The 144,179-nt window shown below is 33.3% G+C and overlaps 3 protein-coding genes across 3 annotated transcripts in view; 2 read left to right on the forward strand and 1 right to left on the reverse strand.

The window, feature by feature from the left end:
• Positions 1–5,484: 5,484 nt before the first annotated feature.
• On the forward strand, positions 5,485–11,868 carry LOC145286097 (condensin-2 complex subunit D3-L-like). The gene has a single exon (XM_080134776.1). It carries the CDS (start codon positions 5,544–5,546, stop codon positions 10,197–10,199), a length of 4,656 nt encoding a protein of 1,551 aa, XP_079990902.1. The 5' UTR covers positions 5,485–5,543; the 3' UTR covers positions 10,200–11,868.
• A 15,970-nt stretch (positions 11,869–27,838) lies between these two features.
• LOC145286098 (translocation protein SEC63 homolog) lies at positions 27,839–91,318 on the reverse strand. The gene is made up of 19 exons (XM_080134778.1): positions 90,817–91,318; positions 82,458–82,563; positions 76,074–76,188; positions 74,296–74,411; positions 70,802–70,863; positions 66,372–66,430; positions 63,082–63,132; positions 61,938–62,046; positions 60,702–60,796; positions 57,300–57,435; positions 56,488–56,580; positions 55,658–55,803; positions 50,158–50,305; positions 45,469–45,638; positions 40,424–40,648; positions 37,471–37,695; positions 29,315–29,413; positions 28,471–28,575; positions 27,839–28,224 (listed from the first exon to the last, which is right to left on the reverse strand). The coding sequence occupies exons 1-19, from the start codon at positions 90,938–90,940 to the stop codon at positions 28,081–28,083; spliced, it is 2,328 nt and encodes a 775-aa protein (XP_079990904.1). The 5' UTR covers positions 90,941–91,318; the 3' UTR covers positions 27,839–28,080.
• Positions 91,319–111,571: 20,253 nt separating this feature from the next.
• LOC145286104 (exonuclease mut-7 homolog) overlaps positions 111,572–144,179 on the forward strand; it is a 69,845-nt gene continuing 37,237 nt past the window's right edge. Inside the window, exons 1-8 of the mRNA XM_080134796.1 lie at positions 111,572–111,666; positions 125,583–125,672; positions 131,087–131,223; positions 134,834–134,922; positions 135,576–135,649; positions 136,972–137,007; positions 137,788–137,942; positions 139,347–139,524. Coding sequence (XP_079990922.1) covers positions 125,604–125,672; positions 131,087–131,223; positions 134,834–134,922; positions 135,576–135,649; positions 136,972–137,007; positions 137,788–137,942; positions 139,347–139,524 — 738 coding nt within the window. The 5' untranslated portion in view covers positions 111,572–111,666; positions 125,583–125,603. The remainder of the gene's footprint in view (positions 111,667–125,582; positions 125,673–131,086; positions 131,224–134,833; positions 134,923–135,575; positions 135,650–136,971; positions 137,008–137,787; positions 137,943–139,346; positions 139,525–144,179) is intronic.

Here is a 144,179-nt window from a genome sequence, read left to right on the forward strand (position 1 = left end):
ACCGAGGACATAAAAGACAAAATCGTCAAACCCTCTCTTTCTTTCTCCCTGTCTTTTGCTGGCAGCATGAGTATCACAAGCCAACATGGCTATCTTCAAAACTTGCTTCCACGTGCGCTTCACACACATACTCTTTCCTACCACCAGACACTAACTCTTAAGCACTTTTCTCTCTCTTTCAACAGGCCTGCCATATATCTAATTTCGTCTTCACTTCAGGAACTCTTTTCACAACTACTATAAATACAAGCGCGCACGAACACTGAACTCTCCTACTAACCCATTTCTCTCTTATACACGCTACTAACGAAGATGACAAATAAAGTTGTTTATTAACTGTTAAAATGAGACTTCCTTTCATTGTCTTCATTATTAACTAAACTAAAAGGTGAACTGAGTAACCTTGGCCCTTTTGAAGTACATACTTTGGGTACTTTATTCTATATGTGAGTATACACCTGGATTTTAAAATGCATGTATTTGAACACTAGCGTCTAGGGAGAGTGCTACATCTATGATGTCAGACGTGATTGATTATAGTTTTGAGTCGAGGAAGAGTGATAAAGAAAATATAAGTAGTTGACGCTGTTGTAAAGTTAGTCCAAACACATGAAGGTCGTCTGATTTTAGTTTAAATTCCCAAGTCATGGGGAGGATGTTATGAATATAGATACCAAGTCCATGCATATGTCTGTCAGAGTCCTTACGACAAAGTGAAAAATAACCAGACATGTTAAAGAAGTTAGAGAGGATAGAGGAGTGCAAGTTAGTTTCACTAAGCGCTAAGATATCCAGGGCGTTTGCTAGAAAAAATTATTTTACCTCATCTGAGTTAGATCTAAGTCCACGGATATTTGTAAATGCAAGCTTCAAAGAAGGCGAAGCATTGTTCAAGTTTGCGCCTGATTTGATCATTATTTTGGATTGAGCTGTCATTTTTATAATTCAAGTTAAGGGTGAGGGATGCTAGGCAAAGTAGATGTGCATTGCTACTATCATGGAACACAAGTAGACCATCAGGCGACTCCTCATCCACAGGAATGCGGCCTCGGAAATGCCCACCAGAGATGAGTGCAGGGTCTCTCTCATGAGCAAAATGGCACTATAACCATTCTAATATTATACAACTAATGATAGAGCAGCCTTTCTAAGCACTACCAAAGAGTTATGGCTCCTGTACTGTCAGTTGGAATACAGCAGCCAGACAAACTATCAAACCAGTACCTTCAAACTGGTCAGACAAGAGTGGCCCAGTCCAATCATGTTAGTAAACAAGCACGCCCAAGATGCCCAGTTTAAGGAGAAAAGAATGAGGCAGGTGTGGGGGACAGTGTTCATTGCCCTTGTCAGGAAACGAGGCCAAGCACTGAGTGTCTCTAATGAGTCCCTGTGATCGCACCTCTGTTCCTGGCTAATAGACAATGAAGAAATATGGAGATCAAGCAATAGGCAGAGCCTACCTACTCCTTAAGCAGTTTAGGTTTGCAAACCGGTGATTTGAGTCACCAGCTCTAAGAAGGATGCCGACCAGGATTGAGGAGGCCTCCCTCCCCCGTTTGGTACTAAGACGTATGAAGTCAGTGGCACAAGTTTAACATCAGAATTTTCCTTCTCCTAAATGGATGACCTGGCAAGATCTACAGGTAGATTAGCACCAAGAGGGTTTGCCTTGCGGCTGGTTTCAAACCTATGTATTTTTATGCCTTCACATAGGTAGTTAGAGTCAACTGAGTTAGTATCAAAGGTAGTTAGTATCTGCTATGAAGTTACACTCCTCCAAATAATATTAAGATTGGAAGATGTGATTATTCACACGTTATGAGTGGAAAGGCTTGGAGGTATGTATGAGTAATGGGTGTAGATGTAAGGTTAGTATCTACTAGAGTTAAACAAATGGTCATCTTTCTAATTTTTTCTTTTTAAAAATTCGAAGAAAGATGGACTTTTATAAAAAGAAAAAAATTAGAAAGATGATCATAGATGTAATCATGTTAGTAGTAGCTAAAAATCTGCAAAGATTTTGTAAAAATATTTTATTATCGACAGTTGACTGTTCAACAGATCTTGCTTGCTAGGACTTCAGACCATTACGTCATTTTTCAGTGTAAGGGCCTGAATCTATATTTACGTTGGTCATAAATATACATTCCTTGTGTCTCATATTCCTGTGATGGAGAGGAAGCATTACATAGGTCGTGATATTACTAGCATAAGCCAGATTTGGGGAATGCATTTTAAGGAAAAAATGTACTTACAAACGAAATTGCTCGAAAAAGCTAGTAATAAAGATAGGGAGGGAATGTCGGCACTTTACATGGAGTTATCTCCCCGTGGCATGTTCTTAAATTTTCATAATGGCTGACTTCAACACACTCTCATAAAACATGTTTTTCCGCTGTAAAAAAAAATCTACTCAATCAAATTAGATGAAATTTTTTTTCGGAGATCTTCAGTCTAAAACGGATATGTACAATGTAACTTTTTTTTCGATATTTTCATTTTTTAATGCCTTGATTAAACTGTACAAGTACTTTCGTTTTGAGTAGATCTCGCTGTCGTTACGATGAGGCTACTATAGGATCACACCGTTACCAAGTTGACCGTTAAGACATCAATATGATTGATTAAAGAGTTTCATTTTTTTTTTTTTTACTTAATATTAATAAACAATTCTAAAGTTAATAAGTATTTTATTTTTAAACAATACAGAACTTTATAAAATAAACTTTTTAAATAACTGTTTTATTTTTAAGCAAAAAAGAAATTTAAATAACTATTTTATTTATAAGCAATGCAGGCAGAGCAGCAGAACATTGAACTTTATTAAAGAACATTTTTAAATAATGTTAATAAAATTAAAAAAAATAAGTATGATTTTTACATTTCCTAATTGTAAAATTCATGCATTTTACAATTAGGATTTCTTTAATATCAAAGTATTCTCACATTTTTGAAATTAAAAAAAAATAAATTATTGATCAAAAATATATTTTAATATGTCTTAAATGAAATACAAATTTCTAAAAACCGTTTTTGCAGAATTAAAGGAAAAGCGAAATATTATTCCATTCTGAAAAATCTATTATTTAACCCCCACCCCGCTTTTTTTCTTTAATTTTGTTAAATCTACACAAGTGGTTGTGTATGGAATCGGAAGTTTATGAAGTTCAGTATATTTTCTGACCTCTTTCGGAAGAAATACTCATTTTTTAACATGTTGTTTAATAAAGTTCAAAGTTCTGCTGCTCTGCCTGCATTGTTTATAAATAAAATAGTTATTTAAATTTCTTTTCTGTTAAAAAAAACACAATTATTTAAAAAGTTTATTTTATAAAGTTATATATTGTTTAAAAATTAAATACTTATTAACTTGAGTAATTGTTAACATTAAGTGAAAAAAAAAAAAATGAAACTTTTTAATCAATCATATGTACGGTAACGATGACCTTGGTAACGGTATGATCCGTTTGATATTCCCTCCCAGTCATGTAAGCCTCTTTTTTCTGCCATTTTCGCTTAAAGTAAACATCTGCCCAAAAGAAAAGGAGGGCGGACCTGAACAAGAATCACCTCCTTATAATTTTTATAGTGTGTTTTGTCAGAAATTTCTTTCTCACACATCTCAATTTCCTCCCTGCAGAAGCAAATAAATTCCACAAACAAAAGTCATACCTTTCAAACTCAAAATTTATTCACAAATAAAAGCAATGAAAGTTCTTCAATTCTGGTATAGTCCTTTTGCAAAACGGTGGCCCGATTTGCTTCCATACGCATGGAGCCTTTAGTTCAAATTCCTATTGTCAGAATGTTAGTTCGTTGTTTCTTTGGAAGGATCCATGAATGTCTCATGGTAAACTCGACGGGTATGATGGCACCTATAATCAGGCATATGTGAGCCCTTTAGGACTCAAGATGAAATGAGATAAGATCCAATATTTGGTAAATAAACATGCAGAACAGTTCTTGAATGTCATCCTCAATTAGGATAAATACAGCAATATAAGTTGTCTCTGCTTGTAGAATTGTAACCTTCATTCACCAACTGTTTGGTGTCCATGAAGGAATTGTCTTGGTTCTCTGGAGAGAGAACCGCTGGGATGAGTCTATCCCGTTGCCGAGTTTCTGGTAGACTGAAAAATAAAAGCACGATACAAAAAAGGGCGTCAAGCAATTTACTTGACTCATTCAAAATTAATCAATCACGGACCAGCTACTAGAACTGTGTGGCCAGCCTAAACAAGAAAGATGGCGGTTGTATATGGAATTTCTCACAGTTTATAGTATAGTTTTCGAGATTGGCGGTGTTTATTCCAAAAGCCGTTCTTAACATTGGGAGGTTGGAGTGTATATACTATGCTGGGTTAGGTCGTAAAAAAGTACCAACTGCAGAATACCAGTTAAAATTATGGGGTGGGGTCTCTTTAATTTTTAGGTAAATGTGTAGTTTAGCGGCGCAAATTATTTGCAAAACAAAAAATTATAAAAACTATTTATTTTTATATAAAACACATTATTAGACCCAAAGGCTTAAATAAAACCAGAAAATTTTCATTTTTATTATTTTTTCATCCTTTTTAATTAGACTAAATGTACGACATTCGAGGCCGCCATATTGCTTTTAAAATTTTGACATATTGACCTTCTTAAGGCCAAATTTGGCATTTTTTAAGCTCTTTCATTGCAAAAAATATGGCGACCAAAAACATAGTTCATGAAAGAGCGTAAAAAGGCTAAATTTGGCCTCAAAAAGGCCAATATGTCGAACCTTATAAAGGCCAAATTTTAAAAACAATATGGCGGCCACAAATGTCGTACATTTAATCTAAGAAAAATGATGAAAAAATAATAAAAATAATTGTTTTTTTGTTGTTTTATTTCAGCTTAATGTGTTTTCTATAAAAATAAATACTTTTTATATTTTTTTGGTTAGCAAATAATTTACGCTGCTAAACTACACATTTACCCATTTTTAAATAAGTGAAACTAAAGTAAAAATTCAGCCTATGCGACCTAAAATGAGAAGCTGGCATCATATGAAGTAGATATTTTCGATTTTACACATTTAAAAAAAAAATTGTTGCATATCCTTAAAAACGATGCCCCAGAAAGCGGTGATCATTTCATGTTAAATTTATATGCGACATTTGCCCTCCACTAAAAAGCCTAAAATAAATTTTGTTTTATTAAATTTTAATTTTACCGCCAAGTTTTTCACATCGCCTAAAAAAAAAATAGAATGTCATTTTTCTTTTTAGGTGAAATTGTGCAGAGCTCCAATAATATCATTTTTTTTTTAACTGTTCTATTATATAAAAATCAACACAAAAAGAAATTTATACGAAATAAGAATTATTTATGTGTAAGGAGAATCAACGTGAGAAATGTTTTTGTTTTGATTTTTTAAAACAGCTTGCACGTTGTAAGCGGAAGGCACAGCGACTACTAACGGCGAATAAGGCAAACAATTAAACGCGAATACAAGTGATAAGGGGCAGATAACTCGTTCGGCTTTCATCACGGCACATACGGCGGTTATTTAAAATATGGCGGGCATAGACGACCTCATCGAAGTTTTAAGTCTTCTACCAATTGATCATTTAGATAATGATTGGGTCAAATCTGCGTGGGATAAAGATTTTGTTGAACTCAATGAGTTACCGATCGAACTACAAAATGAATTGGATAACAACAATTACTGCGTGCAGGCACTTAAGGATTTGCAACCGAAACTTACGTTTTGGGTTAATTACGAAGCTGAGGATGAAAGTGAGGTTAGTTTTTGGACTATTTTGGTTGAAAATGACATTTCTTATCGACATTTGATTGCATTTCTGGCTAGTTTGATCGAAACTGCCTCTAAAACAAAAGTTATAATGGCTAAGAGGCATGCAGGTTTATTAGCTGCTTGTAGTTATTTTCAGTTGGCTTCCATGTCGGGTAGCGGCGCATTTAAAGTGTTTAATCCGATGTTGCTAAATCAGTGCCTTGATGTTCTAAGAAAGTGGACGTTTACTAACACCGGCAGCCGAAAACGAAAACTTTCTAAAAGCCAGTCTAAAGGAGGCCGACAGAAATGCAGGAAAGTAAACAAAGGAATCGAAGTCGATGCGAATGACGACGGGGAAGACGAAAGCGATGAGAGTGGCGACGTTGAAGAGTTATCCCCTTCCGAAATCAACACTTTATACAAAGCTTTGGTTATTGCACTCAAGACATTTGTGAAATTCCTCCAGAAATTCTCCCTACGTGGGTCGGACTCTTCGATTTTTAAAAGCATTCAAGTGATGTGTGAACTTATCCGTCCTTTCTCTGGTATGGCTGGCAACAACAACAACAGTTCCCGAGTGTTGACATTGAACGTCGAAAAAGCCACTTCTCCGGTTGAGCTGGCGTTGGTTGCATTAAAAGAACTTTGCAGCAGCTTCCAGGGAAACATAGCTGAGAGAATTAACATCGTTTCTAAACAACTAATGAGCAGTATTTTAATGCTGGGTGTGAATAATAAAGTGTTATCTGGTCAGAATGTACCGGTTGCTTATTCTCAGGCTAGAGTCAACGCTGTGGATTTTGTGTGTCGTCTAATTGAGGAGAACGGAAAGGTTATCATCAAGGGGGTTCGAACTCTGATACAACATCTTTGCGTAAAAGTCCCTGATAAAACCGAACACCGGACGAAAGTATCGGAGTCCATTGTTAAGATGATGTCGTCGTTTGATGATATCTCTTTCGCAAAGATGATTAAATGGATTCTGGCATTGACGAACACTGCCAAGGTCGGTAATCGCATGATCGGACTTGAGATTCTTTACCTTTTATTATTCAAACCGGAGTTGCAGCCGAGCGAAGATTTCCCGCAAGATCTTCAAATTTATCTAACTCACAAGCATCTATTAACATACATCATCTCCCGCTGTTCAGACAGTGCATCGTCCGTACGATCACGAGCCATTGCCATTTTCTCAAATTGTGTTGCCTCTGAAAATCAAATCATTGTAAATGCTTGCCAAGAACTCTTTACGCCACAAAATGACAACTTGAATGACCATCCGCCACGCTTGATTCCAACGCCTGGACACGAAAAGGAGAACCGAGCGACCACCCCAAAAGACAACGAAAATGCTAACCTCTCCCCAATGCAGCAGGCCAATAAAACCCCAATGTCTGCTGACCGACCAGTTGTTATTACTGGTCAAACTCCATTTGTGAACCTCAACTTCACTCCAGTAAACAACAACCTTCCTGATAATCTAGGTGTTTTATCAATGCTGAAAAGAAGAACCTCAGACGAGAAGGTGTTTGTACGTAAATCTGCCCTCCAGGCATTTGAAAGCCTTATCCGTATTCAGGATAACAATTCCCAGCCAATGGCAGTAGATATTTTGGAAGAACGTTGCAGAGACCCCTCTTTGACAGTCCGCAAACAAGCCATGCAGTCTCTTAGTTCTCTTCTCACAGATTTACCAACAAATCCCCTCATACAAAAGGCTTGGCTTAACGGCGTCCTTCCTCTTATACTGGATAGAGAGTCAAGCTTACAGGAGAAATGCATGAAATGTCTTGAGGAAATAATTCTGTATAACATTAGCGCGTACAGTTCGTCACCCTCTAGTAAGCAGAAGCTCATGTGGGACCTTCTCCACATCATGTCTGAAGAGGCTGAAGATAATTTGAGACGTTATCTTCAGCAAGCAATTAGTCATTGGGGTCGGGCAAAGTTAATCAGGGCTTCACACATAAATGCTTTAAAAACACACATTGAAACCGAAAACAGCGTTGCAGCTTGGATGTTACTTGCAGAGCTCACATCGTCACTTCCTAAATTTAATGCAGAGTTTGTTGTCAATTTCTGGAAGGAGAACTGTTCCCTAGCTAATCCGAATGTTCCGATTATGATACACAGATCTGTTCTCACCGTCATACTGAATGCGGCAAAAATGATCTCCAGCGACGATCGGCAAAAAATCATTGCAGATTTGAAAGAACGGTTACTCAAATTCAGATTGCATGTGGATATTATTTCCCTAACTGTGAGGACGATGAAAATTCTGACAGACAGTGAGAATTGTAAAAAAACTCTGGAGACTGTTTGCCAAGACTTGTTGCTAGCGTCTGACAAATTCTTGTCGAAAGTGATTCTTAACGAAAGCAAAAATCCTATCGCTGAAGAGGACCTTGTTATTTGTCATTTATTTACACTGGGTGAAGTGGCTCAGTTTTTCCCTGCCTACGTGACCCATCATATACTCCTCCTCGTCCAAAGCATCATCGCTTCTCCCTGCATCACAGAATTTGTCTCAAAGTGTTCCCAGACTTCATCAACTTCTGATAGCCAGGAATCAGCCAGCCAGACCAATTCGCAAGGTTTGGAAACTGCTTCTTCACAGCAAAAATTCAGCCAGGGTTCTTCCCAAGGCTCTGAGCCATTGTCCCAGTTTGCTGGTTCCAAATGGTGCAGTCGTGTGCGTGGACACGCATTTATAACGCTTGGAAAGTTGTGTTTGCAAAATGAAAAGCTTGCGAAAAAGTGCATCGCTGCTCTAGTGAGGGAGTTGGAAACGTCATCCGAAGAAGCAATCCGAAACAACGTTGTGTTTATCCTTTGCGACCTCTGCATCCGTTATGCAACCTTGGTTGATCGTTATATCTCTCGGATTGCTGCTTGTCTCAACGACTCCTCCCCTCTGATCCGAAAGCAAACGCTGACTTTGCTCACAATGCTAATCCAGGAGGATTATCTCAAATGGAAAGGAGTTTTGTTTTATCGTTTTATCACAACACTTTTGGACGAACAAAAAGAAATCCGAATATTTGCAGAATATTGTTTGATTCACTGTTTGTTGCTCCGCAATCCGAATATCATGTTTTATCATTTTATCGAGTGCATTTTCTATTTCAACAATTATCAGAAACATCCGATGTACAATAGATTCTCCCAAGACCAAGAGGACAAAAATCTTGTCTCTCTCCTCGGAAAATCGAAATCTCACCTCCGACAACAACTTTATGCGTTTATGCTTCAGCACATGACTGATGAACAGAAGTTTAATCTGTCGGCGAAACTCAACCAGGAAATATTAGCTGGAGTCATTGATGGAATTATTCCATTGGATGCGGAAGGTGTTATAATTCTTCAGGATACGTTGGTTATCCTCGGTTGCAAAGAGATCAAACTGTCCTTGATTGTCAACAAAACTCCTGATGAAAATATGGATGAAGAGGACATGGCAGCTGCTGTAATTGCAACTGCAAAGAAAAACCTAATCACGCAGGTGATGAAGAAGAATGTCATTGAGAATATTGTTCCAATTGTTACCTCTCTGAAACACCTTTTGGAAACAAAACGGTTGCCGGTGTTAAAGGAGTTGATGCTTTACCTGCGTGAATTAATGAAGGATTTTAAGAATGAAATCAAAGAAATCCTCATTTCTGACAAACAACTTGCCAACGAAATTGAATTTGATCTGCGTAAATTTGAAGAACAGCAAAAACTTGAAGAACAACATCAGCAACAATCGCCTGCTCTACCTGAATTGAATGGTGGCCACAGGATGAGCATCTCTTGTGCTATTGTTCCGACAACCTCACCTGCTACAACGGAACCAACAGATCAATCCAACAAACCTCCCGTCAAACAACTACTATCTGGCGTAGAGGGCATATCACTGTCAAAACAAGCCCTATTGAATTCAACGAGGAAATCCCTTAAAAAAATACAAAACTCTCCACGACGTTCGTCAGTGTCTTCAACTGGTAGCACCAGTTCTACGGGTGGGAACTATCCAACTAGTGACGGTTCTTCTCGTCAAATGTCAAAAGAAAATACATCACCAATGGACCGAGGCACTTCTCGTGCCATAAGCACTCCTTTTCCTAATAAATCTAAGAATATCACGTTTAGTTCGGATCCGAACATCTCCGTCGTTCCTCCATCACCAATTCAGCAGAACAATGTGTCTATAAGCGATTTATTTGATTCTACTTCTAATGCAACAACATCGCTGAACCGAATTGAAAAAGATAAACCAGATATCATTCATTTGAATTCTCCTGATAAAGTCTCGGCAGCCCCTAAAATTTGGAAAATTACTCCCAAGAAAAGCTTACGCAAAACATTAGATATGGAAGAACTAAACCCGGAAGACCCGGATGTGTCTATCGGTGTTAGGAAAATACGAGCTGTTCGCTTAAATTACAAATAATCCAGAGCAGTGTTTTCTTTGAATTTTCTTTTCTCGGTCAACATTTTCAGAAATCAAGTGCAAATCTATTATAAATCATAGAATTTTGCCCTGTATGATACAACAATGTTGGCACTATGAAGATATTTTCGGATGACATCAGGGTGGAACTTGTCATGTCCTTTTTGAAAACTCTGGGTTTAAACCTCAAAATTCAATTATGGGTATTTGCTACTTAACAGAAACAAAAAGGAGTGAAATAAACAAATATATAACAAATAAATGTTACCAAAGGCAAAATAAGGTACTCTTCTACCTACCTGGATATGCTTGTTTTTCAAATTATTTTAAAGAGATTTTTTATTAACAAAAAAAAGACCTAATCTCCATTCTGTTCGATTAGAATGGGGGAAAAATATAACTGCCATAAGTATTGCACCAGGATTCTTGATCATTGCTTAAAAATAGAAAATCAAACAAAATTCTGTGGACAACACCTTCAATAAATTTCACAAATTGTGCAAAAATACAATGTTCTACCAGTATTTTGTTTAATTTTCGATTTTTGAACGATTATCAAAGGTTCTTGTGCAATACTTATGATAGCTATATATTTTTTCTTTATTCTAACAGGACAGAGGACACTAGGTTTGTTTTTGAACCCAAAAATCACTATAAAATATGTTCAAACAAATAAACATATCCAGGTAGGTAGAAGAGTAACGAATCTTGGTTTTGGTAACATTTTTATTTATTTATTTATTTATTTTGTTACTCATTTTTGTTGTTAGTTACAGTAAAAAAAATACTCATAGTATCTGTAAGTCCAATAAACCAAAGCAAACTGCTTCATGGATTAAATCGAATTACAACCCGCATATTCAGAAAATAATGCACATGCAAAGAAATTAATCGGCAAATAACTGTATACAGAATAAAATCTATTAAATGGTTGAAAATGCTGAAAACCTAAAACCCTTTTCATCCAAATAAACCGAGTCTGCATCAAATAATCTAAAATGGTTAATATGCCAACAAAACAATCATGACTTGATTATTTCGCAATGTTTATTTCAATATCATTTTATATCTTGCATTTTTTTAAAAATTCATTAACTTTTTCTAATACTTTTTTTATAAATCATGTATATGCACTCATGCCATCAGTACTATGCAAATTTATTGAGTTCTACCGATGCATAACATACTGCTGTTTATGACTGATTAACCTATCCCTGTGATATCATGAAATAGATTTATTATTATATAGTTTATACCGTGTGATATCATGTGTATAATAATTGAATGTTTTCAAGCTTTTCTTATTCACTTTGATACTTATCTATCATCTATATTGGCTTTTTGGTCAAGATCAAAGTGTAGTATCTGTTCTTCAGATGCTGCACTTCCAGTTCTCGTTCTCTTTCAGTGGAGGATCAGTCCTTCACGACTGAGACAATTTTTTATTTTTGTACCTTTTCTCCACGTTAAAAAACGACCCTGGTATCTAACTCTGTCCCGTGAGGAGGCATAGTAAATAGGTACAATGAATATAACGCAAGATCGAACCTTCTTATGAAGCAAATGTTCAAATATCCTTGTAAAGAGACAGCAACGTCCAATTTGTATTTATTACTTGTGTAATTATTTGTATGTGAAAGAAACCATTAAAAGCTTTTTATGTCTTTAATTTGGTTTTATGACATTTTAAATTTGTTATCTTTAAATTTGATTGTTTACAAATAATCATGTTGATACACAGGTTCCAGTTAGATTACTGAAGTTAAGCAGTGTTGAGCCTGGCCAGTACTAAAATGGGTGACTATTTCGTAAGAGCGGGTATTGTATGTCCTCTGAAGTCTGGAAAGGGGGTGGGCACTGCTAGGTTTTTTTTATTTTTTTGAAGATATGTTGCATGAAATAATGTAATGTCCCCCATGACCCCAAAGGATTAAAACTCTGATCCTGGATTTACAAATTAACAATGAATGAATATAAAAAAATTTTAAACAGATAGAAAATTATTCTAATATTCTGGTTTAAGATTAAGGCAACATATCTGATGTTGGTAATAGTAAGAAGAATAAAAATCTGGATTGTTCTTCGGTGATGTTAGCATGTGGATCATTGCTGATTTCGGGTGTGGGTCACTCATCAAAGTGACCCACACCAATCTCGAATGCGTTAAAAATGCAAAATTATATTGTGTACGCTAATAATAGCCACTGGAAATAATTAATGAATTCCTATCCTATTATTAAACACACACCTACACATATATTAGTGCATCTATTAATGTACATGATTAATCAGAAATGTTTTCGAGTGTCGGGATTGGAAAAGCTTAAGCTTCATTTCTGATTCCAAAAATGATTTTTTTTTTTTGTTTTTTTTTTTTGAACACTTTGTTTTCTATTGCTGACACAAGTGAAAAATATAGATGGAAATCTCACAATGAGATTATCAAAATCTTGGATATGGTACATGTAACGAAAATATTAAGTGTCTAAAATTGAAAAGAAAATTATACCTAGACTTAAAAGTAGATGAGGATTCTCTGCTATCTCCTCCCCTAACCAAAAAATGAAATCCTACTTTATTTTATTTTATTTTTTTTTAAGGCAATTTTAGAATTGCAATCATTGGAATTAGGAATTTATAATTGTATTGGAATTGTGAAGAATATGGGAATTGTCCCATCACAAATTTATATATATGTGTGTGTATTTGTATTGAAACAGTTTTTCATGGTAAATAACTAATGACCCTTACAATAATATTAAAACCAGCATAAATTCTTTGAAGCAAACTAATGCAGTGATTGCAAGAGATTAATTGACTTACAAGCAAAGAGATTTCCAATGAAAGACTTAGGACTATTTTTTTTTTTCCCCCATATAGTTTTAAAAGTTAACTTCCAGGGCTCTATATTTATAGTAAGTTATGAAAATATATTTATTCACATTTAAAGATCCAATGGCTGCTTAAAATTTCAAAAGTCGACAATTCATCTAAATACTCCTCACACTAAACTGTCAAAACTAGTGCTAAAAGTTGCTAAACTATTAAACTTTTTAAAAGATGAAATTCGGCATGAGAAAAAAAATGTAATTCAACACTAGCAAACAAATAGAACTGATACCAAAAAATAAATAAATAAAAGTTCTTAGATTTAAGGGATTTCTAACTCCACTAACAAACAAATGCACATGACACTAACATTTGTAAAAAAAATTCAGAACTTTTTTATTTCAATAAATTTTAAAATCAATTTGACATTTTTTTTATGAAGATCCCAATTTTACATGAAATTTTATTTTTAAAATAGCTTTAGTCAACTGAGACATTCGTTAACAAAAGTTAATAATTAAAAAAAAAAATTAATTTTGATGTCTTCAAATTCATGCTCTATATATCATCTATCAAAATGATATTTTCCCTTCAGCTTTCAAAATTATTTCCATCCTATTTTGTGCAGGTGAAAATTTTCATTGACAAAACAATATTTCTGAAGTAGATAACTGTTATACTAGTGAGTGTTTGAAATGGGAAATTAATTTTCGAGCCTTTAAACTGTCAATTAGAAAATAATTTCTGGCTTTAATAATTTAAAGAAAGAAACAAAGTATGACTTTAATAAAATGCTAGTTTATATTATTTTTATTAAGCATCATTATATTTCTTTAGTTATGTTTTTTTTGTTTTTTTTTAAGAAATGGATACAGGAGAATAAAACAAGCAAAAATATTAGTGTTATTAGTCTTCAAATACATATGGGAGTGTAATATACACATACAGATGAAAATATATGCACAGATGAAACTCGCATATGCATCATAAGTATTTGTAGCAAAATGCTTGTATAGAGTAATATCCATATGAAAAATTCTGTCATAATTTTGCATGTTTAATTGTATGCATCTATATGTAAAGAGTACTTCTACATAGACTGACCTGGATTTCTGTAAGACTTGGCTTAGGCTCGATCTGCAGCTGATGTAAACCATCAGAGTATGCCGAACGCTGATCAAGTTAATCAACCAATGAAAAAGAACTATTGGAAATGGAAGCAGATAACTTTTAATAAATTCGAAGAAAAATTTTTTTTACATTCACGCACAAAAATAGGAGACTCTAAAATAAATCTATGCATGTTGGAGAAAATGATACAGACACTTGAGCAAACAATAATCTATTACCAAGAGATAAAATTACTAGACTCTGAATTGAAGTGCAAGACCTGTACACAGAAGTGTTCGCTTAAGAAAACAGTGTATGTGAGTGTTGGTTTCGCTTAGAAATGCGCCAGTACTCCATGTAGTAAGACATGAAATAAATTGAAATCGTTTAAGATATCTTGATAATAGCATACATAGAAAGAGCTTAATGATCTAAGACAAAAAATCTTTTTGAATTTTTGAAATCTAACCAAAAATAAGGAAGTGTGTAAACATTTTTGTGCCTTGCATGTTTGCATATTTTCCCCTCTTTAAGATCATATACGTTTTGTCACATCTTTTTTTTAGACTACTTTTTCAGTAAAAATTGTTATTTTTGTTAAAACATGATTAAACAATGAAATTTGCCATATAAATGTACTTTTCTGCAAGGAATCTGAATGTGGCACTGAAGATCTCCAGAAATAATGGTTTCAAAGTAATCTGCAGTAAACGAACATAAGTATGTTGCAATACCATAAATGTATCCATTATAAAAAGTAGACAACTCAAAATTAAATTGCAATGCATTTTATGCATAAGAAACTGAAATCTAATAACTAAGACTGTTTAAAAATGAATATATTGCAAGATTTCTTTTGTATTATTGTAAATTAATACTTGCTAAATTGCTCTCACATAACTCTAGAAAATGTGATTCTCCTTTTTCTTTTTTGGGCAAAAAACAACAAAAATATAAAAATTTAACAAAATAATCTTCGATTTTAGGGCCATTCTAACGTTTTAGAGTAGTTAACCATTTTTTCCTATGGGAAATAAATCCTGTGAGTCTTTTTTTTTTTTTTTTTCAAATTTTTATATACAATTATGTGTGTTTTTAAGAGAGTTTTTGTAGAAGGCGACTTACCACTCTGACCTCAAGTTTGTGGTGGTAGAGCTAGTGTGAACACTCTGAAAACTTGACAGAAAGAAAAAACAAAAAAAATTATTTTAAAGTGGGGGATCAGTGTTACAGATAAATTTAATGTAAACTAATCCACCATTTCCAGGCTATTCTAGTGTTTCAGTGCAGTTGATTTATTTTTCTATGATAGACAAATCGTGCGTTTAAAAAAAAAAAAAATTTTGTATATGATTATGTGTTGTTTTAAGATGGAGGCTTGCAACTCAAACTTAAGATAAGTTGAAAGGGTTTTTATTTTGAAGTGGATGCCATTCGGACTTAGGGTTAGTGGTAAGGTTAAAGGACGTTTTTTCAGGGTGGGATTTGTCACTCAGATTTGAAGTTAATGATACAACAGGTTCAATGGAAGCATTTTAGTTACTTGGACCTAGATTTAGTGGTAGCATAATTTTATATATATATATATATATTAGTCCTCGTGCGAAAGAGCAGGACACAAAATGTTTTAAATAATAATAGAATAACAATAACAAAGACTTTCGCTGGCAAGAACTACTATTGACCGTAACCAGTTATACATTCCTTTTGAAAATTTCATCTCTATTTTTCTCGGTATGTACTGAATATTTGTTAATGAAATATGTTCCTTATTAAATTCTAAAGATTTTCTATTCTGAAAGAAGTTAAATTTTATCTAAAAAAGTTATTTTAAATTTTTTGTTAAAAAAATCCAGATTTTCTCATTATTCAGACCTGTATTGCAAAAAATTATTTGTGGTGTGAGGAGAAATACAAACTGAAACAGAAAATATTCAGACCTGTAATAATACAAAGAGGGGGTTGTAAAAATTAGTTGTGGTGTGAGGAGAAATACAAACTGAAATAGAGAGAAGGGGAGTTTTAAAATATAATCTTAAAAAGATAAGATACAAGTTAGAAAAGCATTTCATCCAAGGCATGAAAATTGTTAAACAAAATGTTTTTACTATAGGCTTTAAAAATAAAGGTACAAGATTCAATTTGAAATTTATTTATCTTCAAAGTGCACTTTTATAAATTTTACAAAGTAAGGTATAAAAATTTAATTTAAATTGAATCAAAAAATGACCTTGGATTTATTTTATGTAATGTACATTTTGTTGCAATTTAAAAACATTATCTTTCATCGAGCAATTAATGATATAGATATAAAATTTTCAATGATTTTTTTTTTTAAAGTGCAACAGAATGTACATTACATGAAATAAATCCAAGGTAATTTTTTGATTCAATTTAAATTAAATTTTTATACCTTTGTAAAATTTATAAAAGTGCACTTTGAAGATAAATAAATTTCAAATTGAATCTTGTACCTTTATTTTCAAAGACTAAAGTAAAAACATTTTGTTTAACAATTTTCATGCTTTGGATGAAATGCTTTTCTAACTTGTGTCTGTATATATATATATGATTTACTATAATAATTATTAAATACCTACAGACACTAGTGTTTCATCCTTTCAGGAATCTTCAGTGCAGGGTGTTACGATTAACACGAGTCGATAGATTTGAACCCGGCGACAAAAGCCATCTCTGGCTCCATTAGCAAGGACCATATCCATTCAGCTACCATTAACCACGAGAGATGTTGAATTTTAAACATTTATTTCATTAAATGTTTCTAACGTCAGAGTGATGTAATCATTATATGATGATCTGCACATAAGAGCTAAATTGACCGACTTTTATTTCAACTGAAAGTGCTCAACGATAAGAAACGAATTTCTTAAAGGGGCTGACAAAATTATTTACTATAATAATTATTAAATATCTACAGACACTAGTGTTTCATCTTTTCGGGAATCTTCATATATATTTTTTTTATGTAAATAGTCATATCTTACGATGTGCAGACCGTTTCAAATTGAAAAGGTGTGGAACCTTTTTAGTTTTTGTACCTTAATTTTTCTTGCCTGATGATATCTAATAAGATTGAAACGGTCTGCACATCGTAGCAAGATATGACTATTTACATAAAAAATTTAAAAAATATAACTTGCTCTCTTATGATTGAGCACTATCAACGACCCTTGTTGAAATTCAATTATTTTCAATTTATTGATATCTTCCCACCGGAAAGAAATATATATGTCTAACTATGTTGAGCAGATATCACAAAGATTGGATTTTCGTTTAAAACACGCACCATCAAAGATTCGGTATGCAAATTTTTCACCTTTGGATGTTCTGAATCATACTTATGATTCTTCGATTTGCGAGCACCTTATAAATAACCATGCGTGTGCCACAAATTTTAGTGCTGACATATTTACGATCTTGAGTATGTCACACTCACCCTTTCATCTAAAAATTCTAGAAACTATTTTTCTTAAGTCCTTGAGACCTCTTTGCAAGCAAAAAGAAAATCTCTTAGGACTTAATTTGATTTCTATGTAATTTTTTTCCTCGCTTATTGTTCGTTTTTATTTATTTATTTTTTCTCCCCCGCCATATTTATGACTATTTTTCTTAATTTCTTTTTTTTTAGATCATAACTTTCCTCAATTTAAATCTGTTGAGCGAGGAACGAAACCTAGTTAGCTAGCCTTTGTTTTCATTTTTTATTGTTTTTAATCATCATATTAATTGGTCTATATTTAACCATATATAAAATTATATATTATATAAAATATATATATAAAATAAATATAAATAAAAAAACATCAAGAAAACTGTTCTAAAAGGCAAGAATGGCCAAGAAATGGAAGATCATCATACATTAAATTTAAATGCGAAAATGACTCCCCCCCCCCGCGCTACTCTTAATTGTCATTTTTTCCATCATTATTTTTTTATTTTTATTTATTTATTTTTTTCTTAGAGTATTCACAAATAATCGTCTATTTTATATTTTTTCTTCAAACTTTCAGGTCCTGAGAATCTTTAGTATCATCTTTTGATTCTTCTAGTAGCATCTGAATTTGCAACTGTGTCTGAGATTCTGGTTTATTGGACATATCCCCTTCTTTGCGGATAAACAGTTCCACTTGAAGTTCGGGTTCAGAGCGTCCCAAATTTCCTTGGCTATCCGATTCAGAACCATTTGCAAGAGGCGACACTTCTCTTCATTTTCTGGAATCTTTTCCAACATCTTCACCCGTGACCTCGTTCTGATCATTCTAAAATAGAAAATCTCCAAAATTTAGAAAATTATTTATTTGTGGGCACACCACAAGGCCACCACAAAAAATCTTCAGAGGGAATGTGGAATCGGGTCAGAGCATACTAATTACAGGTTGGGTCTTCAAAGAATATGATATCACCGGCAAGGAGGGTTTCTTTGTGACTACCAAATCGCAATGCTGAAACCCTCCTTCCTGTAATAACAAGACTATAACCTGGTGGGGACCACAGGTGTATCCAACTGTTGGAAGGCATACAAATAAAGTTGGAGGAGAAGGGTTCCACCATCTGACAGTTATCCATAGTCTGAATTTTGTAGACTCTGTGACAAAAGCTACAACTAATCATGTTGAGAGAATGTGGAAGGAGGCCAAACACTGCAACAGAAAGGTAGAATAAGCTGGTAACTTTTTTTTTTTTTTTTTTTTTACATAGGCGTCACCACTTATCAAGGCCGATCGGCCACTCAAGGATAAGGGTTAAAGAGTGTGGAGTAGTCAAAAGGACAATATAGTAATCAATAGTAATGGAAGTTCGGTAAATTTGTTAACTTAAGTGGAACGGCTCATCAGAAACTTGTTCACGTTGGACTTGAAGACAACCATATTATAGACAGCTGGAAAGCAGAAAAACGGAAGACAATTCCACAGGCGTGCAGTTCTAAGAAAGCTTCTTGGTGCATACCTAATTGATTTTATGTGGCAACAAAAATTTGGAAACAATCTGTTTGTCTCCATCATAAATTACATCACAGAAAGATACCCAGCTTTCCATTTCCTCTATCTCATCTTCTTCCTCTTTGCTATTGATGGCTGTCCTATGAGCGACTGAAAATATTCATAAAGAAATATCCTGTTCTCTAATAGGTTCTTCCCCATGAAGAAACAGCTATAAAAAATTTGAAATTCCATGAAGATTCCCAAGTTCAAGAAGATGCACCTGAAGATAGTCGGAGGTTACGTCAGTTGAAACGTTGTGAAACTAACACTCAAGATAATGACAGTAGTCTGAAGAATCTTAATAATAAAAATAAAAAAAAAACATTTGGAGCACAGGTAGGTGCTGGTGTTATGAATTTTAAGTTTAAGGAATTTTTAAGATGAGGATTGATAATTTGGATTATTTTAACTACTCTTCTCATCTTGGGTGTTATTCTCACGTTTCAACTGATGTCACCTCAGTCCTTTGTAAGATGCATCTTGTTGAATCTGGGAATTTCAAACAGAACCCTTTATTTAATCCATGTGGTAGCTTACTCTTGTTCTGTCAGCTATGACCAGGTAGAAGTTTTAACTAATTCCTAATTGTATTCTTAGTATCGCCCGCACTGAGAATTGAACCTTCAACTTCCACTTAGAATTGATTATTACTTAGTATTTATACTTGTTTTCGATAATACAAAATTTAAGGAACTTCTGCGCAGAAAAATATTACCACAGTTAACCACGGGAAGAGTGTATGAATCAATCGTGTGTGCAGTGTGGTGATGTATAGGAATTAAATCTTGCCAGTGAGGGTTGAAGATATGTGTTGCATTAAATAAATTAATATATATTATATATATATATATATATATATATATATATATATATATATATATATATATATATATATATATTTCAATTATATTTCACCCTTTGTATATATCAATCATTTAGTTTAGAAGCTCTGTTTGTTAAATATAATAACAGAGCATATACAAGTGAATAATTGTAAATGTATATATAACTACATTTCAAGGTTTTAGTTATCTTACCAATCAATTCTTTCAGCTTATCAAAACTTTGGTACATTTTACAGACCTGTTTTGTTACACAGAAACAACCAATATTAATATGTCAATATTGAATTTGTTCTTACATATACTCGTCAGAAAAAAAAAAAAATTTTTTCTTAGAAAGAAATAGGCATGATAATGGAATGGCAAAAAAGAAACTTATAAAAGAATTTATATTTCATGTTTATTTAGGTAGCCATCTCAGTAATTATTATTGTAGAGCAAATTCTATATTGATGATTATATTGTACCCAATATATATAGTAGTGGTTTAAAAAAAATGACTTGTGTGCCATCAGCTCGAATCGAAAACAAAGCATTTAGTGCTCCAGCCTTATTCGTTACTATCTGAGCTAACAACAGATGGATATGAAAACTCTAAAAATTAATTGGCATTAACATATTGTAATATGTTTGTACATGCATAGAGAAGCACTTTAAATTGACTTACACATGCCAAGTTCCAATTATTTTTCAATTTTGATCCCTTAGCAGCTATTTTTACCAGCTTAAAATCAAACCAAATATGTTCTACAGGTCCAAATTCCCTATACATCAAGTTTCAAATCTGTAGATCAAAAATTGACAGGGTAGCTTGGTAGAGACTGTTTTGCACACAGACAGATAAGGTCACTTTTATAAATATAGATAAGTATTGTCCAGAGGAGAAAGATAAGGTCAGCTAAGAATGCATGGAATAGGAAATAGCAAAAGTGAGAGAAAAGCAAAAGTAAAAAAAATGAGAAACTATCAATTCAAATGACAATGTGAGCAGTGATTTCCCGACATAAAAATGGCAGGGGAGTAAACTAATTGAACCGCTGTTATGTTTGGAATTAAATTTAGTAATTTTTGGAATTAAATTTAATAATTTATTAATATATATATATATATATATATATATATATATATATATATATATATATATGTATTTAAAGTGATGATTGTGTAGTTCCAACGAGAGAAAAAATTATATATATATATACACCCGCTACTTAATTGGCTGAAAATGCGAAGCTCGTTGTTTGTTTGTTTATGAACAGGCGATTTGAGCACTATAAAAGTGGTGGCGGGTGTCTATTTAAATAGACATTCCGACGAGTTATTTACGGGCGTCAATTCCATGGTCGAGTGGGAGAACCGCCAACTGTCAACACGACGGTTCTAGGTTCAATCCTTGGCTTGGGAGAGATGCTAGTCTAGCGGCACTGATGAGTTGTGATACAATGAAACAGGACTGTATGTCGATGACTACAAATATATATATATACATACATATATATATATATATATATATATATATTATTTGGATTCATCGGACTACTGTTCTCATCTTGAGTGTGATTTTCACAACATTTCGGTTGATGTAACCTCCAAGCTTCTTCAGGTGTATCTTGTCGAACTAAGGAATGTCTCTGTTGAACTTGAGAATTTGGACAGAATTTCGAGTGGAACCTTTTATTTATTACATGGGGATGGCATGCTCTTGTCCCATCAGCCATGACTGGATAGATATCCTAAATAATTTGCTATTGTATTTTTCGGTTGCCTACACTGAAGATTGAACCTTAAACCTTCAGAATATCACTTTTTACAATTGATTTTTCCAACCACTGCGCCACGGGTCCACAAGTATTCATTTTGAGCACTTGCCATGAAAATAACGATAGAGTAGAGACATGCTTGCAATGTCTCTTCTGTGGGAAAGAGGTTGTAGAGAAGAGAAAAGCGCATCACCTACTGTTTTGAACTACACTCGTCAGCAAAACCAAAAAATGGGCCAAACAAATTTTATACATTTTATTGCACTAAAAGCTATATTGAACAAAGAAGAATTGAACAAGGAAACTTAAACGAGACTAATAACAGAACAAGACATTTACTTTAATAAATGCTTAGGATGGAATCGCTTTCCCTTTTGATTTCTTTAAAAGATCAATCCTTTTAGACATGCTCTCAACCAAAGTGGAACACTGTGAAGAGGAGATGCTATTCCATTCGCTTTGCACAGCTTCCCACAGTTTGTCATTGTTCTCAAAAGTTCTTCCGGCCAATGCACGAGATATTATGGACCAAATATTATCGATTGGGTTTAAATCGGGACTTTTACCTGGCCAAAATATCACATCAATTGAATTATCAGAAAACCATTTTTTGTGACTTTAGCAGTGTGTGCAGGGGCATTATCATGTTGAAAAATAATGTTCTGGGATATTCCCACCTTCTGGATACTTAGTAACAGTCCTGTTTCTAATATTCAAGTGTATTCCTTTGTATTGACTGACTTCTCACATCTAATAAGTTCCCCGATTCCTGCTGCAGTAAAAGTTCCCCATACCATTATCCCTCCATTCCCGTATTTAACTGTTGTTTTTATGCAACTTGGCAAAAATATTTCTCCAGTTCTATGATTGCTCCTTTCAGGAGCATCACTAACAAGACAAAATCTTGATTCATCTAACCAGAAAACATTCCTGAACCAGTCTGTATCTTTCTTGCCATATTACGAGAAAAATCTCTTTCTATCATTGATGTTCTTCTTAGATAAAAATGGCTCGTTGTACACCTTTTAGAAGAAAATCCCATTTCTTTCATTCGTCTATATATTGTATATCTAGAAAGAGAATTTCCAGCTCCTGTTTTGAATTCTTTGCTATGGTCAACATAAGTTTTCTTTAGATCCTTCGAAACAGTTAATTTAAGTCGTGATCGTCCTTCAAAGTGGATGCTCTAGGGCGACCAGATCCAGATTTCCCTTTTACCAAGCATTCGACTTTGAACCTTCAGCCAATTTGCTTCACTACAGAAAGAGATGTTTTCACATTTTCTTTTCTTAAAATATAAAAAATCTGCATGTAAGTCCTTTTGGACTGCCTAAATCCTTAATTTTTCCACTTATTATTATTATATGCTATAATAATATTGATCTGCAAAATAGAAATTTTCAGTTAAAATTAACAAAAATTCATGGAAAAATATCGAAAAATCAATTTCTTCCTTCTGGGCCCATTTTTTTTTGCTCATGTGTGTATATCAAGGTTGGATAGGGCACACCGAGCAACTCCTGTCCAGATGTAGCAATAGTACTCCACTTTAGGATTTATATCTAGCTCTTATACAGATAGAGGATTGTATCAGCACTGAGATACGTACTGGCAACCATTTTTCCTGTGATCTTGGCAACAGATTTGATATATATAGGCGGCAAAAAGAAAACCCGCACTTGCAATTTTTTCAAAACATCACGCCATAAGGGAATGAAATCCAATGCTTAACTTTGGTTGCAAGCCAGTTTCTGCATATTTGTTTGTTTCCAACCCTCAAGATGTTGAGGAAAACCAGCTCCTCATAAATAAGGGAGTGTCCAAATGAATAGCAATTGTCTTATATGATGGGTTTTGCCCGCATTGATCAAAGCTCATTGTTTTCTGGATGTCCTGGGCATGAATGCCAGAAAAATTTGTTTGCTACGGATTCAGTTTCGCTTATATACGGAAAAGCCAAACAAACATGCGGAGAGTAAAAAACAACGCGAAAATAGCATGTAAAAGTCACTCAAATAAAAGTTAGACTCAACCTCCTTTCATAAATCATAGAGATTATAATCTAGCGAGTATATGAAAAGTTCTAAGAAACAGTACCCCCCCCCCAAGCCTTTGCTGGACATACAAAAAATGTGCGCACACTAACACACATTTTTGCTTTTATATATAGATTAGTTTTACTTTTTAAGACCAGTTTTCTTTCGTAAATAATTTTAGTTTTGTAGCATTTTTCCTTTTAAAACAAGACGTTTCACAGTATTACCTCTCTTCACGGGCAGATATGTTTGGAAAATGACAAGATGTCCTCAAGTTGTTTAGATATGATGATAGAAAATAGAATGATGAAAATGAGATTAAATACCCATTTTGTCAGTAATAAAGAAGAAATGCACCTTTATTAAAGTAAACGTTTTACCTTATGCCCTCTACCCATACAAAGTAAAAAAACTGTCAGGAAAAATTAGCTAAGAAATAAATGAAAATATGAAAACAATACACTCATTGTACGACACAGATTAGTGATGTCAACTTTCTTGTTTTTAATAGCAATGGAGAATGTGGTTTGAGTACAGGGAAAATGTGGCCAATTTTTGCTATGTTGAAAGACAATTGAACATGCAGGATTTCCGGTTGAGAGTAGATATATTTGGGAGATACTGGCTGTTTGAAGAGAACAAGATTGACAAGAGAACTTAGTCTCAGCTGATATCTTAAACTTGAGAGATGGGAGTTTAAAAGTAGGAGAGACTAAAGATGGGATCCAACAGGAGCTTGCATAAAATGTTTGCATTTTTTTGTTTTTATAATGTATGCATATTGTGAAGTATGCTTCATGCTTAGTGACCACAAATGTTAGAATCGATAAAAAAGAAAATCTATACCTAGAACATGCACTTGGAAAGATGGCATAGTTATACATAAAAATGGATACACAGTAAAAATCTTTTGTATGTATAGGGTTGGCCAAAAAGTTAAAAAAAAACATCTAAATTTGGAAACATAAGTTGTTTATCAAATTCATTTTCTATGCTTGATATGGAAAAATCTTAAGAATTAATGCAATTTATATTGTTGTCAAATGGCATCTACGGCTTTCACTTGTTTTACTGTCAATAATCTTTGTTCGGCCAGAACAAGGAACATATCTCACTGAAAAAATTTCCTTTTTGGGAATCGAGCAAACCATTTCTGGGACAGCATTCTTCCCATATTTTTATGCAGGTTTCTGTAGCCTTTCTTTTTAACTCTTTTTTTATAGTAAAAAAGAAAGCATCAAATGCTGATGGGCTCTGATCTCAAGTGGTTTCAATGCCTGAAATACAAGCAAAAATGTAAGAATTCCTCTGCTCAGAGGCTTATTATACACTGATGTCAACATGCTTTTTATTGATAAATGGAATGTTACTAAAAAACAAAAACTTTAGTGATTGTTATTTATTTTGTGATAAAATCAAAGATAAAACAAAAAATTAAAAAAAAACCATCAACAATCTATGCTATATTTTTTTTGTTTATTTCAAAATGGCGTTGGTCCATCGACAGTTTATAAAGCAACCAACAATGTACAAAAATTGCATCAGATTAAATGTGTGCATGTTACATGTTGTCAACAAAAACCTACAAAGGGAAGGAGGAAGGTTGAAGATTTCATTTGTATTGTTACATGTAAATCTGCATATACATCTTCGAGAGGGAAAGGTAGTAATCCTTTTTTAGAGAGTGAAAAAAGAGTAATCCTTTCTTAGAATGGAAAAGTCTTTTATTAAAATAGAAAGGAGTAATCTTTTTTTTAGCATGTACAAAAGAATAATCCTACTGAGATGTAGGGAGCTTTTGTTTTCTTCAAAACAAAAAGACAGTGGAATGTTCTATTTTCTTTGGTCTCTTTTGGGAATTTTGGATCCTCTTCAATCAATATGCGAAGGAATCCAAGGAAAATGACACAAGGTTAGGTTGTTTATACACTAATATCTCAAAAGTGGACTAGTATCGGTTATGGTTGTAATCCCTTGCAAAATGAAAGATGTTTTTGTTAACACAGAACTACAATTTGCACTTAAGTTTAACTGGTTTTAGTGGTAATATATATTTGAGATATAGTTGAGATGTTTGTTATGAACAATAATAAATTAAGGGAGAAATCTTCCCTCACTTGAACGTTTTTATGCTTTCAACTGCCAAAATTCGTGAAGACAAATGATTCTTATGCTCCTCTCTAACTTAATGAATCATTACAGCCACTTCTGAAAGTCTTACAAACAATTTAAAAAAAAAAAGAAAACAATTTAACATCATTTTAAATGAAGGAGATATTTTAAAACCATATCAGAGTGTTTTCACACAAAAATATTTCTTTCTTCATTTCAAAAAGAAGTATTTTTGTTTTGAAATATGAACGAAAAAAAAAAAAAAAAAAAGAAAGGATTTCATTGTTTTACCGGGACCTTATATTCTTTAAAGTTACATTAGTAGACACATTCCACAGAAAAAAAAGTAAATTCAAGTCTTCCTTATTATTCTAGTATTTAAAAAAATCTTGAATAATCTCAAAAAAGTCACTTCAAAATCTAAGGCATTTATAGCACCCCACTTCCAAAAATTTATAGGATTAATAAAAAAATTTTTTGTTGTGCTTATGCAATATAATTGGATATCTAAATAAAAAAATAAAGAAATAAAATAAAGAAATGCATTTTAAATAAAAAAACATTATGTAATTATGTGTCATGTTGAAATTAGTAAAAAAAATGACATAAAAAGATCTATTAAAACTATTTTTTTTACAAAAAACATTATTGACCTGCCATTAACACGTATGTAGCAGCATCTCGACATATACGAATGACCAAGCCATGGTGCGAGGTGACACGTCACAGCGTAGGAAGAAAAAAGAAAAACAAACGTGTCGAGACAAGAGCATTTTTTTTAAACCAAGTGATGGCATAAGAACTTTTAAAACAAGATGCAAGACGCTGGAGTCTTCCAAATGTTTAACAAAATTGTCTGACAACCGTATGCTGTGGGACAAGCTGCAGACATAGCAGCTGGTTGTAGCTGCAGACTGAAAAACTTAATTGACGTCCAAGAGGAAAAGCAGAAATGTGTCCATATCGTCACTGGCTTGGAAAATTATGTGTCAGTGGTTTGGTGATGAAACAATTGTTAATAAATGTCTTTCATTTTAACTGAAAAAACTTGAGCCAAATTTCTTTTCTTTGTGAAACTTTTGTATACAATATTTAGTCAGTTAAAATGCAGCAATAACGTTATAAAGGGAGATAAATCAATTTCTCATACTGAATTGGCAATAATAGACTAAACTGCTAAAACTGCATTATTTTATAAATTTTACTCTTTTTTGTAATCATCTTTCAGAATTTTTAGAATTTTTACTCAAAATTTCAAAATAATTTACAGAATAGTGTTTTTACTTTAAATACATTTTTTTAATATCCAATTATAATGCACAAGTATCAGTTTTGTTATGTTTTTTTATTCAGACATTATCCTTTCAGAATCTCATCAAAAATTTACATAAAAAGAATTTGAAGTAGACATTTTCCCAGCAATTCTCAAATATATTTTTGGAGTTTCATTTTTTTTTTTTTTTTTAATAATTTCAAACCTCATTTTCGGATATTCTTTTAAAGAGAAAGAAAAAAAATTAATAATGACAATCTGAATTGAAAATTTCTTTGCTGATATCATCACACTTGAAATAGAAAAGTAAAGCAGATTTGTTTAATCTTGATCAAATTCCTAACAAATTCTCTAAGAAACGAAAGAGGAGACATTTGCAATTATTCCAGAGTAAAAAAAAAAAAATAAATAAATAAATAAAAAAATTTGCAAGTTTTTTGTCATATATCTTATGAGTTTAACAGAAAAAGATGGTATCATCAAATTTAACAAACGCAATATTAGTACGGATCGCAAGGACTTCATGGATTGGCAGGATAGTTCATAAATAACAACGCTTTTAAGTAAATGTCTTTCAAAAGGAATTGCTGGCTCTTTTTGCAATCTTATTATTTAACAAGTTTATGGCAGATGGTTGAAAGAGAAAAAAAAAATATTTAAATAAAATCAAGGGAGATTTTTAAAAAATTTATTATCTTGATAATTTAATGTTTAGAGTAACAACCATGAGCAAAAAAAAAAAAAATGCCAACATTGCCTTTCAAAAAAAAAAAAAGTTTCCATAAATTGATGATTTCTTCTGCTATTTTATACTTGAAAGTTTATGTTACATCCAATAATGTGTGAAATATGGTGTAAATAATAATATTTCACACTTAGTGCAAAAGAATTACAATCACTGATCATTTGAAGGATTCTAGTCTGACTCGGATTCCTCATTGTCTGTGGAATAATCTGAATCTTCACTGGCTTCTTCTTCCTTCTTGTCATCATCGTCGTCATCATCGGAAATCTCCCATTGTGGATGATCCTCAATGATTTTCGCTTGTTTTACATCAAGCTGCAAGGAGACAAGAAGAAAACATTTCCAAATTATTTTTCTAAGAAAACAATTATCCAAAAATATTTTCAACTTTACAAGTTTGTAAGCATTCATCCTTTTGGAAGTAGTTGGAGTATACAAAAAAAAAGTTAAAAAAAAAAAAAAGAAAAAAAAAGAGTATAAGAAAAAGTAAAAAAAAAATATTGATAAGCAGAGTATGCATGCAGTATTAGTAATAATCTGAAGTAAAAAGGACAATCTAACCTTTAAAGCATGTACTTGGTCAGAGTCAAGGTATGAATCGGATCGAAGGTATACTGAATAGTGATAATGGCCGGCTTTCCTAGGAGCAGAGAATTTTAATTCAACCTGTAAGAAGAAAAACAAAATGTTACAAATGATTTGCCATTGTGTTTTGTTGAGTATTAGTTGGTACTAATAGAGTTTAAAAAAGATTGACCAGGTACACTGGGTTATATGTTGTGACTGATGGGAGTATGATGTTGAGTCAGGTTAAGTTTCATTTAACTTGTCGGTTAGTTTAATCATGTGACAGCCTTTTGGGGAAAAAAAAAAAAAAAAAAAAAATCAAAAGGAACAACTTAACTTACAAAAGGATGAAAATATCAAAGTTATTATTGTGATTTACAATATCATGAATATCAGTGTTGACAATCAAGGCTACGCCACATTCTTAATTTAAGATTTGATTGATAGGAAGCATTTTTTTTTTTTTTTTTACTAAAAAGTAAAATCAAATCGTTTTATTGTGAAATTATAAAAGTTGATATTTATTTGATATAGGAAAACTTTATGAAAATATGAGATCAAGAACAAATATATAAAAGTGAATGTTAGAGTAAAGAGAGGGGAGAAGTGGAATAAAATTGGGAGGGGTAGGAGGGGAGAGACTAATAATTTATTGCACTTGAATTTCTTTTAATTTACACATTTACATGTTTTTTTTTCTATAAATTGCTTGAAATATTGATCAGAAAAAAAAAAAAATCAAATTGTTTATTCTTTGTTTCGTTTTTTTTAATACTGAATTAAATTGACATTTTTCAAAGAAAACAAAATTAAATAAAACTGATGCGAACAAACTTACTGTATCTTCATATTTTAAACTAGAAATGTACATAGGAGCAGATATAAGCATTCGGTTTTTCCTGTCAGCTATGTATAACCACCAGCATTCTTGCTTTTCCTAAAAAAATATTTGAAAACAAACAATTAAAACCTCCAAATTGGGGGAGGGGGGATCAACTGTTGTTTTACATTTTGTAATTATATTACAAACAATGACTTAATCTAAAATAAAGAAAAAACAATGTTCAAATGAAAGAATGAAAAGAAAAAAAAAATTAAGACAACCGAGTTATATTTTATATTTCCCTTGAAATTGATCAAATTTTGATAACAAACAAAAATTCTAGCTTTAATTTCTTTAGCATTAAATGCTCATAAGCTCCAAATTTTCAGATTATAAAAAAATTACTTGTTCAGTTTTCAATGGAACATAAAACGTTGCATGTTCTCTGCAGTTTTTTTTTACTTACTTGCATAGTTATTTGTGTGTTTTAAAGTGTTTGAAAACGTTTTGAGGTGCTTCTATATAAAACAAACAAAATTCAAAAATAAAAAGATTAAATTTTAAAGTAAAACAAATGGTACCTACATAATTGTCATGTTGCAAATAGTAACATATCAAAAAATTATGGAAAACGATAAGGCAGAAAAATAATTATTAATGAAAAACAGTTTTCGATAAAGTTTAGATGAATAAAATTTGTTCAACATTTTGAATTCATGTGATGTAAACAGAACTTAATTATCTCCCCTGTCAACTTATCTCTTTTAGTAAACAACAGAACTTAATTATCTCCCCTGTCATCTTATCTCTTTTAGTAAACAACAGAACTTAATTATCTCCCCTGTCAACTTATCTCTTTTAGTAAGCGTAATATAGTGATTTCGCTTCATTTCACAAATTTCCTTTTTCATTAATAATTACACTGTGCAACACTAAAAAAAGTACAGGATATCTGCAGCAATTTTTGTATACCTAGTAACGTGGAAATTTTATTTCTGGCTTTCTTTTTGTTGAATTAGGTATAATTTGTACAAAATTGCCACAGTCGTAAATTTCAGTAAAAACGTCAAAAATGGGTTACTGACGACTTTGCAGTCACATATTATGTGTATTAAATTATAAATCTTAAGAAAAAAACACAGTTTAATATACACATATTATGTACATTATTTGTTAAATCATTTATTTGAATCATTTATTTGCTAAAGTCAGCCGAAATGAGCTATTTTTCCAGATTTAAGAGAGCTAGATGACAGAGCTAGCTTGGTTAGCATAATATTTTCTAGACCAAGGGCTAATTTTTTCAAAAGTAAAAACATAATGCTGTAGCACATGGTTTGGTGTTCACCACTTTCCGAAAAGCCATGGTATTCGTCAAGAAAGGCATTTTTTAATGTAGGCTAAAAAAATCAAGGAAAAGAAGCTAAAACCTGCCTAAGAACCTTATTTGTAGGGCACCAGAAAAAATCTGAGGGTTAAAAATAGATATCCATTTAATAAAGTATTTTTTAACTAAAAACTACAATAAAGACCGGATTATTGTGTATTTTAATGTTTTAAACATAAAGGGGCATTTTATACATTCTTTTCTGAAAATTTACTAAATTAAATGCAAAAAATAGAAATGAAATTTTATCAACCCCTTACTTTATGTACGAAAGAATCTAATAACTTGCTAGTGGGCGTTTATAATGGCTTAACATGTTCACATTATGGAATCCTTATTTTTCTTTATAAAACAATTTACTTTTTTTCTTGTCTTTATTCTTTAGATGCAGTATAGGCTTTGACGATGACTTCAAGACAGTGCAAAAATGATCCAAGCAAATTCTGCTACATATGTGGCGAATTAACATTTGCTAAAGAAAGGCGCAGCATTACCAGCCATATCAAGAAATTGTACAAGGCGTACTTTCATTTTGATATAGGAGACCAAGACAAGTCATGGGCTCCTCATGCCTGTTGCCTTACATGTGTGAAAACATTGAGCGCATGGTATGCAAAAAAGAATGTTCACATGAAGTTTGGTGTGCCAATGATTTGGTGAGAGCAGAAAGATCATTCTAATGATTGCTATTTTTGTCAGCAAGACTATACGGGCTGTACAACAGCAAAAAAAAAAAAAAAAAGAAACACATTGTTTACCCAAATTTGCAATCAGCAATGCGCCCAGTTCAGCACTCAAAAGAATTACCTGTACCAAAACCCCCTGATCAGGAAATGTGGAGTTCAAGCAGTGGGGATGAACATTACAGTGATGAAACAGTAGAATTTTCTAATTCAGAAAGCAATAATAAACCAATACTATTTTCTCAAGATGCTCTAAATGACTTGTGCAGAGATCTTTATTTAACCAAAGACAAAAGTGAACTTCTTGCATCAAGGCTTAAAGAACGAAATCTTCTTAGAAAAGATGTGAAAATAACATTGTACAGAAAACGTGCACAAAACTTGCATGTTTTGTTCACTTTGACAGATGATTTATGCTTCTGCAATGACATTGTTGGACTTTTTGAACAGCTGGAAATACAATATGATAACACCAACTGGCGACTTTTCTTAGATGCATCCAAGGAAAGCATAAAAGCTGTTTTGCTTCACAATGGGAACACCCTGCCATCTGTTCCTATAGCTTACAGCACAACCATAAAAGAATCATATGAAAATTTAAAAACAATTTTAGCAAGCATACATTATGAAGTCCATAAATGGCATATTTGTGCAGATTTCAAGGTTATAGCCAGGCTATACTCAATTTTGTTGCTTCTTGTGCTTATGGGACTCTAGAGCAAGAGCTGAACACTATGTACGCAAGCACTGGCCTGCTAGAGATGAAATTGAGCAAGGAAAACATAACATCAAACACAAACCACTTCTGCAAAGTGATAGAATCCATTTACCACCTTTGCATATTAAACTCGGTTTGTTCAAGCAGTTTGTGAAAGCACTAGACAAGGATTCCTTGGCATTTGCATATCTTGCAGAAAAGTTTCCTTCATTAAGTCGAGCTAAAATAAAAGAATGTATCTTCATAGGTCCCCAAATTCGAAAAATTGTTCTTGATGAAACTTTTAACACACATCTCACGAGAAAAGAAAAATGTGCCTTTGAGTCATTCAAGAAAGTTTGTGATAACTTCCTGGGAAAACATCGTTCAGAAGACTATGTGCAAGTTGTGAATGATCTATTGCATCATTTTCATGATATGGGATGTAACATGTCTCTAAAAGTTCATGTGCTCCACTCTCATTTGGATTTTTTTGCTGAGAATCTTGGCCATGTGAGTGATGAACATGGCGAAGGTTCCATCAAGATATTTCATTAATAGAAAAATGTTTTAAAGGAAAATGGAACACTGGTATGTTGGCAGACTACTGCTGGAATTTTAAAAAAGGATGATGACACTCTACACAAAAGAGTTAAGAGGACAAATGTTGTTTAAACTGGTGAATTCAGTGTTTTTTTTTCAAAATAATTAATAATAAAGTACATGAAAATGGTACCTAATCCAGAGAAATAAATGTCAGATTTGGAATCAGCATACTTTTCTTACACCGAAACAGGTCTTATATGTCTTGTACTTTTTTTTCAATTCAAATTTGTTGTACAGTGTTATTTTTCTACCTTTCTGTTTTTCATAATTTTCAGATATTACCATCTGCATCATGACATTTGTTTTACTTGAAATTCAATATTCGTTCATTTAATATAGAAGCACCTTTCAATATCAGATTTTGTTCAAAATCATCTATCGGTAGAGCTACATTTCAGTATGGCAGACAGACGGTTTTCTGAAAATCAACAAATTTGAATTGATTGGCTTTTAATCTTTTGGGGTGAAAAAACAAATATACAACAGATAACCATTTTAAATGTAATAAAAATTTGCTTTCCTCCATAATTGGAAGGAGAAAATTACATAAATAAAAAATTTAATCAAACTTTGGTGGTTTTGGAAAAGTGTCAGAAGACACTTTGATTTATCATTCTCATGAAAGATGATTGGGGTGAAATTTTATATTAAAATGAATCAAACTATAAAACACTTTCGAAAAAAAAAAAAATTAAAATTATGCACGTCGATAGAAAGTAACTTTTTTTGCATTTGATAACATTTAATATTTGCTGAATCTTTTCTTCCATTGATTATAATGCACTTGTGCCTATATTTCAGTTTTTCTTTGACTGCCCTCATTATTTACATTATTCGCCTCCTCACACTATTTCTTTTATCATTTGATTTTTATGCGATTCACTCTACCTCTCACCTTCTAAAACATTCATGTACAAATGAAACGTGTATACGGTTACAAACAAGCATGCAAGATAACATCAGAATTTTGGTTATCCCCACATCTTGAGTGCCATTTTTACAGCAGTTATAGCTGTTGCTGCTTTCAAACATACACATCCATAGACTACCAATAGTAAACTACACCTAAAAGATTACAAGCTCTTGAGATAAAACATCAAAGGATTTCTTCCTCCCAGCTCTCATTTGTTTGATGAATGATGTCATAATTTTGTGACATCATCCACTGTGCACGGTTATCCCCCACCTTTATTTTAATGGATGATCTCACAAAAAAGATGACATCATCCACTCTGTACAGAGATAAACAAACAAGACACACAGTTTTAATAAACATGTAAATAGATCAGCAGCTGCAGTCAAACATGCATATTTACAAAACTTGTGCCATTATAATAGATTTCCCTTCTATTCACTTTCTTCTTTTGTATCGTTAAAAATTTATGTCATTCGTTTTTTCCACTACTTATCTGCAATTTATTTATGTTGTTCGCCCTTCCGCTCATTGTCTAAAAATTCATTTACAGATGAAAAATGTGCATAGTAAAAAGCAAACAAACACCTCTGGGTTTGTGTAGTATGTTGGAAATCCAAAGAGTGTCTACTCCAGTAATCAGCAGCTCTTGGTTGCTCATTACAAGATCAAGAGTTTTACGGTTATATAGTTGATGTAGTTGCAGATCTTGACAATTCAAAATGTTTTGAACTGTTTTATGAAGTTGTCATGTTAGCATTTCACCCAGCTTTGTATCATCTTCAGATATCTTTTGTCAAAGCATTATAAACTCTTTAGAAAATCCACACGGTTCACATTTCATGGCTAGGAACATATTACACAAGTTATTTTCTTCTGAAATTTCTTGTTAATGTTAATGTTAGTTGTTAATGTTAATATTAGTTGTTAATGTTAATGTTAGTTGTTAATGTTAATGTTAGTTGTTAATGTTAATGTTAGTTGTTAATGTTAATGTTAGTTGTTAATGTTAATGTTAGTTGTTCTACAGAATTTGTGTACATGTACAGTCTTTTTTAGGATATTAAAAAAAAAAAACTAAGTGGAATAATTTGAAGTTGTACAAGTTACTGCGAAACAGTTCAGCTGTTATTAATAATTTATTAATGCTTTCAACATGGTTTTACTAGCAAAATCGCTTTTTCTGCACACATCACCCTGCACTCTCCAAGATTTAATCCTCCTCTGAGGTCATCAGATCTAAGCCTGTCTTTAAGACTTACATTAAAAATCCATCGCATCATTCACACATTATTTCTATCTATGCAATGCATGTTCTCAGTCATCACTGTCCATCTCGCAGATTATCTACAGACATAGAAGGACAAGAAACCAAGAGCTGCTGATTACTGGTGTAGACACTTTTTGGATTTCTAACATACCACACAAATACAGAGGTGCAAGCAACCAGAAGCTGTCAGATTCTGAAACATACGCTACCTAGATTTCTGTTTGAGATATGGAAAGGATTTTGAGATTTGAATCTTGGTCGCAAAGAATAGTTCTCTTCTATATTCAAAAGCCATTGTCAGTAATCGAGACGTAGATTGACTTTCGGGCTTGGTTTAGTACTAGACTTGCATTCACACCTGACCTATCCAGCAAGATCAATTTTGCACAAAAAACAGATAGGAAGAGAGTTTGGTAGAGGTAATCAGATTGTTCATGCATATTGGCAATATTTTTGTAGGCAAACAAGATTAATTCCCTACTATTCAATCCAGTTTTACCAGCTCCACAAACTGTTCAACAATCTTGTGACACCTCTCCGACCAAATCCCAAACTGTACCATATGTGCAAGATGCCATACCATGGCATAAAGGAGACTCTTAAATGCCTACTAAACACGAGAGAACTTGAACAAGGTTTCTCTGTACAGGAGTTGTTTGTCAGAACAACCTGGCATGAGGATACATTTCCTTACACGTAAACCCTGACTAAATATTCAAAATCATAGAGTATTCACAACCCAGAGATCTCCTTAGTATGGCTAACCTTTACTAGTTTTTTTTTTTTTTTTATGAGGAATGATGCACCTTCTCCAAGTGATGTCACTTCAAGTAACAGCACAAAACTGGAATAAGAGAAATATTGTCCTGGAATCCAGTAAGACCAAGAGACCACAAAAAAATATACTATAACTTATTTAAATGGCCAATTGGAGAGAGGAAAATTATATTTCCAGATTCTTTACTAACTCAGTGTTTGAGATGTAAAGAACTTTAATGGAATATTTGAATATCTGCATACCTCATATAGAGACCAAGTGTTAGCCTCAGGAAGGGGTCCCTTGATTTCTGAGAACTTCAATTGAAGTAAAATAAAATGAGAAAAGAAAAGAACTTGAATGCCTACTGAAAACTATCCTCGAGTGTCTCCTCCATATAGGGGTTTGTCAGAACAACCTGGCATGAGAATACTTCTCTCTACACATAAACCCTGACTAAATATTTAAAATCACACAGTATTCGCAGCTCAAATAAGATTTCCTTGGTATGGCTAACCTACACTGGTTTTTACAAGGAATGGTGCACCATCTCCAAGTGATGTTACCTCACAAGGCTGGATACTCCACCAGAGTAGATGAATGCTTGTTCTGGAATCCGGCAAAGACAAAAACACTGCAAAAATGTATACTATAAAATATTTAAATGGTCAATTGGGCAGATGAAAATTAATATTCTTAACTTCTTTACTAACTCAACACTTGAGACGTAAAGAAGAACTTTAATGGAACATTCGAATATATATCTCGCATAGAGATGAACTGTTAGTCTCTATGAAGTGATGGCTTATCTGAGAACTTTGATTGAAGTTAAATAAAACAAAAACTGATATTTCGCTGACAGTTTGAGCAAGAATTCATTTGCAAATTAGTGGTTCTATTCTGATTGGAATAAGCACAAAGGTTGTTAATTGAAGACATGAATTACACGGGGCCTTCCCTTCGACAAGCTGCCGACCCCATAGTTGTGTACCGTGGTTTACTACCTCCATCTCTTCATCGTTCTCGTTGGCCGTATCATCTTTTGGTTTACACTGGTGGCTGCTGATAGAACGCCCGCGGGTCACAAAGTGGAAGTAAAATAAGTTGTGAAACAAAGAAAGGAAAAACAACACCAATGTTTCGCATATATTTTACGGTTGTACTTGTGAATATGTGTGCCCCCCCCCCGTTCTATCGATGTTACTTTCGTCTGTCAGTCGCAATTTGTCTCTATCTCTGTTTTGCAGTTAGTTCTAAAAACTGTCCAACCATTGTCGATACCAGCTCCCATCCGTCGCAACAGGTAGCTCGATATCAACTGTCTTCTGTGTCGGTATCTGAAGTCGCCCCCGGCCACTCGGAAACTACCCTTCTGTTCTGTAGACTTCTATTGTCATTGTCAAATCTAAAAAGCTCGATTTAAAAATACCTATAGATTCATTGTTTGCTACTTCCTATTTCATTGTACATTTGTATGAGACTTTCTATCTATTGTTCCCCCCTCAGCACTTGGGGATTCATGGGTCACCTTCATAGTATCACACTGGTAGCTGGTCTCCCTGTTTTTAGCATTTATCCATAGAATTGGGAATGGCTAAACTACATTGGACTCAGCTACCAATTCGTGTGTGAACCACCTTGAGAAGTTGAATTCATTTAGAATGCTGTTACAAGATATTTAGAAAAATTTTAAAGCAACAATTTAAAGCCAAATATCAAGGCACCAATCAGAAGGATTTCCATGTTAAATAGTTCAAGGTTTATGATGAAAACAACCATTACATCACATATATGAAAAAAATAAAAGTAAATTTTGAATCTGAAATAAAAAATGAGTGAATAATAATTGATTTCTTACCAGAGGAAAATATGGACAATGGACAATATGGCTTTCCTTTGATTTTGTTTCCAAAATGGTTTCTTTTTTCATTTCTGCTTGAAATTTGGACCAGTCATCATCATCATCTTTATGACTCGTATCAACATTTGCTTCTTTGGCATCTTCTTGGGAATCAGAGTTATCGGAACCATTTTCGTGATCGGAACCATTTTCACCGTCAGCCTTTCCATTCTCAGAACTCTTCTAAAAACACAAGTAAAAAAACAAAACAAGCCATTAGGTCACTTTCTAAGAGAAAAAAAGTAACATTAGAAGTATTTTTTCAGGAATTTTTTCCGCATTTTTAAAATTTTGAGATGAAGAATTGTTATTCGTATTATTTGGACTAATGTTCTCACCTTGAGTGTCATTTTCACAACATTTCAGTTGATGTAACCTCCAACCTTCTTCAGGCATATCTTGTTGAACTCAGAAATGTTTCTGTCGAACTTGGAAATCTGCACAAAATTTCAAATGGAACCTTTTATTTATTTAACAGGAGTATCATACTTTCATTCCATCAGCAATGATTTAGTGGTCCTAAATAATTTATAATTGTTTTTTTGAAAAATTCAATTGTAGAAGTGTGGGTGACCAAAAAATACAGTTGTGAATTGACTTCCATCCAGATGAAATGAGAGCATGTTACCTCCGTGTAGTAAACAAAAGGTTCTGTTCAAAATTCCATGCAAATTCTTTGAATTCAACAGAAACATTTCAGTGTTCGACAAGATAAACCTGAAGAAGGTTGGAAGTTATATCGACCGAAACGTTGTGAAAAATGACACTCAAGGGAAGAACTAGTCCAAAGAATCCAAATAATAAAGAACTGCTTCTGTTGAAAAAAACAAAAAAAAAACATCAGTTTCTATACATACATAAAAAATGCAAAATAATTTATAACCAATAACAGGTAAAAATAAATTAACAGGAAAACTGATTTTATATATATATATATATATATATGTACACGCATACATACATACAGGGCAAAAGTAGATATTGACACCATAAATATGGAAAATTAAAGAGTAGAATTTTAATGAAAAATATAAATCAGGTTTATCGTATATTCATATATTTCTGATTCTCCATTGACATGGACACAATGATTATCTCCCTTGTTTTCCCTTTTAAAGACACAAACTGTGTCAGTGTCAATGGAAAATCTGAAAAATTCTACTCAATAATTTTCCATAATTTTTGGTGTAGAAATATTTATGATCAGACAAAAGTAGATATCAAAGAGTTTTCCTGTTACTTTCATTTTGAATCATCATATTTCACGTGTGCATTTCTAACTACAAGCAACAGAAATAGTTAAATATGTTGTGATGAAAGACATGCATTGGTGTAACGAGTTATCATTCAGCCCACCATTCTCATCTTGCTTGTTATTTCCACAATGTTTTGTCAGATGTAAGCCACCAACCTTCTTCGGAATGCATATTTCTGAACTTGAGAATCTTTTATGTTGAATTCGGAACTTACATGAAATTTTAAATTGCACCCATTATTTAATTCATGGCTGTAGGTTGTTCTTGTTCTGTCAGACATGACCATTAGAAGTGTTAATTTTTATATTAATCTTAGCTATTATTACGTGTAGAAAACAAATTAAACCTTGATCTTTCAAATTCCAGAAAGCTGTCACTAAGAACTGATTGTTAATTATCACTTTAAAGCATTATTGCCACGAGTCCAGTTCAAAGTTTTGTATTCATTAACACAAAGATTCCCCAAGTTCGACAGGATGCATCTGAAGAAGGTCAAAGGTTACATCAGACGCAACATTGTGAAAACGACAACCAAAATGAGGAAGGTAGTTAAAATAATCCAAATCATTAATCCTCATTTTAATAAAATGAAAGTGACTGTGGCTAAGTGGTTAATGACATTGATTGACAACCTGGGTGTGCAGAGTTCAAATTCCACAAAAATACTTTCATTAGGATATTAGCAACCTTCACATGGCCTCTCCTGGAAGTTCTCTGATGTCTTCTTAGGAATAGTTTTAACTAGAAAGCTATCGAGGAAACTAATAAAAAAAAAAAAAAAAAAAAAATCTGATTCATATGAAATGAATGGATCTCAATAATATTTATTTGTATGTCTAAATGTAGTGCCTCAATGTTTATATTCATTTTGCCTTTTTCATCATAATAAAAATATATACACATATATAACTTAATATATTATATATGTATTTATATAATGAATAAATGACAAAAGTCTATATTCTAAATTTCATGTTGACCATCTTACAATTTATATGCTCTGTAATTACATTGAGCTTCTTAAATAAGAATTGGTATATATAAAAAAGAAATATAAGTGAATAAAGAACATTTCCACAGAAATATATATATACTTGTTTATTGTTATATAAACATGCTCACATCCCGCTGCTACAAACAGCCAGTTTATTCATTGAACATTTGAATAGTCAAGTCGCTGCCTGATGATATCTGTTGTTTGATTGAAACAAGTGGCTGTTTGTAGCAGCGGGATGTGAGCATGTTTATATAACAATAAACAAGTATTATCAGCTCTTTTTATTGAGCATTATCTAACAACCTCGTTGAATTCACTAGTCCATTACTTTTGAATATAAAAAAACAAATCAATACTACTTTAAGGTCAAAAAGTAGCCAAGAACAGCAATTCTTCCTCCTCTGTCAGAAACATCTCTCCTGGAATGCAAGGACTAACCAACAAAATAGAAGAAGCAAAAGTTAGGAAGCAGCTGAAAGTAAACCCAAATCCCACTTTCTACTCTCATAGAATTGGTCTCCTATTTTGGTTGATGGTAAAAATAATATCTTTAAAAACAAAACATATTCATGTCAATATAATGATAAAATTGTTTTAAAAATATATACGTTGCAATAAAAGATGTTGATTAGTGCAAGGTTATTCTATTGATTCTTACCTCAGCAGTGGCGGCACCAACTGTGCAGACTTTTTTATCACTATTCTCAGATGCAGCTGCTGCAGCAGCTGCTGCTGCAGCTGCCGCCGCCGCTGCTGCTGCTCCTCTAGCCGATGCTTTAATTTTCTTCTTCGTCTTGGCGGCCTTTTTATTGTTCTTCCTCTTTTTCTTGTCTTTCTCCCAAACACGATTTGGTTTCCTTTGCGGAGAATCTGTCGTTTGAGGCTGCAGAGAAAAACAATTTAATCACTTACACACAGAAGCAATGAACGCATGCAGGTTTATTTACTGGACGTTTTATTTCACCTTCCACTTCAATAATTTAAAATCATTTCTCATTGCAGTACAAATAACGAAAAGACTCTTGCCCTCCCATAATTATTGCAGTATTGAAACAAGAACATTAGCAGGTCATCAGACTGCATACCTCCCTCTGACAAGCAAGAATGAGCCAAAGTATTATCTCGGCCTTATTTTTTCATATTTTATTGGCAAAGTTATGCCATAGAAGCATTGATAACTTAAAAGCTATTTATCCGATCAGGCTGAAACTTCGCATGGAAATAAGGCCCTTTTCTTTTTTCTTTATATAAGGGGCACCACTTATCAAGGCCTGGAGGCCACTCGAGGATAAGAGTTACTGAGTGTACAGTAGTCAATGGGATAATATAGTAATTGTTATTAGTGGAAATTTGGTAAATTGGATTATTAAGGGGACGGTTCAAGAATTTGTTTACATTGGACTTGAAGACAATCAAATTGTAGTCAGCTGGAAAACAGGCAAACAGAAGACAGTTCCACAGGCGTGCAGTTCTAAGAAAGAAGCTTTGTTCATGGAATCTACGTTTTGGTTTAGGCACAACCCTGTAAATTGATCATCTAAAAGAAACTTAATGGCAAAAATGTTATGCTTCGATAAATGAAAAAGCGGCTATTTGCCAGCTGAATATGGCAAAGGCAAAACAAACCCTGAAATGAAATCTCCAATTTTCCTATATATAACTGGGTTTTAAAACTTGGACCTAGATAGCATTTAAGCTAACAAATTAAACTTTGATTCTGACACACAAATTTTCATTTGTTATAGTTCTACCATGTTATTTATAATAGACTAACATACCAGATTTTCAAGGACTTTTTGAAGTTTTCCAAGGCCTTCGCCAGACAAAATTTAAGTTTTCAAAACAAAATTTGGGGTTTGTTTTACAATCCACAGCAATTTGAAAAAGTGATAAAAAATCAAATATATAAATATATATTACCATAGCCAATAAAAGTTACTTTGCAACCTACTTATATTATTTTTTGTGTGTCTTTAAGTAGTTTTAAATGCTTTTTATTTCATCTCAAATATTAACTATCTTTACAACTTAAATTTCCAACCAAGATAGCTACTCTCTCATCCATTTTTTGTGGGCTGGTCAGTCTTATTTCAGGTTGTCACAATATTTTTTTTAGGGTGGGGATAATTTGCTATTGGACAGTCCTGTCCGCAGAAGGAAAGGGGGAGGGGGTCATTTTTATTTATGGTGGCCACCACTACTTCTCTCCCACCAAAAATTAAATTAAATGAAAGCAAAAAATAGAGGGAGGTTTGTATCCACAATATTACTATGCAATTTTAAAACAATGTATTCCAATTTTCTGATTCTTAGTATAATCACCTTGACCCACCAGTTCCGGCTGGATCACCGAAATTAAGCAACGTTAAGCCTGGTCAGTACTAAATGGGTGACCATTTGGGACTTCCAGGTGCTGTATGTGCTCTCCACTTATCTCGGCATTGTTGCCAGTCGTCCTGCACTTCTCCAGTGCTGATTCAGGAGAGTTGTGGTTGGAGATTGCACAACCCTTGCCTCACAATTACATGTGCAGCTGCCCTTACAAGGGGTATCCTTTTTGTTTTGAGACTGAACGGAGCCATCGATTTCAATTTTATTTTCAGTATTTAAAAAGTATTTTAATGGTGTTTTTATTAATACTTGAAAAGTAATTTAATAGTATTTATTTTGATTTTATTTTTAATATTTCGACACAAATTTTTACTGGACATAAAGAATACAATTTTCAAAGCCTTTCAAAACATTTTCAGGACGTTTTCCATATTTTTAAGGATTTTTCAAGGTTATAAGCGAAATAAAGCCTTTTCAAGGCAAAAGTTAAAATTCAAAGACTTTTCAAGTTTGTGCAAACCCTGCATACTTTGCTAGAATTTATTAAAAGAAATATTAAATCCAATTTGGAAGTTTTCTTTTCTGCAGAAATTCTTAAATAATCACTATAAAAGAAAAATCAGCTAAGGGCAATAGGTACACCTCCAAACTGTTGTGTACTATGTCATCAATCTTAACAAAAAACACAACATCATCAGTTCGTATGTTTGTTGTAATGTTGTAATTTCTATGGAAGAACATTAGCACTATAAAATTTATATTATATTGATTTTAAAAAAATTTGATAATTGAACATTTATTTATTTATTAATCGTATATTTTTTTTCTATAAAAAAATAAATGTGTTCTGTCATAAAAAATGTAACTTATTTATAATAGTTTTTCTTTAACATTTTCATTTAAACTGTATTAAAAACGAACAAGAAAAAACAGGTTATCAATTAATCTGCTTGTTTAAAAAAAAAAAATACAATCCACCACTGTATATAACACGCTGAAATGATTCATAGCTTTTTTATATTGTTTATTTTTTTTTGTTGTTTATTTTTTTATGTTTTAAGTTTGTTTTTTTTTTTTCTTTTTTTTTAATTAAAGTTAATTCTATACAAATACCAAGTTTTTATTCAGAAAGTCTGTTCCAAATTCGTATTTGGTTAAGTGATAAAATTCAATATATGAATCACATGAATAACGAATAAGAAGTTACATTCAAGTTACACGATATATGTTAATCATATTGTTAGGTGAAAGTACAAAATAGTTTCAACCCTCCCCATGTTAGAAATTGCTTTCTAAATAGTAACGTTATTATTTTAGAATGGCAAAATAAGTGCATAAGTCCACAAAAAATTTCTCATATATTACGAAAAACAAGTAGTCGTGTTAATGATTTGAAGATATACAAAAAAAGGTTGCAAAGAATTCAAAATTTATACATTAAACGAAAAATTTATCAGAAATATCTGAATAAATAAAATGTACAATAAAAAAATGACCAATAAAAATGTATAAAAAATAATATAAGACTTACCTTTTGTAAAGCAAATAGATTTTTAATAACGAACTAGACAAACGGTAAAATTAATTTTAACCTGTTCTGTTGATACATGTATCTCCAAATGTTTGTCCTTACAAGAGTCATATATTATATTATATGAATATATTTTTTCAATATTGGAAACCTGTTATATAATATAAAAAATCCGTTTTAACTTCATATCACGTAATATTTGAATTTAATATTATTTAAAGCTTTTTAAAATTTTTTTTAGAATTTGTTTTTTTTTGTTGTAATTCGAGTAATTATGTTACCGACAAAACAACAAAAAAAAAATCAAGAAAAATTGTTCATTTTATTGTTTTTAACATAATATTAATGATTTTATGTCCAATTTTATTTCCAACTTTGAGGTAAGTGAAAAAAATGATGGGATTTTTATATATATATATATATATATATATATATATATATATAAATAACTATTTTTTATTTATTTGATCTTTCCAGCTTTAAAAAATGTTAAAATTTTTATCGACCGACACTTATTTTTTTCAGTTTTTGTAACATGAAATATAATGGGGGGAGAAAAGAACTAAAAAAAAATAATAATCTACTTTTAATATGTAAGTTTATTTAATAATGAATAAATATTGAAAATTTCAGGTAAATATAACTATTATTTGATTTTTGATAGATTTTTAAAACATAGGTGTGTCAACGGCTTAAAACACATTACTACATAGGAACGCTGTTTTAATGCGTTGATAATGTTAAACACGATTTTTGTCTCGCATTTTCATTATTTTTCTAAGCTGTAAAAAGTTTTTTTTTAAAATATTAGCAGTTTATTTGAAGCTTCTTTTTAATAGTAAAAACAGTTAGGATGATAATAAATTAATTACAGTTACATACAGGGGGTAAAAACTGTGGCGCACGTTGGAGGTACCTAAAGGGCAATAACTCTTTTTATTTTAGTAAGTGTTATCATTATTTGCATACAACATAATCATGTTGACACATCAGATCCCATTTTTTTTTTTTTTTTTTTTTTTTTTTTTTTTACAAAGGAGTCACAACGTATCAAGACCTGGAGGCCACTCGCTCGAGGATTAATGAATGAGACAATATCGTAGTAATCATTAGTAGAGGAAATTTGGTAAATTGGATTACTTACAGGGACAGCTAATCAAGAACTTGTTTACGTTGGATTTGAAGATGACCATATTGTAGTCAGCTGGAAACCAGGGAAATAGGAGAGAATTCTACAGGCGTGTAGTTCTAAGAAAGAAGCTTTGTTAATGGAATTTACGTTTACGTTTATATTAGCCAAGTTTAAGCGACATTGACCTTGGTCAGTACTAAAGTGGGTAATCATTTGAGAATATCAGGTACTGTACGTGCATTCCGTTTATCTCACTATAGTTTCCAATTGTTCTCAACTTCTCCTTCCCACTGGAATTAGACAATGCCGACTCAAAAGTGGTATGGCTGGAGGTTGTGCAACCCTCGCTTCAAAATTACATATGCAGCCATGAGATTGAATGGAAACAATGATTATTCTTTACTTGCTTTTCTTTTTTCAATCAAAATTTAGTAATTTAGTTTCTCATTTTTTTTTTTTTAATTTATAAACAAAACTAAAAGGTTGAATTGTAATTTAAACACAGATGAATGATCGAATTATTCATTCTTAATTACACCTATTTTAATCTTAATAAATCAAAATCAGGTTCACTTTCAGATTAGACACTGAAGATATAAAAAAAAAAGTGTAGTTATAGATCATAAAAATATTTACAAAAAAATGGATCCTGGGCAATGCTGGGTAAGTACAGCAGACTGAAAAGATAATCTGAAGAATGAAGAATTACCGGCATTTCTGTTTCTTCCGTTACTTCAGTATGATTGTATTCAGGATTTTCTTTAACCTCAGCAGGTGTAAGAGAATTTGAATAATGTTCACCAAGGCTTTCTCGTTTTAAATTCACAGTTACAGTCACAATTGACCCAGCTGTGATGGTTGAATCATCATCATCAATTACTGAGGAGAAAAAAATAAATAAATAAAATAAAACAAAACAAAAAAGTAAATAAATAAAATCATCTGAAAATTTATTTTTCCTCTGATGAGAAGAATTGCATTTTTCAAAATTCTGCGGAATAAGGTCTTTCCATTTTATCTGTACTCCTTGTCAAATAATTAAAAATTCTGCATACTTTCTTTACAGGTTTTTAATGGTTTTTGAGAATTTTAAATAATATTTTTCTATATATATATATATATATATATATATATGTGTGTGTGTGTGTAGTCATCCACATACAGTACTGTTTCGCTGTTTCACAGCTCATCAGTACGGCTAGACAGGCAACTACCTCACGCTAGGATTGAAACCCGACTGTCTGTATGACAGTCAAGGCTCCTAACCACTACGTTATCGGCATTGTATGTATACATATACATATATATATAGACACACACTTATTTATATTCAAATAAACATTTTACATGATCACTAAACTAGACATGGCAATTTTTCGAACATTTAGAGTAACCAATGTCTTCTTCAGGTGATTAGAAAAAGTTAATTTCTAAACTCAGTTTTCAAATTTTATTTCACAATATTGGTTACTCTGATCAACTGTCAAAAAAAAAAAAAATTGTCATGTTCAATGTAGTGATTATGTAAAATGTATATCTTGCTTTCTTTTTTTTTTTTTATTCAGCACTGTTAATAGCCTTGTTAAATTCATTGCTTATCACTTTTGAATATCTTTAATCTGGAATAATTATATATATATATATATATATATATATATATATATACTAGCAAAAGTACTCGTCGTTGACTGGGCTCAAAAACAGCCTGCAGAAAATGGACTCTGATTTATGAAAGTATGATAGGTTATGAAAAGGAAGGGTTGTTAAGAGATAGCTTCGAATTTGAGGGTATCAAAACAAAAGCAAAATATGATGAAAGTAAAAATAAAATAGATAAACCCCATAATTTATTATACCATACCCATTCACACTGAAACACTTATCACAATATTCTGTGGATCTATATTAAAAAACCTTGTTAAACTTTGTGACATATTTCCATTCTATGGAAGTCAGGCATGAACGAACACCCCATAATTTTATTATACCATATTTCCACAAACTGAAACATAATTATCAAACTATACTTATGCAGATAGATATGAAAAGTCTTTATTAAAGTTTGTGCCTATTTCCATTCTATGGAGGCCAGGCATGAACGCAGACCCCACAATTTTATTATACCATCCCTATTTAAGTTAAAACATACTTATCAAAGTATTATGTACATCTATATCAAAAACACTTGTAAACTTTTTTTTTTAATTTTAAAATTTTTTATTTCCATACTTTGCCGACCCAGGCGCATACGAAGACCCCACAATTTTAATGAATCATCATTATGCCAGATCAAACATACCCATTCTTGTGTCTCGATACATCTTCTATCATTATATGTGATCAGTTTTCTATAATAGTCAACCATATAGAAGCCTATTCGTGACCAGACAAACACAGACATTTAGCTTTATAGATATATATATATATATATATATATATATAATTATTCTGATATTTGATACAACGAAACAATACTGTGTGTGGATGACTACATATTTTAAGCCCCCCTCTTTGGGGAGAGCACTGTCATAAATAATCTCACCCGCTACTTAATTGGCTGTAAATGTGAGGCTCATTCTTTGTAAATAAAAAGACAAGCAGCTTTAGCACTATAAACGTGGTGGACGAATGTTTGTTTGAAACAGACATTTGTTGAGGTCATTTGTGGGTGCCAATGGGGAAACCTACCAACTTTCAATCTTTGGCTAAGGGAAATGTGCTAGTCTAGCCGCACTGATGAATTGTGATACAACAAAACAGTACTGTATATGGATGACAATATATATATATATATATATATATATATATATATATATACACACACAAAAAAATTAATCCTAGTCAATTTTTTGATTTTGTTAACATTGCGTTTTCAAAAAAATCTTATTGATATTGGATTTTCTTTTTTTTTTTCAGGTTAGTGTCAAAACTGCTAAATTCATGTTAATATTTCATATAAAATGTCACGTCAGAAAAAAAAAAAAAAGCATTTGGATGGAATTACGTAAACCAGAAATGATGTAAGGAGAAAGAGAGGCTTGGAGTAGAAACAAATGTATACTGTCTTTTCACACACGCACGCACGCACACACGCACGCACGCACGCGCACGCACACACATTTATACTAGCGGGGGGAGTACCCGGCGTTGCCCGGGTGTTTGTAGGTGTGTGTATGGGGGGGGGGGGATAAGTAATAACCCTGAAACGGTGTTAAAAAAATCGGAAAAACCAAAACAAAACAAAAGAAAAAATAAATAAATAAAAAAAACAGCGAAAAAACAAAACAAAAAAAAAAACGCTGTGTGTATGGGGGGGGGAAGTAAACTAAAGAATAAGCGAAGTAAAAAAAAATAAAGAAACATTGCCCGCGTGTCTAAAGATGTAAAAGAAAAAAAATAGTTTTGGTCGTGAGGCTGGATTGAACCCAAGAGCCTTGACGCGGAGGTGAAACAAACTCCAACCACTTAACTGTCTAGGCCAAGAGTAAGAGGAATTGATTATAGTGTTAAAATAAGGCTTATACAGCGAGTGAAAGAGGTTTGATTTACAGATAGCCACTAAATGAGGTCATCGCGGGAGCGTTACGAGATGACGTAGCAGTATTTTATTTTTTTTGTTTTACTTCACATTAGGGTTTATTAAATTACGTATTTCGTTTCCTGTCTAGACATCTCTCTCTATCTGTCTCTTTCTCTCTCACTTCGTCTTCCTTACTCTAAAGACTGTTACTAAAAAAGAAAATGGCGTCAGGCTGTTTTTTTTTTTGTAAAAACTTTGTTAATATTTTTTGTAAGCGTATTTTTTTTTTTTACTTCACATTTTTGGCTTGTTATTTTTCGTTTAACTATCGTATCTAAGTATTTTTAATGTGCTAATAACTTTGGTAACGTTGTCATAGTGTAGAAGTTCATAGTTTAGCTTGTATGAGGGTTAAATTTTTTTTTTACCGATAACAACATTTTAAAATTTTAAATTCAGACTGCCATTAGAGCTTGCTGACGTCAAGATCATGTGACATGACTCAGCGGGTTTTAAATACAACTTGACCCAAAATAAACGACCCCGTGTATACTTTATGTAGAAGAGTTGGCGCCCGTATTTTTTTGGGCAGTTATAAATCGATTTAAAAATATGTAATGTTTAACATTAAAATGTCACAAAGAAAATCGATCATTTGACGCACTTCTGATGGTCCTTTTGGGCTAATTTTTCGATATTTGTCGTCCGGAGGGTGGGGCTTTAATATGATACCAAGTTTGTGAATTTTTGTTCCGTCGGTCAAAAGTTTTTAGCAGACACACAAACATACATACATTTTGGCTTTTATATATATACTAGCGAGGGGTATCCGGCGTTGCCCGGATGTTTTTCGTGTTAAGTGAAAAAAACCTGAAGTGTTGACGACGCGCAGTTGGAAAATAGTAAAGTGTTTTAAAAAAAACAGGTGTGCGTTTTTGATTGACATGACGGCGATAGGTATTCAGCAGTTATTTTGTGCGGGACAGTTTTGAATGAGGTGAATAAATCGGTTTGTTTGTTTTTAAAAATCTGCTCCCTGTTTATTAGGAGGAGCGAAATGAAAGCTACAGTCTGATATGACGAAGTCAACATTGAACAAACTGGCTTTCGGCCTGTGGTTAGAGTCGAGTTTCGCTTTTTTTTATACCGAAAACCGAATGTAACGCATGCCGATGCGGGAAATGTGGAATAATTAACGTTTGAAAGTCAATAAAATTAAATAGACAGGCGAGCTCCGTGGATAACTCTGAGATATTACAATTTATAGATGATATAAAAAGTTTTAAGAAGTTGTGAAGCGAGCAAGCGCTTCTTTGAAAGAAGCCTTTCGTGGACATTGAGGAAAAGCGAACATACATACACACATACATTTTCACTTTTATATATATAGATAGATTATTATATATATATATATATATATATATATATATATATATATATATATAATTATTCTGATATTTGATACAACGAAACAGTACTGTGTGTGGATGACTACATATTTTAAGCCCCCCTCTTTGGGGAGAGCACTGTCATAAATAATCTCACCCGCTACTTAATTTTACAGGAAAGAGGAGGTTTTCCTCACAATCAGAAGTCCTCCCACTCTCACTCATTAACAACTAGATTTTATTTAATAAAATATTTTTGTATGCACCAGTTCTTGATCGGATTTTCTGTCAGACACATTTTCATTGGTTAATCAACATAATTTGCTATAGTTTTAATCAATTATTGTCCGTTTCGAATTTCACTTAAAAACTGAAAATGCATTTAACTTAGTGCACACAATTGAACTTGACTAAAAATGATGTCTTAAAAATAAACTAAATTTATTTCAGTAATACTTTCCAACTTCTAAGAGTTTATGGAATTCCTTACCTTCTGATTTAATTTCCAATGTTATATAAGGCATTGATGCACACACTTCCATGACATCCAAATATTCTTCATCAGTTAAAGAGCGCAGGATTGACCGACGTTCTTCTTCTTTCATCATTATAAAATCACGGATGCAACGAATATTTCTCTACAAAAACATAAAAAAACTTATTGTTTTATTTTTTACTAGAAACTTGTTGGAAAAACGCATTCATTAAGATAATGTACATAACAATAATGCAATACTATCAAGCATTTGTGATTGCTGTTGATCAGCCAACTCTACCAGACACGCAAATAAATTGTGTTTAATATTTTGGATTAAATAGAGTTGAGACAACCAGAAAGATACACTTTGTTTTAACATCAAAGTTATTGTTTATGGTAAATTAAAGATTTTTAGGACAAAGAATCCAATATTTTTTTAAATATACATTATTGATCAAATATTTTGTTAAATATTAAAAACAAATTCATTTTATAAATCTTCAAATTTTACAGAACAAAGCAGTTTGTAAATAAAATTCTTTTAAATCAAAAATATACATATAATAAAAAAAATTTTTTTCTAGACTTTTAGCAAAAAGAAAATTATTGCAAATACACCCTTTTTTTCTAATAAACAAAAATAAAAAATAACTGACAGCAAAGTTAGAAATGTACACATACAACACGTTTTGGTTATTAGCAAAACTTTTTTTTATAATTTTAATAAAAAAAACTTGTGATGATAATGTTACAAATGTGTGTATATAACATTGTTTTGTTTATAATTTTACCAAAAGTAAAAATAAAAATAAAATGTGGTAAGACAAAATGTCTCCTTTTGATTGTTGCCAAGGCGATCCATAATACTTATAACATTATAGATTATTATGGACAGAAAACATCAGAAACTAAGGAATTACTAATGTCAAACTGAGCAGCAATAACCCAATTAAAATCAATGTTTTGGTTGTTGTTGTTCAATATTGGAATAGATATCATTTAAAAAAGTGGGCAAGGTTCATATCATAGAGTTGGATGAAGCAAGGTTTTTCAATTCATCTATCTATGCAACCATAAAAATCAATGAGCCTCATTTTTGGGAAAAATCATAAAAATGAAGCGGTAACTAAATGAACAATTGCTCACCATGGCAGGCTATGAAGCTGTAAAAGAAAATATCAACAGTAACTTAAAGCTAAAATTGAAATGAATTTCCCAACCTGGCGATTGGGGTGAGGGTGGGGCATAGCCTTTTGTGTACTTTGAAAGAGGGCAAGACAAAAAACAACCTTTCTCTTTTTTCTTCATTAAATCTAATTAGTTTCAACTAAGCTAGTTAAAATAAGGAGAAAGACACCAGAGGAAAAGAAACAGGAAGTCATTCTTTGACAAAACAAAGTCATCAAACTCCCCTAAACCAATCATAAATTGCATGTGATCTTGACATTCACAGCAAAAATAACATTTTCAGTTTTCAGAGAGAACTGTTATAAAAAGGAAAATGATCTTTTTCTTGTTAAAAAACGGGGGGGGGGGGGATAAAAAAAGAAGAGAATTCGCATCTATGAGAGACCCTAGCAATTTAAGTGAATATTCAACTTTTCTGAATAAAAGAAAAAAAAAGAAAAAAAGCAGAATTCCATTATAAAGCAGAGAACTCGCATTCCTGATGCTGATGCTAACTAAAGGATGTGCCAAAATAAATAAAAAAACTGAGGCCAAAACAGATGACTATGGACGATGAATTAGTCTTTGTTAAAGCATGCAAGACACATTGCTCAGATGCAAAATGCTGGAGGGATTACACATAAGTAACATGAAATTACAAACTAGTATAAACTACAACTGAATTAAAAATGCTTAAACATTTAAACATAAATGCAGGTCGTAAAAAAATAAATAAAAAATAAATTGAAACAATTAACGAGATACCAAAAAACAAGAGTATTATATGCAATGAAGATGTGGCAATACTTCTACAAACTCTAAGCAAAGACGGAGTGAAGAGCATACATGATGATGCACGTTGCACCGATTTTGAATCTTGCTAGATTCAGCCACTCTGATGAGTTGTAGGCGACAAAACATGTGTCAGTGGATAATCATATTTTAAAAACAAACAAAAAAAAAAAGAACAATATATACACCGCTCCCCATTTGGGGGTACCAAATTGGTCAAAGAAAATTATTCCCAACTTGTATTTAGATAAAAATGCACTTTCGTATAAATAATTAGATTCATTCAAAAAGTATCGCAAACAATAAACAAATAAACAATATATATATATATATATATATATATATATATATATATATATATATATATGTGCGGATGGGTGTGGATTAGAGGCTAAGAAATAAGGGTGGAGAGTTTTGGTTTCGATTCTAGCTGATGGCACCTAAGTCATACATACATTTTTTAGTTTCGATTACATGACTATATATTAAGTTCAATATAATAATCGATTACTATATATTAAGTTCAATATAATAATCGATAGAGAATTGTCTCTATAATAATAAACATGTAATCTGCATGAATTAAAATGTCATTTAAGTATATATTACAACCGGGTAATGCTGGGTGCAGCCTACTAGTACATATATATATATATAAAAATGAAATACTCAGAACTATACTACTTGTGCCCCTGGAGATGCCAGTGCATGGATTTGTTTAACATGGATAAGTTGATTACACAAACAACAGACCCATCATCTTGACCAGGCAGATTTATACTCAGTGGCATGGAAACTGAGACAACCAAACCCCTGACTGGTTGCAACACTTTATTCATCTTCACAACCTTACAAACAGACTACTTTGCTGATCAAGGATTTTTCACAGTGTTCAGTCACTGTGGACTGTTTGCTGTCATTCAGAATGGTTCGACTATGCTAGTCATCCACATGCCAGCTGATTTTACAGCCATTGATTTGTTTAAATTCATCTGTTCAGTAAATATTTGCTTTCTTGTGATGGTTTTGACTGGCATCGGTAGAGAGTGGTCATTTCCTCACTAGCCGCTTGAGAGGCGACCATGTTTGTATGGTAAGCCTCTGGAATATCAGAGAGGCCAACAGGTGCTATACCTTGCCCAAAGGTGACCTGCAACTGTGCAAAGGCAGGAGTGGTCAGCTCCATGAGGTATTATACAAACCGCATACTATGCTCAAAACTATAATCACAGACAAAAAACAAGAATGTTGAGAGTATGTATATATATATTAATACATGACTAACAGATATTGGATGTATCACACACAAGAAATCATCATCAGCATAACACACTATGCAATGGTATGGCAGAAAGAGAATGGTACAAGATGTGAAAATGGCATTCAAGGTCTACCTAACAAAATTTTTCTCCAGTTACAGAATGATTCCACACATAGGAAGAAAGTAAAGTCCTGAAATGGAATGGTCAACATAAAATGGGGTTTACTGCTCTTCATTTCATGAATTTGAGTTTTGATAGCCCAATCATAAGTCGGGAGATAGAACTTAGTTTTTTGTCATCGTTACAACAATGATCATCTAATACAGGTTGAGCCGGTTTCTTCTCGGGTCTACATCACATCCTGAATATAAACCTCATGTGACAGTCACACCCGTCCTCTTTCGACCCTCCTCCTAAGATAATGGTATTATCTTACCAGTAACATTAATTAGCCATTTACTCAAATCAACATAGACAAAATCTTTTGATCACATCATCAATCTAATATAATGTTCACTCTTACATGTTTAACATTCTTTTTGAGAGAGTTTAGTTCATTGCCTGGGATGCCCCTACTGAGGAATGCTGATGGGCCCCGCTCAGGCATTTTTTGTAGTCCTTGCGTGCCAGCTTTTCAAAACCACACTTAACTTTGTGTTTAACCCCCTAGTAAATAAACTCAGTGTGTCCTGCATAGATGTTAACAACCTGAAGATTTTGAATTGATTGCAATCAGTTGACAACATGCAGGTGGCACAAGATGACACCAGAAGTTGGAATCATTTGCAGAAATGTTTAAATTCCCAATATAAGATATGAAGATGGAAAATGAAAATAATATACAGAATTAGCCTCTTCCATGTTATCGGCTGATGTTATTTTAAAGTTTATCAATGGTTGTTATAGATTTACAACTAAAAAATTGGACAATATTTACTGACAATCCTGTCATTACTATAAAAGAATGTCAAATTGTGTTCACTGAACATTCCATTTCAAAATGTTGGAATTATTTGTAAAAACAATTTCATAAACTCATTAAAGTAAAATGGACAGATTATTTATTTTTTTTTTTTTTTATCTATGGTGTAAAATATTAATACCAAATGGTTTCAAGCTTCACTTACCAAGGTACAAGCCCCCTTCCCTTTCATTTACTCCCCTATGGAATCATTAATAGAATAAAATCTCTTTTGTAATCCAACCATATTGAATGATAAGAAAATATATTATTATTAACTAGCAGGGGTGCCTGGCGTTGCGCAGATGTTTGTAGGTGTTTAAAAAAAAAAAAAAAAAAAAAAAAGTTTTGGTAGGGAGGTAAGCTCGAACCCGAAGCCTTGCGGCTAAGGCGGAAAAAAAAGTGACACGTTACCACGACGCTAAGCAGGCAGAGAAGTGAGAATGGATGAAATTAAACTTTTAAAAAAGTAGGTGGTTAAACAAACGTCAACATGTGGTTTTCTAGGTCAAACATCACACCATAGAGAAATGAAATCACAGCGCAAATTTTGTAACATATTTGTAACATAAGTCGCTGAAATAAAAGATAGACGCAACCTTGTTTCATAAATCGGAGATATTATAATCTAGAAAGTATCCCCTAAGCCTTTGACAGATATACAAAAAATGCGCACACACACACACACATTTTCGCTTTTATATTATTAACTAGCGAGGGGTACCCGGCGTTGCCTGGGTGTTTGTAGGTGTGTGTGAAAAAAAACAGGTGCCCATAAAAAAAAAACAAAGCCTTGACGACGCGCAGTTGGAAAATAGTAAAGTGTGAAAAAAAAAAAAAAAAAAAAAAAAAAAGTGCTCGTTTTTGATTGACGTGACGGCGATAGGTATTCAGCAGTCAGCATTTTATGTGGGACAGTTTTTAATGAGGTCAATAAATCGGTTTGTTTGTTTGTTTTCAAAAACCCGCTCCCCCGTCTGATATGACGAATTCGACAAACGTTCACTGGCTCTGGGCCTGTTATTAAAGTCGAGTTTCGCTTTTTGTTTATACCGAAAACCGAATGTAACGTGTGCCGATGCGGGAAATGTGGAATAATTAACGTTTGAAAGTCAATAAAATTAAATAGACAGGCGAGCTCCGTAGTTAAGTGTGAGATATTACAATTTATAGATGATATAAAAAGTTTTAAGTTGTGAACCGAGCGAGCGCTTCTCTGAAAGAAGCCTTTTGTGGACATCGAGTAAAAGCGTACATACATACATACATACATACATTTTTGCTTTTATATATATAGATGATAAGAAAATGTATTGTTTTGTTTTTTTACCTTACGACAAACAAAATATTTCAGCATATCCTGGGTAATGTAAGGCAGTTGAAGTAAAGGACTAGATTTTTCCTGTAAGGCTTGAGTTAAAAGCTGTGATGCCTTCATTATGTGTTCTAAAGTCTCAAGTGAAGGCATTAAAGTGCCTGCAAATAAAAACAAGTCAGATTTGGCAATGAGAACTGAATATAATAAAACAAAATGAAAATAAAATTCAAAATTTAAATTAAAAAAAAATAAATGTAAACTGAAATATCCATTTTTAAGCCACCGTACTTAAAAAAAGGAATGTAAATGTTTTAAATCAATAGAAGAAAAAAATATTTGTAGTTTTTTTTATATCTAAATTAAAAAAGAATACCCTAAATTTAAATTGGCCTAGTATCTATTTTGATACTGCACTTCATCTTTTCTGTATTCGATCAATGAAAAAGAAATCCTTTTAGACCGAGACAATTTAAATTTTTACCTCAATCCAGCGTGTCTTTTTTTTTCTGTGAGCTGGATTTTCTGCACATCAAAAACTGGCCTTCAGTCTAACTCTGCACTCATAGATTTTGTAAATAAAGATAAAACATATCCAAGAAATACTTTTCTTCTTGACATTTGCTGTTTTTTTTTTTTTTAAATTCTATTTAATACATTCACAGATGTTTGTTTTAGCATCATTTAACTAAATCAATATTTTATATCTATTGTAGTCTCATTGTTAGGTTTAATATTCTTAGACTGGACTAGTGTGGAAGAGAGATGGGGACATTTTTTTTTACCCATAACCATAAAAATCTGAATAAGAATAAAAAAAAAAATGCTTTTGGGGTTAGACTTACACTTTCCATGTACAGCACCTGCCACTAACTGGGCAACTACATTGACCATTTCATTGATAAGGCTGGGAAACTTCTTCATAATATACTGCTTGTCTGGAAAAAAAATAAAACAAAACAAAAAATGTGATAACAAAAGAAATCTCTACAAAATAATATAATGCCAAAGACAGTTTCTGATGCAAAGTGTAGTTGTGATAACTTAATTCAAACTTGCAAGATTTATATATGAATAAATTCCCATAATATATAATTGCTTATAAATGATTTTTTTTTATAAAAATAAAACTACTTAACCAATTTATGTAATTTTTTAAATATATTTTTTTATCATGGAAAACGCAACAGACGTTCCTTATAGCCATAAGATTTTTTTTTTTATTTTTGTTTGTTTAATGTAAGGGGAATTTTGGTCAAGAACTGACTAAATTGCACAAGCTGTTGTGCTCAGTTAGTTTATAATCATAAATCTATAATTTTTTTTTTATCTATACAGGGTAAAATACAAAAAAGGAATGATATAACTATAGTTTTCAAATTGCCCTCTCCTAATATTTTTTTGTATTGCCTTATGTAAAAAAATCTGTTTTAACATTATTTTTATGCACCCATGTCAAATTCTTTTGTTACCAGCAACAATTTGCATTTTTTTCTATTAATATAACATAAAATGATTGAATAAAAAAAAAAAAAGGAAATTAAGTTAAGAGAGTTATAATGATTTGGACAGCATAGGATAACCAACTTCAAATTCCAAAACTATTCACAAAATGTTCACACAATACAAATCTCTCTTAAAAACTCTGAAAACCTACCGATTTCTAAAGTATGTGGAGGCAGGGTCTTTCGTGCCATGTGTGCAAAAAGGAGAACCCTGGCCTTCATACTGTAAGGAAAACACAACGGACGTTCCTTATTGCTTTCACCAAGATTGCTTAGTTCTCGCATCAACTGTCAAATATTAAATAAAAAAAAGAGAAAAAAAAAATTAGCGTTAAAAACAAAACAAAAATTATATAATAAAAAAGAGAGAAGATATACAGGATGTAGAGAATATGTGATTGGCAATTTTCAACTTGAGTAATTTTTAGTTCAAACTTCCTCAAGCAAAGTATAAAGCAAACATATGGAGACGCACGTGAAGTTGTTGCACAATTTTATTAATATAAACATCCATTGTAGATGTCATTTTATCAATATAGAGATATCTTTGGTAAATTAGAATCAAAGTTAATGTAAATATATATAAGATCATTCGTATTTTAAAGAAAAATTGAATTAATGAACTTTTTGTTTACTTCCAAAATATTTTAAAATCCAAAGTAATCACCTGAGCAGTTTGTCCCTTGAATCTTCAACTATGATTTTGAGGTTAGACGTCCATTTAAGTTTTTTTTATAAAATGCATTTACTCAAAAAGTTCTTTTATATTCTTTATTCTCATTGGCTAATTGATACTACAGTTAAACAAGCAAGATTTCCATTGGTTTATCTCACAGCTGTCAACACAATCTTTCGATGGTTGACCTCAGATTTTATATACTACACAAGAGTTTTTTTTGGTTCTTATTTAGAATTCGACTTAATTTAAAAAACAATACAGAAAATTCTTTATGATGAACCTACCCGTCAAAGAATGAAGATGTCATATTCTAAAAATCATATAAATTAATCAAGTAGTTTTTTTTATTTAACAAAGAAAATTAAATTTTATGGCGAGCAAGATGAAAGCCACCATGTTATTTTAGAATGTGTTAAAAATCAAGGGCGACAATTCAATTCAACTACCAAGATTTTGTTTGTACTTAAAATAATTATCCCTAAAAGTTGTAAATTTTAATTTTCTTAGTAAAAAAACCAAAAAAAAACAAAAAACACGACATGATTTTTGGAATATTACATTGTTGTTCCATGATGGATATGTACAAAGACTTTTCTGTAGTTTTGTTTTTCAATTAAGTTGAATTCTAAATAGGAATCTTCATTTCAATTAAAATCTAAACGGTTTAAACTGCTATATTTCATTCCTGACTTCTTCAACATAAGAGGATGGCAGAAATAAAAAAAAACACAAGGAATTGAAAAATTCAAGATTTGACTATGAGGAAAATCAGAAATATATATATAGATGATCTGATGTCATTAAAACATCAGAGTTCTTGCTGATGGAGATTATCGACAACAAACCTAACAAAGGCTTCAGGTTCAACACTGGTGGTGACATCTACATTCTGAATAAAATAGTAAATCAACATCCATCTGCATCTACTTGGATCAACCATGTAGATGCAGATGTGTGGTACGTGTGGTACTTAGCACGTTGATATATCAGCCGTCGGTCTCTCAGCTCATCTGACTGCAATTTCTTCAACTTCTTTGTGCAAGTGCAGTAAAATGAGACGGTGACAAATCCAACTGCAAACAACAAGGCTGAGTCAATAGTCCAGATCAGCAAAACCTTTCAAAGCCAAAATTAAGAGAGAGTAATGAAGGCATATGGCAGGTTCAGAGGGTATTGATAGAATAAATCATGAAGACAAACTGACTCAAGTTTGATGAATAAATCTAAACAAAAAAATGAAACTTATGGCTATGTTCAAGTTTTGTTGCTGAAATATAGTTTCAATTGTTGCTTTGCAGATGAGAAATGGTGGCAAAGCAGAAATTTTTCTATAATAGTCAACAAAAGAAAATTCAATGTTTTTTAAATTGAATTTTTATGGTATCTTTTTATTCAATTGTTAGGTGAAAGTACAGAAGAGTTAGCAAAGCCAACCCCCCTACATTATGGTTTATAAACTGCACAATTACTGTATTTAAAAAACAACTTTTTTTTTTATTTTACAAAAAGCAGTTTCTAATGAATCATATAAAAAATAATTCACAAGTTACACCATGACTTCATGTTATCTGAGTTGTGATGATCAGAAGGGATATTTTCTGTATTATCACCATCTTCCTGTTTGTGACGCAACAACCAGAACTCAATTTTAGCAACAAAACTTTTTCTTAGACAATAATCTTGCGAATAATCATCGTTCAAACCTTGTAAATTGGAGGATTCAGACAGAAACATTTTCAGTAGAGCTGTTTACCAAAAACAAAATTAGTTTTTTGAATGATTTCAAAAATAAATAAATAAATAAATAAAACTAAAACTATGGATGCCATTGGTTTAATAATCAGGAAACACTTTAGGTTATAGTCAGTTAACGTCTTCCCTAATTTTCCGCGTGGCTGCAACTGGAACCAATGAAGAGGCAAAACAATCCCTTTGCTCTTTTTGTTATTATTTGCATTTTGAAGCGATTTATTGAAAAATATACAATAGAAAATAACAAAATTATACGGATACACAATTAGTTTTTATTTGCACTTTTAATAACAAAATTATAAAAAAATAAAAGTTTTTATTATTTGAAATTTTATATTTATGTTCTCAATAATTAAAAAAAAAAAAAAAAAAAAAAAAAAAAAAAAAAAAAAAATGGAAAAGATGTATCACTAAAATGTAATAAATAATAATAAAAAAAGTACATGCACAGGGGAGATAAAAACGCAAGAAAAAATAGTGAAGGAACTATTCCTCTTCTGATAGAAGTCATGCAGAAAATTAGAAGACATTTTGCTGTGACCGATATTGTTCAATAAGAGAATTAGTAAAATCGTTTTATATATATACTAGCGGGGATGCCCGGTGTTGTCCGGGTGTTTGTAGGTGTGTGTGTGTGTGTGTGTGTTGGGGGGGGGGGTAGACCAAAGCAACAAATAATAAGCGAAGTAATAATCCTGTTTAAATATTAAAAAAAAAAAAAACGAACAAAAAGTTTTTTGGGAGGGAGGTAGGCTCAAACCCGAAGCCTTGAGGTTAATAGTCTGAAGATGGGGACTTGAGAACAGTCGAAAATAAGCCTTTAAAAATGCAGGTGGCTGAATGTCAACGTATGGTTTTCTAGGTCAAATATCACACCATAGCAATAGTAGAGAAAACAAATTCACAGCGCAAATTTTGTAAGATAAAAAGTTGCTGAAATAAAAGATATTTACGACGACGTTTCATAAATCGTAGATATTATAATCTAAGCAGTATATAAAAAGTTCTAAGACATAGTAACCCCCCTCCCCCGAGAACTCCCTCCAAAAAAGCCTTTGCTGGATAGACAGAAAAAATGCACACACACACACAGTCTTTTATATATATAGATGTATATACATACAGCAGGTAATTCTTCATTATCACTTGGACGCTCAATAATCTCAGCATTGTGTAATTTCTCATATTCCCATGATGATGCAAGAATCATGATTACACCTGTTGATTAAAATTATTAAAGATTTTGCATAAAATTTATGTCAAAACTAAAACGAACAGTTTTATTTGGATAATTCAGTCCACGTATTGAAAGTTATTTCCACAACGTGACATAATGTACTTTAGTACTTGATAAAATTCAATTCTAAATGACACTCTTCTGGAGATTGAAAGTTCAATCCTCATTGCAGGCGATACCTAAAATACAATTATGAATTACTTAGGACTTCCAACTGGTCATGTCTGATGGAGCAAGACCATGTTATCCCCGTAGATTAAATAATGGTTCCGTTCAGAATTCCAGGCCAATTCCCAAATTCCACAGAAAGATTTTAAATTCGGCAAGATACACTAGAAGAAGGTTACATTGGCGAGAATGTTGTGAAAATAACTTTTTAGCTGAAAACAGTAATCTGAATAATCCAAATACAAATTTTCAATTTCATTCAAATTCAGAAACATGAACAGTTTTATTTTAACTTAAAAAGTTGAACTTTTTAAGTTTTTTTTATACATTACGTTCATTTTGAATCATCTTTATACAAGACAAGCAGACCATTTTTGATTTTTTTTTTTAGTTTCAATAAAATGATGAAAAAGTGAAAATTTCATGATAAAACGGTAAATATGATCCTTAAATCTTTTTTTTAACATTTCTTTTAATTATCAACATAATTTCAACTTTTAATAATATAAAAATCAAATTATATACACATCAGCATTCTGTCCTTGATGTACCAAAAAGGAAACTTTTTTTTTTTTTTTTTTTTTTTTTTTTTTAATTCAGACTGAAGGTGGGTCTAACACTTAATATTATTTCCCTTCAATGTCTAAAAAAAAAAAATTTACATTTTACAAGGATTTTTCCAGAACATTCTGGTGAGAACAAAAGAAAAAGATTTCAACTTCAATGTGAAAGTGAAGGGAAAATAAAGTTAAAAATACAAAAAGTATATTCAATCAATTCTAATAAAATACACAATGGTATAAACTGAAAATTTTATACAGTTGTTATCATGCAGATATTGACCAAAATTAAAAGAATTGGAACCTAGCAGTGATGGCTGATGCTTTCAACATGTCCAGACTTTAGCATTATTTATTTGAAAAATTAGAAAAGAAACTGAACAATATTACTTACGTTTAAGTTGCATAGTAGGAGTTTTGTTAAAGAAATGTAAATACAAATGTGTAGTGTCCAAAAGAACTTGGTCTGCACTGAATTTGATGGAGCGATACCACCAGATGCCCTGAAAAAAAAAACAATTCCATTTATTAAAAAAGAGGTTTTTTCCTTTTTTTACTTTTCATAAAAGATTTGATAACTTATTTTTAAAAGACTTAATATTCACCTACTGAAAAATAATGAAAACTGCATTGTATCATTAATATTTTAAAAATGAATGTTTGTCCAGTATTTTGCATTTTATATAGCCCTTGTCTTGTCATATTGATAAATATCCTGTTTTGGTTAAGCCGGCATTTTCTCAAGCAAGTATAACATGTCTGACCACCACACACACACTTTCGTCAATCTTGAGCTATCTCACACTATTCCAGAGTCAAAGACCAATTATGTGTGATTCTGATAGTGCTACCAAGTTACCTTGGATGGTCATCATCCAGGTTTTTAACTGCACACCATCACATTTGTGGCAGTCAAGTAGAGAAGCTTGAGGAGTTTCCTTTGGACGGTGAACCGATGCCTAAATCATTCTAGATTTAATTAGAATCTGAATTTATAATTATATCAAAATAAGGAATTTAGAATAGAATCAATAATTGTATCAGAATCAGGAAAAATATTGAAATCATCATATCTTTAATTATTATTTGAATTTTTTTTTTACATTTATAAAACACTTACTCGGACTAATTAAAATTCTTTAGACTTCCATGAGAATTGAACTCGTGTATCGCAAGTCTAAAAATCTCAGTTTTGACATTGTAAAACCTTAATGTGTACTTTGTCAACCAATTACATGTTTTTGTTTGCATACAAAAACATTGTAGCTTTCTAATAGTAAATAGATCTGAACCTTTTTCTATGAAAAAGTAAAATGTAAAGAATGTTACTAGTAAACTGATGTCAAATCTACAATTCTGAACGTTGATTTTTAAAGCAGATATCATTTTGATTTTGCAACCCAGTGTAGCATTCAATTCAAGTTTTATCACAATAAATATTGATTGTAGATTATTACAACAAAAACAAAAATCACAAAAAGACAGCTGTTTCTTGCTAACCTAAAGCTAAAAAGAAGGAAAGAAAAAAGTGTACTCACCACAACAATGGGCAATAATATCATAAACACTAAACCATACACAGCCAGCACCTATAAATGAAGACAAATGCTAAATATTGTATAGTATGTATGGAAAATTTAATTCACGCAAAATACACATTATAATGTTCGGAATCATCCAATTAGTATCAGTAATGTTACTCAACATCATTTGGATTTATATAGATCATTTTGTGAACTTTTAATAGTTTTATGTAGCAATTCACTCAATCCTACTAGAAATTTCAAAATAAAATAATGGACTTAAAACATTTCTTCTTCTCTACAGAATTCAATGACAGTCTGCAACCACAGTTTAATAATAAAATTACACAAAGCAAAATAAAAAAATGTTTTAACTTTAGTCACATGATTAAAATCAACCAGAAATTGCAGGAGGTTTTCACATCTGCTGAAGATGATCTTGCAATGCGGCAACATCTTAAAACAAAATTATCCAACAGATTGGGAATTCATTGTTGTAACGATGGGATCATGTTAAAAGAAAGATTGTTATTAAAGCAGTTTAACTTGAATAAATCGATTTGATTAAAAAAAAAAATGAAAGGAACAAAACCATTCCAGTGTTAAACAGAAAATCATCTTCCAAGAAATTTATCACTTCAACATGGCATCAAAATGATGACCTCTGCTTCAAAACAATCCGATACATATTGGCATTATACCAATACAACAAACCTATTCCTAAAATTATAACTGAACATTTAAACTAGAAAGAAAATGAAAAAAGAATTCAAATATAGAAAAAAAGAAAAGGATTTAAAAATTAATATTGTATGAAAAAAGGGAAATGCAAAAGAGAGATTGCCAGCTCATTTTTTGATCTTATGAAATTGACAAAGCTAAGTACATTTTTTAATAACTCCAATTGATCTCTCTATAATTTAAGCACATACACACATTTTTAAATTATTCTTTGAAATTTCACCTCCATGTTTGTATGTTTCAGACTCGAGAGAATATATTTTAACTAGCAAAAGTACCCGTCGTTGACTGGGTTTAAAAACAGCCTACAGAAAATGGACTGATTTATGAAAGTATGATAGGTTATGTGAAAAGGAAGGGTTGTAAAGAGATAGCTTCGAATTTGGGGGTATCAAAACCAAAGCAAAATATGATGAAAATAAAAATAAAATAGATAAACCCCATAATTTATTATACCATACCTGTTCACACTGAAACACTTATCACAATATTCTGTGGATCTATATTAAAAAACCTTGTTAAACTTTGTGACATATTTCCATTCTATGGAGGTCAGGCACGAACGAACATCCAATAATTTTATTATACCATATGTCTTCAAACTGAAACATAATTATCAAAGTATACTTACGCAGATAGATATGAAAAGTCTTTATTAAAGTTTGTGCCTATTTCCATTCTATGGAGGCCAGGCGCGAACACAGACCCCACAATTTTATTATACCATCCCTATTTAAGTTAAAACATACTTATCAAAGTATTATGTACATCTATATCAAAAACACTTGTAAACGTTTTTTTTTTTAATTTTTTTATTTCCATACTTTGTGGACCAGGTGCGTATGCAGACCCCACAATTTTAATGAATCATAATTAGGCCAGATCAAACATACCCATTCCTGTGTCTCGATACATCTTCTATAATTATATGTGATCAGTTTTCTATAATAGTCAACCATATAGGAGCCTATTCGTGACCAGACACACACACAGACGTTCAGGTTTATATTATAGATATGTGCATTCTTTTTTTCCAGTTATTTTATGATGTTATATTAACGTATATGTTTTGTTTATATTAAAAAAATAAATTAAAATGCAGAAGTAAATTCAAATGCAAGTTAAGACCATTGTAATTTGGATTTATAAATATAATGATAAAGTGTAAAACATTGCATAATTTTGAGATAAAAATTTGTGATGAAAGTTTATCAAAATAGATCTTTGTATTACAATGTATTTTAATTGATTCAAATAAAAAGTGAGTGATTGAATTGAATTTAGAGTTGTTGCATGGCTAAGAGATAGGATATGGTGAGCACATTCCTAGTGTTAAGTTACTCATGAACAAGAAACATATATCTTAGCTGGAGATGAAGAAAAAAAAGATTACAGATATTTAGCTGCTCAATGGCTCAAAATTCATCTTTTCAAACAAAAGTACATTTTACTTTTTATAAAAGTCCCAGAATGTGAAGTTTTATCTTTAGTTGACCTTTGACAATTAAATATTTTCGTTTACTAGCCAAATAGAAAAGTTACTAGCCAAACCCACTTGATTTTTGGAATATGACATCTTTGTTCTGTGACGAGTACGTACATCATAAAGATTTTTCTATATTTTTTTTTAATAAGTGTAATTCTAAATATACAACAAACTTTGTATTGAGACTTGAAAGTATAAACATTCAAATTTTTTCAAATGCTTTTTTTTTTAAACAGCCTTTGTTTCTATTAAACTTTTATTGTTTAAGTAATTTAACTTTGTTTTGTTTAAACAAATAAAATGGTTTAAAAAGACATTTTTCACTAAGCAATAAGCTTTGGAAGATTGACAATGAAAAAAATAACAACCACCAAAAGATAAGTGTTTCATTATTTCTAGTCATCACTTATTAAAAAAAAAAAAAAAAAAAAAAAAAAAAAAAAAAATCACAACGTAAAGCCCTGCAGAATCAAAGCTGTTTGAACACAGTTTTTATCAAGTTCAAAGTCAATGAAGACATCAACCAGATTTTAGAGCAGCTCATGCATCAATTTGCTAATGGATGTTTTTTTTTTTTTCTGCAAAATTATTATTTCCACCTTGCCTCCTCCCGCCCTCTCTCCAAATAAGAAAAAACATTAGAGAAAGACCCCCAAGTATAGGAAGAAGACAGGAAGTCATTCTTTAATGAAGCAAAAGTCTACTTTCCACCTGCATTTTAAATCATTTGAAGTATAGTGAGAGGCAAAGTAAGAGAAATCAAATGAAATTAAGGATGACAAAAAAAAAAAAAAACAGGAAAAGAAAAGAAAGTAACAAAGATAAATAAAATTAAGTTGTCAGATGACAAAAAACAAAGGTGTAAAGCGCTAAAATTGAGAGAAATCAGTTTTTACTTAAATTAACAAAAAACAGATTTTCTTTCTGAATTTAAGTAAAAAAAAAAAGGGGGAATTATGCTTTTTTTGATTTGCTAGAAAATGAAGATCTCACGGCCTTGTACAGTATGTAAATATGTTGGTTTAAATCAAATAAAGGATGTGCAAAAAAGTTCTTAAAATCAGTCATTTTAACTTACCCACATTGAATTTTCTCGTTCTACTATCCATTTGGGAAGAGCAATACCAAATCGAGTGACTGAAAAAGAAAACAGAAAATTTGGTTTAATAATAAAAAAAAAACATTCACAATGTTTTAACAACATTTTTTTTTTTTTTAGGTTTTCTGTAATGAACAGATTGAATGCAGAAGAGCAATTTGCATAAAAATTGGTATCATTGGATAGATAAAAAATTCTGTTTTAAACATTGTATTTTATTTATGGAGATCAAACAGACAAGTATATAGAAGCCAGAAATAACTGTAAGAAAGAAATAGTGACAGCTAAGAGAGAATTTACTGAAACCACCAAAAAATGCATTGAAGCACAGAAATTAGAAATCCGTGACTTCTGGAAAATCTACAACAGTGTAGTAAATAATGGACAATCAACAATTCCCCTACTATCCAAAAATCATGAGGTTGTTTGCTCTGCAACTGAGAAGGCTAACATGCTTGCCAGACGGTTTGCCTCCAATTCCACACTGGACCCTACTAACTACCCCCTCCCTGACTTTCCCTTGCGGACACATGCCACACTAGATCTGAAAATCACCCCTGCTCAGGTGCATACCATCATAAGAAATCTTGACACTGCAAAAGCATGTGGCCCTGATCTCATCCCGGCTGTGCTATTAAAAAAGTGCGCAGCCGAAGTAGCTCTAGTTCTCTCCAAACTTTACAACAAATGCCTTAAAGAATCTTGCTTTCCTGCCTGCTGGAAAATTGCTTCTGTAGTACCAGTTTTCAAAAATTCTGGTGAAAGAACTGACCCAGTAAATTATCGCCCCATTAGCCTCCTCCCACTTTTCGCCAAAATATTTGAAACCATAATTAACCAAGCTCTAGTCCATCACCTTACAGATGTTAAACTTCTTATTGACTAACAATATGGATTTAGGCAAGCCCGTTCCATAGCAGACATCCTAACTGTAATCTCAGAACATATATACCATTCACTGGACAAAGCGGGGGGAGGGTAGAGCGGTAGCTCTAGATATATCTAAGGCTTTTGACAGGGTATGGCACGAGGGTCTCAAGAAAATCAGATCATAGGATATCACTGGAAGAATACATAACATAATTAAATCCTTCTTAAATAAGAGAAAAATCCAGGTTGTCCTTGACGGTCGTACATCTAAACAATGATATAAATGCGGGAGTGCCTCAGGGGTCTATCCTTGGACCTCTATTATTCCTAATATTCATAAATGACTTCCCTGACAAAATTGTCTGCGAGATGGTATATATGCTGACGACACCATGCTCTATAACAGACACGACAGGAAAACAAATGAATACATATCTAAAGAAATGGCAGAAACACTAGAGGATGACCTCCGATCCGTAGTGGAATGGGGACAAAAATGGATAGTCACATTCAATGCTGCCAAGACTAAACTTGTTTCCTTCAATAATTACAAGAAACCTTCCCTACCACCAATAGCAATGGCCAATGACTTTATCTGAAAGTACATCTTTTAAACTCTTCGGCCTAACGTTCACAGGAAACATGAGTTGGAACAATTCTGTTGAGAACATTGCCAGGACCACTGCGAAAAAGGTGGTTTCTCTCTACCGTGCTAGAAAGCTATTAATGCCGGAAAGTATCCTATACCTTTATAAGGCCACCATTCATCCATGTATGAAGTATTGTTGTCATATTTGGGCTGGTGCATCTGCCACTAGTCTCTCGCTCTTAGACAAGGTTCAAAAGAGAGTCGCCAATCTAATAGGTCCTGAACTGTCATCTAAACTTCAGCCTCTGTCCCATCGACGAAATGTTGCATCCTTTTGCCTGTTCTACAAGTACTTTAATGGTGAATGCTCTGACGAACTGCAAGCACTTGTGCCCCCTTGACGTAAATACCCCCGACAAACAGCAAAATCCCACCCCTTCATGGTAGAGATCCTTAGATGTAAGAGAGCCTTTTTACTCCAGTAGTTTCTTCCCCAGAACTGCTAGACTTTGGAATTCCCTTCCGGGTCCCTGCTTCCCCAACTGTACTGACATGCAGAAGTTCAAGTGTAACGTGAACTGACATCTTGCTGCCCAACTCCCTACACAGTACCCCTGATGCTTATGTACCTGATAGTAGCCCCCTACAACAAAGTGGCAATGTGCCTTGTTTGGGGTAAAAATGCAATAAAAAATCTACAGGTAAAAGGAAAAAAGCTTGAATTCACGTCTAAACCTTATCCTGTCCTCTAATTACATGTTTTTAGAAAATGCTTAGCCATTAAAACTCTACTAAGATCTGTAAAGCATTTTGGTAAATGATAACTATTTAAGAATAAGAAAATCAAACAAATAGGGTATGGCTTAAAGGTTTACTTCATAAGATCTCTAGCTATGGTATAGCTGGAAATGTCTTAATTATTAAATCATTTCTTTCTGATAGGTTCATAAGAGTAGTAGTTAAGGGGCAAAAATCAGAAGCTCACAGTATTTATGCCGGTGTCCCTCAGGGGTCCATCCTGGGCTCAACTCTTTTCTTGATCTACATTAATGATCTTCCAAATCACATCCTTACATCATTTGTAGACATTTATGCTGACGACACTACCATTTGCACATCTAAGACAATAAACAACCAAGTTCTCTCCAATTCTCTCTCCTCTGATCTTGAGCACGTAGTACAATGGGGTAAGGAGTGGCTGGTTACTTTTAATGCATCTAAAACCAAGCTTCTCTCTTTACATCATCAACATTCTGATCCACATCTGGCATCAATTGAAATGAATGGCTCTCGTCTTCAGGAGGCCTCGTTTTGACAAGCTTCTTGGCTTGACCATTACTCCTGATCTTAAATGGAACATGTACATCAAATCTGTTGCCAAGGCCGCTGGAAAAATGGTGGGATCTTTCTATCGATCCGGTAGATATCTCACTGCTGATGCTATTCTCTATCTATATAAGAGCCAGGTACGTCCAAGGATGGAATACTGTTGCCACATCTGGGTAGGAGCTGCTAGAAAGGACTTGTCCTGCCTTGATAGAGTTCAAAATAGACTTCGTAGCCTCGTAGGAGATGTCCTTTTCTCTTCCTTGCAACCTCTATCTCACAGAAGAGATGTTGCGAGTTTGTCTGTGATGTATCGTTATTTTCATGGAAAGTGTTCGACTGAGCTTCAATCTATGGTCCCTCCTTGCCAAACTTTCACAAGAAACACTCGTCTAGCTGTAAACACTATCAATAATTCCCCCACTCTTTATTTGTGCCTAAACCTAAACGTAGATTCCATGAACAAAGCTTCTTTCTTAGAACTGCACGCCTGTGGAATTGTCTTCCGTTTTCCTGCTTTCCGGCTGACTACAATATGGTTGTCTTCAAGTCTAACGTAAATAAGTTCTTGATGAGCCGTTCCATATAAGTTATCAAATTTACCAAATTTTCATTACTAACGATTACTATATTGTCCAATTTCTACTGTACACTCTTTAACCCTTATCCCTGAGTGGCCTCTTGGCCTTGATAATGTGGTGATGTAAAAAAAAAAAGAAAAAAAAAAAAGACCTATTATTTTTATTGTAAACCAACCAAGATGCCAGCTAAAATATTAGATAACATACTGTATTTGATAAATCAGTTTGGAATCTGTAATATGGATCTCAAACATCTGTTAGTGTGTGTATGTTTATATGTTTCGCTAAAACTTTTGACACACATGATCAACATTGACAAAATTGGTATCGTTTGAAAGTTCAGTCTCTCAGCCGACAGATATCCAAAAATTGGTCAAAAAAATTAATTCTTTCACCATCAACTGGGCTGTCTTTTTTAAGGAAGGGTCACTTTTTTTGTCAATATTTTTACAAAGTCATCATACGCCCTGCAATGATTAGCCTTATTTTGAAACCTGCCAATGTCGTTTGTCGCAGTGGGCGCGGGGGCTAAATGGTTGGCTTTTTTTCACCTTCTTTTCCTCCTTCGTGTTACAGGTTCGAGCCTGGCTACTGCAGCTAATTTTTTTTATTTTTTTGCACTCGTGCAGATACTCACTACTATTTTCATATTTTTAGGGGGGGGGGTAATTTAAAAAAAATTTCTTTTAGGGTTCCGTTGCTCAATACCGTTACCATAAAACCTCTCCACACCCAGGAAATGTCGTTAACAATCACTAGTTAGTAATAAGATAACTAGTGTAAAAATTAAGATTAGTTCTTTTCTCATGACCCAGCAAAAGAAAAAAAAGGAAGTATTCTCTGTTAGTGTTTATGCTCCATGCAACAGAATACCAGAGGAGATGGTCATGATTTCTACCATATTTGTTTTAAAGATGTCTTGGACAAACATTCAGACAGTATTCTTATCTTTCCAGATGGCTTGCTGCACTTTGCTAGTTTTTGTCAATAAATTTGATTAGAGTTTTCAATATAAACTTAGCTTTATCAAAATTATTTTTTACCTCCAGGCCCATCAGGATTACCATATACTTCCCAATTTTTACGAGATTCTTCATCTGTCAATCTAAAAATGAAAATAAAAATAAAGATAAAATGCTTTTCTATATTCAATTGCAAACACATTTTTATGGGTAGATAATTTTATCAAACATTTGAATAATATTGGGCGCAGTGCCATTATTATTAATTGTTAAGGTATTTTTTTCTTTCATCGTTTCAATATATATTAAAAAAAAAAAAAGAAAGAAAAGTGTGATAATGAACAGAAACTAAAATACACTTCAAAAATATTTTTCTCCTTTATTATTTATTCAAGGTTTTAAAAAACAACACAAATTAGACAAAAGAGGGAAAATTAGAGATGGAGTAGAGGAGGGGAAAAAATGCTAATAAGATTTCTTTCGACCGACACTTTTCAAAATAAACGTTGGCAACGGGGGGGGGGGGGGGGAGCATCGTTTAAAAATGTGATCAAAAGACCATAAATTACTAGTGAGAGTAGACAAAGATAAAAAAAAAAATTGTATGAGGGAAAAGAGAAAAAGAAACTATTCCATCGAACACCCATGATTTCCAAATTATGGCTATGTTCTTTCTGTTTACACAGAGACAGCTGATGCAACTTAATAGACACCGTCTATTAAGTGGATTTTCAAGCATGTTCTTTGAAAGGTAAAGTTTCATCCATGTATCCTCCAATGCAGATCTAGCATTGCAATAAATGTTTACCATGTTGGCCATTTCTTTTGTGCATATATATCGAAGGAGAGGGGACATGTTGAATGGTATGCCCCACATAATCAGCCTCGCACTAACTATTAAAACGATAAACCACCATATTGTATTGAGTGGTAAGGATACTATTCTTCCAAAAGAAGGGGAAAGCATTTCTCATCCCAAACTGTTTGAACCTTAATTGCAAAATAGCAATGCAAAATAGATGTAGCAATTTTGTGTGGAAACTCCTGGCTTTTAACACCAATCCACGGGAGTTTCACATATATCACACATTTTTGAGGGTCCACAAAGATCCATCCTTAAATGCCAGGATTTTATCCCTTACATATTTTTCGATTTATGTAAAGGATAACCATAGGCCAAAAGCATCTCAGTTATGTTTTGGAGTTTAGCATCTAGTTTAGTAATAGAGCAGATCAACAAAGCCTGATGTACAAAGGTTTTGATAAGATTTATTTTTCTGATTTTAGGGGAGAACGAAAACCAACTAATATATTAATCTGTAAAAGTTGGTTTCGTATATATGTTCGTAAGAAAACTCATATGAGATCTTTCGATGAGAACATCTAAGAACGGTAATGAGCCATTAACATCACCCTCCATAGTAAAGATCAATGCAGGGTGAAGTAAGTCTAATTTTCATAACAACTCCTCAGTTTCCATGCAGGATGAACATATAACAAAAATGCTATCCCTAAAGCGAAAATAGCACATCAGTTTAGGAAACTGATGAAAAAGCAGTTGCTCTTGAATTCCAACAAAAATGTTAGCCAATGTTGGACCCAAAAGACTTCCCATTGCTACCCCATCAACTTGATGATATATGTTCCCGTCAAAACTAAATTCAACTGACTTAATAGCTAAATCCATGAGTTCAAGAAATATATGCTCAGGAAATGAGGGCTTGACTAGGGAACTATCACCAGAAATCCTGATAGTTTAACAGTGACACATAGTTGAGCAAGCTGGATTTCATGAGAACATGAATACTGAGTATTCGATGAACCCTTGACATCATGAATAAATTCTGCAAACCAAAAAGAATCAGGAATGCAAAATCCAGAGTATATCCTCAGGACAGGTGTAAGGATCTCAGCTAACCATTTACCCAATCTATGTTGGGCAGAACTCATCATTGATAGAATAGGTCTCATAGGGACATTTTCCTTATGGACCTTAGGTAAACCATACATGATGGGATGTTGAGAACCCACAGGATGAATTCGATCATAATTTTCTTTGTAAAGCCATCCACCTTTATGAAATCTGAGGGAGCGAGATTGTAGCTTGCTTTCTGTTGTAAATGTCCCATCACTAACATTGGTGCTGCCTAAATGTTCAAATTTTGTAGCATCGCCAAATATCATCATCATTTTCTCAATATAATCACTTTGGTTGAGAATAACGACTCTAAAGTCTTTGTCTAGTTTAAATGTCCTTATTCGACTTGAATAAAAAAAAATAAATGAAAGAGCTCATGAACATAAAAATAAAGGAATCCAGATTCTTAGTTGAAAGTCCGCCAGAAAAAACAAAATGTTAAATTCAGAATCAAATATCCAGACGCATAATCTTATGTGTACAAACCAAATCATCACTGAACCTCTTTATCAAAACTTAAGATATTCTGTGATCAACACATGACAACAAGGATGTGTACAAATTAGAGGTGGTTATCCAGGTTTCCCCTATATTAAAAAACAAAAATAGAGAAAAGATCATCTTCCAAAAATCACATAAATTGATCAAGTGGCTTTATTTTTATAAAGAAAATCATTTTTAAACAATTTTAAGTGATTAATGGAAAATCATAGGCATTGCAAGTTTGAATTATTTTGGATTTGTTTTTTCAAGATAATGATGCGAGACAGTTCCTTTTACTTCCTCATAAAATCTGATTTTCTTAGTTAAAAATAAAGCTACTTGATCAATTTATGTGATTTTTGGAATATGATATTTTTGTTCCATCACGGGTATGTACATTATACATTGTTTTTTTTTCTTTTCTTTTTAATATAGGTGGAATTTGGGACGTGAATCGAATTAGTATATTCAATGCCTATAAACACAGCCCAATGTTATTCTTCTTCCGTAGACAGCACACAAAATGCAAAGTAAAAAGTAAAATGACATATTTCTCATATGCTAATTGTTAATTTCTAAAACTATATTGAAAAACAGAAGATTACAGAATTATAAACTAGAGCATGTAACTGGATAAACATTAACCAATCAGATGTTTTAACTTTGCTGATAAAAACCAAGGATATTTTGGACAAAACTAAAATAAGGAAAGAGAAATTATGCAATTGGATATAGAAATCAATAAAATTCAGCACATATAAACATCAAATACTTAGGATCAAATGAATTCCTTGCTCACAGTGATGCAAGTCATTATTTGAAACCTGGTCAGTCGAATTGAACAACTCTGGAGCTCAGCAAGACAAGCAACTCGAAAACTTATTTAAACTTTGAAACTTGACAAACTGAGCAACTCAGAAATCCGGTGAATCAAGCAATAATTTGTAAAATTAAGCAATAGAATCAAGTTAAACATTGTTTATAAAGATTGTTTTATCCACTAAAACTTTATTTAATGACTGAAAGATGAATTGCTTTATTTTTTTTTCTTCCATTGCAAGCCCCCTTTGTTAACTGACAATATTTTTAGGCGTCATATGCAACAAATACAATCAACCTACCCCCAATAAAAAACAATGGAAAAGAGAAAATAGTTTATTTTAAATTTACGAACGCTGCATGAGCTTTTGCAATCAGCATAAATTTCTTGGAATCTCCAGATTCTCTGTCAGGATGGTATTTCAAACTAAGTCTGCGGAAAGCTTTCTTGATATCAGCAATGCTGGCTCCCTGCATAAAAAGAAAATAAACATCACTTAACATCTACCTTCCTAAACACACACCAAAAGAAAGAAAAGAACATTACTATTCAATTGTTAAAGTTAATACCAATAAAAGAAAAATGGAATCTTTATAGAAAAATAATCGTATTGGCTATAAAGAATTGGAAACATCTTATTTAAAAAGGGCAAAATAATGTTAGCATTAATGCTGAACAGACATATGTTTGGAATCTATAACAACAAAAAAAAAAAAAAATACAATTACAGTTATTATACTATATGCATAAAAAAGTACATTTTGGATTTTTTGGGGGTCATTTCTTTTTTTGCTAAGCTAGGAGGATTTTATAATTATGAAAGACCTACATACAATATGTAGTTAAGACAATAAATTGTTTTGGATTATTAATATAATTTTCAATGCTATTGATAATGTTTAGCCATTTTATTTTTTGAAACATGAAATAAATCATAAATCTATAACATTACACAAAAGCAATGATTATTTTGTTAAGGTAATGTTATAAGCTTTATTTATAAGAACGTCCAAACAAGTCATTTGGTAGAACCTCAGATTGAAGGTCTCAAGGTTTCAGTTTCGATTTCTGATCATGGCATCTGCTTTACGTATTGGGAATTTATTATTTATAGTTAATGCTATATTCTCAATTTCTAAAAGTTAAGATTTGATATTTCAAAATAATAAAAATTATGCAATGGATTTTAAAAAATTGTGACTGACAAATGGAAGGACGAACAAAATCTCTATTTATATATATAGATAGTTATTAATTATTAGAATCGTAGGAGTTGCAGTTAAACCTTATACCTTCATACTCTACAAGTCTATTTTGAACAATAGCAAAATAAAATTTTACTTAATCACAACTCATCTCTTCCACAATTCATACAAATGATTTTCTATTTCGTAAACGATTTAGCTATTTTTATTTTTGTGTCACATTCATCACCATATCGGGCTGGGTTGTTTAGACCAAATTAACTCTTTCCCTCCATAGGTCTCTATCTTCCATGGCCTTAGGAAGATCTTCAAGTGGTAAGGAAGTGTCTTCTGTCAATAATATTGTCTACATCTATAGGTCTTCTTACTTTAGTGGATCTGTGTTTAGGATCCCACAGTACCACATCACTGATGACCTCATCTTTTTTTCCGTAGTAATATCTGCCATATAGTGTTCTTTCTCTTATTACTAAAGAGATCCTGAGCAACTGAATATACAGACGACTACTACTATAATAGTTGGGTGTGTTTTCCAGTTTAAGTTTAACACTACCCGTAAGTAAGTTCAAATTAACTTACTTCCAAGTTTTATACTGAGAGTCCATGCTGGTGAACCATAAAACAGTACCGTCTCCATTACGACTCTAAAAAAAGTTTTTCTTGATCTGTTCCAGGAGGGCAGATTTTCAATATAACTTTCAGACATCACATTGTGTCACATTACTCTGAATAATTGAAACTTAAGTTAGGGAAATTATTTTAATATAGGTTATCAACTAACATCTATACTCAACAGAAAAATATTTTCTCCCAGAATGTTAAGACAATTTAATTATATAAATAACATGCTTAAATCCTAAGATTTTTAAGTTACTTCAAACAAAACATTTTCTGTATAACTCAAAAATGAATAAGAAAAATACTTACTCGGTCAACACCAAGTTCTGCAAAGGGATCATACTCCTTGGTGTCGCTGTCCATTTTGTAACATTTGTAGGCCAAAATGAAGAAGATGAGCCATCCCAAAACAAGAACGATTTTACTAGAACAAGCAAATTAAACAAAGGAAACTATTAAAAAGTAAAACATTCATTTTGACAAAGTAATAAAAATAGTTAAAAAATGTAGAAATTATATTTCTTAATTTGTATATTTCTTTTCTGATATTCAAGTTTTTTTTATTTTACTAATTTTATGACATTGTAGATTTTTTTAGGAGCTAACTTTATTCTTCTTCGAACATTTTGGAGTAGGTATTTCAAAACAAATTTTAGTTTCATTATATCTAAGAACTTTCAATGTGGAAAAAAACATCTCCGCAAAACAATGATACCAAATTTATTTTCTGACCCTGGTGTCTCTTGCGGTGGGAGAAAACTAAACAACCATTTTGCTAGCATAATCAGCCATCAAAAAAAGACTAAAAAAAATTGCTGTCTTGTATGCTAGAAACTAATTTTCTCAGTATATAACTAAAAATGCAGGTTTCAAACAAGTAAAACAAGATCCTGTGCTTATTCAAATTGGCACTTATGGTGGCATTTAAAATTAAAGAAAATAGAAAAAAAGTCTTTATGGTGTATGTACAAGTCATGTAACGAAGATGAAATATTAAATAAAATCATGTAATTTGATCAATTAGTGTTCACAAAAATCAAATGATCATTCACTATACAGTGAGAAAAAACAGCATCCATACTTGAATGAAAGCGAGGATAGACAAGGGCAAACAACCCACAAGGGAAATTGTTTTTTTTTTTTTTTTTAAATATGTAAACTTACGAATTTACAAATTAAAACAAAATACTTTATTATTAACATGTTTTTTTAAAGACATTTTTTTCATAAATTTGTTTAAATTTGTATACAGTTTATGCAAGTTCAAAACAAAAATTGAAATTACCATCTCCATAAACAAATAGTGGTGAAAACAAGTTACCGCTAAAAAGTGTAAAATTTGATTTTCTTAAGAAAAAAACAAAAAACAAAGAAAAAATAAAAAAAACTACTTGATCAATTTTTGTGTTTTGTGGAAAATACAATCTTCATTCCGTGACAAGTAGGTACACAGGAAAAGATTTTCTTCATTTTTGTTTATCGTTATAAGAGGCAATCTGAATAAGCACCAAAATCCTTACAAATGTAATATCTTGTGGTAAATGAAAATGAATCACAATGGTGACAACCTAAACATTATGCATGATTCTATTATCTCAAAGAAAAAGTGCAACAATAGTGGAAGCTGTCACAATATTTTCAGCATAACAAGCCATTCAGATATTAAAAAAAAAAAAAAAAAAAAAAAAATCACTGGATAAAATATGTTGAATCTCTTTGAATTTTTCAGTCATAGCATTTCGTCTTGATATGAGAAAGGAATTACGCTTTGCTAATCTTGACTGGATTAATATTAGCAATTTTTACCGGGAATTCTTTACAATTCAAAGCTTGATGTTGCCAATTTTTGCTTAGAATTCTTTACAATTTAAAACAAAACTTTGCTGACTGGATTGATGTTGCCAATTATTGCTTGGGATAACTACATTTAATATTTGTAACTGGATAAGTTTCTTTTTTTCTACAATAGTTATTTCTTTTGCCATCCCTTTTAGGATCATTTTTCTATCACAAGAATGAATGGCTCTCCACTCAAGACAGTAAGTGTAATTGACTGTTTCATTCACTTTAGCTAATAAATTGAACCTTCTTAATATAATTCATAGCACATTAGGTCAAGCTAGATTCTTCTTTTAATAGCCAAACAAATTTTTTAAAAATCAGATTTACTTCATGTAAAAGCAGACAGAAATACAATTTGATAATAGAATAAACATTTCAGTCACTAAATTTTTCAACACAGATTTACCTTCTTAATAACTTTTGTTAAAGATAGGACAAAAATAAGATATGCTTTTCACACGACTGCCGAGACATAATAAGAAAGATCAGGGAAGGAGAGGAAAAAAAAATTAAATGGTGATAGAATTAAATATAAGATAGAAAAGCAAATGTCAAAATGACCCAGACAAAAAGGATGTTAAAAGGCGCGAAAAAAATATAGGGCAAAAAAATATAGGTCAACTGAAATGTACAGGTTATTACTTAAGAAAATGTCAGCAAGAAAAAAAGACACTAAATGGAAAAAATAAATATGTTTCGGCAGTCATGTGAAAAGCATATCTTATTTTTCTTTTAATAATATTATTGGAATTTTCCCCTTTTCTTTGTACATATTTGTGAATTATTCCATGGATTTCGGCCTTTTGGATTATTTTGGACCATCTTCCAATTACGTGATTTCCTTGGATTTTACTTGTGCAAATGGAAACTCAATTAACTTTCTTGGAGTTATATTTTTGGATTTTATCCATTCACGTGTAATCACCTTTTTCTTCACCATATTCCCTCTGCTTCACTTTTTGTTATCAAGTAAGACTTACTTGTAATTTCATCAAATACTTTTGTATGCAAAATCCGATCCCGCATTTTGCTAATTTCTACCCTCTGATGAGAAGGAAAGTATTTCTTTGAAACTCCGCGGATTAAGGACTATCCACTTATCAAGTGTTTCCTTTTCAGATTAAATATGTTTTTAATTCTTTTTCAAAGTGTTTTATAACATGTTTTATTAACTGTTTGCTCTTATTATAAGCTCTATCTCCCATTTGGTTTTATCGAGCTTTTACATCTGGTTGAGATTACTTTATAAATATTAATTCTTTAATATACTTTAGTTTTACCATCTTGGATCATTTTGGTAAATTTAATTGTAATTTTTATTTTATATACATATATATATATATATATACACACACACACATTTTCCTCTATCCAAAGGAGGTGTCATCCCTCCTAAAATTATTACCAGTAAAATGGAAAAAAGTCTTGCTTTCAAAAAGGGACAAAACCCTTTGTGTGTGTCATTAATTTTTTTTCCAAGGCTACTTCAAATTACGATTCTCGATGATGCATTATTTATTTTTTTAATGCTGATGTTTTTCAAATTTAGTGCATGTGATATTGTGTATCGCTGTGCATAATATAAGGATCGTCTCATTTTAAAAAAAGAGGTAACTCATTAAGAAGGTGGACTTAATTTTTTTAAAAGCTATGTTGGAGCCCCAAAGCTATGTTGGAGGGTTGAATGACTTGCAAAAAGTGTTAGCAAAAAAAAAAAATAAATAAAAAATAAAAATAAAAAATAAAATAAAAAAATAATTGATCCTCCCTGTAGAAAAGTGCCCAGTTGAGGGTGAAGGAATTCATGTTTTTAGCCAATTTTTCGATATTTGTCGTCCACAGGGTCGAGCTTCAAAATGATACTGATCTTGTGAAAATCCGTCGCCTCTGTCAAAATTTTTAGGCAGACATACAAACATACATACATACATACAGATGAGATTTATATTATAGACTAGCGGGGGTACCTAGCGTTGCCTGGGTGTTTAGGTGTGCGTGTTGGGCGGGGATCAAAACAAAAGAATAAGCGAAGTAAGAACCCTGTTTATATATATATATATATAAAAAACAATGTTAAAACTTCTTTAAAAAAAATCGTTGCCTGGGTGTTTGTGTTGAGGGGGGGGGGGCTTTGGTAAGTAGTTAGGATCGAACCTGAAACCTTGAGGCGAAGGTGGAAAATAAAGTGTGCAAAAAACCTGACATGTTACCCGCTCGGCCAACAAAGAGCAACTGAAACACGTTTTAATTTTTTTATTTAAGTATTACAAACAGAATTTGACAATTGAGGTCAAATATAGAAGTAGCGGAGTTAACTTTTACTGCGGGGCAGCTTTTGAGTTTGTTTACCCAACTTTGGCTGGTTGTTTCCCCAAGATGTTGGGAGGGGGAAACCAGCTCCTCATTGTCCAGATTGAATAGCAATTGTTTGATATAAGGAGTTTGGCCCCACATTAATCAAAGCTGATTGCTTCTGGACGTTTCCCAATGCGATTGCCAGGAACTGCCTTAGCTTTGAATTAGTTTCGGTTTTATACAAAAAAAGCTGAACGAACACAAGACGGGCTGAAATAATTTTGTAAAAATCAACGTAAATAAATAAATAATTTTGTAAAAATCAACATAAATAAATCTAGACGCAACGTGCGTTCGCAACTCGTACATAATATGATCTAGGGGCTATATAAACAGTTTTAAGCGATAGTAACCCCCCCCCCCGGTGACTGTCGGCAAAAAAAGCCTTTTCGAGACATACAAAAAATGTGCACGTCACATTTGTCTTTTATATATATAGATGTTTCCATACGTTTTTATATTGTTCAAATTTGATTTGTTTTTATTGTTTTACATTGTTACAAATTTTCAAATCTCCATTAAACAAAAAAAAAAAAAAAAAAAAAAAAAATTATATATATATATATATACAAAAACAATGTTTATTAAAAATAAAAATACAAAAAGGTTTTCGGTACTTCCTTACAGAACTGAGTCTCTAGACAATTTTCATGTTAAGAATTAAATTGAGTTTTGTCCAGTAAAAACATCTTATTTCAAGTTTAATTCATGACAAAAACATTAAAAGTCTAAGGAAGCATTATAATTATCATTCGAGTCCGACACAAAAATGACAGTTTTTGAAAATAAACAAATTAGACGAGGGTGCTTAAAATACCAGTCCCAACGAAATAAGGTTCTTAAGTCTGTCTTCACACAAATTCAGTGAGAAAAAAAAATAACATTGGCGACAATATGCAAGAATTAAAAAATGATATACAGAGTATCCAACACATAACAAAAAGTGGCGCTTATACAGTTTAGTCAAGACATTAAAAAATGAAAATATTGAACAAACATTATATTGTATGTACACGTTATAGTCTGAAGTTCTCTGAAAAAGAATTTCACTTAATTTCATCAAGTAGTTTTTATTTTACAGCGAAAAAACAATTTGTTATGATACAGAGCAAAAGGTTCGATTTTTAGGAAGAAAAGCTAATAAAGCTGGCGAGGGAGTGTCAGCCCTTTGGCGTGTTCAACAAATTTCGTAATGGCTGATTTCAACACGCTCTCATAAAAACATGTTTTTCTGCTGTAAAATAAAAACTACTCGATCAAATTAAATTAAAATTTTGGGGGGAGATCTTCAGTCCAAAACAGATATGTACAATATAACCTTTTTTTCGATATTTTCATTTGTTAATGTATTGACTAAACTGTACAAGTACCCAAAAAGTGAACAAAACACCAGGAGGTGCTGAGGAGCAGGGTGAAGCTATGAATGGACAAGATTGTCGCTGGGTACCCCTACATCTTACAGCAGAAGAACTCCTCCTGTAGAAAAGGTCAAAACGACCCAAATGTAGTTGCTCAACAATGTTCCTTGCCATCAGTTATCAAACTTGTGACAGTCCTCCTCACCCATCTGCAACTTTCTTAACCATTTTTTCTGGGGCGTGATAGAGGCCAAGGCTAACAAGTATGCCAACAACATGGTTGACTTTCTGAAAGCTGCTATTATACAGGCATTCGCCACTATAGACAAGGATATGGCCATGAAAGCATGCAACTCATTTCGTGTCATCTTTCAAGTCGTAGTCATCTGCAGTGGCAATTACATTGAAAAATAATGTACAATCCAACTTCAACTGTTGCTAATTAATTTTTCCTTCGTCATTTTTAAAGTCTGCAATCAATGAATCCCAGGGAATATAAGGTACAGTTGTTGGTTTATAAAAAAACTAAAAAAACTTGGGAGTCAATTAAATTGTTTTGTTTTTTATAGACAAACTAGCACTACGTGTGAATACAAAATTATGTAAGATTTCAAATGTTTAGACCAAAATTTGTCTGAGTTATTTCGTAGAGACCGCAGAGGTCAATTTCTTTTTAACTTTGACTCCAATTTTGACCCCTTAACATTTATTATTTTGGTCTCAAATGAAAATACAAAGTTTTAGCCATGATCAAGTTACCTACATTTAACATTTCAAGTGTTTAGACCCAAAATTGGCAGAGGAGTTTGGCAGAGTTTTCAAAGGTCAAATCATTGAACTTTGATTCTTTGACAGCCAAATTTCTGGCTGAAAACTGATTAAAAAGATTTTCCCAAAATTAACAGAGTTATTTGGTATGGAAATGTACACACAGACATTTTCACTTTTATAGATATATAGATTTAATTTTTATAAATGTTGCATTAATTACATTAAATACAGGTCCAAAAATTTCAACTACCAATAAACTTGTTACAAATCACACAATGCTTATCCATAATTAAATAAGAAAATCAGTAAAAAAAATAAAAATAAAAATAATGTGGGTCAAAATTTAAAAAAAATATAAATGACTCACATTGCATTCTGTTTGGCTTTCGTCCAAGGTTCTTTGGCTTTCAACTCTTGTTGTTTCTTTCGACATGGGGGACAAGAACATTCCCTTTTAGATTTACGAGCTCCATCTGGCAAAAAAAGATAACAAAAGTAGTAATTAAGAGAATAATAGTGTGTTATAAAATATTGTATTAAAAGCTGATGTGCTCGTTGAAATAAAAGCTGGCATACTACAGGGTGACACTCTGGCTCCATTCTTATTTGTGATCTGTCTTGATCACGTACTGAAACACTGTTGATTAATATGCCAAATCTGGCCTAACATTGTCTCCAGCAAGAAGCAGATGATATTCAGCAAAGAAGGTTACTGACGTTGATTATGCTGATGATCTTGCTTTGTTAGCTGATGACAATGCACAAAAGTTGCTACATATCCTGGAAGAGTCAGCTGTCATGATTAGACTGCATACAAACACAACTAAAAATAGAATATATATCTTTCCATCAAACCGGCCCAATCGAAACACTAGACAGAACACCACTCAAACAAGTAGATGACTTCGGGTTATCTTGACAATCAAATCAAAAAAAGACGTCCATGTAAAAATAGCCAAGGCTTGGAGTGCACTCTATCAGTTGGAAGTTATATGGAAATCTGCCTTCTCAAAACAGTTCAAGAAAAACTTTTTTTTTAGAGTCGTAGTGGAGATGAAGCTACTTTATGGCTCACCAGCATGGACCCTCAGTAAAAAACTTGAAAGTAAGTTAAATGGAACTTAAACTAGAATATTCCAGTATTAAACTTAAACTGGAAAACACACCCAACCATTAGCCGTCTGTATGGTTGGTTGCCTAGGATCTCTTCAGTAATAAGAGAAAAAAGAACACAATATGTCAGACATTGCTACAGAAGAAAAGATGAGGTTGTCAGTGATGTAGTACTGTGGGATCCTAAACATGGAATCGCTAAAGTAGAAAAGCCTATCAAGACGTACACAAAATTATTGACAGAAGACACTGGCTTACAACTTGAAGATCTTCCTAAGGCCATGGAAGATAGAAACATGTGGAGGGAAACAGTTAATTTGGTCTAGGCAACCTGCCCAATATGATGATGTATTGAAGACTAGAATAATTGGGGATGTGAGCAGCCATCATCATCATATCGATTTAACATCCATTTTATACACTGACAGCTTTAAGAAAGGGTCTTCCAAACTAAGCTATCTATTTCTTTCCAAAGGCAAAAAACTTTGAAATTGAGATGAATTTCTCAACCTAAAAGGTTATGACCCCCACCTTCGAATTTCTCAAGTTAGATGGCCAGAGTGCAAAAAAAAAAAAAAATCTCATTTTCATTCTTTTGTGGTAGAGTGGCGGTGGGAAGGTGATTTGGAGTGTTCTAAAATACTTCATTTTTCTTTCATACCAAAAATATCGACTAATATGTTTTAAAGAAGAAACAAAAGCCTTCTACCTCCTCTACCTATGAACCATTTGAAGTATGAGAAAATTCTCATTTTTCAGAGAGAGGGAAAAGGCAAGTAAAGCAAGACAGAATGTGAAGGAGAGAGGAAGAGAGTGAGAGAAAAAAAAAGCAGGAAAAGAAAGAAAGATAAAGCAAGAGAGGAAGAAAGGAATAAAATGAAGCCAAATGGGGAAAAAATAAGGATGTAAAATTTTTAACTATTTAGCTTTTTAAGAATTGTCTTTTTCGAATTCTAAAAAAATAAAAAATCAATGTTCGTATTCCTAATATTTTACTGATCCTAAAATGTGAAAGTGTTTGAAGATGTCATCTCTTTAACTAAAGAATCAACACGTGTAAAGTTTTTTCATAGCTGACATTTTACTGTGGTGGAATGCCGACATTCTCTTGGCACACTCAGCTTTACATATACAGCGAAATCCTCAACTCCTGTTGAAGGGAGCAAAAGGTGGAATGTCTACAGACCTTGTTCTCAAAGCTAGCTTTGTTATACCCCCCCCCCCCAATTTTTCCCCCTTAGTGACCGTAATTCTGAAAAATGTTTTTGCACATATTCCTCATTCCAACATAACTTTAATAAATGTTTATATTTCCATTTTCTTCTTGAATTTCAGATTTTCAAAACAATCACAATTCTAAACAAGATGTCTACCTCTCGTGACCTACATTTTATTAGCATCTAGATTATAATTCTTACATCATTTTTTGATCACCCCGGTTAATCTCAGTTCACACTTTACATTGTTTCATAACATTATAGACATTATTAATCTTGCTCCTGGGTAATAAATGTACATTTTGTATTTTTTTACATGGGGGATCACCACTTATCAAGGCCAGAAATCCACTCGGGGATAAGGGTTATTGTGTGTACAATAATCAATGGGATAATATCGTAGTAATAGTTAGTATTGGAGATTTGATAAAGTGTCTTACTTAAGGGGGTGATTAATCAGGAATTTGTTTATGTTGGACTTGAAGACATCCAAGTTGTAGTCAGGTGGGAAACAGGCAAACGGAAGAGAATTCCACAGGTGTGCACTTCTCAGAAAGGAGCTTTGTTCATGGAATCTACGTTTTGATTTAGGCACAGATAAAGAGTGGGGGAAATTACTGACAGTGGTTTTAGCTAGACGGGTGTTTATTGTGAAAGAGTGGCGAGGGGGGACCAGAGATTGGAGCTCAGACGAGCACTTGCCATGGAAATAATGATAAAACAAAGACAAGCTTGCAACGTCTCTTCTGTGGTAGAGAGGTTGCAGGGAAGAGAAAAGGGCATCCCTCACTAAGCCACAAAATCTATTTTGTACTTTGTCAAGGCAGGATAAGCATCTATATATAAAGTTAAGTTGTTTGTGTGTCGCAGCACAGTTGATCTAAGAATAAAACTACAGATTTAGAATCAACACCTCGATCATATAGCATCAGTAATGTCTAAAATTTTCTTTAACCATTTTTAAAATCAATTATTTAAAATCATGCAGAATCTATACGGCATAATCGCGTTGACACGCTGATTCCTGTTGGATCCCAGGGTTAAGCAATGTTGAGCCTGGTCGGTACTAAAATGGGTAACCATTTGGGAATTTCAGGTGCTGTATGTGCTTTCCGCTTATCTCAGCATTGGTTCCAGTCATCCTAGACCTCTCCTTGCTACTGGAGTTGAGCAGTTCTGATTCAGGAGAGATGCAGTTGGGATTGCACAACCTTTGCCTCACAATTACATGCACAGCTACTCTTACAAGGGGCATCCATTGTTTCTTGAGACTGAACAGGGGTATTATTATGTTTAAAATCAAAAGTACACAAAAAAATAACATTACAAACAAATGTTCAAACCTTTTTAGCATTCATTTTCAGTGAACTGAACAACTATATTCACATAAAATTAATTCTGTGCATTTGAAATATTGTTTACTTTAAGAAAACATTTGTTCCTTTGTTTTTTTCAATTAAAAAATCAATAAAAAAGATAATGATCAGGGTTGCGGAGTTGGATTCGGAGTTGCTGGCGTCGGAGATGGATTTCTAGGATTACTATGAGTCAAAGTTTTTATCTGACTCCGACTCCTTAAGTCCAATAAATTTATTTTTTTAATTTTTTTTTTTTTTTTTTTTTTACATGGTTTTCCTGTTTGGTTTTACCAGTTGCACAATTTAGAAGTTTTTGTATAGTTTTGCTTTTATTTTTGGAGATATACCATATTTTGTACTGTAATGCTTCTACTTCACCAAGATATTTCGGTCCATCAGATCACTGCAAATCCTGTCTGGACAGCTGTTTTCATTTTGGTTGTGATGTCACACAGGATCAATGAAGATTCTGTCTGAGTGAGATCACTGGATTACATTGGATAACAATCAGATTGTAATCCGAAAGTTATTCAGTTCCTGAATCAAATGGAATTTAGCAATTGGATTAGTAATATACATGAAAAGTATTTATAAAATGCTTTCTGAATGCAAAATGAATTAATCCCTGAGTTATGAAGACATGTTTGCTTCAAGGCTAAAAATTAAAACATGAACCAATAGCTATTACGTTATGCATGCATATTTGTAATGCCATCATTCGACCTTCATTTTTTTTCATTTTCACACTTTTGCATTAATTTTCCTCAGCTAAAACTCAAATATAAAGTTTTGCATGGGTTCAATACCCTACATATAAAGTTTCATGTTTGTAGACCAAAAACTGACAGAGGAGTTTGGTAGGTAAAATTTTTTGAACAAATACATATATGCATACATAAATATATATGGAAAGAGATTTGTGTTCTTATTATAACATTTTTTATGCAAATATTAAGCAAGTATAAATCATGTAAAATATCTGCATGAATATAATTACACGTAATAATTAATTAAAGATGATCATCCCATAAGAAAACTGAACAAAAAACTAATAGGGAATGAATTAAAATTAATGTTTGAAAGAATATGCAAATTAGCTAGATCTTTTGCAGATAAATGCAATTCCACGACCCATATATAACAAAGTTGTATTTTCTTTTTAAATAAACAGAAAAAAAAGGTTTTTAATATAAATATCACAATACACAAAAAAAACAAAATTTATAGGAGTGTATGTATATATATATATATATATTATACTAACAGGCTGCCTGTTGTTGCCCGGTCATAAGATATGCTTAAATTAACATTTTAATTCATGCAGATTAAGTATTTATTATAAAAACAATTCTCTATTGATTATGAGTTTTTTTTAAACAGTTCATTTGAGTTGAGATCGAAACCAAAACCTAAAAACAGTAAGTCAAGTATGATAACCATTAGGCCAGTTTGCCATGATCTTTAAAAAGTGTTTTCAAACCTACTTATTCTTAACATAAAGAAGCTGCCATGTGAATGATTCACGCATGCGCAGTTGTGAAACAGTTGATAAACAGATAAAAATCCGAACCCCCTCCCCGCCGCCAAGCACCAATTTTTAAATTTTGACCCCCTTAGCAGCCCTTTTTCTGGATGAAAACTGATTAAAAAGTTTTCCACATGTCTGAATACGCTATATACCAAATTTTAAGTTTGTAAATCAAAAATTGGTTGAGTATGTAGGTTGAGAGTTGTGCTTACACACACACCAGGACTCTATGGACAAATTTATCTTTAATTGACCTTTGACAACTAAATATTTTCATTTACTAGCCAAATAGAAAAGTTACTAGCCAAACCCATATGATTTTTAGAATATGACATCTTCGTTCTGTGAAAAATATGTACATGAAAAAGATTTTTCTGTATATTTTTAAATAAGTGTAATTCTTAATATACAACAAATTTTATATTGATACTTGAAGGGTTTTCTTCAGATGTTTTTTTAAACAGCCTTTGTTTAAAAAAAAAAAAAAAAAAAAAAAGGAGTATATTGTTCTATTAAATTTTTATTGTTTAAATAATTTAACTTTGTTCATTTTATCAAAAGAAAAAAGTTGAAAAGATATTTTCACTCAAAAAAATTTTTTTTTTTTTGAAAGGTTCCTTTTTGTGTTTTTAATTAAAAAGTCTATATTAAGTGATTTCTGCAGGATCTTTAACGTTTTATTCGTTTTCTCATTTGTGTGTGTTTTTATTTAAAAAAATTATTACAAAGACACGAAAACTAAAGTTGTGAAATTTACGTCTCAAGTTTTGCACGATATAAAAAAAAAACAAAAAAAAAAAAATAACTATTTTTTTTTTTTTTTTTTTTAATTTAGGGACATAATATCGATCTATGAGTTTTATATGCTTTTTGGCCGATGTGTTGATTTTTTTTTTTTTTTACGTGACCACACACGTTTGTTCAACTAGTTTTTCTTTTTTTTTGTTTTGTTTTTGATGAATTTAAGAAGTTAACCGACTCAATAAAAGTCTTAATTAAACAATATGCTTTAAGGAGTGTAAGAATCTATTACCATGGACCAAGGATGATCAGTAAAACATACGCATGCGCTCACTGTTTCAGGTGAGCCTTGGAAGATTGTCAGTGAAAGAAATACAATTGCCAAAAGATAAGCATTTCATTATTTCTAATTGCCACTTAAAAAAAAAAAAAAAAAAAAAAAAAAAAATCACTCGCAAATGCGACTGTTTCACTCGCAATGTAGAGCTCTGCTGCACACACAATCTCACTTTTATAGATTAGCTGTATCTACTTGGCACTGCATGGGAATCTTCATACTTTTATTTCTGTTTCGTATTTTCTTAAGTTTTCGTAAGTTCTTTTGTTGTTACTTTTACTAAAGTATTTTTTTTTTAATCATATTTTGAAAGTTATATTTAATTCGATGTTGCCCAGGATTGAATGAAGAATTATGAATGTTCCACACTTCGGTACTTCTGCAGTTTAAATCCAATTTTTCCGTGAATTTTGCTCGGCAACACCTGGCACATGATGAAAACCACCGGATTATATGGAGCGAATGGTCATTATCAGCCGGAGGTCATCAGAACTAGGAGTGTATTTAAAACTCGCATTATAGATAAAGTGATTTTTAATATCATATTCAGCTAAATCCATAACAAGCGGCACTTGAATGAATGGTTTATTTTATTGACGCTACACCGTAATCACGTGATTAAAATTTTAGCAGACAAAAAATTGGGAGTCCAAAAAGTCATGAGTTCCATTCATTTTGCCTATATATATAAATATATAATAATCAATAGAGGATTGATTCTATAATACATACGCAATCTGCATAAATTAAAATACCATGTTTTAGCGTAATGTACGATCGGGCAACGCCGGGCGTCCAGCTAGTCCTTTAACCCCAACACTGAGCCCAAATGGCAGCAATACGCAAAATGATGGAAACAGTGAGCGCATGCGTATGTTTTACTGAATAGAGTTATCGTCCTTGGTCCATGGTAATAGATTTTTACACTCCTTAAAGCATATTGTTTAATTAAGACTTTTATTGAGTCGGGGGCGGGGGGTTAACTTGTTAAATTCATCAAAAACAAAACAAAACAAAAAGAAAAACTAGTTGAACAAATGTGTGTATGGTCACGTAAAAAAAAAAAAAAAAAAAAAAAAAAAAAAAATCAACACATCTGCCAAAAAGCATATAAAACTCATAGATCGATATTATGTCCCTAAATTAAATAAATAAAAAAAAAAAATTTTATATCGTGCAAAACTCGAGACGTAAATTTAAAAACTCTAGTTTTCGTGTCTTTGTAATAATTTTTTTAAAAATAAAAACACACAAATGAGAAAACGAATAAAACGTTAAAAGTTCCTGCAGTAATCACTTAATATAGACTTTTTAATTAAAAACACAAAAAGGAACCTTAAAAAATAAATAAATAAATAAATAACATTGAGAATCAATCATTTTATTCTTACGTGAATTTTTATTGTTCTTTGATGTTGTTGAATGCAAGAAACAATCTGTAAGTCACTTATTATTAATAGTCGCAATATTTCTATGGAAATGCCCGAAACGCAAATTGAGGGAAAAAAATGAAATTTTTTATTTTAATTGAAATTTGAATGATGAACCTAAATTTTTTTTGGTAAAACTATACAAACACCGTGACAGCGAATTAACCCTACCCCTACCCCTAACCCTAACCCTAAACCTAACCCTAACCCTAACCCTAAACCCTAATCCTAACCCTAACGCTGTCACGGTGTTTGTATAATAATACCTTTTTTTTAAAATAAAAAATAACTTTCGATTTTCTAACGAAAAACGGGCCATGTTATTATTATTATTATTATATTTTTTTTTTTAGATATGATTTTTAAGTTAAATTCAACTTTTACAGCATGTTTTATTTATTAAATCGTTAGGTGAAAGTACAGATTAGTAAAAACAAACAAACAAAAAAAAACAAAACACCTTTCTTATGTTAAGAATAGGTTTCTAAATAACGTTATTTCATCACGGTCCGTATTCCGTCTAAGTACCAAAAAAAACGAAACCAATCGATTGGGGAAAAAGGATCCTGATAAGACTTAATAACAATCTATTTCTGTATTAAAACAATTTTGGTTGGAATTTCTACTTTCTATTTTGAATTCGAAGTATTTTTCTATCGGGGGGAAATAAAAACATCGGAATATGGAGGGAGAGACATGTTTATTTGACGAATGACTCATTCAAATATTATTGTTTTCTTCGTAGCGTCTGGTCATTTAACAATTCATTCATGTGCTTAAGAAATCAAAGATTATACAGATTTCAAGCATCAGCTCGTCATTAAAACAAACAAGGATTGTCTTGCACGGATAAAAAATGCAAAGCAAAAGAATAACATCCTGTCGAAGGAGAGAATCATTATGTTACTACGTGTAAACGTCGAGTCCGGATTCTGTCTCCGGCACTAAAAGTTCACAATTTAACTGACTCTCGAGTAACGATCATCATTAGAAAGGACTCACCTCCATTTGAACTGCGAGGGAAGAAATAGCAGGTTGCTGAGACGATGACAGCAAGCCAAAAGCAGAGTAAGAAATAGAGAAATGTCCCTCCTTGTTCGTCGTACTCGAATTGCATGCCCGCCATATTGGGAATTGTGAGCAGGCGGAAGTAGGTCAAATACAAACACGTGGAAGTGGAACTTGACAAAAAAAAAATCAGCTTTTTCTTTTCTTACGATTGCTTATTTCCATTTCATTTATCGATTTCCTTCGTTAAGTGTTTTTTTTTTTCTTTCTATCGAATTTTCTAGAAGTTTGTTTTCATTATTTTCAGGTAACCAAATATTTCTTTGAAATGAATTACATTTTCGGGATTTTTTTTATTCGTTTAAGTCACCTAAGCACGAAACTGCCAAAAGTCATATATATTTTTTTAATTTGATAAATAAACAGGATCAATGGTCACCATATTTTGACATCTTCACAATACGTCCACGTCTGCAATGTAATTCATTATTAATATAGTAGCGGACTACCCAGCATTGGATGTAATTTTATAGAATCACTCCCGTCTTCAAAAATCCTAAAGCAAAACCCTAACCCCAACACTAACCCTAACGAACTAAAATGTGTTGACAAAGGAAAAAAAAAACAGCAAAAAAAAGTTCTTAAGACAGGAGTAATTCTATAAAAATGCTGTTAACCTCAAGTTTCCTTCGCAAAATACGCAAACGAACTTTTGGCTATTTATTTAGAACTAACCTGGGTGCCCGTCTGCCCGTGTGTTTTGAGCAAAGAGAAAAAAGTGGTAGTAGGCAAGCAGGCAGGCTCGAACCCGTACCACGAAGAAGGAAAACAACGTGACCCCCCCCCAAAAAAAAACGTGACGTCTCTGTTCTTCCGCCCATCGCCAAACCGGAAGTGACGAATGTTTAAATTAAGGCTAGTCAATCGAAAAGAGGGAATGACTTTCGAAAGTATCGGGGGGAAAAAGCGACCCCTCCCTGTAGAAATGTGCCCAGTTTAGGGTGAGGGAATGTATGTTTTTAGCCAATTTTTCAATATTTGTCCTCCTGAGGGTCGAGCTTCAAACGATACCTATCTCGTGAAAATCCGTTGCTTCTGTTGAAAGTTTTAGGCAGACATACATACAAACATACATACATACATTCATACATATATTTAAACAGACAGGTGATATTTATACTATAGAAGACTAGCGGGGGTTACCCGGCGTTGCTCGGGTGTTTGGAGGTGCGGTTTTGGGTAAATCAAAACTCGGGGGGAGGGGTAAAATAAAAAAAAAGTTTTAATAGGTGAGTATGAGGATCGAACCCGAACCCTTGAGGCGAAGTTGGAAATTAAAGTGTGAAAAAAAAAGCTTGAAACGTTAACCATTAAGCTACTGATAGATACTAACAGAAACATGTTTTAATTTATTTAATTACTTAGATTTGGCAGGTGGACGTTTTAATGATTTAATGAGGTCAATTTAGACTGCGGGATAGTATTTTATTTACTCCGGGAACGCTGTTTTTATTTTTATTTGTCCAAATTAAATAGCAATTGTTTGATATAAGGAAAATCGGACATTTCCGGCAATGGCCACCGGAAAAATACCGCCAGAATTAGTGTCGCCTTTATTATACAAAAAAGCCTAATCCACATGCGGCGAGCAAAAACTGTTGAATATTTTTCTTCTCGAAGTCGAGCAAATTAAATAGACAGGCGACTTCCGTTGTTAACACAGAGATATTGTGATATATATGTGATGTCGGTCGACTCACAACTTCTTAAAACTTTTTAAGTTTTAAGAAGTTGTGAGCCGACCGACCGCTTCTCTGAAAAAAGCCTTTCTTGGACATACACAAAAAGCAAACATACATACACACATTTTCGCTTTTATATATGTAGGCGAGCAAGGGGTACCTGGCGTTGCCTGGGTGTTTTTCGGTGTGTGTGGTCGGACAGGGGTGGGGGTGTTAATGAAAACCTAAGAATAAGCGAAGTAAAAAAAAAACAGAAAAACGAATGTTTAAAAAACGCTGCTTTGCAGAGGGGGGTACTCGGCGTTGCCCGAGTGTTTGTAGGTGTGTGTGGTTGTTAATGAAAACCTAAGAATAAGCGAAGTAAAAAAAGAAAACATAAAAATGAAGCGGGGTGTACCCGGGGGGGGGGGGGGGTAATCAAAACATCGAAAAAAAAACTAACGTAAGGCAAACGAACGATGTTAAATGTAAAAATCAGAAAAACAAAAAAGAAAACAGAAAAACGAAGGTTAAAAAAAACATGTGAAAAATGGCTTAAATTAGCCTGTTTCGATATTAAAATTTAAAAAATCGGTGGGTACCCGGGTGTTTTTGGGTGTGTGTGGTCGGTCGGGGGTGTTAATGAAAACCTAAGAATAAGTGAAGTAAAAAAAAAACAGAAAAACGAACGTTACGTGAAAAATGGCTTAAATAACACTGGTTCAATATTTAAATTTAAAAAATCGAAAAAGAAAAAGAAGACATCTCACACCACGATTCGAACTCAAAATGTTTAGATGATGAACCAAGGCTCTAACCAACTGAGCTAACACGATGTACATGAATTTTAGTCAGTTCTTCATGACGTCATCTGACGCATGCGTAGAACCGATCATCGTCATGAGAGGACGGTTTTTATTGACCCCCCCCCCTGTAGAAAATTGTTGATTTCGGGGTGAAAAAATTAACGTTTTTGGCCAATTTTTCGATATTTTTCGGGCAAAGGATGGAGCTTCAATATGATATCAAGTTTGTTAATTTTTGTTCTGTCTGTCAAAAGTTTTTAGCGAACACACAAACACACATACATACATACACACATTTTCGCTTTTATATATATAGACTAGCAAGTGGTACCCGGCATTGCCCAGGTGTTTTTCGGGGTATGTGAACAAAACCTGAAAATTTGAAAAAAAAACAGGTGCCCATGAAAAAAAAAAAACGAAGTCTTCACGACGCGCAGTTGGAAAATAGTGAAGTGTTAAAAAAAACAGGTGCGCGTTTTTGATTGACGTCAGTAAGCATTTTGTGCGGGACAGTTTTGAATGAGGTGAATAAATCGGTTTGTTTGTTTTTAAAAACCCGCTCCCTGTTTATTAGGAGGAGCAAAATGAAAGCTACTGTCTGATATGACGAAGTCGAAATTAAACAAACGTTACTTAGCTCTCTTGAGACAACTGGTTTCGGCCTGTGCTTAGAGTCGAGTTTCGCTTTTTTTATACCGAAAACCGAATGTAACGCATGCTGATGCGGGAAATGTCGAATAATTAACGTTTGAAAGTCAATAAAATTAAATAGACAAGCGAGCTCCATGGGTAACTCTGAGATATTACAATTTATAGATGATATAAAAAGTTTTAAGAAGTTGTGAACCGAGCAAGCGCTTCTTTGAAAGAAGCCTTTTGTGGACATCGAGGAAAAGCGTACATACATACATACATACATACATACATACATACATTTTTGGTTTTATATATATAAATTAGTGAGGGGTACCCGGCGTTGCGCGGGTGTTTTTCGGTGTGTGTGGTCGGGTGGGGGTGTTAATGAAAACTTAAGAATAAGCGAAGAAAAAAAAACAGAAAAACGAACGTTAAAAAAACCCTGCTTAGCGGAGGGGGGGTACTGGCATGCCCGAGTGTTTGGAGGGGGTGGGGGTGTTAATGAAAACCTAAGAATAAGCGAAGTAAAAAAAGAAAACCGAAAAATGAACGTTAAAACTTATCTGGAAAATAAAGCGGTGGGTAATCAAAACATCAAAAAAAAAAAAAAAAAACTAACGTAAGGCAAGCAAATGATGTTAAATGTAAAAATCGAAAAAACAAAAAAGAAAACAGAAAAACAAACGTTAAAACCAAAAAAAAAAACACATGAAAAATGGCTTAAATAAGATTGTTTCGATATCAAAATTTAAAAAATCTGTGGGTATCCGGGTATTTTTGGGTGTGTGTGGTCGGTCGGAGGTGTTAATGAAAACATAAGAATAAGTGAAGTAAAAAAAACAACAGAAAAACGAACGTTACGTGAAAAATGGCTTAAATAACACTGGTTCAATATTTAAATTTAAAAAAATCAAAAAAAAAAAGAAGACATCTCACACCACGATTCGAATCCAAAACGTTTAGATAATGAACTAACACTCTAACTAACTGAGCTAACACGACGTACATGAAACTTAGTCAGTTCTTCAACTATTTAAACTAAATCAGGTCATGACGTCATCGGACGAATGCGTAGAACCAATCTCGTCACAAGAGGACGGTTTTTGTTGACCCCCTCCCCTGTAGAAAACTGTCGATTTCAGGGTGAAAAAATGAACGTTTTTGGCCAATTTTTCGGGCGAAGGATGGAGCTTCAATATGATACCAAGTTTGTCAATTTTTATTCTGTCTGTCGAAAGTTTTTAGCGAACACACAAACACACATACATACATACAAACATACATACACACATTTTATATATATAGATAACAATATTTTATAACTCGTAAGATACTTTTCTACCACATACATCTTGAAGCATAATGATCAGCTAACAAAGAATGTAAACAAAGACGGCCATACTGAACTTGATTTTAACCAAATTTACTGCATTGTTTGGTGTCAAGGAAAAGAAAATCGAATCACTTTTTAAAATTGTGTAATAGTTTCCTGTTAACCTCCACATTTCTTCTCTCTCCTCTCTCTCTCTCTCTCATTTTACTCTCTGTACACACGTGGCTGGGGATTTTTTTCACAGCACCAAAATCAACAGTCTATGCCATTTCTAAAATGGACTGTTGAATGAGGTATGTTCCTAGTCCTCCTTGGCTTTATCTTCTCTATTTGAAAAGGGGTTAGTTTATTACTAATCACTTGAGGTGTCTCTACTGTGGAATGCCGATGGAACTGCCCACGCAATGTTTTGCAGGATTAAACAAAACAAGACATTATATACCTTAATGAACAATTGATCCCGAGTTAGCTTCTAGATTAGCTGTATATTCCAACTGATCTCAGAGAGATGTGAAAGAAGCAACATCAGAATAAAGTGTAGTATCATCAGCATGGAATAATATTCTCAGGAAAATCATTGATATAAATAAGAAACAGTGTTGGGCCTAGAATACAGCCCTGAGGAACACCAACATTGATAAAAAAAAGAGAATGAGAAGGCTCTATCCAGAGCTATTCATAAGCTTTGATTAAAAAGAAATGACCTTTAGGTTGACGCTTGAACAGTGCAACTCATCTGGTATATATATTCATGAATTGAATATACAAGCATATCAATGAAAACAAAGAAGTATACGTTTATGGGTTGCTTCACTATGAATGAATGGAAGTGTAAGTAGAATTATGTGTGCATAGAAAGGAAAGTTTTATGTACATTGAGAATGTGTAAAAAGAGAGTGAGGAGAATGATGTGTGCATGTACATAGAGAGGAAAAGTTTATGCAATGAATTGTGTGTCAGTATGCATGCACATGGTGTTTGCTCTAAAACTGAGTTCAGGAGAATATGTTCAACAAAGTCTGAGTAGAAAATGCATATGTATGCGTGTTTATGAGAAAAAAAGTCTTATGTATAAGCATAGTGTGCGTGTGTATGTAAGCTCAAATGTATGATGTGTTCATCAAAACAACTGTCAAAACAAGATGGTCTATGGGGCGTGTTTGTCAAGGTCAAGCAGAAGTAGAGGGTGAATTTTGCCTGTGCAGTTCTTTTTATAGCAACAATAGTAACGCAACCTGACGTTCCCAAAGCGTAGAAATTTCAGATTGAAAATCTCCCCTAGTGTGAGTCTATGTAATTTTGTTTCATAAAGGGAGATAATGCTACAAAACAAAGAAAGAATTATGGAACAGTAAGACCTGACTGTTTTTATCAAGTTGCAGCATCGTTTTTCAAACGTTTACTAGGTTTTCTAATTCCTCTCCCCCTTACCCAGAAAAATTTGGTTTATAGTTACACCAAGCAAATAAATATTATCATTAAAGTTGTGCCGATCCTGTTTATGATTCATCACTCCTGACAGAACCTGGATGTTCAATTATTTAATTTTTTGGCTCATATAATTAAAAATCAATGCAGTTTCATTCTTTCTTTTTTTTTTTTTTTTTACAAGGTGGTCACCACTTATCAAGGCACGGAAGCCACTCGGGGATAAGGAGTATTGCGTGTACAGTACGTTAGTGTTGAGATTTGGTAAAGTGTCTTACTTAGGGGACGGTTCATCAGGAATTTGTTTATGTTGGACTTGAAGACATCCAGGTTGTAGTCAGGTGGGAAACAGGCAAACGGAACAGAGTTCCACAGGCGTGCACTTCTAAGAAAGAAGCTTTGTTCATAGAATCTATGTTTTGGTTTTGGCACAGATAAAGAGTGGGGAAAATTTTTGACAGTGGTTTTAGCTAGACGGGTGTTTTTTGTGAAAAATTGGTGAGGGGGGACCAGGGATTGGAGCTCAGACGAGTACTTGCCATGAAAGTAACAATAAAACAAAGACAGGCTCGTAACGTATCCTGTGGGATAGAGGTTGCAGGGAAGAGAAAAGGGCATCCCCACTAAGCCTATTTTGTACACTGTCAAGGTAGGATAGGCTGTTTTTAGCAGCTCCTGCCCAGATGTGGCAACAGTACTCCATCCTTGGACGTACTTGGCTTTTATATAGATAGAGAATTGCATCAGCAGTGAGATATCTTCTGGATCGGTAGAAGGATCCTACCATTTTTCCAGTGACTTTAGCAATAGACTTGATGTACGTGTTCCATTTCATGTCAGGAATAAAGGTCAAGCCCAGAAGCTTATCAAAACATGGGGCTTCCCCTAGACGAGAGCCATCAATTTCAATTGATGCCAGATGGGGATCAGAGTGTTGATGATGTAAAGATAGGAGCTTGGTTTTAGATGCATTAAAAGTAACCAGCCACCTCTTCCCCCACTGTACCACGCGCTCGAGATCAGAGGAGAGAGAATCAGACAGAACTTTTTTTTTTTCATTTTTCTTCCTTTGAAGATTGTAATGCTGGGTATAGGGCAGCCAAACCAACTGCCAACATTGCCCCGATTTTTATTGAAACCAACCGAGAGCTCTTTTTAGTATCCTCGCTGTTCCCTTAAGTGCAATTGCCTGGATCTCTTTTGCACTTGGTTCACCAGGAATATTAGTAAGGTAGAACTTCAGGTTTTTCTTCATAAGCCCTGTGGCACCTATGATAACTGGTATGATTGATATCTCCTTAAGATTCCAGTTTCTTTTCATATCGTACATGAGACCTTTGTATTTGGTCTGTTTCTCTCTTTCAGCTCTGTTCAGATCGCCATCATTAGGAACACTCACTTCAATCAAGGTTGCAACTCTCTCTGACTTATTCCATATAACTATGTCAGGTTTTACAGCAGCATTTTCAAGGTAGGTGGCTGTAGGGATTACATGGTCGTAATGTATGGTATATAAGTCATTTCTAACTGTTCTTTCAGGTTGATGTTCCCAGGACTTGCTGCTACACTGGATGTTTAATTTTTTACAGATGGTCCAGTGGAGGTACTTGCATACTCCGTCATGTCTCGCTGTATAGTAGCCGTCCCCTAGAAGAACTTTGCAACTTTATATCAGATGACCAACACTTTCCAATTCTGTATGGCAGAACCTGCATTTATTGTCATTACTGATCCCTGCCATCTTCTTGAATGCATTGGTCATCAATCCCTGGTCTTGAGAAGCCATTATGACCCTTTCCTGATCGTGGTGAAGGCCTCCCCTTTTGAGCCAGTCCAAGGAACCGTCTTTATCTATGTATTCCTGAGAGAGTTCCCCCCAAAAATACTTTGCACGCTGATGTTGGTCCCATTCTTTAAGGTTCATCTGTTGAAAGGTCTCGGTATATTTCTGCCGACTCTTTCTTGCTATTTCTGTAGCACACTTGTTTGGTGTTTCGTCCTCATCTGAAAGACAGCCCTGACCAAAATGCTTGGCCAGCTGGGTGACTGATGTTGTTCTGCTGGCTCTTGTCTCTTGATGTTCGTATACTATTGAAAGGGTGTCATTCTGGGAGCTTCTCAGATACTGACCGGTGCTCACAATAGTTGCCCTATGTTGATGATTGATCTCTGAGAGTCCCAGACCTCCTTCTCCCCTGGGCAAATACAGCCTTGGGTAGACACTGATTTCTATATATTATTTTATGAAGCGTTAGTAGCTTCCGTGTCTTTACGTCTAGCCGGTTGATGTATTTTTTGTGGTCAGTCAATGATACCAAAGCTGTATGTTATTACTGGCATAGCAAGCTGGTTGATGGCAGTAATTTTATTATTTATTTGTCATTTATGGTCTTTGATGTGTTGTCATAGATGGTCGTGTAATCAGCATAGCTGCCAATGAATGATTTAAGTATGTGTTTTGGGAGATCATTGATATAGATCAGGAAGAGAGTTGGACCCAGGATGGACCCCTGGGGGACTCCAGCATTAATACTGAGGGCCTCTGATTTCTGCCCATCAACCACTATTCTTATGAGCCTATCAAAGAGAAATGATTTAATGATTGAGAAAACATTTCCAGTTATACTGTAGCTGGAAATCTGAAGTAGGCCCTTATGCCATACCTTATCGAAGGCTTTTGATATGTCAAGAGCAATTGCCCTAGAGAGGAAGCCTTTGTCAAGGGATTCACTAATTCTATGAGATATAACTGTTAGCACATTTGCTGTAGATCTGGCAGAACGGAAACCATATTGTATGTCACTAAGAAGGTTATTTCTGCTGAGGTGGTTGACTACTTCTTTATTTAATATGGATTCCAGCTACTTACTCATAACACACAGAAGACTTATTCTTAAATACAGGGCATACTGATGAGGTTTTCGAGGGTGTTGGGAAGCACTTCTCCTTAAGGCAACGCTTAAACAGTTTTGTAAGTATGGGGGAAAGTTCTGGTTGAAACTTTTTCAACACGATAATTGGAATGCTGTCAGGGCCAGTTGCTTTTCTGGAATCAAGGTTCTTGATTAGCTTGGCAACCTCATGCACAGATATTTGTATGTTGCATAGCGTGTTTGTTATAGGGGGAAATACAGGGAGTTGATGGTCATTGTCGCATAGGGTAGAATTAGCTGCAAAGTTCTTGGCAAATAGTTTGGCCTTGTTGATGCTGATGAGATGACCTCAGGTCCATTGATGATGGTTGGGATAGAACGCACGCTTCTGTTCAGGATCCTGTTTGCTATTTGCCAGAACTGATGGGAACCAAGCCGCTGCTCAGCTACTTTGGATTTAATGGATTGAGCATATAGTTCTCTTGCATTTTTTATTACTCTTTTATAGTGGTTGCTGGCAGTCCTGAAAGCAGCTTTAGTCTCAGTACATCTATTACATTGGTAGCCATGGAAAAAGTGATTTCTGTGCACGATGGCAGCAGCACATCCTGGCTGCCTGTTAGGTTTTTGTTGGAATTTTTTAGATGGAATGAATTGGTCTATGCCTACAATTAACCATTCGGTCAGGTCTGATACGATGGAGGACACATCCTTTTTAAATATAAATGTACGGAGGACACATCCTTTTTAGATATAAATGTACGGAAACTATCCCAGTCAGCCGTAGAGTATTGATATACAGTACGGTGGACAGGTATGTCTGAAGACTTATTGCATTTCGTTTTTATCTTAACTGATACAACCGAGTGGTCGGAAGATCCCAGAGGAGACAGAGCAGAACATGAACATAGCTCAGGGGAAGTTCTGAGAAAAAGGTCTAGAAGGCTAGCGTACTGACCGGAAGTATCAGGCACACAGGTGGGTTCGTGAACAATCTGGGTGAGGTCATAGGCAATGGCGAAATCGTGACAGAACCTCCCCTCATCATCTGTCTTGTTCGAGTGGGTCAGCCATTCCACATTATGGACATTGAAGTCACCACAAATGTGGATGTTAGCCGAAAGATGAGCAGACAGGATGTGGTCAATTTTCTCAGATATGCTCTTAAAGAGAGCAACTCCGCTGTTGTAGGGGCGATAGAGGGCAAATATCAATGCAGTGGTGTAAGCAAGTGCAACCCAGAAGCACATATAAGGTAAATTAGGGTCTTCACTGGAGATATCCCTACCACATGGAAAGCCATCTTTAATGTAGGCACATATTCCATGCCCATGGCGATGTTGGGGGTCAGATTTAGATGTTAAGTTAGAGTATCCTTTAATTATGAACTTGTCTAGGGAAGTGGTCGGCCCTATGCCAGTTTTGCTTAGGAAGAATATGTCCAGTTTCGTCTCCTGTAATTGTGTTTCAACCTCTGGAAGGTTGGAACGTAGACCCCTGATGTTGGAGAAAGAGACATGGTAGTAAGGGTCTACTTTGGAGGATGGGGTTCTTGGTTTATTCATGATTTTTTCTGGAGATATTTCATGTTGAGGATTTGGGATTTGTGGAACAGGTCAACAGACTTGGTTAGAGCAGGACAGAGAGGGAAAGCAGGAGAGAAAATGACAGGAATTTTTTTTTTTGTAGCACATGATAAGGTAAAGCCGTAACAATTACCCACTAGTATGGCATCGAGAGGCCCCACCAGAAACTACTGCCTGCTTAGTGGTTAATCCAAGGTTCAGGTCCCTGACTATCAGGCGGATAACGTCAGCCCTGATGAAACGTTTACCTCCAGCACCTTTACTAGTGACATGGCCACAAAGATAGACATAGAAACAGAAGATTTCACAAAGTACTGCCATCCTGAAAAACAGCTTTTTCTTCACCCTTTGTCAGAAAAATCACTCATTCGAAATGAGGATTGATGGAAAAAATAAGGAGAAGCGAAAGTAACGAGAGCTGCCGATAATGCATCCACAATGCGTTGTCTACTTCTATTAAAAAAAAAAGGTTTAAACGACTTATTAATATTTACTTAGTATAAGTCCACAGCTTTAATTCGAAATTAAAGATATTTGAAGATAAATTCTCCTCCCATGTTTACGAATGAAATGAAAATAGAATACTTTACTGTGATTTCGTTTAAGTTATTAAACTTTCTTCTTATCCAAGAGACACCTCCAACAAAAGAATTATAATAAGTACAATTTAGCACCAAAATAATTTAATTCTATACATACTGTTACTGAAACTGACCAATCAGATTCCATCGAAGCATTTTTTTCACTCTAGCCTCTTGGATGCATCAAGTTCCCAAGATTTCCATCAGGCAAACCCAGCAGCAGCAGCAGCAGCAACTTTTTCCCCTCCAATCCCTGTTGGACAAAATGGCATTTTCACTCTCATGATGAACTTAATCAGAAGCTTCACTTCCTCCTTCTACAGCACACTGCCATTATTAGCATTATCGTAACAGCTAGCAACCTTTCCATGCACTGTCATTATCATCATAAGCAACATCTGCAGCTTTACAGATCATCATCATCATCATCATCATCATCATCATCATCATCGTCATCGTCATCTATAGCTTCATTTTTCTACCAGCCAAAGTTCTATGGCAGCTAACCATCAAAAACAACAGCTCTAGCAAAAAGACTAAAGGATATTTCAACCAGGATAAACATAATTGCCACCCTATGGTAATGGCCAACAATCTGTTTTGTTGACTTATTGAAAAGGTCAGATGTTTATTTCTTCTATATCCTGATTCCATCAACCAATACTGCTTGTTGGGATTTTACAACAAGAATACTTTTTGTACCATAACCAGCTCAAGGATTGAATGAGGAACCCTACGGGGTGGGACAATAAAATTGTTGCCCTAGAAAAGACGACATGATTCCATTTCTGTTTGATGAAAACCTATTTTCTTTTTGTGTTGCAGACCATCAACTAGTTGACCAGTTGTCTACAAATCCCAAGAGCGATAGGAGCCTTCTATCATGTCTGAAAGTAACACAATGTTTAATGAGCGAGATCAGAGATGCGCTGTTGTACAACTCATGCTCTCTACTGACCCAAGTTATGACAACAGGACCATTGCCAGCACCCTCAAAATGTAAATCCAGACATTCAACATGTGAAGGCACAGCTCAACAAAGTTTACCTGGATGTGCTGAAGAGTGTGGTGATCTCCTGGTGCAATTAGGTGGCTGCTAGCAGACCTTGGGTGTAGTAGCAGGACTCGGCGCCTGCCTACAAGTCCAAAGAGACCCGTGCTTGACTTCAGAAGGAGTGCTATGACTTTGTACCCTTCTCTCACTGGCCCCACTCATTCCCGACCTGAATGCACTTGACTACTTTGGTTATATATCAAGAATATCACCAACATGACCTCCCACAACACCAAAGTCAGCCTGATTGCTGCCATCTGCCAAGTATTCCCCTAGCTCCAGCCGGCGCTTGTGGAAAAGGCATGCTCCCAGTTTCAGATCCGTATCAAAGCGATGATTGAGGCTGAAGGCGGCTACATTGAATAGATGTCAGCTCTACTACATAATCAAGTTACCTGGATTGATTTTTTTCAATAAAAGTTTAAAAATAAAGCTGTAATGTTATTTTATTTAGGGCGACAAATTTATCGTTCCGCCCTGTATGTTTTTCATGTCAAATTAATTGTAACTATTTCTCACATCTTTTTGTCAAGAAATCAAATTTCTACATCCATTTTGTCAGCATTCAAAAATCCAAATCGGCATCTTCTTCATGTTTCAAGCACAATCATCCATTGACACGGGATGATCTAAAATAATTTTATTCAGAGATCATTTAATACATCTGATAGCTAATAAAACATTGATGAACACCGAAACTCATTTCTATCCTGATTGATTTAGGAGAATCTTGCTAACTACTTAGTATTTTATTCTGTTTCACTGTAGACACTGCTTGCTTTTTATTTATTTATTTTTTTTAACATGCAGACCCACATATTGCATGCAGGAACAGTCACAAAGAAACAAAAAAGAAAAGAAATTTTAGTTGAAATAAAAGGCATTTATTCATGGTACTTTCCAAAATAATGTATTGCATCTTGTTTTAAAATCTCTTAGTTCGCCATGTAGTTTACAAAACTCTGCCATGTCAAACATGCTTTAATAGTCTCTCATGCTACCATGTGGCTGCTGTAGCTCCATCTTATACCAGCATGCTCTTTTGCCAGTCCACTTAGTGCATTTTATCCTTTTTTTTCTTTTTCTTCTCTTCCTCCGTTGTGACCTCACATCATGCACTGGCTTAGTCATTTGTATAGGTGTTAGCAGCTCTGTTGCATTAGTGATTACAGAACATCACAGCAGCAGCAAGAGTTTGTGATTATGAATTGTGTTTGGTTTATACACTTGGTGCTGATTGGTGTTCAATCAGAGACCATCTCACAGGTGGAGCTGAGCATGTGATAGAAGTTGATAAAAAGGCTTGACACATAGTATACTCTCTCTTTTCCAGTCAGCTCTCATCCCACAGCACTTCTTCCAACCTAAATCTACTTTCTTGAGGTGCAATCAAAATCCAACCTAGGTTGTCCGACCCTGGAGTTTGACAAGAAGCACAATTGACTGAACATGGCTGCTACAGCTACCCAGATGTTGATTGTAATATGAAACCAGCCTGAAAAAACCTGCGTCAATATTGCCGTCACTATTACAAATATGGCCTTAATAGAGCTGAATGGGGAAAAATAACAAAATATAAGAACCTAAAAAATGATATAAAATACACATTTACCGGTTGTGATAGGAGCAAGTGGTCTAATAAAAAAAAAAATCTTAAGAAATATTTGGAAACAATCCCTGGAAGATCAAGCTGTAATGAAATGCAGTTGGTGACCATAAAAGGCAACGACGCCTATTCTTAAAAGAACCCTCGGATATAAATCCAAATCATAATGAAATTAAGTGTTAGCTCCAGGAGGAGTTAGCTCCAGGAGGAGTTAGCTCCCTTGATCTTTTAAAACTAACTGAAGTAAATGTAAAAAAAAAAAAAATATAATAACAACAAGTCCCAAACAAAAGTAGAGTGTGTGAGCCACCTGATATTCAGTTATAAGATTCGGCTGAAGGATGGCTAATATATGATGTGAGACAATGGAGTGTGTAAATATCTCCATTGGATGATTTGTAAAAAGTTGAATATCCAATGCAACATATACCAGAAAGAACAGTTGGAAATAAGTCATACATCATCCACTATGGCTATACAATTGTTTCAGCTATATATCTAAGAAAACGGAGCTAATACACCTGACATAGTGATACGGGACAAGAAAGAGAAAGAAGCAACCTTAGTAGAAGTTGATGATTCTGGGTTAAATAGAGCTGAGAGAAAAAATGTAATGAAATACCAAGATTTTATGTACGACCTGAAAAGAAACTGGAATCTTAGGAAGATCTCTATCATTTCCATAATTATAGGAGCAACTGGACTCATGAAAAAGAATTTTAAAAATACCCGGTGAACCAAGTGCAAAAGAGATTCAAACGATTACACTTAAAGGAATGGTTAGAATCTTAAAAAGATCTCTTGGTAGGGATATATGAGGTAGCAAGTGAATATCTGACATTTAGTTGGATGCCCCATTTCCAGCTTGAATAAACTGATAAGAAAATTTAAAAAAAAACCAAAAAACTAGTTCAACACTAGTTCAACACTAGTGTACTGTATGCGTTCTTCATAAATTCTTACAAATAGGACATCCATTCTTTCTTCAGAAATGAACACCTTTCTCTTCTTTACTAATGGAACATTACGCATAATGGCAATATGCATCGACTGGTTCCATGTGCTTCTCTTTTTCCAGTCCTCTTTTATTGACATACTAGCAGATATACCCGGTGTTGCCTGGTATTAAACATAATGTTAAATTCCTTTAAAAACAAAATGAAGTAAAAAAAATGGAAAGAAACTGAGATATGTGCATGCAAGTATTATATTTTTTCTAAACAGTTCATTTCTTGTAAGTAAAAAAATATTTAAGCTGAGATTGAAACCAAAACCTAAAGACAGTGAGTCAAGTATGATAACCATAAAGCCAGCTTGACATGATGTTTAAGAAATGTTTGTTAAACTTATTTATTCTTAACTTAAGGAATCTGTAATATTAACTATTCATGCATGCACAGTTGTGAAACATCTTGCAAATAGATAAAAATCCAATGATCTTCACATACCAATTTTTCAACTTTAACCCCTTAGTAACCCTTTTTTCCAGATGAAAACTGATAAAAATTTTTCCATATCTCTGATTACTGCATATAGCAAATTTCAAGTCTGTAGGTCAAAAATTAATTGATTATATAGGTTGAGAATTGCCCTCACACACACACACACACACACACACACACACACACACACACACACACACACACACACACACACACACACACACACACACTGTCACTTTTATAGATATATAGATCATTAACATGTTAACGAAGATGATCAATTTGTTTTAAATGTTAGAATGAGACTTCGTTTTCCAAGAGTTCCAGAAATAGACATGAAAATAGGAATACAAAATAGGACTAACGTCCATGTACTATAGAAATTGAACTGAATCTGTGAGTTTTCTCTTATATAGCAAGGCTATTGCAAGGGATGAGGAGAGAAAGATAAACATCTTATTCTATTGAGATCTCAAATTTATAATTTGCTAGAAAAAGTTAAGAACGGAAACGGAAATTGCTTTCTACATGACCAGCGTTCTTATTGGTGAATGTGTATATTGCTCTGCGAGTAAGGACATGTAAGTGCAAAAAGAAATAAAAACATAGATCATAATTAATTAACTTCTACAGTTACATGAAGAAAAATGGTATGAAAATGATACAAGGAATATGGAATGTGAGCGTTTAAAACAGACTTGGATCTGATAACCTCAGTAGAAGATTGAATCAGGACAGTATAGGGAGATATGTGCAGAACAGATTTTTTTTTTTTTACGTTGTCACCACTTATCAAGGCACGGAAGCCTCTCGGGAATCAGAGTTATTGCATGTACAGTTCGTTAGTATTGGAGATTTGATAAAGTGTCTTACTTAAGGGGGTGGTTCATCAGGAATTTGTTTATGTTGGACTTGAAGACATCCAGGTTGTAGTCAGATGGAAACAGGCAAATGGAACAGAGTTCCACAGGTGTGCACTTCTAAGAAAGAAGCTTTGGTCATGGAATCTACATTTTAGTTTTGGCACAGATAAAGAGTGGAGAAAATTTTTGATAATGGTTTCAACTAAATTTCGTTGGTTTGGTCATATTGAAAGAATGGATGAGAGTTCTTAGGTTATTAGATGTAGAAAAGTTGATGTAGCAGGGTCAATGCGAAGGGGAAGTCCAAGAAAAATAACATGAAAAGAAACAATAAGGATAGATTTCAGAGAATGAGGAATAAATAAAGGCCTGGTAAGAGATAAGTTAGAAAATAAGTCAGAAAATGAATTTCTAAACATTGTTGCTGTGTGCTTACATCGATTTGTATTTGTAAACATTCTCGCAGACACTATCTTGTGGCAGACAAATGAAATTACTGACCTTGTGTTAAAAATAGATCCCCTTTTCCTATGTCAAACTTTAAAGAAAGAAATCTAAATAAAACTTTTTTTCCTTAAACAGAATAGGAGAGATTTTTATTCCAAGCTGAATCGAATATAAACACAGTAAACTTAAGTCTGAAGTTCTATTTATTGTGATTCAGCGAGGATTTAATTCTAATCATTTGTTTTTTTTCTAAGGGCGACGACTGTTGTATCAATACGATTTGATTAATACAGCATGTCTGCTGCCATTCGGTAGCTACAGCAGCTGTCGCACCTTCACATTTCAAACCACTTTTCTTGTCATACACATACGCGCTCACGTACACACATGTAAATATATATTCACGTTCCCGTACATACACTCACATGCTAACGTACGCACACATACGCGCACACGTATGCACACATGGGCAACGTCACTTCCCCTTTAAAGGAAATCCACACATGCGCAAAGGACACCGGAAACAACTACAAAAGCAAGAGACCTGAGCTGTTTCCTTTTTTTCGATTCAGCTCCTGACCTGAGTGGTCGATGGACCTACCGCTCCCTTTGGGGCACGCTTCATGTCCCCTGCTACTATGTGTGGGGCAAGAGCCAACAGACAGCATGTACACCTTACATGCTTTCTCTCTCCATGGCCTGGATTGACTTTCTCACTCTCTCTCTCTCTCTACAACAATAGACTTTCGCCCTCACCAGCTAACAGCGAGAGAAGCACGCCAAACTAAACACGTGCTGTACCCTTTCTTTTATTTGTTTCTTCACAAAATAAATTCTAGTTCGTTTATTTCAATTTAACACATCGTTCCTTTCTTCCTCAATTCAATTCATTTTTCCTTTTGTACGACTGGGGGATATATATAATATACCACCAGTCAGCTACACACCATTAAGTATGCAAAGTAATTCAAAGGGTAGTATCTGCTTTGGCAGATACTGCAATCAAAGACCATATGTGTGTGGGCAACCCCACATATAAGACCATTGCTCTTGAGCAATCAGTTTTGATCAATGTAGGGAAAACCCTTCATACCATTTGTCACTATTCAGTTCCTTCTTGGAGGAACTGGTCCCCCTCCCTTAACTCTCCGCGTTAAAAAATGTGCTTGTGCCTAATTTGCTCAGTGGGGAAGCAAATAAATACATTGCTACGGCGGGGGGAAGCGAGGAGTCGATACTTTGATGTGGCCTGTCAAAGCTCTCAGCACCAGTTCTTCAAACACCAAGTTTTTTCACAAACTCAGAAAGTTTTTCACAAACAGCCCTCTTTAGGGCTATATTTTTCCACAACGAACTCAGAAAGCTTTTTTACAAACAGCCCTTTCCAGGGCTAACCTTCCAAAAGTTTTTCTTCCTTCACTGCCTGCACTCTGAGAATCCTCTGAGACGCCTGCCTACTCCTCCAAGAAACCCTTGGTGTCTCTTGCAGCCTTTCAGCCTTTGGTGCTTCCTGCAGCCTTCCAGTGCCAGTCGACGTCAGGCTACCACACCAGAGTCTATCAATGTCCGGTTGCCAGTTCCAGTGCCAATAGCTGTCAAGCTATCCCTTTCAGTGCCGGTCAACATCAGGCTACACACTCGAGAACTTCCAGTATACACTGACGTCCAGCTCAGCAGCCCGCTGACGCTCTCTTCCAGTATCTTCTGATGTCCTGCTCAGCAGCACGCTAACGCACCCTTTCAGTAACCTCTGATGTCCAGCTCAGCAGCCCACTGACACCTGCCTTCCAGTGCCCTCTGACGTCCAGTTCCTGATCCTGACGATCTATCTTTATTTCATCTTACTTTTTTGGGTCTGACAATTTCACATTTTGATTGTCAATAAAAAGGGACGGTTCCTACCGTTATTTTTATACTGAAATCTCTGTTTGTCATTCTTCTTTATCTTTGCTGTTACCTTCCTTTGTATTGTGTCTAATATTTTAGTTTTACGTTCAACTGGTTTTTATAACTGGTTGTAAAACCTTCTGCAACGTCATTAATGCAGCAACAGCAGCAGCAGACACAGCAACACCATCAATTTAAAATTATTATTATTATTATTATTATTGAAAACGGTGCTGACAGCAAACAGAAAGGAGATGGGGCAGGTTGGCATTAAACGTGGGATATTTCAAGGAGATTCGTTATCGCCACTTCTTTTTGTAATGATAATGATGCCACTGAGCATCTTCTTGAAGAGAGAAAAACTGGGGTATAACTTTGGATCTGGTGACAGACGCCTCAACCATCTACTGTTTATGGATGATTTGAAAATATTCGGTAGAAATGAAAAGGAAATGGAGAGACTGGTAGAACTTGTGGGGACATACTCAGAAGACATTGGGATGGAGTTTGGGATTAGTAAATGTGCGGTGCTGGTGATGAAAAGAGGAGTAAAGGTTCATTCGAATGGAATAGTGCTGCCAAATGGAGAAATCATGAAAGAAATAGAAGATACAGGATATAAGTATTTAGGGGTGCTGGAGGGTGTAGGCATCATGAACAGAGAAATGAAAGAAAAAGTCAGGAAGGAGTATCTTAGAAGAGTAAAACTGATTGCAAAGTCGAAACTGTATGGAGGAAATCTAATGAAAGCAGTAAATGCATGGGAAGTCAGTGTTTTGAGATACAGTGCGGGTGTTAGAATGGTCTGACAAAGAGTTGCATGCCATGGATATCAAAACAAGAAAAGTTTTAGCAATGTTTGGTATATTTCACATTCGAAGTAGCATAGCAAGGCTGTATCAAAAGAGGAAAGATGGTGGGAGAGGATTGAAAAGTGTAAAAGATTGTGTTAGAACCGAGGAGATGTCGTTGAAGGAGCATGTGGTTAGAAGTGGGGAGTGGATGCTTAAGGTTGTGGCCAATGAAGTGGAGGTATGTGAGACCAAGGCTGATTATGTGAAGCGTATGGATAGAGAAAAGGCAAAGGACTGGCTAGGAAGAAAATGCATGGAAGGATATAGCAGAAGTGGCTGATGAAAGATCATGGCAATGGCTTAGAGCTGGGTATCTGGCTAAGAGTACTGAAACTTTTGTTTGTGCAGCACAAGAGCAGGCATTAAGAACACGATTGTTCAAAAAAGTGGTTCTAGGAGAGAAAATTGCTGCAGAATGCCGGATTTGTGGTAAGACCTCAGAATCAATTGCGCACCTTGCAGCAGGGTGTAGTGGACTGGCCCAGAGAGAGTACCGCAAAAGACACGATCCCATGGGACTCCGGACATATTGGGAGGTGTGTAAGAGGGTTGGGGTGAAGTGTGCTGGAAAATGGTTTGAGGAGGTGCCTGATGAAGTGAAAACAAGTGAGGATGGCAAGATAGAGGTATGGTGGGACAAAAGTGTCATAACGACCCAGCAATTGGAACATAATTGTCCGGATTTGGTCGTCATTGACAAGGTCTCAAAAAACTGGCAGATTGTAGATTTCTCAATACCCTGGGACAAGAATGTGAGAGAGAAGGAGAAAGAGAAGTGGAGCAATTATGCTCCATTGGCCTTGGAGATAAGGCGTATACACGGGGTTAAAACACAAATAATCCTGGTCGTAGTTGGTACACTAGGAGTAGTGTCAAGTCGTCTGGAAGGACAATTGAAAAAACTACAAATCCCCGATGTTTTAGGTGGCCTTCAAACCTCTGCAATTATAGGTACCACCAACATCCTTAGGAAAACCCTTGATCATTGAAGCTCCTGGTTTGAAGCCGGGATTAAGGGAAATCCTCTGGAAATGAATCCCATCCCTTTCCAGAGAGACGTTCATAAGCGAAATCAGAATTATTATTATTATTATTATTAATGATGACGATGACGTCGTCGTTGTTGTCGATGATGATGATCATCATCATCATCATGATCATCATCAAATGAGCGTCATTGGAAAATCTTATGGGACCGTGTTATATTTTAGATAGAATTTTACGGTGCTAGTGCAGAGAGTGATCCGCGCTATTTTTTAAGTACAAAACACCCTCCCCTCCTCATGTTAAGAATGGCTTTTTAAATAATAACGTTATTTACGTCCGGATCACTTTCTGCCTGCACTAGTATCAATTTTACAGTTAAATTCAATTTTTACGATATCTTTTTGTTTTTGGTGAAGTTACAAAACGCCCCTCCTCTCTCTCTCAATGTTCAGAATGGATTTTTAAATAATAATGTTAATATTTTAGCACGGTTCCTATTCTGCGTAAATACCAAACATTTACTATTTGGTATATTTACAAAAAAAAAAAAAATAATAATAAACAAAAGAAACCATTCGATTTCACGCGGTTAACGCTATATTTGCATACAATTTATTTACGGGATAAATGTTAACGTTTACACCGTATATTTTGCTAATACGCATGCGCAGGTAGAATTCCAACCGGTGTTATCTAACATCACAATATTTCATAAAAGCATCTCCTTCCTCCTTTACCAGGTAATATCACGTCAAAAGTATTGGGCACATTTTTTTTTTTGAAAATTATTATAACCATATTGTAAAAGAATTCATTTTGTCTGTTGTTTAAATATGTTCATTTTATGGTCTGTATGATGCAATTACTCTATGGATGTTTTGTTTTTATGATTCCAACTTTCTTTCGACGACTGTCTTAAAAAAAACAAACAAAAAAAAACAAAAAACAAACAAACTCTGGCACTTCCCTGTGCAAATTAGAAAGCTATTCTTAAAATGGACAGGCTCGGGGTTTGTTTTACTATACACATAGATTCGAAAAATTTGTCAAAAAACAAATCTATAACAAATGTTATGGAAAGATACCTAACTGGATAAGTTAATGTTTTTATTTATTTATTTAAATGTTTATTCGGTTCGAAAAGCGGCGCGCCCGAAAATCATAGTGTTTATCGATATATTTGAAAAAGACAAATGGCGGTGATCTCTGAATACGTTAAGTTTGGGAAAATGAGTTCAAACTAAAAAATTATACAAAATGCTGTTAGAAACCCACCCAATATATATCACCGTGACATAGACTGACATATATTGAGTATCTAACAGTATTTTGTATACTTTTTTAGTTTGAACTTATTTCCCCAAACTTAACGTATTCAACAGAGACCTCACCGCCATTTGTCCTGTTCGGCGCTGTTGTATACGTCGTCACTGATCTAAGAGAGATAACTCTATTTTACTAAGACATTATCGTACAGTGAGCACCCACTTTTTGCCCAATTTCGTATGTTTGTTTTTTTTATTTATTAGTTCCTATGAAAAAAAAAAAAAAAAAAAAAAATGATAAACCGACCTTAAAAAAACTAAATTAAATGCGATATTCGTTTTCAGCACTCCCAAAAACCCCTAGAAAACAAGTTTTTTAAGGTAGGTTTTGTGTTGGTCTACCAGGCCACAATTACCATTAATTGTAAAAAAAAAAAAAAAAAAAAAAAAGTTTTTCAACAACTTTATTTAATGTAACAAAGTTTTATAGCATTAATTAAAAAAAAAAAAAAATGTAAACTGTGACAATACTGTAACAACGTTTTCAATTTTACATAAAACAATGATTCTTTGATACAATTCACTATTCTTGAGAATATTTAATCTAGTTGCTCTTCTTCGCCACAGGAACTCCCTTAAATGCAAATGATATATTTCTTCTGTCGTACCCAAACTTCCTCGCATGTCTTTTTGCATACAAACCTACGTAAAAATATCAAATTTAATTACTTTCAAATATACTTGAATTTTTTTAATAATGAAACAAATTTTAGTGTTAATTATTTATAAAGGTTTTAAAACCAAACTAACCTTCGATAGTTTGGGTATGAACTGTGTCATCATCAGGATTGACAAAGTTTTCTCCATGGACAATTGTGGCATGCTGATACATGCCATTCTAAAAGCTTTCTAATCCATCATAAGCTGCCCCTCCATTTGAAATTTTCTTGTACCTAGCAAAATCCATGAACAAATTATTGGGAACCCCTACCGCAAAGGAGGAAAAGAATGTGAAAAAAAAGCAAATAAACTTGACGTCTTCGCCATTGCATCCATCGTCAAACCGGAAGTGGCGAAGGTTTAAATTAAAGCTAGTCAATCGAAAAGAGGGGATGACTTCCAAAAATATCGGTGAAAAAAAGCGACTCCCTCTCCTCCTTGTAGAAAAGTACCCAGTTTAAGGTGAAGGAATTAATGTTTTTAGCCAATTTTTCAGTAGGGCCGAGCTTCAATTTGATACTGATCTCGTGAAAATCCATCTCCTCTGTCGAAAGTTTTAGACATACAAACATACATACATACATTTAAACAGACAAGTGAGATTTATATTATTTTTTCCAATTCCTCCTTTTAACTGCTGTAATGTTGCATCTGTTGCTCCCTCTCTCTACTTCCCAAACATCCAAACGCTGTCTCTAATTCTTCCTCAATTATATTTCCTTTAGAAAAAAGACTCAGATGAGTCTTTTTTTTTTTTTCAAGAGGAAATATAATCGCCACTACCTTAGTTGTACCATCCTCATGTAACCCTTACCCCCCGCCTCTGCTCCAGGCATAATGGCTTGTTCAACAGGTCTTGCTCACAAATCTCTTTGAAGTTCATCCAGTCGACAATTGTGTGTGATGAAATGCTGATTTCCTCTTTAATTCTGCATTGCTTTATATCAAAACTATAGAAACAACAGTATTATTACCTGACTTATGTTTAGATGATTTTTTTCAAAAAAAGACCCTTTTACTTATGGTAATTGTTGACATTGTTTGCATCTCCAGTGGCAACCATCTTTTTGTTTCCTTTTTATCAAAGATCTGACTTATTTCACGTCCCACATGTGCTCGAATTAATTAGTAAACTTAGTGAAGCTGCAAAATGGACTTCATTAGTTTTGATAAAATGTAGCTAAAATTCCAGTCAAAATCCTGAATTTATTGTGATGTGAGCACATGGTCCACTATGAATTTGTTGCTTACACAAACACCTTCTAAATTGGCCATTCTCTTTTGCCATATAAATTTGGAATATGATTAATTAAAATAGCTGAAAGTGCTTAAATATTAAATTTGAATGAAATAGCTGAAATCGTCCTTAAAATAAATTCTTATACCCTATTATGAGTTTTCACAGAAATGTGTGAAATTGTTTCAATCAATAAAAATCATTTTAAGCCCCAAAGTAACGAGTCTATCTTAAATTAACCTCCAGAATTTCCAAGCTGGGTCACATCAAGCACCCAAAGACCTATGCTCACTACCCCCCTTGTACGTCTGACCAGGAAGGCAAAAAGAAATATTCAATGTCACACTCTTTATCTGTGCCTAAACCTAAACACGTTTCATGAACAAAGCTTTTTTCTTAGAACTGCACGCCTGTGCAACTCTTTTATTTGCCTGCTTTCCAGCTGACTACAATTTGATTGGCCAAACGTAAGCAAGTTCTTGATGAACCATTCCCCTAAGTAATCCAATTTGCAAAATTTCCACTATTTATGTATACCCATTAACCCTTATCCTCAAGTGGCCTCTGGGCCTTGATAAGTGGTGACTCCTTTGTAAAAAAAAAAAAAAAAAAAAAAAAAAAGTTATGGTATTAGTGCTCTAGTGAATCAATTAAAGACTTGCCTTTTTAAAAAGTTGATTTTTAGAGGTATTCGGTCTGTTTTGAACATTTAAAATTATTGCTGACAAGTAGTTTTTCTGACATTGAGACCTGTTTTCCTAATGGTTTTCTCTGGATGCCATCTTGTTTTTTGCTGAATGCCCGAGCGAGCATAGCGGCACAGATGCTAATGCTCACTCGCGCATTCAAAAGAGCAAATGGCATCCAGAAAAAAAAACATTAGAGAAATAAATCTTAATGTCAGAAAAACTACTTGTCGGCAAAAATTTTAAATGTGATATTTGTTCAAAAACAGACCCGAATACCTCAAAGTCAACTTTTTAAAGGCAAGTTAGTCCGCTAGAACACTTTTACCTAATGTTATAAATTTTGTTTCATTAAAGAGTTGTCAAACTTTAATAAATGTTTCTGTAATGTTAAATGTTTTGTGTTGGTTTAGCATCTCAAATTCTCAAATGAAAAATGAATTGAAGTTTTAAGCTGTTAAAAATATGAATTTTTGTTTAAAGAATCTTACTAAAAACGTTTTTGGCATTTTTCTGAAGAATCTCAAATTGGATAAATAAAAATTAAAATCCTTTTTGATCTCACTGGAACGAAGATAAAACAAACATACAGAATAAGGAGCTAAAGTAGCCAAAGAGTGGGTGCTCACTGTATGCTAATGTCTTAGTAAACTAGTAATCTCTCTCAGAACAGTGACAGCATATGCAACAGTGCCGGTTGTTCTTGTTTTGTTTTTGTTTTTGTTTTGCTGCAGATGTGTGAAATTATTTTTCAGTTGCTGCTGACCCCCCCCCCCAAAAAAAAAATTTCCTTTTTGAATTGGTTTGTAGTTTGTGTTCTTTGCTTATATATGTTAATAATTTAAAATTTTAAAAATAATCTCAGCTGCGATGAATGAGCATCCAGAGGATTTCACTACTTACAGAGTCAATCCCAACTCAGTTTCGGAAATGATTACAATAGTTTACCAGTTACCTAACCCGTTGCTTATACAAGGAGAGGCGACAGATCGATTTAAAAAAAACTTTTTAAAGGCAAGTTAGTCCTATAAGCAAAAACAATATTACTTACTGAATTGTCATATCGAAAATAGTAATATGTCCAAATATTATGAACATTGAGTAGAACAATTGTGCTATTGCATTTTTGGTAAAATGCTATTGTGTTTTTTGTAAAAAAAAAAAACAAAAAAAAACAAAAAAACTTTGAATATAGACTACACATGTGGGACAGCATTATGATGTAATCTAAAATATACTTTGAGTTATGTCCTTTGTTTCTGCAATCTTCAAAGTTTACTTTAAAATATCTAGGAAAAATGCAATTTCCCCCAATTTTCCGTAAAAATTACTTTTAACGATAAATAACTTTCTACTCGATTTTTTGTAGTCTTTGAACTTATGTAGATTTAGCAGAGAAGCCAACAAACAACTCTGAAAAAATCAGATAAACAATTAAAAAAATGTTAAAATAAATGAAAAAATCAGATAAACAATTAAAAAAATGTTAAAATAAATGAAAAAATCAGATAAACAATTAAAAAAATGTTAAAATAAATGAAAAAATCAGATAAACAATTAAAAAAACGTTAAAATAAATGAAAAAATCAAATATACAATTAAAAAATGCTGCCATAGTTAATAAATGTTACATTAGTACCTGTCTAACTTATTTTTTTGCTTTAAAGTAGTTTTAAATGCTTCTATTAAATCTAAAATATTATGGTGACCTATTGTGTTCTTCATGGTTAAACAAACCTGCCGCCATGGTTTGTAAAAGCTGAATATTTGCGATTGAAAAAAAGAACATTTAAAACTGTTTTAAAACACAAAAAATAAGCCAGGTAGGTAAATTTTATTGGTAATTATATATTGTACATTTGACTTTTTTTTTTTACTCTTTCTTTCATTCGTTGGCCTCTCTGTTGTCTCTCTTTTGACAAGCACCTCTAACTCTAACCTTTCAGTTTCATCTTTTGTGATAATGTTAGAAGTATTTAACTTACCCAGGAAGTAAAAGAACTCTCTTATCTATGGACGATACTAAACCATTTTTCTGTTACCTGAACTCTGGTGCCCACATTTGACATATTATCTAGGCACTTAAGACTTGTCAAATCTCCTGGAATGAGAAGTCGACAGTTGTCTTTGGGTTTTCAGGTATTTGTTTACATTACCAGCTTGTTACCGTTACAAGAAAAGATTTTTTGTCATGTTAAAAATAAGACTTTACTATGACGAGTATAAGCAACAACACTATTTCGTTGCAAGCTTTAAACATCTTCCCCCCCCCCTCACACTTTCGGTAAAATAATTCTGATACATTACCATGAAAATGCCCTTTCTTTGTTAATTCATTAACACGAGTTTTTGTCTGATTTTCTGATATCAAGGATTTTCTCTCAAACTAAAGCAACAACTTCAAAGAAATATCCAGACTATCCTAAAAGTATTAGAGAAGAAAGAGGGTTTTGCAGAGGTACTTTCTGTATTCAAGCGAGAAATAGAAGACGGGTTGGTAGAATTTTAAGTGTCTTTTGGCATAGAACAATTGGTTACAGAGAAAAACTCTGAATCCTTGGCGAGATTAAGTAAAATTTCTTTCGGCTTTAAGTATGAAGTACGACAGTTAAGTCTTCTGTGGAGGGCTATACAAAATGAAATCCTAGCAACTGATTTGATGACAGATGTTGACCTCTCTCCAAATCGGAAGAACCCAGTTACTCCAGACAATGGTGGGATGCCTTTTTTAAAACCAACAGCCCAATCCTTTTCATATTTCACCAAAAGAAAATTAGAAAAAAATATTTAAAGAAGTCGAAACCAAAAAAATCATGGACTTCCTTAAAAAAAAAACTGGAATATACGACAAAATCTAAACATTTATTACAACAAATATGAAAATATACAAAATATCTAAACACACACAACAAACAAATCATCAATATATAATAAAATTATACAAACCAAGTATAGCAAACATCTATCTATAAAATAACCACCTCAATATGAAATAATCCTGAAGACTGTGGCCAAATCAAGCAACATAAATAAACATCTGAAGAAATATCTGTAAGAACTTGAAGGTTGTTTTTTGTCCTCCCCCTCCCTCCCTAAATCACTGGAGTTGGCATTAAATAACCGAAAAGGGTTGATATGCTGTAAAACAAAATAACTGACCAATCCTTTTCGGTGGATCCTTTTAAAAAACAGTTGAAACGGCCACACTTTAATGAAAAAGATTTTGAAATTAATAAAAGGAGCTTCAAAGATTTTTTAATGAAATTTGAAAATTGTTGTGCTACCTTAATAACATCAGGCACAGAAAAGTTATATTTTTTTAGATGTTCCTTGAAAGACAAGTCTCTTTAACTCATAGACCATCCTTCTCCCTCTGAAGAGAGTTGCCCAATAGTCCTGAAGCCTTTGAGGACCAATATTTGGATAAGGAGGAAATAAGCAGTGAAATTATTCAAGAAATATTGGATTTTCAATTGGACAACCTGAAATACCTAGGATTGCAAAATGTCCTCATGAAAACTAGTATGCAGACAGATATGTGATAACTTGGAGATTTGTATAATTGTGACTTAGATGAGGATAAGTCAGCTGGCACTATAATTATATAACAAGTGTTGTTTGCAAAATTCTTGTCAGAAATAAGTGGAGAACTGATGCAGATTTCTGAGAGTACCAACACTTAAAGGAAACTCCAAGGATAGTAAAACAAATTATGGTTGCCAGAAAACCAGCTAAGATATTGACTGCCAAACCTAGGCTACAACCTAAGTTTAAACTAGAGCCGGTGAGTGAATCCTCATCTCTTAAAACCTTCAACACAAAGATAATACTGTAAAAAGATGTGACTTTTCCAAAACAAATAGACATTTGGCTGAGAACTTTCACAATTATACTTCCTATGAAGCTAGAATGACAAGGTGTAGAGAGTTGCACTTCTGCTTCTAATACCATAAGAAGTCTTGCATAATAATATGTGCCCATTGAAAACTTCAAGAAAAATTTCTTGTCATAGCTATAACTCTAAAGGACACACAACGGCTATGTGCCCAATCGTTGCAACTAATATGCAGATTGATATCTGTTTGCGTATGAAAATTTATGATTATGCATTCCTGTCTCTCATAATTGGAATAATTGTGATGAGACCATATAAAACAGTGAAAGTGAACTGCCTGTTGGACACCGGCAGTCAAAGAACTTATTTGGACACTTTTCTATTAAAAAAGTTGAATTGTTTAAGTCCTTGACAATAGGCTTAAATTAAAGGTGATTATATTATTACAAGTTTTAGCATCCCAAAGTCATTTTTTAATTTGGTACCGTAGAACTCTCCTATTTGCATTAAAAAATTTAGTATAAGTTATAAGCATTTAAAGTTCCATAAATATCGGAAAGTAGCCATTTTATTTTTTGAATTTGGAAATCTTTGTCTAACTCAATAATCAAAATGAATTCATGATTGATACAACCCAATAAAAATAGTGTTGTTCTCACCCATGAGTGATCAAGAAACCAAACATATCAAAGTCTATCTATACATGCAATTTATGTGTGGTTTTAATCGCTTTATCTAATGCTGTTTGTTATGATTTAATTTGTTGTTAAGAATTATCCCCCTTGGGATTGACATTCATAATAAAAGCGCCCTCTGTTTCATTTTCCCGCTCGATCCTTTCAAGAGCGTACGTGTATTTTACAGTTAATAAAACCTTTCTAAAAGGCAATTCTTTACTTACTGATACTATTCACTTCAATTTTATTAACTGTAAAAAAAAAAAAAAAAAAAAAAAAAAATAATGGATCGAATCTTACGTCCCGACAGATTCGAGGTGGAACCTACATGCCCTAATTCCGAAAAATCCTATAGGCATTGGAAATTAACCCTCCAGAATTATATCCGCTCACATAACGGATTAATCGAAAACACTTCAGATAATTTCTTTGCCTTGATCAATTGTATTTCAGCCTCTGTTTTCGATTTAATAAGCGATAAAATCGACTACGATAGTGCATTAAGAACATTGGACGCCGCTTATTTAAAACCTGAAAATATTGTTTATAATAGATATCGATTGATGACGACGAAGCAACAAACAACACAAGATATAGATGCCTTCATACTACAATTGGAAATGCTTGCCAAAACATGTAACTTCGAAGCGGTTTCTGCTGAAGAAAACAAAAATCAATACATTCGGGAAGCTTTCATCAGTGGAATTTCTTCTTCGTCCATCCGACAACGACTGTTAGAAAAACCCATCCTGACTTTACAAGACACATATGCCACGGCCAGATCTCTTGAACAAGCAGAAAAGCATTCGATAAGCTACGCAAATAACTTTACTGTAGCAGCTACAAATAATCCTTCGGGCTACAATCGTATAGCTGTGACTAAAGAAAATATGCATCCAAAAGGGGTTTGTTTTTTCTGTGGAAAATCACGTCATCCTCGATATTTATGTCCTGCACGAAACGCCGAATGTAAAAAATGCAAAAAAAATGGTCATTGGGCTAAAGTGTGTAAATCTTCTATTTCTAACACTCATACTGCTGTTCTTTATGACGACTCTGACTACCCCTCACCTTCTCTATCCTGACTAGGAACTAACTCCAAAGATGTCACATTCACTCAATGCCAAATTAACGGGCACTTCGAGAACGCTATGGTGGACTCCGGCAGTGTAAAAACATTCATTAATGAAAATACTGCTAAAAAACTTAAACTCTTCACAATACCTAAAAACAAAACTATAGCTCTGGCTGCTTCCGATCAACATGCTAAAATAACTGGCGAAGCTGTCGTGGATTTAATACTGAAAGATAAAACCCATTCTGGAATAACAATTGAAATCATTGAAAACCTTTTCATTGATTTAATAATCGGAAAAGATATTTTAAAAAAATATAAAAAAGTAACACTTAAATTCGACGGTCCTAGAGACAAACTTATAATTGGAGCTATAAACACGAATAATTTTTTTCCTACCATAAACGTTCCACCCCCTCCTCTCTTTTCTAATCTTTCTCCTCATACTACTCCTATTGCGACAAAATCCCGACGTTACACTTTTGCCGCCAACAAATTCATAAAAGAAGAGACTGCTAGAATGTTGAAAGAAGGCATAATTGAACCTTCGATATCTCCGTGGCGAGCGCAAGTTCTTGTAACTTCGAATGAGAATCATAAGAAAAGAATGGTAGTCGACTACAGCGATACCATTAATAGATTCACGGAACTAGACGCTTACCCAATGCCTAATATCAATAAGATGGTAGACGACATCGCTCAATATAACATCTTCTCTACTCTCGACCTAAAATCTGCTTATCACCAAATACCTATAAATCATGCTGATCATAAATTCACTGCGTTTGAAGTAAGTGGCAAACTTTTTCAATTTACTCGTCTTCCTTTTGGCGTCACCAATGGAGTAAGTGCTTTCCAGAGGAGCATAGACTATATTATAGAAAAAGAAAATCTAACCGATACCTTTGTGTATGTTGATAACGTAACTATATGCGGAAAAAATCAAGAAGAACACGATTACAATCTTCAAAAATTCTACAAAATTGCTAAACAATATAACATCACTTTAAATGAAAATAAAAGCATAATTTCTTCTAGTTCTATTACTCTACTCGGCTACACCATAGAAAATAATCAAATAGCTCCCGATTATCAAAGACTAAAACCATTACTCGAAATGCCACCTCCGCTGAATCTTAAATCTCAAAAAAGAATAGTTGGAATGTTTTCCTATTACTGCAAATTCATTAAAAAATTTTCTGATAAAATTTTATTACTAAATCAAAACAAAGAATTTCCACTACCTCCATCTGTATTAAAATCTTTTCAAACATTGAAAAATGATCTAAAAGACGCCACTTTAATAACGGTAGATCCAAATAAAGAATTTGAAGTAGAAACGGACGCTAGTAACTATTGCATTGCTGCAACACTAAATCAAGAAGGTCGTCCTATTGCATTTTTTTCAAGAACTCTCAATACTAACGAAATTAAGCACCATGCAGTAGAAAAAGAGGCAGCCGCTATTGTAGAAGCTCTCTGTAAGTGGCGACATTTTCTACTCGGCAGGCACTTTAAAGTCATCACAGATCAGAAGAGCATCAGCTTCATATTCGACAATAAAAGAAAATCAAAAATTAAGAATGACAAAATATGTCGTTGGCGTATAGAATTATCCCAATACAATTTCACTATAGTTTATCGACCTGGACCTGAAAATATTGCTGCTGACACATTCTCTCGCATCTCTGCTCTTACTTACTGTTTTAGGTTAGACTGAATGATTGCCAACTTTTACTGTAGCCATTTTGCTTGTCCCACTTGCTAGGATCAGGTGATCATCAACCGAACCCATCCATGTCTTAAGCAATTTACTGTATGGCTTTGGATCAGTGACATTGATGTGGGACAAATTTTTGAGTATAAACAGACAAATTATCTTTGAAACCACATTTCTTAACATGGTTTCAAAGACATTTTGTCTGTTTATTCAATATATATATATATATATATAATTATAATGATTTTCATATTCACATGGTTTCAATGATATTTTGTCTTTTTTTTTTTTTTTTTTTTTTTTTTTTTACACAGTGACCACCACTTATCAAGGCCCGGAAGCTACTCAGGGATAAGGGTTATTGCAAGTACATTACGTTAGTGTGGAGATTTGATGAAGTGTTTACTTAAGGGGGCGGTTCATTAGGAATTTGTTAACATTGGACTTGAAGACATCCAAGTTGTAGTCCGGTGGGAAGCAGGCAGACGGAACAGAGTTCCACAGGCGTGCAGTTCTAAGAAAGAAGCTTTGTTCATGGAATCCGCGTTTTGATTTAGGCACAGATATAGAGTGGGGGAAATTTTTCACAGTGGATTCAGCTATAAAACAATAATAACGATAAAACGATAAAACAAGGATAGGCTCGCAACGTCTCTTCTGTGGGAGAGATGTTGCAGGGTAGAGAAAAGGGCACCCCCACTAAGCCACAAAGTCTATTTTGTACTCTGTCAAGGCAGGATAGGCTGTTTTTAGCAGCTCCTGCCCAGATATGGCAACAGTGGAGCGGTAGAAGGATACCACCATCTTTCCAGCGACCTTGGCAACAGACTTGATGTACGTGTTCCATTTCAGATCAGGAGTAAAGGTCAAACCCAGAAGCTTGTCAAAACACCCAGACGAGAGCCATCCGTCACAATTGATGCCAGATGGGGATCAGAGCGTTGATGATGCAAGGATAGGAGTTTGGTTTTTGGATGCATTAAAGGTAACCAGCCACATCTTCCCCCACTGAACCACGCGCTCGAGATCAGAGGACAGAGAGAACTTTGTCATTTACAGCCTTTGATGTGTTGCCGTAGATGTTCGTGTCATCAGCATAGATGTCAACGAATGATTTAAGTATGTGTTTAGGGAGGTCATTGATGTAGATCAGGAAGAGAGTTGGGCCCAGGATTGACCCCTGAGGGACTCCAGCATTTATATCGCAGGCCTCCGATTTTTGTCCATCTACCACTACTCTTATGAGCCTATCGGAGAGAAATGATTTAATGATTGAGAAAACATTTTCAGTTATACCTTAGCTGGAAATCTTGTGAAGTAGACCTTTATGCCATACCTTTTCGAAGGCTTTTGATATGTCAAGAGCAATTGCCCTAGAAAGGAAGCCTTTGTCAAGAGATTCACTAATCCTGTGGGATATAACCGTCAGCACATCTGCGGTAGATCTTGCAGAGCGGAAACCATATTGTGTATCACTAAGAAGGTTATTCCTGCTGAGGTGGTTGACTATTTCTCTATTTAATATGGATTCCAGCAACTTACTCATAACACACAGGAGACTTATTGGTCTGTACTGAGAGGGAGATGACTTATCACCTGAATTCTTAAATACAGGGCAAACTGATGAGGTCTTCCAGGGAGTCGGAAAGCACTTCTCCTTAAGGCAGCGCTTAAATAGTTTCGTAAGTATGGGAGCGAGTTCTGGTTGAAGCTTTTTTAACACTATAATTGGGATGCCATCAGGGCCAGTTGCTTTACTGGAATCTAGGTTCTTGATTAGCTTGGCGACCTCATGCACGGATATTTGTATGTTACCTAGCTTGTTCTGTGTTATAGGAGGAAATATGGTGAGTTGATGGCCTTCGTCGCATAGGGTAGAATTAGCTGCAAAGTTCTTTGCAAATAGTTTGGTCTTGTCTGACGCTGAAGAGATGACCTTTGGTCCATTGATAATGGTTGGGATAGAGCGTTCAGGATCCTATTTGTTATTTGCCAAAACTGGTGGGAACCAAGCCGCTGATCAGCTACCTTGGATTTAACAGACTGGGCATATAGCTCTCTTGCATTTTTTATTACTCTTTTACAGTGGTTGCTGGCAGTCCTGAAAGAATCTTTAGTCTCAGTGCATCTATTACGTTGGTAGCTATGGAAAAAGTGATTTATGTGCGCGATAGCAGCAGCACATTCTGGGGAGAACCATGGCTGGCTGTTAGGTTTTTGTTGGAATTTTTTAGATGGTATGAATTGGTCTATGCCTACAATTAACCATTCAGTCAGATCTGATACTATAGAGGACACTTCCTTTTTAAACATGGAGTGCAGAGGTAAATCAGATATGAATGTACGGAAACTATCCCAGTCAGCCATAGAGTATCGGTATACAGTACGGTGGAGGGGTACGTCTGGGGGCTTCTTACATTTCGTTTTTATCTTAACTGATACAACGGAGTGGTCGGAGGATCCTAAAGGAGAATGAACGGAACATGAACATAGCTCAGGGGAAGTTGAGAGAAAAAGGTCTAGGAGGCTTGCATATTGACCGGGTGTATCGGGCACACGGGTGGGTTCGCGAACAATCTGAGTGAGGTCATAAGCAATGGCAAAATCGTGACAAAACCTCCCCTCATCATCTGTCTTTTGAATGGGTCAGCCATTCCATGTTATGGACGTTGAAGTCACCACAGATGTGGATGTTAGCCGAGGGATGTGAAGACAGTATGTGGTCTATTTTCTCAGATATGCTCTTAAAGATAGTAACTCCGCTGTTGTGGGGCCTATAGAGGGCTGTTTATACTCCAAGATTATAAATTAAAAAAAAAGTTCCTCTAAGCTCTTTTGTGTCAATTCTAATTATACTACTGTGAACACGCACAAAAAAAAAACAAAGTTTAAAATATTGAGATTTCATCCAAATTGCATCATTTGCACAGCACGAGTCAAGGACATAACACGAGTCAAGGACATTTTATTTACAAAAAAACCCCCAAAAACCTCTTTCTCGGATGATTGATATTTTACAATTCAAAATTAATAAGAAAAAAAACTAAGTTTAAAAAACAAATCTTTTATTAATAAAAATATTTACATCTTAATGTGGTCTCAAAAACATTTTGTCTGTTTATTCAAAAGTTAAAATTTTCTTGAAGATCTTTCTAAATATCTTTTTGCCAATTCTCATTGAATTTTAGTGTTTTGGCTAACAGTATGTTACATGGTTGTATCAGTTAAGATGTTGTGCAAGTGAATCATTGATATCTTCCTCTCTATTTTTAAGAGTATTATTCAAAACATAAACTAAAAATTTTTGGATTGTTTTTTATTTTTTTATTTTTCAATTTTCCATGCATGAAATAGTTTTTTCTAATTCTTAGTTATAGTTCACTATTTCCCTGTTCTGTAGTTTGATTTAAAACTTTTGTCACATTTTATTTCCAACTTTAGAATCCAGTAAAATCAATCACAATGACTTCTGAAACTTTTGCTGGAGTAATAGAATCACATGAAAGTCAGTTATCACCAGAACTTGAAGAAGTAAGTTGTTTGTTTTATTTTTATAGCATACTGTGCCAGTTCTTAAATATTTTATTTTTAAAAATAAAAATTTAACCAAGCGTTTTTATGGTTGGTACTTGTACAGTTTAATCAAGACATTTAAAAATGAAAATATCAAAAAAAGGTTATGGCCTGAAGATCTCCGAAAAAAAAAAAAAAAATAAATAAAAAAATAAATTCCATTTAATTTGATCAAGTATTTTTTTACAGCAGAAAAACGTTCTTATGTTGAACAACACTCCACGGGGAGATAACTCCAGTTAAAGCGCCGAGACTCCCTCCCCATTTTTATTACTAGCTTTTCTTCCTAAAAATCGAACTTTTTGCTCGGTATCATAACAAATTGTTTGTTTGCTGTAAAAAAAAAAAAAAAAAAAAAAAAAAACTTGATGAAATTAAGTGAAATTTTTTTTCGAAGAACTTCGTTTCATCATGGATACGTGCAATATAACCTTTTTTTTTTTTTTTTTTAATTTTCATTTCTTTAATGTCTTGATTAAACTGTACAAGTACGTTATGGTTTTTTGGTTGCCCTGACTAAAAAAAAAAAAAAAAAAAAAAAAAATCTGATTGGAGATGACTGATTCTATAAAATGACCCCAAAAAGTCAGCTTATTTTATTTTATTATGTATAAATCTTTAGATAGGTTTCACTGTGAAAAAACGTTGCTCTATATCCATGTAGTATGGTCTCTTATATATATACATGTATTTGTTTTTATTTTTTTTACAGTGTAGTGGAAGACTATTAGTTTCCTATTTGTTTCTATATGAATGCTAAGAGATGAGGCAAAGAAGACTGAAAGTGACATAATTTGTTAAATCAGTCAGAATCGCTATAAAACTCTCTTCTATGTATACAGTTGTTATTAGCTGATACTAATATTAAACTAGTAGAGTTATCTCCCTTAGACTAACGACGACTGAAAAAGCACCGGCTTATTTCCAAGAACTTGTGCAACTCTTTTCCTAATGACTAAGGCCTGTATTTTTATCTATTTATTTGTTATTCAATTTTCACATCAAACAAGGCACAGTGCCACTTTGTAAGAAGGGGGTTATTATTGGGGATATAAGTTACAGGGATATTATGAAGGGAAATGAGCAGCAAGATGTTTGTTAACATTACACTTGAACTTCTGCATGTCAGTACAGTTGGGAAAGCAGAATCCCGGAAGGGAGTTCCAAAGTCTAGCAGTTCTGGGGAAGAAACTATTAGAGTATGTAGGGAAAATTGTAGTGTGACTGCAGTCACTGAGGCAGGCTGCCAAGGGTGACATGTACAACGCTTAGAACTCGAAACCCGACCGATAGGACACAAAAAGGCGACAAATCATCAGGTTTGATCGCGTCTTAATTTGCATATTAATGAGGCTAGACACTGGAATGAGAGAATATAAGGCTGGCAGTGAAGATGTTGGTAGTTGAGTTCTGGAGAACCGGACTGAACAGGTCGGAGCTGAGAATGTTCAAATGCTGCCAAGAATCCAGTCCAGGTTTATTATCCTATTAGAAGCTATTTTGGCTTTAAATATGAAGTCGATGTGGCTGAGATGAAAGTAGGAAAATTTTAAATGATTCGTGTCGAACCTGGAAAATTGAAAGCACTGCTAAAGGGAGAAGTAAATGAGTTACGTCAAACTGCGAAGGTTGAAGATATGAAATGAGTCGGACCTTTTTTGTCTTTTTGTTTGTTGTTATTCCCAATGGGATTCGCCGGGTTCTTTTTTAATTGTCGTTGTGAAATGACCGTGTTGGAATACGATTCGGTTGAATGGTAGGCGTGCATTCGGAAGTCACCGTGGAAAATTTGTCAGGCTATGGATAATTTTATGTACGTATTCAAAAGCCGGATTTTGTGAAAATTTGATGCTATAGAGAAGTTAAATATGCATTTGAAACTCAGACTTTGTGATAATTTGTCGGGCTGGGAGAATTTTTAATATGAACATGCAAATTTTACTTTGGAAATTCGCCATTCTATAAAAATTTGGAAGTACAATTCAAGTCGGATTTTATTTTGTTTGAAGAAAAAGTCGTTGCTGTTAAAAGAACTTAAAATGTGAGTTGTTTTTCAATGCGGAATTTAAAATGAAACTCTGTTGTGCTGACAAGGAAAAAAGGTGTCATTTTTAAACTAAAGATTTATTTTAATGGAAGTACAATTTGAGTCGGATTTCTTTTTGAAGAAAAAGTTCTCACTGTTAAAAGAACTTCAAATGCGAGTCGTTTTTCAATGTGGAATTTAAACTGAAATCCTGTTGTGCTGAAAAGAAAAAAAGTTGTTTTAGAACACGAAAAGGCGACAAATCATCAGGTCCGATCGTATCTTAATTTGCATATTAATGAGGCTAGACACTGGAATGAGAGAATATAAGGCCGGCAGTGAAGATGTTGGTAGTTGAGTTCTGGAGAACCGGACTGAACGGGTTGGAGCTGAGAATGTTTGAATGCTGCCAAGAATCCAGTCCAGGTTTTTTTTCTTATTAGAAAGTAGAAGACTTTCTTACACTTAGGGATCTCTACTGTGAAGGGGTTGGATTTAGGTGCTTATTGGGTTTGTTAGGGGTATTTACGTCGAGGGGGGGTACAAGGGTTTGTAGTTCGTCAAAGCATTCACCATTAAAGTACTTGTAGAACAGGCAGAGGGATGCAACATTTCGTTGATGGGACAGAGGCTGAAGTTTAGATGACAGTTCAGGACTTATCAAGTTGGTGACTCTTTTGAACCGTGTCCAGGAGTGAGACTAGTAGCAGACGCACCAGCCCAAATGTGACAGCAATACTCCATACATAGATGAATGGTTGCCTTATAGAGGTACAGGATACTTTCAAGCATAAGTAGCTTTCTAGTATGGTAGAGAGAGCCCACCTTCTTCGCAGCGGCCTTGGCAATGCTCTCAACGTATCTGTTCCAACTCATGTTCCCTATGAACGTTAGGCTAAGGAGTTTAAAAGAAGTACTTTTAGGTAATATGTCTTTGGCCATTGCTATTGGTGGTAGAGAAGATTTTTTGTAATTATTGAAGGAAACAAGCTTCGTCTTGGCAGCATTGAATATGACCATTCCACTACAGATTGAAGGTCTTCCTTTAGCGTTTTTTGCTATTTCATTAGATATGTGATCATTTGTGGCGTCATCAGCAAATATACCCATCTCTGAGACAATTTTATCAGGTAGGTCATTTATGAATATCGGGAATATTAAAGGCCCAAGGATAGACCTTGAGGTACTCCCACATTCATATCATATTGTTTAGATGAATGATCGTCGAGGACAACCTGGATTCTTCTTTTACTTAAGAAGGATTTAATTATGTTAAGTATTCGTTCAGTGATACCATATGATCTAATTTTCCTGATAAGACTATCGTGCCATATATATATATTCAGAGATTAGTTAGGATATCTGCTGTGAAATGGGCTTGCCTAAATCCATATTGTTGGTTAGTCAGAAGTTTAACAGCTGTAAAGTGATGGACTAGAGCTTGATTAATTATAGACTTGAATAGTTTGACAAAAAGCAGGAGGAAGCTAATGGGGCGATAATTTAATGTGTCAGTTTTTTCACCAGAATTTTTGAAAACTGGTACCACAGAAGCAGTTTTCCAGCAGTCAGGAAAGCAAGAGTCGTTAAGGGATTTGTTTGAAGAGAAATGGAGCAACCTCGGTGGAGCATTTTTTTTAATAGCACAGCCGGGATGAAATTGGGTCCACATGCTTTTGAGGTGTCTAGGTGTTTTATACCATGCACCTGAGAAGGGATGATTTTCAGATCATTTAGTGTGGTGTCGGTCCACAAAGGAAAGTCAGGGAGGGAGTGGTTTTCTGGATCCAATGTGGAGTTTGAGGCAAACCGACTGGCAAGCATGTTAGCCTTCTTGGTTACCATGCAAGCAACCTCATGATTGTTTGATAGTGGGGTAATTGTTGACTGCTCGTTATTCACTACACTGTTATAGATTTTCCAAAAATCACGGGTTCCTAATTTCTGTGCTTCGATATGTTTTCTGGTGGTTTCAGTAGATTCTCTCTTAGCTGTTATTTCTCTCTTACAATTACTTCTAGCTTCTATAAACTTCTGTCTGTTTGAACTGGACTTATGTTGGTTAAATCTACTGTACGCATACTGCCTTTGAGCAATGGCAGCTGCGCAAGTAGAAGTAAACCATTGAGGAGAGTGGGGCTTGCTATAAAATTGTGTGGAACATGTACTTCAGTTGCCATTTTGAACCATTCAGTGGTCTCATTTGCGCACTGTTCAGCTGGAAGAGAAAAGATATTTCTCCATGGGGGATCTCTGATGAAAGCCCTGATAGCTTCCCAGTCAGCCTTTTTATAATACCTCTTCAGTTTTGGGTTGAGAGTTTTGGGCGATTTCTACCATTCTCACAGCATGATCAGCATTTGTGAAAAATCATCTGTTGAGGTCACCACTGTGGTGATCGAGGTTACCCATTGTAGATAATATTAATGCGTGTTCAAAAACTCCAACCTCAAAGTTCAGATGACGAATATTGAGTTATAGTATATATAAAGAATCTGTTTTATTAAATGAATAAGGTAAAAACAAGCGTGTGTGTGAGTGTACACACATAAGCATGCTTTTTAATTTGTAATGTTTGTTTTATGTTCGTTGTGTGTCCAGTGTTCACATAAGTTTGTTAATGTATACCTGTGTCATCTTACTGTAAAATGAAAGTTATGCCTGTTGAGGCGCACAGAATGTACGTCTGTCTATATCAACAATTTGAGCAAAAAAGAAAGATAGGTAGGGAACGAAAGTGGATAGAGAATGTGAAACCAAGTAGAGAGATGCCACCTGTCGGATAAATCTAAAGCTAAGACAAGGGTAAATAACCGGTGGGTATTGAGTTATGTTTTTATGTGTGTGTGTGTGTGTGCGCGCAACATACCTATTCTCATATCAGTCGGAAAAACATACGTCTGTACATCTTTTATTTTTGTTAAATTCTTACAGTAAGTGGCTTCATGCCTTGTTTGAAGATATTTTCATGAAAAAAGAAAACTCACCTTGCTCTTTATTATAGAATGGATGTGTGACAAAACAAATTAGGTTATGATCAAGGGAGATAAACATGAAAACGAGTTGCCAGTTTTCGCATTTATCTTCCTTGATTATCATCTGATTCGTTTTGTATCCCATGCCATATTTATATGCCATCCTCTTTTAATTTGTTATTCATTTAAAAAAAAAAAACTGATTAAAATAATAGGTATTTAATTTTATATTTAAGTTTAATGTCTTTAATCTGGATAATCCAATTTATAAATACCTTCTTGGAATTTCGAATAGGGGGATTATAAATATTGACACTTTTTTTTAATGTGGTTTTGCAATGATTTTTATTTGATTTAATTTCTATTTGCAGCAATGCTTACATTTTTTATCCAAGAATATGTGGGGTGAGTTGTGTGACTTGTTGCAAACGAATAAGTCACATAAGGAAGCAATAGTCAAGTTTATGGATAATTTATTAGATGGTGAATATGAAGCCAATGTTCTCAGGTAAGCAGTTGAATGTTAAAATAAAATCCCAATCAAGACACTTCAAATGTGAAATAAAATTTATATTTATTTGAAAACGCCTTGAGTATTCTCTCGGCCTACCAAGTGATCAGGACATTCAATGAAACTTTCTGATATTTGCATGTTGGTTTCCAGAAGGATCATTTTATTAATTATTATTTTGAGTAAGAAGATATAAATAAAGTTAAGCTAAGTTAACAATTCAGGACACTTTTATTAATTATTATTTTGAGTAAGAAGATATAAATAAAAAAAAAATTTTTTCAAACTCCTTCTTGCCAACTCCTGATTTAAACTGTAATTTTCACTGTCTGTTCTCTTTCTAGCTCTCTTGGCAGTCAAAAACTACTGTGCTTTCCCATTCGTCCTTTTCACAGCTGTTACTGTCCTCATATGAAAATTAATGCCATATATATATATTAATAAACTGTTTACAGAAAAAAGTTTTTCCTTTCTCTTTCCTTCCTTGATGCTGTCACTTGTGTAAGTCACATTCTGTATTATTTTCACAAAATATTTCTCTTCATTTTTTTCAACATTATTTAATGTTTTTTACGTCCTGAAATGTTATTGATATTGGACATTTTCACATTTTTGATTAGTAGTTCTTACCTTTGTTTATTATACAAGAATAAGTTTGATTTGGTTATATAAAATAACAATATTTAAGATTTAAAAAATGTACATGTGTTCATGAAACAAAATAATTATTTCAAAGTAAATCCTGGTTATAGAAAAAAAACAATGTACAACTGAGAGAACTCCTATAAATTATAGAGGAAACTACAAGATGTTTGCAGAGTGTGGATGCATAGGATAATTGGATATTTATTAGTTGTCATACCAGCTCTGGTTTGCTTTGGTATTATTCAAACAACTTAGGTGTTGACTTGAACCATCACACACTTTGTCAGAAAAGACATGGTTTGGCTTGATTCAGTCTTAGGAGATACACTGTCACAGGTATTATCTCCTTTTGTAGAAGTGAGTTTAACTTGTCATCATTATATTTGGAAAAATGTCTATTTTACATGCAGCATGTATTGGATGACTTTAATAAAATGACTTCTATGCTAACCTCTATCTGGTCAGGTTTTTATTTATTCTTCTTTCAAGTCAACTTTTATCACTTTCTTCCATGTTTTCCTCAGAACTGAACCTGCTATCTCAACTGTTCTACGTCTACTAACCCAAGAACTTGTCCATTCTTTCAACATGTCCATACCATTGAAGTCTACTATTTTGCACATATCTCCCAATAATGTCGAGATTGCTATAGGTAATCCCTACCAGACAAGGGAAAAGTGACATCAAATAAATAAGCGAGAAAGTTATTTTGTGTTTTAAGTTCCCTAATTTTATTCATATTTATATACTAGTTGGCTTTACCCACTCGTGATTGCAATTTAATTTCCATTCACTACTTGAAATCATTGAAACAAAACTAATCGATAAGAAAAAGACAAAATTAAATTACTACAAAATTAAATTACTACAAAATTAAATTACTACAAAGAGAATATTAAAAGTAAAAGAAATTCTTTTCTTTTTTATTATCAGTTAAGTTTAAGCCCCTCTTTTTTCATAAAATGAAATTAGCATACATGATAATTCTTTGTTTTTTTTTTAATCAGATATTAAGATTAAATCTCCACTTCTTTATGCAAAAAAAATAGATTTGCATACTTGACTGTTGAAGCAAGCCGGACAAATGTATGCTAACTTTTATTATAGAGCTATATATATTAATCAATACATAGAAAGTTATTGCTGTAACTCATTTCATTCATTGAAAAACCACTACTTTGCATATAAACAGCATATTTTAGATTGTGTAAAATTTAAAGTCTTAAAAAGAATTGACATATATAAATGTAGAATAAGTAGAAAAAGACTAAACATGCAAATCAACTTTATCAAAAGATGATAGAAACAGACTATAAACAAGACACATCTTCTATAATATAAATCTCACCTGTTTGTTTAAATGTATGTTTATAGGTCTACCTAAAATTTTTGACAGAGGCAACGGAGTTTCACGAGATCTGTATCGTTTTGAAGCTCGACCCTTTGGATGACAAGTATCGAAAAATTTGCTGAAAACATTAATTCCTTCACCCTCAACTGGGAACTTTTCTAAAAGGAGGGGTCACTTTTTTCACTCATATTTTCAAAAGTCCTCCTTTCTTTTCACATGACTAGCCTTAATTTTAACTTATGTGTCCGGTTTGGTGATGGGCGAAACAGCAAACACGTCATGTTTTTTTTTTTTGTTTTTTTTTTTTTCATGTTCTTTTCCTTCTTTGCCGTACGGGTTCGAGCCTGTCTGCCTACTTACTACTTTTTTTTTTTTTTTTTTTTTTTTTTTTGCTCACCACACACCTCCAAACACCCTGGTAACATTGGGCACCCAGGCTAGTATCACATAAAGGTGATGAGGCTTAGCTAAATGCTGGAAATAGAAAGAAAAGATGAAAAGGATTTGCTCTAGATGCATATTAGACTTACAAATCCATTGTTAATAGTAACCATGATGTGCTGTTATGCTTAAAAGGGGACTTTCATGGTTTGATCATTTGATGAGACTGCTGTTAGGAACGGCAACACTTCAAGCTTTCATAAACCCTACCAATAGACCATCCTGATGACCAAAGATGACTTAGCCCAACCAAGTGACAAAATACTTTAGCTCACTATGAGACTTACACCTTTGAAAACAACATGAACAAAATCATCAATATCCTCAGTTAGGTGTTCTGACAGAAGCGACCAAAGATCTGTTATTAGCAGCATGGTATTCCTCAGATTAACAAGTATACAGCAATGATTCTATCAAAATAAAAAAAAGAAATTTTTTTTTAACTTAAAGAATAACACATGCAAGGAATGAAAAACAATGAGAAGCGCAAAAGAGGTTTTTGAGGAGAAATTGGCAATGAAGTAGTTTCATTAGTTAAAGGAAAACAAGTGAAATAAAAGCAAACATATTTATAAATGTTTACTAGTTTGCTATTGGTAAGAAAATTGTTTTTTTTTTTTGGGGGGGGGATATTAAAAATATTTGAGAAAATAATTAGTGAAAAGAAAGGGAAACTATTAAAACTATCACTGCAAAAAAAAAAAAAAAAGGAAGGAAATTGGATTTGCAAAAATAGATATCAGTGAAATACGGCTTTAGCTAAAAAAGTAGGTGACTTTTAGAAGGCCATTTATTATTTGAAGATTTTTAGACAGAGAAATTATAGTGGATTAAATTAGCAAAGTTTGTTATGAACTGGTTTTATTAGTGTAGTTTGAGAGGAATGAAATCTGGTTGAAATCTAACATGTAAGAAAAATGGCATTTTTTTAATCACTTTAGTGGCTTCTTTGTGATTATATAATTTATATTGTAGAATTACATTCTTGGCATGGAATGAAACATTTGTCAATGTGGATGTAGTGTTGGTATATTTTCTGTTCTTGATGATATCTATGTATAGTGGATGTGTTTTGGTTTTTGTTTTCATTTACAATTTCCCAAAAAAAAATTTAAGTAAGATTTAATATATATATATATATATATATATATATATATATTTTTATTTCAGACGTCACCCAGATTTGAATTTCAAAGACACTCGGAACATGATAAAAAAATGGCTATGGAAAATATTAAAAATGTATAAATTTCCAAAAGGTTCGTTATCATTCATTTTTCATTTTTTTCTTTTCTCCTGAAATTCAACAAACAATTTTGAACTTTAAACATTTTAAAATGTTTGACTGTAATCATATAAAATTGAAATTCCACAAAATTTCAGTATATTTTGAGACGTTTTTTTTAAAGGAAAAATTAATCAGTCTATTTGAAGTTTGTAGAGCTGAAGGTGAAATGAACAGAGAAAAACTGTTAATCATTCTGAGCTTGTGTTGAAAATGAACAACCTTTGGTCTTTATTATAGAGCAATGTGTATTTGTATCAAATATAGTTATATAAAAATCTCACTGCTGTCATGTGAATAAAATAATGTGCCAGACAAATATTTTCAAAAGGAAGGGAGAAACCATTTATCAAGAATACTCCTCTTTCTCCCTGAAAGAAATCCTCCACTCTATTTGCATGATCGGACATTTTTTCTTCTGGTGCTATCAGATCATGATGTCTGAAGATACTGGTCTTCTGTCCTAAAATGTACAAAAATTATTATTTTTTTTTTTTTTTTTTTAATTTAAATTTTTTTTTTTTTTAATAAAATGTCTTGGATAAATAAATTATTCTTTAGCTAATTACATGTTAAATGTACCAGAAAAATGTCTTTTTCTTATTAAAATGGTTTCTTTGATTTCAGGAATTTGTCCAAATTTGTTATCCTCTCACAGAATGGGTTTTATTTCGCACACATTTCATCAATATCAAAGACAGGTAAAAGGAGCTTTGTCTTTTTGCTAACATGTGAAGTTATCTTGTGAGATTTTAAAACTTGGACCTAAATAGCATTTAAGTTGATAATTTTGCTTTTTCTTACTAGTCAGTTTCCATTTTTTTATTGTGGCACCATAGCATTAGCATCATAATAATGTACTCAAGTTTTAGCCAATGCATTGAGATTCTTCTATAAATAATCTTATGACAGGGCATATTTCCTTATAAAAGTGCATAAAAATAATCTAAAGTTATAAAATATTCTAGTAAGTTATGTATAATATAATAAAGTTTCATTCAAGAAATAAAGATAGAATAAAAAAAATCAAGATTAGAACATTTTAGAAATGATTACTTTATTCTATGCAGCACATATCCTCAACCCTCATTGGCCAGGTTTCACTTCCATACATCATCACACTGTGTAGACATGTATGATAGACTTTTTCTTTGGTCGACAATGGTAACATTCTGCTGATTAATAATGCCAGAAGTTCTTAGAACTTACTTCATTCACTTCTATCTCTTGAAATAAGCTCAGCACCTCTTTGCATTCCAATAGTGTCACCAAGGTAAAAAAAAAAAAGACAAAAAACAAAGAACTTCTGGACAACGTCAATAACCTTGCCATCCAAATATACTTCATTGTTTTACAGGTCTTGTATACAAACTGATTATCAACCTATCTCTAATTATGTTATATGGCTTAATCACATTGTCACACCAGTTCTCATTAGATCACAGTAGTTAAGCAATGCTGAGCCTAATCAGTGCCAGATAGGTGACCATTTGGGAATACCATGTGCTGTATATAGGAGAATGTTGATGCCTCTCTGCAAGAACTGCAAAATCCTAATGTCATCATCTTGTCTGATAACGATATACAAGCAACTGGAAACCACTTGTGAGTTTAATATTACCATGACATTTTTGCCTTCAGAGGAACCATCTAGAGTGAGTGCTGCTTCAGTAGCTTCAGCTATCTGTAATTTCATCGCACTTCCTGTGGACCACAAAAAAATCGAGTTACCCCCAATTCACTTTCCATTAAAATGAGCAGAAAAAAAATGTACTTAGAAATAACTTTTTTTTTTTTTTTTTTCCCAGTTTGCATTTTTTATTTCCTGTTATTGATCAACAGTTAAAATAAGTTAGACCCCCCCATCCCCTGCCCATAAAAAAAATTTAATTGAAATGTTCAAACAATAGTAAAATGATGACTAAGATTAATTATTGCTATGGTCAACATTGCTTCTTCATTGAAAAAAATAAAAAGCTCATGTCTTGTTTTAACCTGTGTTATGAATTTTTTTTTCTTTTAGCAAACTAGCCACTACAACTGGAGAGAACTTGTTTTGGTAAGTTAGATTTATTTGCTTTCTTTATCTCTTTAATTAATGTTAAAAATAATAATGGAAACACCTTTGGTTTATACAGCATAGTTTTAAATGTTGCTTTATTAAAATACAATTTTAGTCATGCTGTCAAAAGTTGCAGTTGCTTTTTTATGGATAAAAATGAGAAACTTTGTAATGCTCTGCATTTTATAACATTTTTTTTTTTGTTAATATAAAATTCTATTTTTATTACATCCTTATGTGATAATAAAAATTGTTAACAAAAATGTAAGTAATAATTAAACAAGTACATATATATATATATATATATATATTTTTTAATATAAAATTTACTTGAATATATGTGATGTAAAAAAAAAAAGTTGATCAGATGGATTCTTATGGGAATCACATTCCAGAGAATAGTGGAGCTCACTATTCAACCCTTTTTATTTGTTTCAAGTAGGTTTTGATTTGTCTAGAAATATGTTAACTTTTCTTTGCTTTGAAACTGACATTAAATCACAGTATTGCATAACTTAGATCTGTAAATTATATATTTCTCTTAGTCTGTTTCACTTTTTCTCGAAAATTACTTGGCCAATCTGGCTTATTATTGAACTTAGTTCACTGCATCTTATCACTACAAAGTTTTATGGTATCCGTTCAATGTACAGTAAGAGATCATAAGGGAGTATTATTACTAAATGCAAAAATGAGCACAAGTTTAACCATATTCAAGCATCAGTTTGGCATAAAGCACTCATTCTAAGTCGATGGATTATAACTTGTTAATTACAGCATACTGCTGGGGACTGCAAACGGACACAAAGGAGAGTTGTAAATATGTTGCTTGGTTTGGGAATGATCCAAGAAGCTGCTCGTTTTGCCACAGATTTCCAGTTTGATGATGATGAATTTACAAGTGAATTGCAACAGGAAAGACAAAACTACAGGTTTGTTTCTATCTACATGGCATATTTTATATTAACAACACATACATGTGTGTGTATGTGTCTTCTGCTAAAAGTTAGAATCTACACAAGATACACTCACAAAGCTGATATATTCTTTTTCAGCATTGCCTTGGAGAGAATATGAGAGGGAGGGCATTTTTTTATATAGTATTTATTCTTTAGAAGGTCATCAGGAACAAGTTTAGTCCGAGATCGGGTCAACATTTAGAACATTTTTTTAATTTATTTATTTATTTATTTATTTTTTAAATAGTAAATAAAGCTTTGTTCTGAAATGGTACCTGTGATTGAAAGAGAAAGATGTATAGGGTAGAGAGAGGTCAAGAGAAAGATAGAGAAGTTCTATAACATTTCTATTTTGTTGTTCATGCTCCCAGGCAATGCTAGGTAGCCATACTAATCCACTATAATTCACACATGCGAAGATAAATATTGTTTACAATGTGTAAAAATAATCAAAGCAATGTATAGGAGGATCCCTTTCAAAAATGCCACCCACAGAATCTTCCATTTTATATGAAGGAAAGTTGTTGGTGTACACAAGTAAAAGTAAAAAACTACACAAGACAAACCCACAAAACTGATATATTCATTTTTTTGGGGGGATCAACAGGAACAGAATTATCCGAGGTGGGAAGGGGCTGACATTTGAAGAGATTTTTTTTTCTGTCTCAACCGACCTTTGATGTGAAATAATACTTGTGGGGGGGGGGTATTTTAGAAGAAATATTCTTACAATTTTTCTTACTCTTCTGTTTTGTTATCCATAACTCCAGGCAGTGCTTGGTACCCTACTAGTGTTTTATATTATCACTAGCAGGGCATTTCCCAAGGCAAAAGTGTAACATATTTTTTTATTAATGTTTCTATCTCTCTCTCTCTCTTTCTCTATCTCCTGTTTTCCTTTTCTCCACTCTGACCAAGGACAGGAAAAATGGGGTGTAGTATCAGAACAAGTACAATGCTTTGCTCTTAACAAAGAAAGAGTGAATGATAATAAGTTGAGAGAGGAATAGAATGATGTAAATTATTAAGAGAAAAAGCAGTAGGGTGGAGCAGAGGGTCTATTATGACATCACAATGTATCTGTAAATAAATAGAACAGGAGATGAACCAAAAAAAGAGTAAATAAAAAAGATGGGAGAGGGAAAGAAAGGGTCTGTTATAGCATTAGAATTTATTGATTATGTAAAATCTGTTTGACTATGTAATTAAATGTTGTGAATAATTAAAATTGAGAGAGGAGAGAAAGTGGGAAAGGAAAGATTTCTAACCAAATGGATCACAGGTTGTCTAGTATATCATAAAGTTCTTGTATTATTCATAAAGTAGATCTGAACTCTGAAAAGTATCCAATGCCTTTTATTTCTATTTTCTTTTTAGTGGGAATCCCAAGGAGGATTCTCTTGAAGGTGTTCCATGGTGTTCGGCTGATGAAATTGACAAAGGAGAATCTGGCAGTGTTGCCAGCCCATTTCACACATTTCCATATCCTAGACCAGTCATCAGATTAATTAGCAACAGGCAACAGTTTTTGAATTGTGTTAGCCATTTATCACAAGTAAGTAATATTGATTCTTATTTACAACATATTTATCCGGTCATGACTTTTCATTATTAATGAAAGTATTTGATTCATCATAATAATCTCATCTACCTGGTGACACAGCCAAACTTTGAAGGGAGAGGAGAGTATAATGGTTATAAAGGATAACCTCGTGGAAAATAGGATGAGTTGTGCCAAGTTCAAATTCTATGAGTTTGATTAACTTTGATTACACATTCATCTTTAATCCCCCACCCCACTCAAATCATATTCAATTCAATTGTCAGTATTGTTTTACGATTAAAATACTAAAGTAAAAGATTTGCTATTCTGTAAAACAGACAAATGGTATAAGCGTATATTGCCCCAGATAAATGACTTCCCGCCAAGAAAGTGGCCTGCACTAAACAATTTATGCTGCTGTTTATATCATGGATAAAATAATTGAAGACCTTATACTAGCAGCTGACATATGTTTTCTGGTTTAATTTTAAAAGATATACTGATTGAAATGAATGACAGCATGAAGATATTAACATGGTTGGTCAGAAATGGCCTAGTTGCCAATAGCTTAATGTGCCAGAAATGGCCTAGTTGCCAATAGCTTAATGTGCCAGAAATTATTGAGAATGCTTTTACAACAATTTCGAAATGTAAGGATAAGTATTGTTTTTCTGTAAATAAACATATTTCAATGAAAATAATATTCTTGGACAATGTAGAGAAAACATTCATTTTCTTTTTCCATTATGTTTCTTTTGCTTAATTTATTTTAATATATATATTTATAAATTTATTTTAATATATATATTTGTAAATTTATTTTAATATATATATTTATAAATTTATTTTAATAAGAGAGATGTATGTGTATCTGTCTGTAAATATTTAAATGATAAACTCTTAAACTACTGGTCACATAACACTAAAATTAACAGCAAAAGCTAATCGTACAACAAGTATGGTTTAGAATGAGTAAAATTTTTGTTTCAATGGATGAATAACGCATAGAGAAGTCGGCAAGATGAAATGCAAAATGTTCATATCAACTTGCCGACATATTTGTATTAGTTTGCGCATGCATAAAATTAATTATAGTTAAAAGTAGTTTCATTTTGAAACTTTTTGATTTGTCTGTCGGGTTAGCTCAAATGGTAGGGAACATGTCTAGAGCACTAAATGAGGGAACATGGCTGGAGCACTAAATCTATTGGTTTCGATTCTAGCTTTATAACACTAAAGTAATTTTTTTTTACTTTTGAAATCAGTACTATGTTTTAGATACAATATAATATTTAATAGAAAATTGGTTCCATAATAAATCCGAAATTTGCATGAATTAAAATATATTTAAACCTATTTCACAACTACTATATATAAAAAATTACTTTCAGTATTATTTCTATAAATAAATGGATTTCAATGAAAATAATCATTTTTGTGTTGACCTACAATTTCACACGTTTTAAATATTAATCTTCAAAGGGTTTTCTGGTAGATGCTATAGTGTGGACTACATTCCTAGCAGGAAGTTGTTTGCCTGGTTCAATATGCACTTGTACCAGACAAACCAAATCTAATAGTTGGAAAAAGAGAAACACAATTGTAGTTAAATTTTGAATGTTATATATATATATATATATATATATATATATATATATATATATATATATATATTTGTATATTTTGGCAGCAGGTTATTATTTAAACACATCTCATTGAACATGACAAAGTTATTCTTTTTTCTGATCTTGATCAAGATCCGAAAAAATAATAACTTTTTCAAACAGATATTAAGAGCAATATGTGTTTGTTTATTTGTTTTTTACATAGGAGACACCACTTATCAAGACCCAGAAGTCACTCGAGGATAAGGGTCAAAGAGTGTGTGATAATCAGTGGGACAATATCATTGGAATTGTTAGAAGTGTAAATTTGGTAAATTGGATTACTTAAGGGGAACGGCTCATCAAAAACTTGTTTACCTTGGACTTGAAGACGACCATATTGTAATCAGCTGGAAAACAGGCAAATGGAAGACAGTTTCACAAGTGTGCACTTCTAAGAAAGAAACTTTATTCATGGAATTTACGTTTAGGTGTAGGCATGGATAAAGAATGGAGGAAATTATTGATAGTGTTTTCAGCTAGACGATTGTTTATTGTGAAATTTTGGCAAGAGGGAGGGGACCATAGACTGGAACTCAGATGAGCGCTTGCCATGAAAATAACGATAAAGCAGAGACGGGCTCATCACATCTCTTCTGTGAGAAAGAGGTTGCAGGGAAGAGAAAAGGGCATCCCCTACTAGGCTGTAAAGTCTATTTTGAACTCTGTCAAGGCAGGATTAGATCTTTCTAGCAGATCCTGCCCAGACATGTACGCAAAGAACGTGTTAAATGCCAATAATTCTCAAACTAACCGTAGAGCTAACTAAAGCTAACCGTAGTAAAATTTTAATGGTACCAGTATTTAATTTTAATAATCTTGAGCAATTATGAAGACATCAAAGATGCTATATGTTTTTTAGCAAAATTGCATCATGTTTAGAAGTTGATTTAATTTTATGTTTGTGCACTTATTAAGTGTTAAAAGATGTTAAGTATACTTTTTTTTAATTATGCATGTATGTAAACATGCTGCATTGTTAAAAATAAGTTGCCAGTATTTATGAAACCTTAGGATAATTTTAAGGTCACCAGTATTTAATTTTCTGTTTTTACATCATCTTTTATTAATTTGTTAGGTGAAAGTATGCAATAGTTGCAAAACAGTAGCCCCTCCTCATGTTAGTAATTGGTTTCTAAATAATCACATGATTATTTCAGTGTGCTTCAGTAAATGCATAAGTCCAAAATCTATAAATAAAATAAAAAAAATAAGTGAACATTATTCATCAAACCGCAACATATGTTTTGTGCAAACATTGTCCTTCACTTGTAGGTGATCAGAATGAGAAAGTGTTATCCTAACAAATTAGTTAATGTGTAAAATTAGATGTGTAATTGGAAAAATAAACAAACGTTATTCATTAAATTGCGACCGATATAATATTGGTCAGCAATTACTCGTAAAAAATAAGAATGTAGAAGGTACGTATTGTACCTCGTAGTAAATGTATGTTTGTGAATGTTTTAACAGAAAAGCTAAACATTCATTAGTTATGTAAAAGTGGTTGACGATCTGTTCGCTGTTATGTTGAAAAATGTCTATGAACTGAAATTGTCCTAGCGATGCCATATTGTAATGTTCTGAAGTGTTTGTTTAGATTGATCTAATTCCGGAATAAAAGAATTAACGCGCCACTAACCAGAGACAGCAGACTTTCCCGAGGGAGACTTTATTATTTTTTGATTCTACTACTGGAAAGATAATAGCATATATGAGCCAGTTACAGCTGGTGTAAGCATAGAACCTGGAACATGTAGATTTCCTCCCAGTGTTGACTGGTGGCCGCGATAGGTCTAAATATTTAGAGAAAAATATGTACCCCTCCCCTCTAATGATGTTGCGATTGTGATGGCGTTGCTCCTACGATGTAATGTAATATTTTATTATCATGATTGAATGTGTTTGCAAAGGTGTTTGAAAGTTACATAAGTTAGTGGCTGTATTGAATTTGTATGTGGCATCTGTTGTGGCGAATTTACGATAATTTTTTCCAGAGGGGAATTCCTACAGCTACTTTATTAATCTATAATATAAAACTGAATGTCTGTGTGTGTGTGTCTAGTCACGAATAGGCTCCTATATGGTTGACTATTATAGAAAACTGATCACATATAATGATAGAAGATGTATTGAGACACAGGAATGGGTATGTTTGATCTGGCATAATGATGATTCATTAAAATTGTGGGGTCTGCGTATGCACCTGGTCCACAAAGTATGGAAATAAAAAAATTAAAAAATTAAAAAAAAACGTTTACAAGTGTTTTTGATATAGATGTACATAATAATACTTTAATAAGTATGTTTTAACTTAAATAGGGATGGTATAATAAAATTAACACAAACTTTAATAAAGACTTTTCATATCTATCTGCGTAAGTATACTTTGATAATTATGTTTCAGTTTGAAGAAATATGGTATAATAAAATTATGGGGTGTTCGTTCGTGCCTGACCTCCATAGAACGGAAATATGTCACAAAGTTTAACAAGGTTTTTTAATATAGATCCACAGAATATTGTGATAAGTGTTTCACTGTGAACAGGTATGGTATAATAAATTATGAGGTTTATCTATTTTATTTTTACTTTGATCATATTTTGCTTTGGTTTTGATACCCCCAAATTCGAAGCTATCTCTTTACAACCCTTCCTTTTCATAACCTATCATACTTTCATAAATCAGAGTTCATTTTCTGTAGGCTGTTTTTGAACCCAGTCAACGATGGGTACTTTTGCTAGTGTGTATATATATATATATATATATATATATATATATATATATATACTAGCAAAAGTACCCATCTATGTATACATATATAGTCGATGAACAAATAAAATTAATAATTCAAAACTTAAATTGTGTGTTACCAGATCAGGTCGATCTGATGACACTGATCTGCTGACCTAAAATCTATCAAACATGAATATTATTGTCTTTTTTCCTTTTCCTTTATAAAAAATCTCAATCATGTTCTATAAAGTTTAAAGCAACCAAATC

Source organism: Euprymna scolopes, chromosome 10 (genome assembly GCF_053919585.1).
Source record: "Euprymna scolopes isolate OS-2025 chromosome 10, ASM5391958v1, whole genome shotgun sequence".
Lineage (NCBI taxonomy): Eukaryota > Metazoa > Mollusca > Cephalopoda > Sepiida > Sepiolidae > Euprymna > Euprymna scolopes.

Excerpts from the sequence above, each read along its gene's own strand:
- LOC145286097 (XM_080134776.1), top strand. The coding sequence starts at position 5,544 with ATGGCGGGCATAGACGACCTCATCGAAGTTTTAAGTCTTCTACCAATT.
- LOC145286098 (XM_080134778.1), bottom strand. The coding sequence starts at position 90,940 with ATGGCGGGCATGCAATTCGAGTACGACGAACAAGGAGGGACATTTCTC. Across the intron at positions 63,133-66,371 it reads AACGAGAAAATTCAATGTGG|GTGCTGGCTGTGTATGGTTT; the intron begins GTAAGTTAAAAT and ends CTTCATTTATAG. Across the intron at positions 50,306-55,657 it reads AATATTTTGTTTGTCGTAAG|AGAAATATTCGTTGCATCCG; the intron begins GTAAAAAAACAA and ends ATGTTTTTGTAG.